The 144,179-nt window shown below is 41.5% G+C and overlaps 2 protein-coding genes across 11 annotated transcripts; one reads left to right on the forward strand and one right to left on the reverse strand.

Moving 5' to 3' along the window:
- The first annotated feature begins 7,148 nt into the window (after positions 1-7,148).
- MAP7D3 (MAP7 domain containing 3) lies at positions 7,149-45,525 on the forward strand. The gene is given in 20 exon segments (XM_070463272.1): positions 7,149-7,370; positions 12,801-12,899; positions 12,992-13,075; positions 14,451-14,474; positions 14,477-14,610; positions 17,525-17,636; positions 18,178-18,276; positions 21,796-21,891; positions 30,650-31,797; positions 31,799-31,888; positions 32,432-32,562; positions 32,827-33,035; positions 34,985-35,114; positions 36,731-36,866; positions 37,778-37,882; positions 38,892-38,945; positions 40,448-40,550; positions 41,581-41,773; positions 42,904-43,175; positions 43,905-45,525. Coding segments are annotated over 20 exon segments (3,282 nt in total). The 5' UTR covers positions 7,149-7,315; the 3' UTR covers positions 43,913-45,525.
- A 3,724-nt stretch (positions 45,526-49,249) lies between these two features.
- Positions 49,250-105,841, reverse strand: FHL1 (four and a half LIM domains 1). 10 transcript variants are annotated; one of them, XM_070463277.1, is made up of 8 exons: positions 105,683-105,841; positions 83,916-83,986; positions 53,626-53,807; positions 53,297-53,471; positions 52,520-52,689; positions 51,905-52,091; positions 51,132-51,331; positions 49,250-50,776 (listed from the first exon to the last, which is right to left on the reverse strand). In XM_070463277.1, the coding sequence occupies exons 3-8, from the start codon at positions 53,779-53,781 to the stop codon at positions 50,693-50,695; spliced, it is 972 nt and encodes a 323-aa protein (XP_070319378.1). In that variant the 5' UTR covers positions 53,782-53,807; positions 83,916-83,986; positions 105,683-105,841; the 3' UTR covers positions 49,250-50,692. The 10 variants fall into 10 exon arrangements, with proteins under 10 accessions (XP_070319378.1, XP_070319381.1, XP_070319379.1 ...); XM_070463280.1 differs by having other exon boundaries at positions 105,660-105,841; XM_070463278.1 differs by lacking the exon at positions 105,683-105,841 and adding an exon at positions 105,468-105,634.
- Between the last annotated feature and the right edge of the window lie 38,338 nt (positions 105,842-144,179).

Raw genomic sequence — 144,179 nt, forward strand, 5'->3', positions numbered from 1 at the left:
TGAAAACTCTGTGCGGAGGAGGATGGGGAGGTGTGAGGGCAGATGAGGAAGAAAAAGCAGGATTAGAAAGTGTGGGATTATCCCGATCTGAGCTGTATTGTATATCGTCATGATTAATAGTATCAGGCATTTTAGGGGATAATTCTTCTGACCTCATAGAATTATTGTCAAAATAAGTGGGACAACGCGGGGAAAAAGTGCAAAACTCGAAGCCTGGCACATAATGCATGCCTCGGAAATATTAGCTATTGTTATTACTATTATAGCTATTGTTATTATTACTAATATTAGCTATTATTATTACTAACTACTTTATATCTAGCTCATACTGTATACTGAGCATCTGATGCTTTTTACATAAGTGATTTCAAGATTCATAAAACAGTTTTAAGCTATTGTTATCATCCTCATTTTACAGATGAGGAAACCTAAGCACAGGGTCAAAGAGTCTTTACGTGGCAGGACTGGGAAGCAAGCCCAGATATTTTGAGCTCCAAAGCCCATGCTCTTTTCACCACACGTGCATGCGTGTTAAGTTGCTTCAGTCGTGTCCAACTGTTTGCAACCCCATGGACTGTAGCCCTCCAGTCTCCTCTGTCCATGGGATTCTCCAGGCAAGAATACTGGAGTGGGTTGCTGTGCCCTTTTCAGGGGATCTTCCCAACCAGGGATCGAACTTGCATCTCTCTGGGAATCCTGTATTGTAGGCAGATTCTCTACTGATGAACGACCAGGTGATAGTGGGCAAAAGGCAAGTTTGGGGACTTCACAAGGTAGCCAGCCAGTCAGTCACTAAATTTCAAATGTTTATATATAATGGCAGCATTTCTCCCTGAACGAATTTGCTTCAAATATCATTCCCCCTTCTTTAAACAGAGCAAACCCATCCCTGACTCACATGTGAACAAAGTCCTTTCACATTTAGAATTTTCTTTCCCCTGCAGGCAGCCCTATGGTGATTCCACAGGCCTGGGGCCAGATTCCAACTCAGAGTGGAGGATGTGTGAATACCATACATAGGCTAAGAAAATCGCATGAGACCAACTGACAGGTCCCCAAAGTGCCATCTTACCCAGTTCTTTCCCAGCAGGCTGAGGATTAAGATATAAATGAAACATATGGAGATGGGAAAAAGCATATGTCAGGCCTGCTGTGGCCCATGTTCCTGTTAAGTGCACACCCGGGGTCATTTTTAATCATGAAAACACCATCAAGCAGGCTGCCTAAATATTTCTACAGAACTGAAATTGAAATCAGTGCTTTATTTCTCACACTTTCTTTCTGAAGTCAGCCTCTTCAAATTGAAATCAGTGCTTTATTTCTCACACTTTCTTTCTGAAGTCAGCCTCTTCAACAGTTTCCCAGGGTAGGCACATCCAGAAGGAACCAGAATTTGGCATCCAGGCTCCTCCTCCCAAAAGACTGAATAATTCCTCCTGGGTATGTTTCAGTTGAATTAATTATCTCCAGGCATAATAGTATTGACAACAACAAAAACATATTGAACACAAACCCTCCACAGAGTACTGCTCAGGGTTCTGAGGGTAACACATATATGAATTTACTATCCAATAAATAGCCACCATTTATAAAGCCTGGTTTTAAAAGCCACTTCTTCCATGAAGCCTCTCTGGCTTGGCTGGTACTTGATCATCTCCTCCATCCTCACCTTCAGATTCAAGTAACAGCTGGATATGGCCACTCTTTTGGTATTCCCAGGTGGCTCAGTGGTAAAGAACTGCCAATGCAGGAGGCATAAGAGACATGGATTCAATCCCTGGGTCAGGAAGATCCCCTGGAGAAGGGAATGGCAACCCACTCCAGTATTCTTGCCTGGAGAATCCCATGGACAGAGGAGCCTGGTGGGCTACTGTCCATGGGGTTGCAAAGAGTCAGACACAAGTGAAGCAACTTAGCATGCAGGCTTGGCCACTCTTTAAGCCCCAGCATAGACCACGAGGCACTGTTTTGGGTGGCTCTCTCCTGTTCTGGCTCCTAATACCTCTGGAAAACGCGAGAGAACTCTAGAATCAGATTATCCTGAATTCGAATCATGTTTCTGTGAGGCCGGGTGAGGGTGGGGGAAAGAGTAGAGATCAAGAGATCGGCTTGAGCCCAAATGTTTGCCTGGTTTTGCTGTTGCAGAATAGGGTTCCTGTGAGGATGTAGTGAGAATTATGTGGAGCAGCAGGTAGGAGCCAACTCACTGGTTCCTTCATAAAAATAACCGTTGTTTAACATCCTTTAAGTGTGTCTTTCATAACTTAGCGGGATCGCCATCTGTTTCCCTCCCATGTCCGTTTCAGTTTCATTGGGAGGATATAGGTCAAATTCCAGCTGGATTACATAGTGGTTCCCAGCACTGGGACTGCAATTCTCAGTTTTTTTTTTCTTCTTCTTCTAAAAGATTGTGTGGACAGCCTTTCACGAGTGTGCAGAGGAAAGTTCATTAGATAGGGTGCTGGGAGACCTGGGTTCCATCAGCTGTGGGAACTTGCATCAACAAGCCTCTCTGAGCCTCAGGGGAGAATAAGAGGACTCAGTGTAGTGGCCTTGATGTTCCTTCCCAGCTTTCACATTCCATGATCTGTCCTCAACACTAATATCTAAAGAAAAGCAATGTCAAGGGAATGTGTCTTTCCCTGAGAGCAGGGAAAGATGTTCTATTTACTTGGCCTCAGAGATAATCTGCTCTTTTCCTCTCCTCCCCCCCTCATCTACCCCAACACTTTAAAAATTCTGGAGGATTTTCTTTTCCAGGGCTTGGATGTCCGGCTGACCCTTAAGTTTTGTTCTATGTTACTGAATCTTTCAGTGCAGCTGCGTAGAGAGATGACAACCCATTGGAAGCCTGCTTCGGCTCTTGGCTGCCCACGTGTGCATCCCCACAGACCCACGTGCCTCAAAGCATGTGCACAGAAGTTCCCCTTTGCCCTCTCGGGCCCTTTTGTCTCTAAGAGTACACATTTTCTAAAGAGATCTGTGAGCTGGCCATGAAAAAACAATGAGGCTTACAGTGCAAGCTTTTGACTCTGCAAGGGTATCAGCCCAGTGACAAACGCTTGAGTTTTGCAAAGGGATTCTCAAGAAGAGCCAGAGTTAGGGATAGAATTGTTTAGTCCATTTTCTGACCCTGAGAAACTTTTCCTTCTTGGGTGGCAAGGAGAGGAGATTCTTGTGCATTTCACTTCCTGTGTGTGATCTGGATGTCTTTACCTTCCCCATACCTGTGTTAGCTCCTTTTCAAATGTAGATATGAATGTGTGATATGGGTGAACTATCCTATGGGGGTGAGGGTGGGGAAGAGAAGGAAAACTGTCTATTCAATGTGTTGTACCACCACACTACGTCTCAGGAAATTGTGGTACAAAATGCTCTCAGGCTTCCTTGCCTGGCAGCTCAGGGTCTGTGACGTTCCTCCCTCCATTGTAATGTTCACCCCAAGGCCTTGGCCAGACCTTGGCTTTCAGTGAACCCTAGAGCAAAGCATTTGCCTGCCCTTAGTGAACAAATGTCAAGTATCAGGATGTACATGACACTAGATCTGTATTCGAATTTTTAATATTTGTCATCATCAAAGTGTAATGATGATGCTAGATCTGGATTAGAATTTTAAAATATTGATCATCATCAAAGTGTAATGATATTAACCACTCAGGCTGTACTTGACATCACACTAGACATTCGGTACATTTCCTTAGTGGTATATGTTATACAATTAATCATACTTACAGAATCAGAAACTCTGGGAATGGGGCCCAGCAATCTGTGTTTTAATAAACCACCTCAACTCCTCTTTTCCTCTCCTTCTCTCCCATCTGGATTTTACCAAGTTTTAGCTCTTTTAGAAATTCCAAAATGTCTTTAAAGGGCATTCCTTGATATTTTATGCTTTTGGGCATCCCCTGAAGCTCCCTTTATACTACAGGCCCTCTATTTAGAATGAGAAGACACAGCCCATGTTTGCTCTACTTTATTTGAAGTCAAGCAAAAAAATAGGGACATTTTCTTGACCTTTAATAATTTTCAGTCTAGACCTTTTCAACACCCCAGTGGCCATTGAAAATATTTTCGTTTCTTCCTCCTTCAGTACTGTGGAGGCTTTCGGTACTCTTTCATTCATTCAAAAAATATTCATTGCAGGATAAACAGTGAAATAGATGTGGCACATTTTCCTTTACACATACATTTTGAAGTTGGCCCTGAGTACCTGGCATTTACAGTCTCAGCTGAGCCTTTCTAAAGGCTGCTTAAGAGAAGTCATATTTATCTCTATTGCCAGATATATATTAAACATCAATTTTCAATGGTTTCTTATTGAATAGTTTGTGTCCATCTTATTAAAGACTTAAGAGACTGTCATAGTGGTACTTGAGTTAAAAGATTTAGTTTTAGGAAGACCTCACCAGTGATAAAAAAAAAAAAAAGCCCATGTCTAGGGACTTCTCTGGTAGTCCAGGGGTTAAGACTCTCCGAGCTTCCAATGCAGGGGGGCTCAGGTTTCCATCCCTGGTCCTGATGGGGAAACTAAGATCTCATGTGCCACAAGGCTGAGCCAGAAAAAATAATAGGCTGAGTGTAGGGACTGCATCAATGGAGAAGTGAAGACATGGGCTAGGAATTAAAAGTAGACTAGGGCTCGTCATCTGGTAAATTAGAAGACACAGTGGAAGAAGTACTAGATATACATGGCCTTGAACCCTGGCTCTGTCACTTGCTAACTGAGCTAACCCCGGGGAGGTTAACTCTTTCCTTATCTGTAAAATGAGGATATAACAGAAGCTACATCTTGAAGTGGTGTAAGAATTAGATGAAATAATCCATGTAGAACCTTAAGCACTGTGCCTGTCAATGTATAAGTATTGGACAAATGACATGTTACTATTTACCTGTAAGTATCTAAGACTCTAAGATGCAGCTACTGCTCCTAGCAGATTGCACCACTACCAAGATGCCCTTCCCATCTGAGGTTTGTCTGATCCAACTGACAGTGCTGGCCTCTTCTTCCTCTCCTCAGAAGCTCATGCCCCCCACCCTGGTGATCTCAGGACATGAGAATCAGTCCTCCACCACATCCCAGGAAATAGCAAGGTCACCCTGGTCCTCAGTGCAAAGGGAAGGGGAAGGGGGGAGTGGGAAAAGGGGACTGAAGGATCATTGGCAGGAGGGGGGCGGGGGCGGGGTCAGGGCAATGTGCTGCAGTAGGAATTTCGGAGCTGGGAAAGCTGCCATCAACCAAGCAAGAAACGACCAGAGCCTGAGGTGAGCCTGTAACTTAGAGAGAAAAAAAGTGCAGATTTGGGAAAAGGGAGGAAAATGTGTGAGTAGAATTGGAAGAGATGAGTCCAGAATGAAGCGTCACTCTTCCCCCTGTATCACAGCCAAGCGGCAATAGATGTGAGACAAGAGTCAGAAATGAGAGAACGAAAAACCAGAGCCCCGACTCTGCTGTGTATGTGACAGATGAATCTGACAGGCAGTCTAGGATGCAGAGGGACAGTTGTCTCAGGGCTGTGAGGCTTAGCACTCTTCCCACAGGGCTGTGATGGTAGCAGCTTCAATGCAAATTTGTTAGACTTGATAAGTGCACTCAGTGTTAATTACATGTGAATTCAATGTATTAGTAGAAAAAAGTGACAATTCCTAGAACTAGTATGAGTGTGGTTTCTGAATATTTTTCCTGCTGGTGTCAGGTTTAAGGGAAAAAATAGCCAAGTAGGAAAGAAATAGCAGGAATTCAGGGTTTTTTTGCTCACGGGGGAACACAGGCTTTCCAAACAGGGGCGGAGAGAAGTTAAGTGGCCTGGGTTGTTTCCCAGCTCTGAGTGAGTTGGCTCCAGAACACACTCAATGTCCCCAAGATGGCAGTCTTCAGTTCCAAAATTTTTCTGAGAAATGTACAGTCCTGCGGGGGCTCCTTAGGGAGCTGCTGTAGCCCCAAAGACACATCTAAGGGGATCTTCCCTGTATCTTTCTAGCCAACCAGTCAGGCGCAGAGTAGGTGGTCATAAAAGCTTTTGTTGAATGACTCACCTACTGAATGTTTCACAGTGATCTGTCAAAGAAGTTGGAGAAAAAGAAGGGTTTATCTATAGATGAAAAGACACCTATTTGTGAAGTTCCAGATAAATTCATCAAAGCTGAATTTCTGTGTAGGTATATGTGCCTTGCTTGTGTCCTAATCATGTGTGTCGTTTTTTTTTTCATGTGTGTCTTAATAAGCATGGCTACCATTATGTATATCATGCAGAACACTGGTGTCTCTATACAAGTAGGAGCAGGGCTTCAGGTACTATAATGCCAAAGGTTCCCTGCCTCCCCCCAAAAAAACACACACACTAGCATTTTTTCAAATTGAAGTCTAGTTGATTTACAGTATTATTTTTCTCCACCAATATTAAACTACATCTTCACCAACACTTATTTTCCGCTCTTAAATTTTTGCCAAATCTGTAGGTGTAACATGGTATCTTGTGGTTTTCATTTGTGTCCTCTTGCGTGCTTAAGAGTTTGAGAATCTTTTTTTTATGCTTATTGCCCATTTGTGTTTTCTCTCCTGTGAAAGGCTTGCTTATGCCTTCTGCTCACTTTGGGGGGAATTGCCTTTTTCTTAAATATTTTTTAGATCTTTATGCATTCTGGATAGGAATCGTTAATGAATATTATATATGTAATATATAATTATGTATCTGGAGTGATTAACATCTGTAAGTCCTCTCCTTCACTTTAAAGACCTAAAGACACTCTAAAGGTAATTCACACAACTTTGAGACCTAACAGTGTCACGAATTAGTCTACACAGTTTTAAGAAAATCTTTCCTTGTGATCAAGCCCCCTAGAGCCTCACAGGAACCTCTCTCTTCCCCCAACCTGGGCCTTCGCGTCGTGTTTCAAAGACTAGCAAACTCAGGATGCAAGCGCACCAAGAGGCACTCAAGAAGAGCTCCATAAGTGAACAAACGAATGAAGGAAAGAATGGTACTGCGTTGTTAGGTAAAGTGAGGAAAAAAGGAATGTTGGATGGCCATGCCGGCTGATGATCGGCCGGCCTCCAGGACGCACGGTGCGGGGAGAGCAGGGGAAGTAAAAAAAGTCTTTACTTACACCTGGTCGTCGCCGCCTAGCGGCTCACAACTTGATGAGCAGAAGGCAGCGCAGAGCGGTCGCGGGTCCGAGGTGGGCGCGGCGGCCCTTTGGGCCCCGCCCCTTCCCGCCCCCCGACGACGCCACGGCCCCGGCTTCGCAGCGGCCGCGCGAGAGCCTGCGCACTGGGGCCCCAGCGCCTGTAGCGGCTCCCGGCTCGGCTGCTCCGAAGATGGCGGAGCGCGCCGGTGGTGGCACATCCTTGAGGGGACTGCGCGAACGGATGGGTGAGCTGGTCGGCGGCTCCCGAGGGTGCTCGGGCCCGTGCGGGACGCGGGCTTCCCGCGGCTTCGGGGACCGTCGGAGCGGCGCGACTCGCGCCGGAGAACTTGACTCCGGAGTCGCCTCGCGCGCCGTCGGGTCCTCCCCCTCACCCGCATCTGAGCGCCCTGGGACGCGACGGCTCGCCGAGAGGGGACGCGGGCGGGAGGGGAGACCAGCCCAAGTCCTTCAGCCCGCGCGGTCCAACTGCCACTGCCGACGGCCGCACCCCCTCTGGCGGGCGGGGCGCGAGAGAACTAACGGGCGCTGCTGGCGCGGGAGGGCGGGCGCCTAGCACCCCGGAGCCCGAGGACAACCCCGAGCCCCGCCTGCCTTCGGGGGGCGGCGGGCGCCGGGACGGCCCTCTCGGCTCCGGGCAGCCCTGGAGATTTCCCTCAGCCCTCGACGCTCGCCCTTTCTTCGTCTTCCACAGTCGGAACCCCGGGCTCTCCAGAGGCTTGACCTCCCGCACCCTCCTGGTTAGGATCAGGTTAAGGTCCTGTGAGGAGGGTCCGTGAGGGTCTTGATTTGCAATTTGGGATGAGACTTGCCCCATCCCCCGCTCCTCCTGGCTTGTCTCCTGTAGCACGTGATCGCCAGGATGTCACCTTCCGTGGGACGTCTTGCAGACCTTAGGTTGAACTGAACGAAACTCGGCGCTTTTGGGTGCTTTATTCTAAACTGGTCCCATCACCAAAGAAATTTGTCTCCTAAATCGCTTATTTTATAAAATTTGGCCGCGCATGGCTTAGCCCAGGAGACTGCTCCAGTGCATGAGCTAGTACATGTTGCTTGTGGGAGGTTGCTTTTGGTTCGCGAGCTAATTTCTTCCTATATGAGCTTGAGTAAAACAGTCTTATTGATTTTATTGGAGTCCTTCGGGAATTTTCCAATTGCAGTTAAGAAATTTATTTAGACTGGCTGCAATTGGAAGGGTTTGTGTTACTTTAGAACGCTTTGAATTAACTCCCCAGAGACTATGTCAGCGGCAAATACACTTTCATTATTGCACAAGGAGAAAAACTCTTCTGTCTCTAGCTTATTATGGTTCACCTACGGGGAGAGTTTGCAATAAATTCAGATTGTTTTATTGTTTATTGGCACCTAAGGTTCTCTGACATTGACTTACTTCACTGATTTAAACTAACCAGCATTCTGGATAACCCCCCCCCCCAACGTATTTTTATATTAAACATTGCAAAGTATTTTTAAAATTTTACATGGGACAGTTGCTTGAATTCACAGTATTTCAAACCAAAAACTTGAAAGCGAAATAAAAAAGGCTTAACTCAGAACCCTAGTTGACATCTTTGCTGCCCGTTTCATATTAGGAATGAAAGCATCACATATTAAAGTTTTCAGAGGATCACCTTGATTAGAAAGAACTTACTTCATGGTCACAGCATTTTCCTGAGGGGACAAAGGGTTAATGAAATGTGCTGCCACTTTGTGGCAATTGCTTCTTTTCTCTTATACAAATAACAGGGAATAAACTTTGTTGCTGTTTTAGGCAAAATTCCCTGAATCCCCCTTATTTTTGTTGTTTCCTGATTGCAAATTTCTTCGGTTTCTTTTTTTTTTTTTAATATTTTCTCACCCTCTCCCTGGCTTAATGACATGCAAACTTTAAGTAATAAGGTCATGAACAGAGAGCCTTGGTGTGGGTGGGACGGATCTGCAGGGGACCATACCACTCCAAACTACTCTGCTTTGAAGGATGGATTCCAGGACTGGGCCAGCAACTGTGTGGGAAGGCTCAGGGACTGGGTTGCTGAAAGACTGTCTGCTGCTAGATACCACTGGCAGCCTACGCTTTGAAGGCTGCATCCAGCAGGAGCTCAAGACTTGTAGTAATTTACCTCTTTTTATTCTGTTACCCAAACAACAGTGAATAGCACTGTATTCATTCATCTGTAGCAACTTGGTTTTATGGTATGTGTGTTTCTTGCCACAACCATAGCCCTTCTTAAAATAATTTTTAAAAAACCTTTCAATCATTTTTTTTTTTTTGCAATCTATGCCCTTTGCTAAGTAATAAATATATTTCACTAGTTTATGTGATTTAATGTTTCCAGTTAGTACCGAAGAAAGGTCATGGAGAGGTGGGGCTATAGATTTTATGTGGAACTTTGTGATGTCAAGAGTAACAACTGTGGCAGATAGTGTAGAATTGCTAATAAGTATTGGGATGAATATTTCGCATTGATATCTCACCCATTTTGGGGTGATCGTGCTTGGGTGCAGATTTAGGAAGATTATTACCATTCTTGAAATAACTGTCTTAGAAAAATGTTCTTCCTTTCTTGCATTTTGCTTGCCCTAATAGAGCAGAGCCCTTATGACACAGATTTTGTGTGTGTTGAGGAAGGAGGTTTAGGAGAGAAGCAGAAATTTTCTATGTTGAAGTCAGTAGTGACCTAAAATGCCTTATGTCCAGAAGGGGCCTCAAAATTTCAATGATATCTTTAAAAAAATCTATCAAGTGTAAAACATTCTTTACCTTTGGCATTCTAGTGGCACCTATTTTTGGTTCATTTTATTCTGAGGCTTTATTGGGTTAGATAGCTGGAATGATTTTTATTTTCTCCTCATAGAAGGAGAATGGCAGAGTTCCCTGGTGGTCCAGGGGTTAGGACTCTGCTCTCACTGCTGAGGGAGGGTTCAATCCCTGGTTGGGGAACTAAATTGCCACAAGCCTTGAGGTGCCACCAAAAAAAAAAGAGAGAATCATTTTCTTTTTGTATTGTCTTTTACACATTTTCTTAAAACTTAGGCTTTTCTTATCCACAGCATAATAGTGATTTCTTAAAAAAAAAAAAAGTAAATGCTTTATTTTAAAATAATTTCCATTGCTGTATTTCCAAAGTATGTTTTATACCAAAACCCATATATTTCATTTACTTATTGTTGAATAAGTTGTATACTTTTAGATCTTAATTCCTTCATTGTGGTATTTTAAAAAGAAGTAACCTTAAAAGTAGCTGAAGTAGTAGTATTAAACTAAGTCATATAAAAGTTGATAAGGGTTTTGTACAGTCTGGTCCTTCATAGTTATGTAGTATTTCAAAGTAAATTTACAATTGAAGTGAATTCTGGCTTTACCAGTTCCTATCTGTGTGATCTGGGAAATTTATATTTAGCTTCAGTTTGCTCATCTGTAAAGAAAATAATGAAGAAAATAATATCCACTTTATAGGATTATGAGAATTAAATGAGGTAATCAATGAAAACAACTTCATAAATGGTGAGGTGATATACATTACTCATTATGGCAATTTTTTGGAAATACAGATTAAGATTCATAATTCAGTTTTAGTAATAATATCTACATGTTTTCTTATTAAATCTCCAGGCAGAAAGTAACTTTTAACTTTAATTTGGAGTTTAGAGTTAGTATATGAACTATAGAAATACTCTATTGCACCTATTACTTTAAAGTGAATTAGATTCCTCATTGAATAGAGTTGAATAAAATGTTCATTTTGTTAACTTCAGACGTGGAGGCTTTCCTCTAGTGTCTGGACATTTTTAGAGCCTGTCCTTTTGGTGAATGTATTTCTGTCAGTAGGAATTTGGAAGTAAAAATCAGATTTGAGGGACGTTCCCTGACTGTCTAATGGTTAGGACTTGGCACTTTCACTGCCATGGCCTGGGTTCAATCCCTGCTCAGAGAACTGAGATCCTGCAAACCAACCTGTGCAGCCAAAATTTAAAAAAAAATCAGATTTGATATTATAATCTGTATATGATGTGGTCCATTATTGCCACAACAACTACTTTTAAGTTTACTTGTGATTAATAACATCTTTAAATCTGGTAAAATTGGACATTTTGAGGGAAGTTGTCCTGATGGCCAACTAAATTGTGCCAAAATATGGACTTTCCTTAGGACTTTTAAGCAGGAAAACTGAATATGCAAAAGCAACAGTGGTTTTCTCTATGCTCACATAGAAATGTGAGTGGAAGGGGGGTGTGTTGGATGGTTTATTTAACTTATAGACTATATAAGAGTTTTCTTAGTATACCAGGACTGAAATTGAGAGAATAATTGTGGTCCACAAAATTGATGAATTACTGAAGAAGTTTATAACTGAAGAAGTTTAGAGAGTCTAATCTTCAATTCAAATTTAGCTAGATCGTGAGCTGTTTGGTCTCTGGGATTAAAAAAAAATCATTTCCCCTTTTGAAATGGTGGTCTCTATGGCAGCAATTGTGTCACTTTCAGGGTTACTCTGTAAAATGGCTCCCAGATATCTTTCATCCGTGGCAAGTAACATCTCAAAGTCCATTCATTCTGAGTACAACCACAGACCCTCTAGTCTCTTATTTTAACTGCCCATCTTCAACTGTTCTACGTTTTTCTTGATATGTAGAGAACAGAATTGTATGCAGTATCACAGGGGCATGTTTCCTGTGCTTTTTTACTAGGGTAGAAGAGAGTTTTCAGTGTTATTCTCCAGCTCCTTCCTGAAGATGCCTGCTACTGTGAGGCATTTTAGATAGAGTCATATATGGAAAGAGTTCAGGGAATTCCCCAATAACTTGTCTTGGTATCATCTGCAATTTCAGTTTTTCTTACTTTCTCTCAAATTGTGCTCCCACACTCCTATACTCTTATACTTCACCCTTATTGAAGTTTATTTACCATTTTCTACCTGTTTACACAAGATGTGTTAATATTTATTAACTTGACATTTTCCTACCTCGAAAAGTACCATCCCATTGGAACTTCTTTGAGTGTTTCTCCAACTTCACTGTGCATCAGAATAGAACTTTTAGCAACTGCAAAGGCCTGGGCCCCATTCTCAGAGAGTGGAAGTGGGGAGGGGAAAGCATTGCTAATTTTTTTTTTTAAACAATATGGGTGACTCTACTGGGAAGCCAGGGTAGACAGCCCCTGATCAAGGTAATTTATAAATGTTCTCCTTAATATTGGGCCCAATCTCTGAGGCTCTCACTGTTGACACTTTTGCTTCCAAATTCAAATCCATAAACTCCAGATCTTTTTTAAATTACCCCAGTTTATGGCAAAACATTTTTTCCGAATCCTTGCCAGCTCAGTTTTTCTAGTACTTGGTGTAATGTCTTGTCTGAGGCATTTTTGAAATCTGTTACTCATTAGCTCTTATTCATCCACCAGCTCATGTTGCTGCTTCCAGTGACAACTGTGTGTGCACAAATAGGCTGGTGTGTCTACAGTAAACAGTGTTAATTCTTTGTTGAATTATTGTTGAAAATCATAGGTACTCAGTATGTCTTTGCTGACCCAGAGTCATCTGTCATGCCTTCTCGAAGAGATGCTATCCTTTATCCTCGAAGATAGAATTTGCCACCCTTGGATTAGCTGTTTGTCTTCTTAATATTTAATCCCTTTCCTTTATCTCCCTGTATTTTAGTTGCTGCTGCTAATGCCATTGCTGAAGAAAGACGAAGTCAAGGTAGCTTTAGTTCTGTGCCTTCACAGCTTTCAAATATAAAATCACCATTTAAGCCAGGTATAATTTCTAGAGTACTTTGATAGATGTCAAAGTGTTATATCCTCTAAGTTTGATATCCTACTGACAGCTAATTATATTCTTTTTTTTAGTAATAGATGGCTCTGTGCTTAAAAATGACATAAAACAAAGATTAGCAAAGGAGCGGAGAGAAGAGAAAAAAAGACAAGATGATGGTACTTTTTAAATTAATTTTTATTGGAATATAGTTACTTTATAATGTTGCATCAGTTTATACTGTACAGCAAAATGAATCAAGATGATGGTATATTTTAGGCTTTTTAAAAAATAAAAATGAATAAATTTTACATTAAGTTTACATATTTTCAAAGTGGCTTTACTTTTTAATCTTTTTTTAATAGTATATCTTATGCAGTATGTGTTACTGTCTTTTTATTTTATGTGTTATATTGGATTAAAAACATATACTGAATGAGATAAAGGAGATTCGTGAAAAATATTTGGCCAAATTTTTTATTTTTGAAATAGTAGTTTCTGTTAGCTTTAATTTTCTGAAAACTAAAGTATGAAAATTTCTTCAGCATTTGTAGAAACAAGCAAAATGGGATTTCAGTAAAAATGACTCTGAAAACAAAAATGAAGGAATTCCCTGGAGGTCCAGTAGTTAGGACCCTGTGCTTTCACTGCCAGAGGCCTGGAGTTCAATGCCTGGTCGGGGAACCAAGATCCCACAAGCCATGGCATGGCCAAAAACATAGATGAATTTGCTAATAATCTTACTATAGATTTGGTGTCTTTCACTGATTGCTGTGCTTTCTCAAGTGTGACTTTGTATCAATTAAGATCTAAAAGAATCTAATATCCTTTTCTAAAAGAACCATAATCTTGAGAGAATGCTTTTTCAGCTATGTATTTTCCTCATCTGGCCCTGTAAATCCACTGCAAAACTAGTGCTCACCTTCATTCAAATGGAATAGCAGTTGCCTCTGTTGTGGTGAGGAGCCGTTTCTTCCTGTAGCTCTTTAGAAGAGTATTTTTGCAACTGCATGGGTGCTCTCCAGGCTTTAGTGAGAGGAAATTTGAATGTAGGAAAACATCATGCTGGTCAGTAATGTGGTATGTGCCTAAGCCCATGAAGGTCAAATTGGCATGCTTAATATGGTCTGTTTAGATGAGGCCTTTAAAAAGAAGTTTCATATTAGAAGAAAAAGCCATATATTCTGGCCGTGTGTTTTTTAATTCTTATTTTAATGTACAGCATATTAATCTGATGGGGTTTGACTTCTCAGCTCAAGTCAGCAGAAACATCACATGAAAGAAAATATTTCTTTTGAATTTGGAATTTTAGTTCAGACAGGAGGAGAGTCATTTAAGCCAATTCAGTTCTCAGGAGTTAAATGAATACCCAGTGGAAATGATTCTTTCATGGCCATCTCTGGTCATTTATATAATAAATCTTTAATTATTAGCACAGGTTATGTTATTTTTAAGAAAGAGAATAAAATACATTAACTTTCCTTCTCTCTCTGTAATGTGGAAAACTTAAACAGTTTTTTTCTTGGCTCTTACCTTGCATTTGGAATATTTCAGCTAATAGAGAGACACAACGACTTGAAAAAGAAAGTCTAAGATCGTATATGAAAAACAGATGGAAGAGAAACAGCGAAAGCTGAGGGAACAGAAAGAAAAAGATGAACAACGGAGAATATCTGCAGAAAAAAAGAGAAGCGAAATGCTAGAGGAAGAAAGGGTACGTGTTTTTCTTCTCTGTTAATCAGATGATACACTGTGTTGCCTGGTTCTGCAGTACTTTTTTCTTAGCCCTTCTCTGCTTTTACTGGAACCGATCCCGATTCTTCTGGAACTAATACCAGTTCTTCTTTGATCTTTCCTTAAACATTAGCAGCTCTTGCCCCATCCTGATCTGAGGCCTGAGTTTAGGCTTAGTAACTGAGGTGAAGAGGAGCCTTGCACATCCAGGGAGAGAGCCCTGTGCGCCTGCAGGATGCCTGCAGCTTGGGCTTTGTTCTGAGGTGCTTTCTCTCCTACCAAAGGTGTTGTCCCATTTCCTAGTATTCACCCACCCACTATCAGGCCCTGTCTGATAGGGCCCCCTCTGACCCTGATGTCCGCTTCTCACCACTCCCCTCCTCACCACTCCCCTCACTGTGTGAGTGGCAGAGCCTTCCACTCTCCCATGGTTCCCTGGCTCCCTTTTCTTTGCTGTCTCCCCCTCTCCCCTTGTTGTTCCTTTCTCTCTCTGTGTTGTGGCCTTGCTCTCTTCCTATCTGGACTCTGGGTGTCTCTGGCACTCTGTTGATACAATTCACTATCTTTGTCCTGCCCTCTCTTCCTCTGTCTGTCCCTCTTCAGTCAGTTTGCCTTTGGCTGTTTCTCTGTGAGCATCTGGTTACCTGTCTCAATTTGTAGGATTCTCTCTGACACCAAGTTTTTCTCCTGTAGGTTGTTCCACATCTTTACTATGAGTGTCCTTTGCTCCTTCGGAATTGGCATGTTCCATCCTTTTCTTCACTGTCATTCTCTCTTTCTCTTTGTTCCAGTGCCCCTCAAGTGTCCCTGAGTGAGCCTTGGCCTGTCTCTGGCTCTTTGTCTGACTCTGGCCCTTTTCCAATAGCACCCCCTTTTTCTTTTTACTTTCTTTGTCTTAGCTTCTCCCTCCTTTTTGCTCCCCATCTTTGGAGTTTCTGCCATTGTTCTCTCAGTGTATGGGGTTTTATCCTCTGTCTTTTTTTTCTGTTGCTCTAATTTTAAAATATTTTTTCTTTCCTTTTCTCTTTGTTTCCATTTCTCTCCCAAGAGTCCTCTTCTCTGTGTCTTTCTCTGTGGTGCTCACTTTTCTTCCTAACTTTTGCACACAGTTGGCTCTTGAGAATGCCTCACACCCGCCCCTCCCAACTCCTTATCCCCATCAGTGAATCTTCTTTATTTTAGGACTACTCCTGTGGTGTTTCTTCCCTATCCATGGTTCACCAGCACCTTCTCTTTTTCCCCACATTCTAGTATTTAATGAATTCTCATTCAGAACTTGTATCACTCTATCTTCCTCTGTGAACTGTTTCCTTAAAGTTACTTCTCTGTGGTAAAGAAGAGTGAAGGCCAGAGAAACTGAACTTGATAAAGACAGAACCAAAGAGAGTAAAATAGGAAACTGTGCTGGGTCAGGAAAGGTCCCTGGAGGACAGAGGGAGAGTCCCAAGGACTATGAGTAGAAAAGACCATCTTAAGAAAAGAGGAACCTGAGAGAGAACACAGGGAAGGAAGAAGCAACAAAACGGCACTGTAGACAGAGTGGGAGCCAGAGAGAGAGAGAGCAAGCCAGACAAGAGGCCAGAAGACAAGGAGAAAGGTCAAAAGAGAACCGGCCCCAGAGAGCTAGCGTGGGAGAGGCCTAGACAAAGCAGGGACCGAACATCACTGAGGAGGCTGCACATAGAAAAAGGGAATGATTCAGTAGAGCAGGAAAAAACCCCAAACTCAGTGGTGGTGAGGAGGGGCGAGTATGGACGGGGGCATATGGGAAAGAGGACAGGAGCTTGCACCTGAGCCACAGATGCCAGAAGGAACCTGAAAGAGCATGGAGGGTCAGCACATCTGGAAACAGCAAATAGAGTGCTTAGGAGAGAGGTTTTAATAATACAAGAATATGCTGTTTTTAATCTTTATTGTACTTCTGGGGTGTCTAAGTAATTTACAACAACTTCCTTTCTGTTAGAAAATATAATTTAAAATATTGTCATTAGGTAAGTTTCATTTTAAAATTGCAGTTGCTTTTCTCCTCAGAGGATATGGATGACTCCATTTTCCTAATATGTTCACCCTCTAAACTGTGGGAACATTGTAAGGATGATGTTGCTATGAAACAGTTGTTGTCAGGGAAGAATAGAAAACTTTCTGGCCCTGAGGTTGATTTGCTTACGTGAGTGTAATCCATGGTATGTTACAGCACAGAGATGAGGAATAGAAAACTGCATCTCATTTCTGACAGTGGCGCTGTTTTGCCACTGTGTAGCATTTGCATTCGTAGACCTGTTATCTTGCACAGTTTAGACTAAAGCTGAGGTCAAGACAAACACAGCTCTTTTTAAACACTTGATTAGTTAACACCAGAATTTAAGAAGTTAGAAATATGGGTATAATAGATGATCTGGCATAGTTTCACTTGTGTGTATTGGCTGATTTTTTTATACTGCCTCATTCTACAAAGAATTTAAGGTATATTTTAAAAACTATATACCACAACCAGATGAAAAAATAAATGTTTGAGGGAATCAAGCGGAGGGGGGAATTAAAGTAAGAAAATAATAAAACATAAGATACGATTAGCATACATCAAAGCGTACTACTCAGTCCTTGTATAGTTGCTGGAATAGGCTACACTTTTATTTCTAAATTTCCTAATGATATAAGCAAAGAGGGAAGCATGGTCAGTTTCTCGATTTATATCCATAAGATTAAAACCTACTTAGTTGGGAAAGTACGGATTCATACCTGAGATGTTTCCAATTTTAACTTTTCTCTTTTATAAAAAAAATTTTGCCTGATTAAAAAATTTGGTGGTGGGGGTATTTTATAACTGATAGATCAGAATTACACTAGTGAATATAATACATCCGTAAATGTTTATTGGCTTTTATTTTAAATAGGAGAAAGTCAAAGCCGTCCTTCATCGTACACTGGAGAGGAGCAGCCACATTAGCCGCTCAAAAAGATGGTCATGGGAGGGTTGTACAACAATCAATTCCCAAAATAAGACTGGTAATTAATACAACTGCTAAACTTTTAAGTTCATTCATTTTCACATGTAAATATTGGCTATTAGTATAAGGTTGCATTTACAACGGATTCTCAGCTTTGTATCCTAAGTGAAAACACTGCCATGTACTCTTTGGCATGCATTTAAATTTGTGTCATGTGAGATTGCCAAAGAAACAGGTGAAATTTTATAATAACTTTATTTTACACAGTATATCCAAAATCTTACCATTTAAACTTGTAATCTCTGTAAAAATAAATGATAATTGATAAGCTTTACACAGCTTTAGCCAGTGCATATTTTAAAAATGAATTGCCCTGTTTACTAATGATGTACTATAATTTTTCCTATGTGTGGATGTAATTCTAAGCAATTGCATAAAATGTAAGTTAAGTTTTCATAATTTATAAGGAATGATTGACAGCATTGTGTACCTAATTAATACATGTTTGTGCTCTGTATAAGTGCATCATGAGCTCATCTTGTTTCAGCTAATGATGCTTTTTTAAATATGAGTACAGTAAATCTTGCATCTTTTCTCAGTCAATAAACATTCTACATCTACTGAAAAGCTTGAGCAGGGGACTTGTGGATTACACAAACAAATGTCATCTACTGGTCTTCAAAATTCTGTTGCCAAGAGTAAGTATTTATTTCATGTATTTTACTTAGTTTCAAACCAGTGAAATCAAGTCTTTATATGTATTTCTACAGTACCACTTACTCTTTAGATCGTAGGACATTTAGATTTATTTTAGAAAAGCACCACGTTGTTTCACAGTAAAGACGGTCATTACTTTTTTGTATTTTCATCAGTATAAATCCCTGTTTCTTTTTAAAAATAATTTTTAAAAAATTTTTGGCTATGCTGGGTCTTTGTTGCTTCTTGGGCTTTTCTCTAGTTTCAGTGAGCAGGGGCTACACTATAGTTGCAGTGCATAGGCCCCTCATTGTGGTGGCTTCCCTTGTTGTAGAGCATGAGCCCTAGGGTGCACGGGCTTCAGTAGTTGTGGCACACGGGCTTAGTTGCCCAAAGCATGTGGGATCTTCCCAGACCAGGGATCCAACCCATGTCCCCTGCATTGGCAGGCAGACTCTCCACCACTGGGCCACCAGAGAAGCCCCTTGTTTCTTGGTTTGTGTACTAATCGTATCAGATGGGTTTGTTGGGCTCAGGTAGCCCAACAGCTATGAAATATATTTTGACCCAAAGACATTGCCATTAAGTGGCACAATAATTTATTTTAAAATTAATCCATATTCTGTCTAACCTAAAACTGAAATCCGTTTTTCCAGAAACTGGAGTACTCCATTCAATTTCCGTTAAGTTTCATGAATGTTACCTAATTTAAGAAAAATAATAGCATATATATAGCAGTGGACAGGTTGATCTGCTTCATATATATGTAAAGTTGACAAGCAAGTTACCTTCCTATTTTATAATGAAGACCCCATGAAATTCAGTGATTTCCATTCCACCCTGCTCTTCTGTGGTTTATATTTTGGTCATCTGATCATAATTTTTTTGTCATTTGATCATGGTTTTAAACTGTACATTCCACTAACAAGTCTGTGTGTTTCCCCAAAGCAAATAAAGTGGTTTTTTAACAGTGTTAATGAAAGAGTATTTCTAAGCTCTACTTTACACAACTCTTTGTAGAGGTAATATAGTGCTCTTTAAAATAAAATAAAACTTATCTACTGCAGATACTTCAAATACATTTTGCTCCTGGTATTTGCCCTTTTAATTAGCACTCCTTAGTTTCTTGGCCAGGAATTGAACATGCACCCTTGGCAGTGAAAGTGTGAGTTCTAATGACTGGACCACCAGGGAATTCCCTAGCGTTCCTTATTTTTTTTTAAAAATCTTTACCTGAGTGTGTCGGTGACCATATCTGGCTTCTACTACATGGTGCTTCTCACTGATAGTTGAATTGGATTAGATAACCATACCCAACAAAAAAAAAATCCTTTTTCTTTCCAGAGAAAAAAACAGACATGATCTTTGCAGGAGAGACATGGCAAACATATTCCACTTCATTCCCTCAAACTTGGCTGTAGAAAAGATATACCATTTTTGTACCTTGTGAATTGAAACAAAGGCATAATTATAGTTTGAATTAAAAATGTTTCTTCTGTGTTATTAGGTGTCTGAGCATTTTTTGAGCATGCTGATTGCTCTAAAATTCCAGTGTGGAGAAAGATTCTGGATATCATTTAAAGCATATAATTAGTTAATTGTAGCAGTGGTTAACTTAGTGGGAACGATTTCCATTTTTGTCTAAATATATGTTGAAAAAGGATTTTTTGTTTTGTTTATACTTAAATTACATCATTTGTACTTTTAGAACTCTTAAAATTTTCAACAATGAATTTGAGAGATCTTTCGTTATTTGTCAGTTTTGATGCATCTCATTTTCTCTTGTAATAAATAGTCCAACAGAAGTTGATCCACTTTCCATCATTAACCTTAGTATGCTTTTCCAGAGCACTTTTACGTATAGCCCAGGTTCATTCATAGATTAATATGGGAAGATTTTCTTTAGCATCTTGCTTGTCATATAATAAAATGAATTTATTATTCACAAGCTCAATCCTTTAGAAAAATTAGATAACATTCATTGCAACATCATATGTGTATACTTTCATTTTATTTTAATTGTTTCACAAGCGTTGACCCTGTTTTACTATCTAATTGATTGGAGGAATTAGCAAAGATTTCTCCACAGACATTTTTAATATTTTTAATATAGTGAGCAAACACTCGGGTGTTTTCGTTAATATGTGTACCTGCTGTATTAGTGAAGCATGTAAAGAAAAGGGACAGGTGATGACTTCCAAGTTAGTAATGAGTTAAATTACACTGAAGGAACAATTCCAAGTAATTTTTTAAATGATATCTTTACTTGTTTGTAATCCGAGAAGGTATGTGTGGAAGATACTTTATGAAATAACTTGCTTAAAGGTATAGTATATTACACACTCTGAAATGATGAATGCTGTAATTATTCCACAGAAAATGAAAATCAATATTTTCACTGGCTTACCTTTGTAAAATCCCTTCAAACTGAAATAAAACCTGTTCAATCCAGAGAGATGAACATTTCAAACTCAAATGAAGTTCATAATCTAACCTGTGATGTTTTAAATAGCTTGCTTTATATTTTAATTTTTTTAAAAATATGTTTGGCTGTGCTGTGTGTGTAGCATGCAGGATCTTAGCTCCCTGAATGTGGATCAAACCCACGCCCTCTGCAGTGAAAATACAGCCTTAATCACTGGACCACTAGGGAAGTTCCTAAATAGCCTTTCTTTAAATCTTGACTGATTCAAATAATCTGTTTTTCTTCTACTCAGTGCTGACTTACCATAACTTTACACTATTTTGTCATTTCTTGCAATGTGATAGTAAGGTATAGGTGATCTCATCATATGATTGAATTAATTACATTTCTGTGGGTCGTTGGAGAAGGCAGTGGCACCCCACTCCAGTACTCTTGCCTAGAAAATCCCATGGATAGAGGAGCCTGGTAGGCTGCAATCCATGGAGTCGCTAGGAGTCGGACACGACTGAACGACTTCACTTTCAGTTTTCACTTTCATGCATTGGAGAAGGAAATGGACAACCCACTCCAGTGTTCTTGTCTGGAGAATCCCAGGGATGGGGGAGCCTGCTGGGCTGCCGTCTGTGGGGTCCCACAGAGTCGGACACGACTGAAGCAACTTAGCAGCAGCAGCAGCTGTAGATTGTGCTGTGCAATTACATTTATCAGTAGAATTTTCAAATGATGCTGTATTAGCAACATTTAATCACTTAAATGTTAACTTACTTAAAGAGTAACCTGGTTTTAACTCTGGGCATGTAGAATCTCTTCATAGTACTTGAAATTTAAAAAAATTCTTACAATGAAGAGAAGATTAAAAAAAAAAGTTTGGAAAAAAGGAGTGGCTCACTCCTGAAGGAATCTGTTTAAATGGCTTATAAATAGTAATGTTCCTGGACTTCTCTTGCGGTCCACTGGTTAAGACTCCATGCTCCTAATGCAGGGGTGTGGGTTCGATCTCTGGTTGGGGAACTAAGATCCCACATACTATGTGGCATGGCCAAAAATTTTTCTTAATTTTCTTAAAAAGTATTATTTCTTTGCCTTTGATCTCCAGAAACACAAGAAAAAAGGCGAAGTTCATCTTTGAATAGAAGATGTAGCAGACTGCCTTCATCTACAGAAACAGAACAAGAGGAAGAAAAACGACCTGGTTAGTTATTTCTAAGTGCCAATCTTAACTGGTGGTTTAAATGTATTATGTTTATGTCAACATTCAGCTGCCTGAGAAGTCATTCCAAAACATTGGAAGCCAAAATATCCCTTCTTTAATTAAAAAATATACTTTGGTGACATGCTTATTTGACTGAAGCCAGAAGAATCTCTTTATTATTTTTTTTCTTTTTCCCAAAATTGAATTTTATTGGAAGGTCTGGTTCTCATTTAAGTGTCATACAACAATAAAATATATAATTCTGCCATGAAGCAGAGAACTAGACCATAGAATGTTGGTACGGATAGATTTGTCCTGAAGCACTTCATTCCTTCGAACATTTCATTAGTTCATATATAGAAGTTCTAAATTACTGGCCACATTTTAAACTTCAAAGCTTTGCTGCTTCACAGCATAATCCACATCTATTCTTTGGGTGTATTTTCACTGCTGATCATTACACACAAGATTTCAAAATTATTACTGAAGTACATGTTTATTTAAAGTTGTTTTTGACACCTTTCCCTTAAGCTTTCCCTATTAAACATGATTGTTCCTTTTTGTGTCATAACAAACTGTTCACTTATAGAGGATTCAGGTCACATCCTGTTAAAACAAATGTCATTGTGGCAGGGATCTTTATAAACTTAAAAATTTATTGGAGCAAGCTATTTACAGCATGATTTACTTAATTCACTTAGTCCTTGGGTGCTAGTGGCAATGAACTTGACACATGTGACTGTCAGTGACATATATCTGGAGGAATCCATGTTGAAGTGCTTTTGTCATGTACAACTTTTTTCTCCACATGTGAGTTTCTCCATAGAGACTCCTTACATTGGGTACGGTTCTGTTAGATACATTACCTGGATCCCCGCATTGGGATTACTGTGGGATGCCGGGGTCTTTGCCTGTCTATTCAGGTCTTATCTTCCCTAACAGTGCAGTCCCGTCAGGTGGCAGTGTTTGGTCCCGTGATGTATGTGTGGTTCTCAATTGCCTGTGCTTTTAGGCTGGGATACTTATCGCTTAGAGCAGTTCACATTGCTCTTTCTTGCTTTCTTCATTTATTTGTGAGACCTGAAACTGAGTCCTTTCGTTTGTTCTCATCATTTAGTTTGTTAGCTATATACCTCTCTTTGGGAGAATACTTTAATCGGTTGCATGCTCATCCCAACAGAAGTGTCAGTAGCCAGGAACAAAAGGACTGTTTCATTAGTAGTTTAATAGCAATAATCTAGGTAAGCATAGGGTAGAGTGCCTGAAAATGTTAGCATTTGAGCTGAAAAAGTAGGTTGGATCACTTAATTTTTTACAGAAAAGCATAAAAATAATTTGAATCAATACTCTGCAAATGAGTGAGTCTGTACAACATTTTATGTTGCATATTTATTTTATGATGGCAAGCATACTGGAATAGTTATCAGGGTAATTTATAGGATGAGATAAGAAGTTTTGATGGTTGTTAAATTTTAAAACCATGGGTTTTTTGACCTGTGCTTAAATATATAAGTATTACATAAGTAATACATAAGTATTATAACAGTATTATAAAAAGGGCTGGATTTTAGGTATATAGAAAAGCCTAAATAAAATCAAGAGAGAAAGCCGACCTTCTTTTTTTCTTAAAATGTGGAAGAATAACATTGAGTGGCTCTTTAGCTTTTAATTAAAAACATAAAGATTGTTAGTAAAATAGGGACTTCCCTGGCAGTCCAGTGTTTAAGACTTTGCCTTCCAATGCAAGGGGCCGGGTTTGATCCCTGTTGGGGAGCTAAGATCCCACATGCCTTGTGGCTAAAAAACTGAAACATAAAACAGAAGCAGTATTGTAACAAATTCAATAAAGACTTTAAACATGGTCCACATTAAAAAAAAATCTTTAAAAGAATATTATTGGTAAAAACGGATTTTCAGGGTTATGGGTCACATATCATGTTAAATATGCTTCTGGGCAGTAAGTCGTCAGTCATAGAGAGCTCTAATGCATTGTTCCCATCCTTTTTCTCTTTTTTCCCTCCACTTTTTCCTTTCCAGAATATATCCCTAGCCCCCTTTGCTTGTTTTTCAGTCAATATCCATATGATTAGTGAACCAAAGTGCTATCATAGACTTTGTTGTAGTGCAGCTTTATTTCTCTTGATTTTAATTCCTGACTTTGTTTCTGACTAGTTGTATGTGTCACATTATTTTCTGCCCATCTCTCCCCAGTGTATTGTGAGGTATTCTAATTCTCAGTTCAGTTGCTTAGTCATGTCTGACTCTTTGCAACCCCATGGACTGCAGCACACCAGGCTTCCCTGTCCATCACCAACTCCCAGAGCTTGCTCAAACTCATGTCCATCGAGTCAGTGATGCCATCCAACTATCTCATCCTCTGTCATCCCCTTCTCCTGCCTTCAGTCTTCCCCAGCATCAGGGTCTTTTCTGATGAGTCAGTTCTTCACATCAGGTGGCCAAAGTATTGGAGCTTCAGTTTCAGCATCAGTCCTTCCAATGAATATTCAGGATTGATTTCCTTTAGGATTGACTGATTTGATCTCCTTGCAGTCCAAGGGACTCTCAAGAGTCTTCTCCAACACCACAGTTCAAAAGCATCAGTTTTATTTATTTAATCGGTTGTGTGCTCATGCCAACAAAAGTATCCTTTTTGGACATCAGTCAGACTGATGCTTTCTTTATTGTCCAGCTCTCACATCCATACATGACTACTAGAAAAACTGTAACTTTGACTATATGGACCTTTGTTGGCAAAGTAATGTCTCTGCTTTTTAATATGCTGTCTAGGTTTGTCATAGCTTTTCTTCCAAAGAGCAAGTGTCTTTTAATTTTGTGGCTGCAGTCACCATCTGCAGTGATTTTGGAGCCCAAGAAAATAAAGTCTGTCACCATTTCCATTGTTTCCCCCATCTATTTGCCATGAAGTGATGGGGCCAGATGCCATGATCTTTGTTTTTTGAATGTTGAGTTTTAAGCCAGCTTTTTCACTCTCCTCTTTCACTTTCATCAAGAAACTCTTTAGTTCCTCTTCACTTTCTGCCGTAAGGGTGGTATCATCTGCATATCTGAGATTATTGATATTTCTCCCAACAGTCTTGATTCCAGCTTGTGCTTCATCAGCCTGGCATTTTGCATGATATACTCTGCATAGAAGTTAAATAAGCAGGATGACAATATACAGCCTTGACGTACTCCTTTCCCAATTTTGAACCAGTCCATTGTTCCATGTCTGGTTCTAACTGTTGCTTCTTGACCTGCATACAGGTTTCTCAGGAGACAGGTAAGGTAGTCTGGTATTCCCATCTCTTTAAGAATTTTCCATAGTTTGTTGTGATCCACACAATCAAAGGCTTTAGTGTAGTCTTTTTTATTTATTTATTTATTTTTCCCAATTATTTTTATTAGTTGGAGGCTAATTACTTTACAATATTGTAGTGGTTTTTGCCATACATTGACATGAATCAGCCATGGATTTACATGTGTTCCCCATCCTGAACCCCCTCCCCACCTCCCTCCCCATCCCATCCCTCTGGGTCATCCCAGTGCACCAGCCCCAAGCACTTGTCTCATGCATCCAACCTGGACTGGTGATCTGTTTCACACTTGATAATATACATGTTTTGATGCTGTTCTCTCAGATCATCCCACCCTCACCTTCTCCCATAGAGTCCAAAAGTCTGTTCTATACATCTGTGTCTCTTTTTCTGTCTTGCATATAGGGTTATCATTACCATCTTTCTAAATTCCATATATATGCGTTAGTATACTGTATTGGTGTTTATCTTTCTGGCTTACTTCACTCTGTATAATGGGCTCCAGTTTCATCCATCTCATTAGAACTGATTCAAATGAATTCTTTTTAATGGCTGAGTAATATTCCATGGTGTATATGTACCACAGCTTTCTTATCCATTCGTCTGCTGATGGGCATCTAGGTTGCTTCCATGTCCTGGCTATTATAAACAGTGCTACAATGAGCATTGGGATACACGTGTCTCTTTCAGATCTGGTTTCCTCGGTGTGTATGCCCAGGAGTGGGATTGCTGGGTCATATGGCAGTTTTATTTCCAGTTTTTTAAGGAATCTCCCTACTGTTCTCCATAGTGGCTGTACTAGTTTGCATTCCCACCAGCAGTGTAAGAGGGTTCCTTTTTCTCCGCACCCTCTCCAGCATTTATTGCTTGTAGACTTTTGGATAGCAGCCATCCTGACTGGAGTGTAATGGTACCTCATTGTGGTTTTGATTTGCACTTCTCTGATAATGAGTGATGTTGAGCATCTTTTCATGTGTTTGTTAGCCATCTGTATGTCTTCTTTGGAGAAATGTCTGTTTAGATCTTTGGCCCATTTTTTGATTGGGTCATTTATTTTTCTGGAGTTGAGCTGGAGGAGTTGCTTGTATATTTTTGAGATTAATCCTTTGTCTGTTTCTTCGTTTGCTATCATTTTTTTTTTCGTTTGCTATTATTTTCTCCCATTCTGAAGGCTGTCTTTTCACCTTGCTTATAGTTTCCTTTGTTGTGCAAAAGCTTTTAAGTTTAATTAGGTCCCATTTTGTTTATTTTTGCTTTTATTTCCAATATTCTGGGAGGTGGGTCATAGAGGATCTTGCTGTGATTTATGTCGGAGAGTGTTTTGCCTATGTTCTCCTCTAGGAGTTTTATAGTTTCTGGTGTTACATTTAGATCATTAATCCATTTTGAGTTTATTTTTGTGTATGGTGTTAGAAAGTGTTCTAGTTTCATTCTTTTACAAGTGGTTGACCAGTTTTCCCACCACCACTTGTTTAAAGAGGTTGTCTTTTTTCCATTGTATATTCTTGCCTCCTTTGTCGAAGATAAGGTGTCCATAGGTACGTGGATTTAACTCTGGGCTTTCAATTCTGTTCTATTGATCTGTATTTCTATCTTTGTGCCATTACCATACTGTCTTGATGATTGTGGCTTTGTAGTAGAGCCTGAAGTCAGGCAGGTTGATTCCTCCAGTTCTATGCTTCTTTCTCAAGATTACTTTGGCTATTTGAGGTTTTTTATATTTCCATACAAATTGTGAAATTATTTGTTCTAGTTCTGTGAAGAATACCATTGGTAGCTTGATAGGGATTGCATTGAATCTATAGATTGCTTTGGGTAGTATACTCATTTTCACAATATTGAGTGGTCCAATCCATGAACACGGTATATTTCTCCATCTATTTGTGTCCTCTTTGATTTCTTTCATCAGTGTTTTATAGTTTTCTACATATAGGTCTTTTGTTTCTTTAGGTAGATATACTCCTAAGTATTTTATTCTTTTTGTTGCAGTGGTGAATGGTATTGTTTCCTTAATTTCTCTTTCTGTTTTCTCATTGTTAGTGTATAGGAATGCAAGGGATTTCTGTGTTAATTTTATATCCTGCAACTTTACTATATTCATTGATTAGCTCTAGTAATTTTCTGGTAGAGTCTTTAGGGTTTTCTATATAGAGGATCATGTCATCTGCAAACAGAGTTTCACTTCTTCTTTTCCTATCTGGATTCCTTTTATTTCTTTTTCTGCTCTGATTGCTGTGGCCAAAGCTTCCAAAACTATGTTGAATAGTAGTGGTGAGAGTGGGCACCCTTGTTTTGTTCCTGATTTCAGGGGAAATGCTTTCAATTTTTCACCATTGAGGGTGATGCTTGCTGTGGGTTTGTCATATATAGCTTTTATTATGTTGAGGTATGTTCCTTCTATTCCTGCTTTCTGGAGAGTTTTTATCATAAATGGATGTTGAATTTTGTCAAAGGCTTTTTCTGCATCTATTGAGATAATCATATGATTTTTATCTTTCAATTTGTTAATGTGGTGTATTACATTGATTGGTTTGTGGATATTAAAGAATCCTTGCATTCATGGGATAAAGCCCACTTGGTCATGATGTATGATCTTTTTACACTTGATCTTAGCCAAAAGGCCGAGAAGCGATGTATGATCTTTTTAATATGTTGTTGGATTCTGTTTGCTTGAATTTTGTTAAGGATTTTTGCAACTATGTGCGTCAGTGATATTGGCCTGTAGTTTTCTTTTTTTGTGGCATCTTTGTCTGGCTTTGGAATTTGGGTGATGGTGGCCTCATAGAATGAGTTTGGAAGTTTACCTTCTGCAGTTTTCTGGAAGAGTTTGAGTAAGATAGATGTTAGCTCTTCTCTAAATTTTTGGTAGAATTCAGCTGTGAAGCCATCTGGTCCTGGGCTTTTGTTTACTGGAAGATTTCTGATTACAGTTTTGATTTCTGTGCTTGTGATGGGTCTGTTAAGATTTTCTATTTCTTCCTGGTTCAGTTTTGGAAAGTTATACTTTTCTAAGAATTTGTCCATTTCTTCCAAGTTGTCCATTTTATTGGCATAGAGATGCTGGTAGTAGTCTCTTATGATCCTTTGTATTTCAGTGTTGTCTGTTGTGATCTCTCCATTTTCATTTCTAATTTTGTTGATTTGGTTCTTCTCCCTTTGTTTCTTAATGAGTCTTGCTAATGGTTTGTCAATTTTGTTTATCCTTTTCAAAAAACCAGCTTTTAGCTTTGTTGATTTTTGCTATGGTCTCTTTTGTTTCTTTTGCATTTATTTCTGCCCTAATTTTTAAGATTTCTTTCCTTCTACTAACCCTGGGGTTCTTCATTTCTTCCTTCTCTAATTGCTTTAGGTGTAGAGTAAGGTTATTTATTTGACTTTTTTCTTGTTTCTTGAGGTAAGACTGTAATGCTATGAACCTTCCCCTTAGCGCTGCTTTTACAGTGTACCATAGGTTTTGGGTTGTTGTGTTTTCATTTTCATTCATTTCTATGCATATTTTGATTTCTTTTTAAAAATTTCTTCTATGATTTATTGGTTATTCAGAAGCGTGTTATTTGGCCTCCATATGTTTGAATTTTTAATAGTTTTTTCCCTCTAATTGAGATCTAATCTTACTGCGTTGTGATCAGAAAAGATGACTGGAATGATTTCAGTTTTTTTGAATTTACCAAGGCTAGATTTATGGCCCAGGATGTGATCTATCTCTGGAGAAGGTTCCGTGTGCACTTGAGAAAAAGGTGAAATTGTTTTGGGGTGAAATGTCCTATAGATATCAATTAGGTCTAGCTGGTCCATTGTGTCATTTAAAGTTTGTTTCCTTGTTAATTTTCTGTTTAGTTGATCTATCCATAGATATGAGTGGGGTATTAAAGTCTCCCACTATTATATCAAATACCTTTTTAAAAGTGTTTAGGGACTTCCCTGGCGGTCCAGTGGTTAGGATACTGCACTCTCACTGCCCAGGCTCTGTGTTCAATCCATGGTCAGGGAACCAAGATCCCACAAGATGCATGGTGAGGCCCACAAAAAGAAAGTTTATTTTATTTTATTTTATTTTTAGTTCTACCACTTTATTGCTACCAACCCATCTCCCTCCACCCTCATGCACACATGCTCAGTCATGTAACCCCATGGACTGCAGCCCGCCAGCTCCTCTGTCCATGGACTTTTCCAGGCAAGAATACTGGAGTGGGTTGCCATTTCCTTCTCCAAGAAAGTTTATTTTCAAGTAATAAATATTTAAACTGATAAATATTTAGTGTAAAAAAATTTAATGTAATTTCCTATTATCCCAATACTAACTGATAACTGAATATTTGCATTTACATATTTTTAATAAATTGCAATCATAACCTGCTTTTGTTTAGACTCAAAATATACCATTTTCTTTGTCCAAAAATTGCATATTATTACTCTTAATGACTGCCTTAGTATAGTCCAAATTTTGTGTTGACTATTTAGATTATATTTTCAGTTGTTTCAGTATTATAAACAGTGCTTTATCAAGTAACCACATACATACTCATTTTTTAATTTAATTTTCTTTTAAGGATAACCTAAAAGTGAAATTGCTAGAACAAAAAGTATGTACTTTTCAGAGTGGCTTTTGATACACTGTTGTCAAAATGGTTCCCATGGAGCATGTGCCAGTCCATACTTCCACCAGCCTAGTTCCCAACATTGGTATTATTGCTTTCCTCCATCTAACTAGTACCAGATATTATAATTTTTTCCATTTCTTAGGCTAAAAATATTTAGATTGTTAAAACTGGAAGAGACCTTGCAGATCCAGCCCATTCTGATTACTGTGTGTTAGTTGCTCAGTCGTGTCTGACCCTTTGCGACCCATAGACTGTAGCCCACGGGGCTCCTCTGTCCATGGAATTTTCCAGGCAAGAATACTGGAGTGGGTTGCTATTTCCTCCTCCAATTCTGATTACTGTCTTACTACAGTTTTTAGTATGGGTGAGAAAATTCTCTTGTTTATACTCTATTTTAAAACAATCATATATAGAGTGTCTTATGTAATCACTTGTAATGGCAAAATCCCTGACCCTGGTAACTTTGTTTAGATTACTTTTTATAAGTGTCCAAGGTTTTGTAATTGTCTGTGAAAATCATTCTGATCTATAGTGTGATTAAAATAGAAATGCTTATTGCAGACATCAGCTTGGAGAAGTATCTTATTTTCATCTAGAGAGCTCTGTTGCTTTCACAATGCCTCTCTCTTAGTGGTGGTGCCTCTGAAGTACCAGCTTTGAGATGTTTCTGTTTCTGTCTTGTATCTATGATCCATTTCACTAAACATTTTTGTATGGTGTGTCATCCCTGTGATTTCCTAATAAATGACTCTGTTTTTGTTTTTATACTGCTAATGGTACATTTTCATCTTGTCAAATTTCTACCTGTGTGGAATTTCACTCTCTGTTCTCATTTATCCACAGGCATCCACAATATAATCCAATATGTAAACATGCCCCTGCTTAGGCTTAGTGGTGATGAATTGAAGAGTCCCATAGTGCTTCGCAAGTCAACGGCGATGATGCCTTTCCAGGAGAAAGTAGAAATACCTTCCAAGACTAGTGTGGGAGTGGCCCACAAGGCGAGTGTGGAAGTGCTCCCTGAAGTGAGCGTTGAAGCACTCACCAAGGCAAGCTTGGATGAATCCCCCCAGGTGAACATGGAAGCACCCCCTGTAGAGAGCGTGGAAGCATTCCCAGAGGAGAGCATGAAAGAACACCCCAAGGTGAGTGTGGAAACACTCCTGGAGGTGAGCATGAAAGAACACTCTGAGGTGAACGTGGAAGCACTCGTGGAGGAGAGCATGAAAGAACACCCTGAGGTGAGTGTGGAAACACTCCTGGAGGAGAGCATGAAAGAACACCCTGAGGTGAGTGTGGAAACACTCCTGGAGGCGAGCATGAAAGAACACTCTGAGGTGAACGTGGAAGCACTCCCGGAGGAGAGCATGAAAGAACACCCTGCGGTGAATGTGGAAGCACTCGCGGAGGAGAGCATGAAAGAACACCCCGAGGTGAGTGTGGAAACACTCCTGGAGGTGAGCATGAAAGAACACTCTGAGATGAATGTGGAAGCACTCCCGGAGGAGAGCATGAAAGAACACCCTGCAGTGAATGTGGAAGCACTCATAGAGGAGAGCATGAAAGAACACCCCGAGGTGAGTGTGGAAACACTCCTGGAGGCGAGCATGAAAGAACACTCTGAGCTTAACGTGGAAGCACTCCCGGAGGAGAGCATGAAAGAACACCCTGAGGTGAATGTGGAAGCACTCGCGGAGGAGAGCATGAAAGAACACCCCGAGGTGAGTGTGGAAACACTCCTGGAGGTGAGCATGAAAGAACACTCTGAGGTGAACGTGGAAGCACTCGTGGACTCATCCCCAGATGTGAGTGTGAACCCATCTCCGGAGGTGAGTATAGACTCATCCCAGGAGATGAGCACGGAAGCATCATCTGAGGCTAGTGTGGACATATCTCCCGAGGCGAGCATGGAAACACTCCCCCGAGGAGAGTGTAGAAGCATTCTCAGAGATAAGCATGGCTGCACTCCCAGAGGAGAGTGTGGAGGTGCTCCCCAAGGAAAGCACGAAAGGGCCTTCTGAGGCAAGTGTAGAGGCGCCCCTGGAGACCTCCCCTGAGGTGACCGTGGAAATATCTTCCAAGGTAAAGTGAAAGATTCTCCATAGGTTTGACAAGTGCCTTTCATTGACAGATTTTCTATTAAAATCTGTATTTTTTGTTGTATAGATGATGATGGGTCAGATTTCACAACATATAGCATTCTATGATAAAATATATTCACTTTAATGATTTAGAATTATCTGCTGCTCATTGTCCCAGAGTTTCTCCCCAAAGCTGGAATAATAGATAGTTTTTAATAGAAGGGACAAAATATAGCGGTTTTTATGAATTATGTTTCTAAACTCTGAAGGAATGTTTTTGAGAACTATCGCAGAGCTCAATTAGGATTTAAAAATAAAATTAAGTTTTGAAGTAAAAGAATTCTTTTAAATTATTTCTATGACCTGTTTGAATTGTATAATATAAAATGTTAGTCTGGAAGAATGAATGTCTGTACCTAAGCCTCATGCATGAAAAGAAAATTGGGATTTTAGGAGCATTTTGTTCAGAATTTTTTCTTTTGAAAAGGCAGCCACAAAAGGTAATACTAGAAATTTTTTTGTATGATTGTATTGATTTGTTCAGAAATCAGAAATGGATGAACAGCCCTCAAATCCTATTACCAAGAAGCGCATACCACCATCGCAGATCCCGTGTTATAGATGGTCGTCATCTCCTACAAGAAGGTGGCGTCCACCATCTCCCATCAGTACTAGGTAAGTAGCTTATTTGCAGCTGTTCCTGATACATGTTTTACCAGGGTAAACCTCGCATCAGTGTTTCATAAATAATGTAGTATGCATGGTAATGAAAATATAAAGGGAAAAGCCTTTAAAAATGGATTTACCTTTCTCTATTATAAAATATCATATCATATAATGTCAAGACATTATAGTGTGTGAAATGGTACAGTAAAAATCAGCACATATATATTATAAAATCATACCACACTTCTTCCATTAACTGTTACTTTTTCCCAGCAGGCAAATTCAAAAGAATTGCCCCCTATCACCTTCACCTGGCATGTCAAAACAATCGACACAGTTTTGTTTTTCCTATAAAGTAACTCCTATGCAGCGTACTGTACTTGCACAAAATGCATTAGGTACTATGGGAATGAAAAGCAAAGCCGGTTCTAACACCATTAACAACTCTGAGACTGCAAGCCAAAAGGATATGATCTGTGAAGGTGAGTTCCTTCACTGACAAGTTCATTTCAGCAACCAGAAAATCTCAAGGTAGTTTGGGCACTGTCATTGTCATTTTATTCCCCAGTTCAGAGAACTATAGGAAGCAAATTTTCTTTAAAATAAAGAGCATTGCACCAGTCACACTGGCACAATGCTTGTTTTTTCTTGCCGCAACTTCTTACTTAGCCCTATTTTTGGAACTGATGTTTAGTGTGTACAGATGAGTTGGATGAATGCCATGGTGTAGATGGTCCCTGCAGTTCCTTCCAGCTCTGATAGTGGATGGCCCTTTAATATTTTCCATCCTTGGAAGAGAGCACATGCAGTCATTTGTGGCTGAGCAGGTTTCCATCAGGAGCTGGAGGGTAGTTTCCATACATAGGATGTAACATGTGTCAGGTCAGTGCGTGGGTTCCAAAAAACATCATACTGGTTTTTTGACTATGACATGCATTCTTTTTTTGAAGTATAGTTGATTTAAAATTTTGTGTTACTTTATGGTGAACAGCAAAGTGATTCAGATACACACATATATTCTTTTTCATGTTCTTTTCCATTATAGGTTATCATAAGAAACTAAATATAATTCCCTGTGCTTATGCTCAATCCAAATGAGGTATAAATCTTTTATTTTTCTTTTTTGGCCATGCTGCACAGCTTGGGGGATCTTAGTTCCCCAACCAGGGAGTGAACCCAGCAGTGAAAGCAAACAGTGAAGTAGGACCTTACTGTTTATTTTGTATATAGTAATATTTTGTATATAGTATATAGTATAAATTAATTTGGGATTAATGCTAATCCCAAACTCCTAATTTATCCCTTCCCCCCTGCCTTTCCCTTTTGGTAACCATAAGTTTATTTTCTGTGTCTGAGAGTCTGTTTCTGGGTTTTTAAAAATTGAAATATAATTGATTTACAAGAATTTTCCACAGTTTGTTGTGATCCAGACAGTCAAAGGCTTTAGCATAGTCAATGAAGCAGAAGTAGGTGTTTTTCTGGAATTCCCTTGCTTTTTCTATGATCCACCTGCATTATTTAATTTTAAATACACTCATGAATTTTGCTTTTTGAAGGAATTCCACAGTGAATTCTTTGTAACAGAAACAGTCTTTTTATTATGAATTATATATTCCTGATTTCTTAAAATCCTCATTTTCATATGTAGTTTATTTAAAACAAATTTGCAAAAAAAAAAAAAAAAACAAATTTGCCACATGAACTAAAATACTATGCCTCCATGTGGTCACCTTATTTTACTGATAGTCTTGGTTTCTTTGGTTATCCACAGTTAGCCACTTTATAATCAACAAAATATATTAACATACTGTTATCAACACTCAGTGAAATAATATTTATTTAATAAAAATGATGCAGAATTTTCAGAATGTATGCTGTATATATTTTTGTTTAATTGACTTGAGATTTGTACACTTCAGGGAATTCCCTGGCAGTCCAGTGGTTAAAGACTCGGCGCTTTCACTGCTGGGTTCATTCCCTGGTTGGGGAACTAAGATCCCCCAAGCTGTGCACCATGGCCAAAAAAGAAGAGAAAAGATTTATACCTCATTTGGACTGAGTATAAGCTTATCTTCCTCCATATTCAGTATATCTTAATCTTTTTTTCGATAGAGGCAATTTATTCAGGTATCTCAAAACAGCTAAACCAAAGCAAGAACACATTATTTCTTTTGGGGACAAGTAGTTGTTCAAAAGTTAACAAAATGGTGCTTCTGTTGTTGGTGGCTTGGGGTGGCCATGAGGGCATAGGAATTGGGCTTTTGAACAAAAGCTGTTACTTATATTACTTATAGTTTATTTATATGTTTTCTATCATGGACATAATGTTGTTTTTTATTTTTTACATTGCACATTGTCTTGCACCTCTTTGTTGGACATAGAGGCAGTAAGTTCCCTAAACTTAACTGTTTTGCATGTTAATTTAAACTAGAATCTGGTAATAAAGGCACACCAGGACCTAAGAATGCTGAGGAGGCAACAAAGATTTTGGCAGAAAAACGACGCCTTGCTCGTGAGCAAAAAGAAAAAGAAGAAAGACTACAAAAAGAGATGGAACAAAGGTTGGCACAGAATCATCCTCTCTATACAGTAAATCTTGGTTGGGACCCAGATTCTGAAAGTCATACTTTAAGTTAGATGTATATAAATTCTCAAAGAATAACCGACTCTTTCTTCAGTATGAATCAGAAATGACTCGTTGTCTTCTAAACAAACGTGGTGAACATTTCAAGCAGACAGGACGCTAGTGTAGATGAGTGTATGTTCCTCTTTAGTCTCCATGTGTCATGTGCTCTTGAGGTGCGCTGTGAAGATGCATAAAGAGATCTGTACTCACGTCAAGGGCCTAGTACTCAGCAGTAGCACCTGAGTAATCACACAAGACTGTTTCTGTTGGCATTCACTGGTGTCAGTCCCTTTCTTTATTTCAAAAGCCCTTTATAACTTTAAAATTTGTAAACCTGTTTATGAATAAGTTGCATACATCATGACCCTTTCCTCCTAAATACTTCCCTGTATACTTCCTAAGAAGAAAAGCATTCTCTGATGTAACCAGGGTATTCATAACTAAAATCAGGAAATTTATTATTTTATTTTCTAATCCAGGGTCAACATACAATTCAATTTGCCATTTGTCCCAGTGACAGTCTTCTTTTTAAAGGTTTTTAAAATGACAGTTCTTTCTTAAGTTAACATGTATGTGTAATAGGAAACTAAAAAACACAATAAGTGATAAACAAAGTCATCCATAATCACAAGCAGTTTACCTTTTGATGTGTCCTTCTACCAGTGACATTCATTGTATAATTTTTTTCAGTTCAGAATTCAGTCCTTAAACAGTTCATAAAAATAATATACACACACACATAGAGATAGTAACTGGTAAAGCAACTTTGCTTGAAACTTTTTTGTAAGTTTGAAATGAAAAGTTACCCCCCAAAATTTGTAAACCTGAAAAGGATACTTCCTTATGTTTTACTGGGTTTCCAGTGACCTGTGGGCTGCAAATGTTATATACAGTTGTGGGCTACTTCAGTTGAAAGGTTTCTTGGTCTTTGATCTGGAGGCCCATTTGATTTGGGACCCTGTAATGTAAACCTCTGTCCACGACCTGTAAAGAATAATAACTGATGTTGTTTTTAACTATTATTTTTGGATCACTTTCATATCCTTTCCATGTATCTTATATGGGTTTGGGGGGAGAGGAAGACATTTTGAATAGCAAAAAACCCTATAACTTGAAGAATATTATTTATTAGTTCTTGTAAACAGAGCTAGTTTCACATTTTTAAAGCCCTGAATACCAGTCATTTTGATTGGACTTTCCTCCTCTGAGCACCACCAGACCCTCCTGTACATTCCTTCTGTCACACCCCCATGTAAGATCAGGTGTGAGCATACATCTAGCACAGTTAAGAAGGAGTGATTATATGTGTGTGTGTATGTGCGCGTTTGTGTTTTAAGATGCAAAGTAGCCCACTACTTGATAAAAATCTTTTTCTTCTCCCAAGGGCTGGTTCCCTCTATTTAAATAGATGAAATTATGCACATCCTGTGGAATAACAACACAGAAAATGTAGGGAATCTGGTGTAAATATAAATTGTATTACTATATACAAGCAGCTTCACTATAAAACTGCACATAAAAAGAATTATTATTTAATTTCATTTTCATCAGGAAAATGAAAGATGTAGCAAAGAAAGTGGAGGAAGGTCAAGAAGACAAATTTTCAAAATTTGGAGATGGGCAACAACCAAAGGAGATGAAGAAGAGAGAAAGTCAGGAAGAAGAAGACCAAAAAGTAGAACTCCAGGTTTGCTGGCTCTCCTTGAGAACCAGATTGTAAAATTCAGTCGAAACCCAAAGCAAAAGTCTGTTTATCCAAGAAAGAAAATGACCAGATGCTGCATGCTCTGGTTGCATTTTTACATTACAGTCTAGCTTTTACCCAGTGTTGCTATCAGTCCTCCTAGAATCCTAGAATGTTTTCCAAGTGAAACAAAAGCAGAAAGCAGCAAATTACAGATTAGCATTCCTCTAGTTTATCTACATAAATATTACAGGTTGGCTTCAAGAAATCCAAATTGCTCACAAAGATTAAATATCCTGTGTGAATTTTCCCAATCATGCATTCTGTGGTGACAGCTGCGCCACCCCCCTCACAGATCAGTTGAAAATTATGAATGCCTTAGCAAATTCATCAATTAGAATGTCTCACTAGTGTAAGTTTAAATCACCTAGTAAATAAATCCCAAAACTGAGCTAAGACAATATTCAGTTTAAATTATTATTATAGCCTGATTTATATAAAAGTTTTGGTGTATCATTTATCAAAATCAGTTATGTGTTTCATAAATGACTATCCATTTGCATTCCTTGAGAAAGTATCTTTGAGAATCCTCTTGGTGCTTTTGAAGTGTAAGACTTGGCTCCTGGTATCTGTGTCAGTGGAAGACTACACTATCACATATTTCAAAATGATAGTGGTCTGACAACCTTGAGGTCCTGAAGGGGATTAACGTGCCTTCTAAATCCCTAGCCATAATAGTTATCCTAGTTCTGTACATTTTTGCTAACACTTTGAAAACTGATGATCCATGAATGTTGTATATATGAGTACTCTCAATCCAAAGGTTACATTTTATTTTGGATAACGTCTTACTGTTGCACTGTTGTCATTCAGATATATTGAGAGTCAGTGATATTTTTATACAAATTTCCTAGAAAAGTGACGCCAAAATAAAAGCTCAGGAGGAGGCTGACAAACGCAAGAAGGAGCATGAGAGGATTATGTTACAGAATCTGCAAGAGAGATTAGAAAGAAAAAAGGTATGCCTCCTCTCTGTTGGGGGGATTTGATTCCTTGTTCAAAACAATGTTGGGTACATGATTCCAAACTATGTTTTTAAAAATGACAAGTGATATGCTAGCTGGGGTTGTTTTTCCTCTGTACTCTCTCATCTTAGGATCTGACCCCTTCTCCCTAGAATGGGCTCCTCTTAATAACCTTAGCTCGTCCTTGTGGACCACTGATGACTATCACAGGGATGTCTCTCTATAGCAAACCACTGGGAACAAAGCTCCTTTGAACCGAATCCCTTGTGTCATGGTAGGGGTTGGTAGAAGTTTGAGTTTTTTCTAAACTGGGCTGGAAATTGCAGCAACTGAACTTGAAGAAGCAGAAGGTGGAGGCTTATCAGAGAGGCCAAGGTGCAGGCTCTTTGTAAGGTTGGACTGCAATTTGTGCAACCCACATGTCTCATCTGGGAGCAAGGAAGACCCCAGACCAGGCTGAGGGACTTCCCGGTCTTTCTGTCAGGAGATCAGTCACCTTGAGGAGGCCAGAGAGCTACAGCTCTCCTTACCTTCAGGGAAGAAGGGAACTCTTAGCCTTCCTGTGTGTGCTCCTTCTAGTAACAAAACCTGTGACAGCATTGCATTGTTGAGATGCATTCTTTTCATTAACATTAGCTTCACTCATGGTCTGTTTAGACAAAAATCATGTTTATAAGTTCTGATTGGTTTGCAATAATACGTGCTTAGTCTAGTAATAAATTTCCACGTTGGCAAAATCAGGAGTGAGAAGTTATTTGGATTTCTGCGTTAGGGTAACAAGTACACCTTGTCACCATTCAGAGTATTTTCTAGATGACCGACCATGAAACTGGGCTTGGAGGAAAGTGCCCACCCAGCTGCTGGCCCAGCATCTTGCATTGACTTTGGCACAGACAGTAGTATTGTCTGCTTCTGGAACACAGAAATAATCAACTTCTTCAGGACCAGTGTTTTGTTTTTAATCTGTTTTCATGTTTGAATTTTATTTTTTTTCAAAAAATAGAGAATTGAGGAAATTATGAAGCGGACAAGAAAGCCAGATTCAAATGCCTCAAAGGTAGTCTGTGTGCTCCTACCAGCAGTGTATAAGAATTCCTGTTTTTTTACATTCTTGCCAACTTTTTAATTTTTGTCAGTCTCTGGTGCTAATGAAATAACATTTCACATTTCCCTGACTATTAAAAAGGTTGAGCTTATTTTCTCATCTTTAGTTAGCTTTCATGTTTTTTCTTCTGTGGAATGCTTGTTTAGTCTTTTGCCCAAAACTTTCTGGCTGACTTATCTTTTGCTTACTCATTGGTAGTTCTTTAAATGTTCTAGATACTTCTCCTTTCTTGCTTGTATGTATTGCAGATCCCTTCTCTCAGTTTGTGGCTTATCTTTTCTTACTGCTGTTTGCTGCTACATAGATGTTCTAGATTTTTCACATCATGGAATTTATCAGTATTTTTGGATGACTAATGGAGTTGAGTCCCTTATTGGCCATTTGGAGATTCACTTTGGTGAAGTGTCTTTTCAAGTCCTTTGCCCCTGTTTCTATTCAGTCACCTGCATTTTTCCTACTGATCTGTGGGAGAGTTTACAAGTTCTGCTTCTGAGCCCCTTGGATATCTGTATTGCAGGTATCAGCCCCCAGGCTGTAGTTTGCCTCACACTCTCATAATGTCCTTTGATGAACGGAAGCTTATTTTAATGAACTGAAATTTAGCATTGTTTTTTCTTTTATGGTTAGTGCTTTCAGGGTCTCTCATAAGTATTTGTTTATCCCTCCCCAAAACGTCTTGTCTTTTGATGGTTTGCATGCTTCTCAGATCTTTAGCGGGGCTTCCCTGGTGGCTCACTGGTAAAGAATCTGCCTACCATTGCAGGACATGGGTTCAACCCCTGGGTGAGGAAGATCTCCCGGAGGAAATGGCAGCCCACTCCAGTATTCTTACCTGGAGAATCCCAAGGCCAGAAGAGCCTGCCAGGCTACAGTCCATGGGGTTGTGAAAGAGTCAGACACAACTTAGCAACTAAACAACAGGTCTTTTTATCCCCAGATTCTGTGTTCTTCACCATCTGAGCTACAAAACTGACATTTTGCCTATTTAAAATTGCCTAGTTGTGGTCATTCACATCATTATGAAAATTTAGAGTAGAAATGTCATTTCTGAAAAGTGACGGCAGTCACCCTCTCAGAGAGCAGGTAGTAAGCACATTGACTTGAGAAGTCCTGCCTCAAGCAGCAGCCAAGAACATTTTAGCCATGGCACCACCTGGGCTTAGGGCTCCAAGGAGGCAGAGCCTTTACACCATCCCAGAGCTGTTGTCCCTTGGCTCCCATTCAGGGAAGTCTTTCATTTTTGGCTGTCTTTCCGTATCTGAAAGACACAACTTGGGTCACCTGTCCTGTCCTCTGTAGATTATTGGGGCTAAAGAGGTTAGATTTCTTTTTTACCTTTTAATTGAAATGACAAAAGTTAGCAATCAATCCAGGCATGAAATATGTCTTCTCTGAAATAACTGTCAGGATGACTGAATGTTAGATGCAATCATGACTTTCTTCTCTCATTGTAGGCTGCAGAAACATTGAGTGGTGATGCATATGAGGAGGATGAGGCAGATGATGAGGACGAATCAGAAAGTGACAATGATTCCTTTGATGACATGCATCCATCAGGTTTGCTTGCCTTTTGAATTCTGTTCATCAGGAACTAGACTGTCTAGGTTCATCCATAATTACTCTACTTGTGAGCTGTTTGAGCAAGTTACTTAACCTCTCTCTGTTCAGTTTTCCTGTCTGAAAAAGGGGAAGTAATATTGTTCTCCTGGGGTGGGCATGAGATTGCAGTGAGGTCCCGTAGTACTAAGAATGGTGCTTGACACATAGTAAACTCTCAATAAATAATAGCTGCTGCGACACCTGTTCTTTTGTTTTGTGCTGAGAGACTGTAGATGGCAGCTCTTTCTCAGCTCAGTGTGAGGCTTACTAGCATCTCAGAGTTTAGGACCCCATGTGGCATTCATGACTGACCACAGGTAGAAGGCCACTCCCTGGCCTACAGAGAGAAAATGCAGATCCTGTTGCTCTATGAGTGCCCCTAAGGTACATTGTTGAGTCTCATTGCCTGGTGAGTATGAACCACAGTAATGGCATTTGAGAAAACACAATTTGTCCACCCTTTATGCCTTAGCAGGTATCAGGCACATGAATTGGGAACCCTGCTAGCTACTGGGGCCTCGAGGAACCTCAGCCAATGGGGAGCCAGACATGAGCAGATGGTGGTGCTGCCATATGCTGGCTGCACTAAAAGAAGTTAGGCCAGAATGTCACTAGAACAGAGCAGCAGGAGCAGCAGAGGGGTAGGCTGGGCCTTAGGTCATTGAGAAAGGCTAAGGTCAGAGGTGAGACTAAAATGAGAGGATCATCAGAAAGAGGGACAAGAAGCACGGAGCTGTCCTGCCCTCTAGCCATCATTACTTGCTGGCAGAGGAGAGGGCACGTTCCTTAAAGGTAGCCACACCTTTGTGCTTTCAGGGCACAGTGGGCTTTTGCCCTGACCCTGCCTCCCCAGAGTCCTGCCTCCAGACAACTCCTGTCTTCAGGTAGATGTCCCTTGCCCAGACTGACAGGCTCACAGCCTCCACTTTGCTTGTCTTTATTGTTGAAACTCCAATTTTAATCTTGCTGCTGTTTTTTTTCCCTCTAGCTACTATAAATGGCATGGATTCATCCCCAAAACCAAAAACACATGTTAAAAATGTGAGGAACACTAACAAGTTTTTAGATGTGACTTCTAGCCAAATCCATAAAGAAGAGACAAAAGCATTTTTAAATACTGACATGAAAACCTTCAGACAAAAAACAGTGAAAGACCCTTTGAATCAGACAAAGAGTACCAGGTGAGTCACTCAGTGAGTTCATCAGAGTACACCTGGAAGGGGTTAGGATGGGCATCCTTAGAATGATGCACAGGATTACTGACTGAACTCTTAGTTTGCCCCAAACAATATGTCACGCGCTCTATTGTAGGAACAAACTCAGGAAGGATGGGCACCCCTATCCTTACAGACTCAAAGACCGAGGCCTGGGCTTCCCTGGTGGCTCAGTGGTGAAGAGTCCACCTGCCAATGCAGGAGACATGGGTTTGGTCCTGATCTGGGAAGATCCCACATGCCATGGAGCAACTAAGCCCATGCACCACAACTATTGAGCCTGTGCTCTAGAGCCTGGAAGCCACAACTAATGAGCCCCACTTGCCACAACTACTAGGGCGTGGCCCTTGCTCACCACAACTAGAAAGCCTGTGTAGCAACAGAGATCCAGCACATCTAAAAAATAAATAAAATAATTTTTTAGTGAAAGAAAACTGAGAAATGGAGAGATTATGAGCCTTATTCAACCCAGCATCTCACAGTTCAAGGGCAGAACGTAAATTCAACCCAGATATACCTGATTCCATTCTGAGTTTTTATTCACACTGGTTAGTGTTGTCTCATACAGTCAGGGAAGGGGACGTTGAGTGACTGCAGTGTAACAAACATTTTACCTATCTAAATTCCCATTGCAACTCTGGGTATGATATTAAAATCCTCATTGTACATTTGGGAAAGTGAGGGTCAGAGGTAAGGTCAGAAGAACAGGACCAAATTCTTAGAAAGGAAGGCTCATTGGGTGATTGCCTGAAAGAGTGTTACTTGCCACTGAGGAAAGACATCTGGGAGCCATTTTATAGCATAACCTTGAAAGTGACATCACAATTTCTGTCATAAATACCACCATTTCTGAAGGGGAAACTGATTTTTTAAAAAAATCCTAGAGACCAAACAGCTCAGATAATTCATGATCTAACTAAATTTGACTTGAAGGTTAAACACTTCTAAACTTCTTCAGTTATTTCTATCATCAATTTAGTGGACCACAATTATCCTCTGAATTTGAGTTTTAGTGTATTAAGAAAATAATAAAGCTTCTGTCAGGCAAAGCCTTGGTTTGGCGATAATCAGGATTGTAACCAAATATCTCTTTCCAGATCCTCCACCAAAAGACCAACCAACCGAGCAGCAAAAACTGGAAAGGCGGAAACCAGCAGCACCATGGGACCTTTCAAGAGTTCACATTCAGAGGTACAGAAGTGGATGTGTGACCAAATTATCGACTTCTCAAGAGAGACAGAACCACCTGTGTCCAGTTTCCCTCCTGAGAGCCCAGAACACCAGCCGAGAGGCTCTGTGACATCCTGCTCGAGTCACCAGCCACCTATAGACAACAAAAACGGAAGCAAATCTGTGCCTGCTCCATCAGGTAACGCCATCTCCCATTTCCACTTCGTTTGAAAGTTAGTTGACCTTCAACCCTCCTCTGTTTCCAGCTGTGCCAGGGCTTGGCACCATGTAACCTTGGAGGTAAGGGAGAAGACAGTGGTGGGTCTAAAACTAGGTTGAAGAGCCCCCCTTTAAGTTAGTTTTGAGAACATTCATGACATGACCAATTGTTAAGTCCTGCATTTCATGCCAGATATACAGAGTAGGTTCATTTCAAACAGTGGACTCCTCTGCACTCCTGATCTACTGGCTGCTCTGCAGCACACAGATTATTTAGGGCAGTGGTGGGGGTGGGGGTGTGGTCGCTAAGTCATGTTCAACTCTTGCAACCCCATGGACTGTAACCCGCCAGGCTCCTCTGTCCATGGAATTCTCCAGGCAAGGATACTGGAGTGTGTTGCCATTGCCTTCTCCAATTTAGGACAGAGGGTTGGCGAATTTTTTGGAATTAGTCCCTCAACTTGTGTTTCCAAAACCAAAAGGCCTTGGTTTTTCTTTCCTTGAGAAGCTCTGTTTGAAATTGAGAGGCAGCTTCAACCCATTTAAAGGTTGGGGAGCATTTATAAGAGCACCAGTATGGCAGCAACTTGGGGTGGGAGGGGTTGCTACTGAGGGTCCCAGGCCGGCCTCAGTGTGGGGCGAGGATCCACTTGGTGTGGAACCAGCATCTTCACTAACAAACCTTTCTTTTCTTTTTCCCTCTGGTCAGATATGTAAACCTCATCCAGCCTAGAGGAGAATCCATTCTCCACTCTGGATTTTGACCTCCAGGCCCACCTTTCAAAATTTCTCTGCTTCCTACATGAACCCGGCAAAGAAAATGACTCTCAAAAAAAAATCATCTTAATGTATCTCAGAAGATGCTCATATCATCTTGGGTCTTGCCCATAAGCAAGGGTTCTGAGTAAAGAGTCATTTTTTTGCTGTAAAAATCTCCATTGTCTGTCATTCTTGTATTTTCCTGCCAACACATTTGTGTATCAAGTGTGTCTTTATAAAATGTTTACTCTTAAGCATATATAAAATGCTAAGAGAATCTTACACCAAAAGAAGTTTTTATATCAGTACCTATTTGAAATCTTGAGATCATATTTACTGCATTTAACAATTACATTTGTTTCTGTTGTTTAGTCACTAAGTTGTATCTGACTCTTTGCAACCCTATGAACTGTAGCCCACCAGGCTCCTCTGTCCATGGGATTTCCCAGGCAAGAATACTGGAGTGGGTTACCATTTCCTTCTCCAGGGGATCTTCCCAACCCATGTCTCCTGCATTGGCAGGCAGATTCTTTACCGCTGAGCCACCAGGGAAGCCCCAACAATTGCTTTAATTTAGCAATAAAAACTTACATTCAGTCTGGTAGAGAATGTAATAATGGGTCTTAAGGGTCTCAAGATTCCTCACACAAGTTTTGTTGGATTGTTCTTAATATACAAAAATACAGAAAGTTGCAAGATACATTTGTCATTAATGTATGCTTGTTTCTAACTCTGACATAGTCTGCCAGTCCTAGGCACAGACACTGGTACCTTCAAATGCTGGCGGTCCTAGAAGGTGTAGTTTTGGTTTTTTTTTTTTTCCATCTTTCCTGCTTTTGTCAGCATTCATTTTGGAAGTACATATTGAGGTTTATAAAAACATGTTATTTTTATTGTGTACATAAGGCAGTATTTGGCTGTTGTCCGATGGGGTATGTTCAATTCCTCTACATGTTTACTGTGTATAATCCTTTTCTGCTTATGTTCTCTAGGCCTGCCATTCAGTGTACACTTAGGCTTGAGATGTGGAACCAAAATTTGTTTGCCTTTCTCTAGCCACTGGCTGCAAGTGAGTAAAGGGACAGTGTTTTTCTTCGGTCCCCGCTGTAGATAGGCACAGCACATACACAGTGGACATGCACACATGTATATACACACGTGTACACAGGATATATGTTTCCTGAAATCCACTGAATCATGCTTAAATGATTGACTAAAACTTGAATTCAGATTAGTTGTCCTAATGCTAATGAGTTTTCTGGTGGATCACAAATAGCTTGAAGCAGGCCCATCTTCCTTTGTAGCTAGCAGTCTTGAATTAGTAAAAGGAAGTAGTTATTCTTTCTGATTCCCTAGTTCTTTGCTATTCAGAGTACTGTATCTTTGTTATAGATCAGAGCTTGGTGCCTTAGATTTTAAAACCTTATATACACAATCTCTTATATAAAAGGCAGAGACAATCATTGTAACAAAATGTGCTTCTGATATTTTTCTGCACAAATTTTACACATTGAAACACTGTTAAACCTTCATTTGTGTGCTCTATGCAATAAACTTTGCAGGTAAAGCAAGTTTTCTTCATATTTTAATAGCAAAAAATGTACTGAAGGTGGTATAAAGGTGACACCAACTTGCAGCCAAGCTATGAACACAGGCAGGCAGTATGTTTGATGAATAGGAATCACCAGCCCCTCTGCAGCCACGTGGTGGTTTGGCAGTATGCCACTGCATGCAACATTAAGATGTGAATTTTGAACTCTGGTTTTCTCCCTGCACCTGTTTCAGTGCTTGTTACTCCTGCCTGTGATGGCTCTGACTTATATTTGAGGCCAGTAATTAAAGTATCTTTCTTTTTACTGTGGTAAAATTTACATAAGTGGCATTTAGTACATTTAAAATGTGCAACTGTCACTGCTATCTAGTTCCAGAATGTTTTCATTACCCTAAAAAGAAACCCAGGACCCTTAAGCAGTCACTCCCCATTCCCCCCTGTGCATCCCTTTTAAAGCTCACATCTGGTGCTGGCCACACACGAGGAAAACACAGTTGCTTTTGACAGTCTGCGTGTGTGCTCTGGCAGTCATTGTGCTCTGTTACACGTACATGACATCACTTCAGGACATCACTGTTACTGTGTGTGGCCAAACCACTGTTTGGATCTGCCCGTAAATGTTTTAGCTTCTACTCTGGAAACAGGTTCCACTCCACTGGGTTTTGTGTTGGATAAAGGTGCGGTCCTTGTTTATCCCTGATCTGTGGCATCTGGTGCTTTGAGAACAGGGGCAGCCGTTCCCCACTTGGCATTCCGTGCCGGGCCATGCACTAGGGTTGTTGAACCAGGGCATTCCTTGGTATGCACACAACCTAAAACACCAGTAAAGCACCCTCCTGACAGCTCTGAGGTGTTGGATACTGACCCGGCCTCCACGCTTACCATAGGCTGGTGTCCTCTGGGAACACACCGGTCACCTCACGTTTCCCTTGCTCTCTGGAGAACCTCTTGGTGCCCACTCCCCTGAGGAATAGGCCCCTGGCCTCTCCCAGTGTCACCCCTCTCGCCTCCCTAGTGTACAGTGAAGCCTTTCAACAGTTTCAACCCCCAACAACCACAGAAATGCAATAAAAACACTGGAAAGGATGCTGGACGAGTCTGAAGACCTGAATCCCAGCTGAGGTGGCCACAAGCCCACCAGGTGACTTGGCGCACATCATGGACCTCTCTGAGCCCTCTGGTGTGGCGAGTTGGAGGCTGGGTTCCAATCACTGAGGGCCTTCAGTTCTCAGGAGTCACCGACTCACTGTGACAGGAGCTAGGTTGAAAAGTGGGCATAGAACTGTAGCAGCAGCTGGTGCCAGGAAGCACAAGCCTGAAGGCAGACTGTCCAGCATGTCTTATCCAGGATCATCCAATAGTCCCCCCTCTGCCCCCACTGTCCCACAGGCCTGATTGGTTGCAGTCCCCTTGACCTCGGTCTCCCTCCCCACCAGCCTACTTCTGAGTGTTCCTGGATAGGCTTGTCTCATAATTTCTCAGACTGTTGTAATAACCGTAGTTACATGTTCTATATGCCAGGTACTCTAGAGGCATCATTTTAAACCCTCACAACAACCCTGTGAAGTGTGGGTATTCATTTTTACCTAGGACACAGATTTGTGGAGGTGGGTATTTGTTCAAGGTTATACAACTAGAAAGATGTGGTGCTCAAATTCAAGTCTGATTCTAAAGTCTTTTGGTTTTTGTGGTGGGTAATATACTATCTTTGGTGCTAGAGATAAAAATAATTGCTCATGTTTGTTGAATGGTATTCTTGGATGTTGCTTTTCTTGAATGCCAGTCGGTTGCCATGCTTAATAAATAAGCATTTGTATAATCATGTAATGTGCATGTGATTCTGCAAGGTAGGAATTCTGTCTTGTTTTACAGGCAAGGAAGCCAGCTCAGAGAGGTTAGGTGACCTGCCCAAGGTCTCATACTTAGGAAGTGGCAATGCAGCCAGGATTGGAATCCAGGCAGTATGGCTGCAGAATTTACCTTGTTACCGAAAAGTAGATTACGTTCTTGATACTCTGATCCTCTTCATTGTGAGGGAGAAAAGGGTTCTCTGCTGAGAATTCTGTAGCTAGAATTTCCCCTCCTTCCTCCTGAGTCTTCGGTTGTCATTGTTAAAACTGACTACTGAGCACTGAGCATGATGCTTCCCTCATTGTGATGTAGTGGACAGACAGGGTTCTCCCCCTATGACAAGGCAGTGTCATAAGCCTTAAAGCCTGGACTAGAGGTGTGCCCAGAGTGTGTGTGACCTTCAGTCTTCTCATTTGGGAAATTGGGGCACTAGTGCCAGTGTTGGCTGTGAAGAGTTGGTATAATTGTATAAGGTGCTTTTAAAGTGTTAAGCAATATCTAGGGGCCCAATGCTGGCAGGCCTGTTGCTGGGGGACACAGGTGGAGCCTGGGAATGGCGGGAAGTGTGGAGGGGGCTATAGGTGATCTCAGGCAGGGTTGTGCAGTCTAGTCATACAGCTTTTTCTCTGTAGAGCTCTTTAGCCCTGGCATAGGCTGGGGTTTTGCATGCCGAGTGGGATGGGAAGCAAAGGGTGACGGGATTGAGGATGGCAAGGTGGGGTCTGTGATAGGGCGTAGCATCTTGGGGAGGTGAAGATGGAGAAGGGCTGAGAGAGGTAATTTAGCCATCAGTAGACTGGAGGGCTAAGAACTAGTTCACCGAGATAAAGAGAACAGGAATGGAGGGAATGCCATCAAAGAGATGCAGGTCCAAGTGCTGCAAAGGCCTAGGATTTCCCTGTGCCAAAGCAGCAGGGGTGGGGCACTCGTGTCAGGGTCTCCCCCTGGGGCCCCCTTGGGCTCCAGCCCTTGCCACTGCCCATCACCCAGCTCCTTTGGGAAGCAGAGCACCATCTCAACTCCCCACCTCACCCCTACTTCTTGGGGCCCCAGGAGATGACCTGATAGACTCATAAACAGAGTTTTAATGATTTTAACTGCTAATTTCTCTAGGGAAACACACAAGAGGCTGTTCTCCATTCACAGAAATAACTTGCTACAAACAGGTCTTGATTCATAACGTGGCAAATGCTAGCTTCAAACACGTTCTGTCCTTTCATTACCCCGGGTGTGAGAGTTCCTGAAAGACCTCTGCTCCTGACTCTGCCTTTAGCTGAAATGTCCTTCCATCTGAGGAGCCTGCAGCAGACACCTGTGGCACTGGGCCTCCAGCACCATCCTGAAACGACTACGTGGTGTGGGCAGGTTGGGTACCCCGAGAACCTGAGCCTCAGGGGTGTGGCTGTGAGCCATAATCTAGAAGCTACCTCCACCTCTGTCCACACCATCTCCATATCCCCCACCCCTGAGATGGAGGGGCCCCAATGGGCAGCCTCCCAAATGACTGGTGTCCTTGAGCAGGATCACCTTCTTCTGAAGGCCTGGCAGTGGAGAAGTGGCCGCTGAGGCACAGCAGGGCTCCACATGGCATAGGGAAGGGCAGTCAGAACATAGACAGGATGACTTCTCAACACACTTCAGCTGCAGTTCCCTTCTTGGCCGACCCCCTGGCCAATGGAAAGCAATGTGCTCTTTTAAGGGTGATCAACATCTGGGAAACGTTATTTTGGGTCAGAGTGGGGTTTTTCGTTGTTATTGTTCTTAACTGGATCCAAGTGCTGTTATGGGTTTCTTTTATCTTGTTTATAATTCGTGTAGTCATTCAGGTTTCTGGATCTGTGGTATCACCTTAGAACAATTCCACCAGGCAGAATAAGAAGTCAGGAGGCAAGTTATTTATATGCTGCTTTATTTCTGTAAGGATACACGGAACTGTTAGATGATCATTGCTAATGACAAAATGTAGAAATGAGGCATCGGCTTCTCTAACCACTCCTATGAGAATGTTAATATGCATTGTCATTACATGTGTACTCTTGATATTCTCATTATACTATGTAATATAACAATGTAACTAGAATACAGTAAATAGGGGATCCTGCGACTCAGGTAAGCACTACGTGGAACTCTGGTTCTGCCTATGGGCACAATGTCCTCCATGCTCCCCCGGAGCCAGCTAAGCTCTGGAGGAACAGTCCTCAGAATCACAAGAGAAGGGAATTGGCGGGCCTGTTTAACACACGGACACACAGCAGACAAGTACTATGTTACAAGGGATTCCACTTGTCACTGCTGGGAAATGTCATATCCGTGTCAATGATAGTTCTGGCGCCTGCTCACCTACCCCTCTTGAGTTTTATGATTACTTCTGTAGGATGAATTCAAAACTGTAGGAACATATAAGGGGGCTAAAATATTCTCATGCAAGTCTCCAAACCCATAAACTATGTTGCTATTAATTAAAACAAAGGAATTATTAATTAAAAAACAATAAAAGGACAGCTGGGTTAGTTTTGTTAAGCTTCCAAAAGTATTTGCTGTGATGACGTTCTTCTGAAACAGGCTCGTTTTCTCAGATCTGCCTACACTTTCCAAATCACCTGTACATTCCATGCTTGAAAGTAGGAACGCTCAGAAAACACGCCACATGGGGAAATCAAACATTAGTACAGGGGAAAAGGTCAGTTGAGAATTACAGCTAAATTCAAATGTTAATTTTTTGGAAATTCGGATTAGTTATTTGAAAGCACAAAAAACAGAAGGAAGGTTCTGATGAGGAAGCTATTTAAACCATGCATTTCAGTAAGTTCTTTCTGCTCACAGAACAGGGTGAGCAGCTGAGTTGGAGCAGCCGCTGCAACTCTTGTGTCGTGTGATGATAATGTGGGTCCCAGCTGAGCCACGAGGTATCTCAGTGGGGTTTTAACTCTTAGGCTTCTTGCTTATATCACTAAGCAGCTACATGGTCAGCGCTTTTCTGCTCTATGATAAACATGCAGAAGAATCAATCTACCTAAGTATTTGTTTCCTAATTGCAGCTTTGGAGAAATAAACTTTGCTGCAGACTTGCTTTTTGCTAAATCGTAATATGATCACTGTGTGCCCTTAACTCAAGTAATAACTGTAAAATGGGAGAAAAGACAGAAGGAGCAACTCTGAAGAGGTGAAAGGCCGCTCTTGCCCTATGGGTGGTGTCGGGCAGAGGGCAAGGACACAAGGAACAAGACTCAAATTCCATTTTACAGGACAGGAGCCCCTGTCACTTTACAGCTTTTTGGCACAGTCGGGGCAATACACTTGCTCCTGGTGGAAAACAAAGCGCTTGTTGGCCAGATTCACGGAGCATTTTTTGCAGTGGAAGCAGTAGTCGTGCCAGGATTGTCCTTCATAGGCCACCACACTGGAGCCTTTACCAAACCCTGTGGAGGAAACAAAAGCGAACAAGAACGACAGCTGAGTGGACACAGGTGGCAGCCAGGCCACCGCCTTTGCCCATTCATGGAGCCGACAAGCACGCAGGCTGCGTCTGCCCGGTGCCTGGCCCCCCGCTCCACCACGCACTGTCCCCCACGCTGCCGGGACCTGAGAAAATGCCAGAGCTCCGCCGAGGCACCCCTGCTCTCCAGAACCCACATCCCCAGCCACCTCCATCGCCCTGTGACTGACGCGCACCGACCTCCCAGCACAACCAGTTTCTTTGATTTAGGTCAGGGCCATGGCATCAAAGTGGCCACCAGGAGGCAAACTTGGGCTGTTTGTGGGGTGTGCACTTACCGGGCCTCGAGGAGCTGCTAAGCTTCGATTTTTTCTATAAAGAACCACCACCCACGAGGGACAAGTCCTCTCTCCACCCGGATGCCTGCCCCGGAGGTTGGCGCTGGGAAACAGGGTGAGAGGCAAGCGTTTCCCGTGGCACACTGGGGGCTTCCTAGCTTTAGAGACTGGGTGGCTCACTCTTGACACAGTCCTTTTCCCTGAGGATGGCAAAAGTCTTCTCAAATGTACATTTCAAGGCTCCCCGGGAGACGGGAAAATTGGAGGCGGGGGGAGAGGGCCCAGGGCACGTGGACCGCGGCCGCGAGATGAGGAATGAAGTGATTAGCTCGGCTCCTGATCGCAAAAGAACTGCCCACCAGCACCTCTGAGCTAGCCTTCCGCTACGGGGGGTGGTCTCATCCCAGCTTCTCGCTGTCCGGCCTCCCCCCTACCCCCCTCCCCCACCCAAGCCCACCGTGCTCCTCTCCCCCACCCCTCCCCCCAGTATCCCCCCCTGTGCAGTGCCTGCCCGTGGCCGTGGGTCTCAGGCTCGTGATCTCCAGCAGCGGCGTAAGTTAGTCGGCAGTAGTCAGAAGTGTTCTGTGTTGCAAAGGCTAACCTGGCCTGGGGGAGAATCCAAACTACTTGGGGGCCTTCGGGACCACAATGGCAGGGGGAGAAGGGCATTCTTTGGGGCCTTTGTGGATGAAACCGACGACGTAGGAAAATGAGAGATGGTTACCATGCGCAAAACCTAGCCTGGCAGACTTAGCAAGGACTCTTTAGCCTACCAGTGATTGGGTTCTTGCATCCAGCACACTTCTTGGCCACAAAGTTCTTGTAGCAATCCACGCAGTAATACTGGTCCTCCACAGCGGTGAAACGCTGCCCAGCCAGCTTCTTAGAGCAGGTAACACACACAAAGCACTCGGCATGCCAGGGCTGATCCTGGTAAGTGATTCCTCCAGATGTGATGGCCTAGACCAGGGAGTGTAGCACCGGATTCAGATTCAACAACCATTAGGTTGAATGCCTACTACGTGCCAGGCACTGTGCTGGGCGCTCTGGTCTACAGTATCTCATTAAATCACCACAACGGCCATGGGAGGCAGGTGCTATTATTATCCCCCAGTTACAGATGAAGACACTGAGGCTCAGAGAAGATGAGTCCCTGTGCAAGGTTACTACATAGCAACTGGGTGCAGGAGGCCGGCCTCCAGAGCCAGTGTGCCCTTGAACAGCCTGCCTTGGCCTGGGCGCTGCTTTCTACTACCACAGTCTCCTCATCTGTAAAACGAGAATGATAATTCCTACGTCACAGGGCTGTCGTGAGGATGGAATGGGATAGTGTGTGTGCAAGTGCTCTGCAAACTGTCAAACACTGCTAGAACTCCCTTGACACGTACCTTGTTGCACTTCACGCAGTGCTTGGCAAACTTGGTCTCGTGGCAAGTCACGCAGTAGAAGTCCTCCCCTTTAGGGAAGAAGCTTCCTGTCCCGATGACTTGCTTGCAGTTGCTGCAGGTGAAGCAGTCTTTGTGCCAGACAGTGCCCTTGTACTCCACGTTCTGATCTCCTGTGGGGTGGGGGGAAGCAAAGGGGTAGCCACTGGCAGTGCCCTGCAGGGGGCTGCATCCGCTCAGGGTGCCACCTGGGCCCTCCAGAGTGGATGGGATGCAGGCCCTGCAGTGCTTGGGCCCCATGCTTCCATTCACCTACCCACGGGAGTTCTCCACCACGTCCTCCATGTAGTCATGCCCACCCAGACTCTGTCAGGAAGGGAACCCCGGCCGCGGTGATTTAGGGTCAGATGCCTGAATCCCCACTCCCCCACCCCCATGGCTTTTGTGGATGCAGAGATGCAATGTGACCCAGAAGTACACCCTAAGGAAGAAGCATGCTTCGATCACTTACTATCCCAAATGAGAAAGCGCTACATACTTTTCACTTCCTTCTCTTGCCACAGACAGTTCTCTCCAGTGTTCTTTTAGCTGCCAGGTGTGTGCGTGTGTGCAAGCATATATGTGTACACATATATTCAGGTATATATATGCGTGCATATATACGCTGAACTCCAGCGGCGGCTCCCCGCGGCTCCAGCCCCATCCCCGCAAGCAACCCCTCGCCACGTCTGCCCTCAGGGCCTCCTCCCTGGCTGCCCCGGGGCTGAGTGTGGCTGGTACCTGCTACGATGGGCTTGAAGCAGCCCTTGCACTTGGGGTTGTCCTCCCGAGTGGTGCACTTGTTGCACAGGATCTTGTTGTCCTTGGCCACGAAGGTCTCACTGGCCAAGGGCTGGAGGCACTTGGAGCAGCGGAAGCAGGTGTCGTGCCAGTAGCGGTTCTTGTAGTGCACCTCCTGGGAACCGAGCGGTGGCCGGGCACGGTGAGCAAGACCTCCCCACAACGACCACACAGTCCCCCCGCCTCCCTGCCCAGAGCCCAAGTACAAGGGCCAGGGCCCCATCCACATCCCCCGGCCCCTCCCGCCCGCCCCCCACAGCCGCCACTACCTTGGAGTCGGCGCCGATGGGCTTGCGGCACTCCACACACGTGTTGGCGCAGAACTTGTCGAAGCACTTGAGGCAGCAGTGGTGGCCGTCCTTCTGCACGTACTTCTTCCCCTGCAGGTTGTCCCTGCAGTAGTGGCAGTCGAACTTCTCAGCCATGGTGCCTACTTTATAGCTGGAAGGACCTGTGAGGGGCGAACAGGAGGGACAAAGAGCCAAGGGTTAGGCTGGAGTGTGCCTGAGGGGCTCCAGGGAGGCCGCCCTGGGACCCAGGCAACAGGCACCTCACCAAGACACCCGAGACAAAAGCATCCTGCTATGAGTCCCTGGCACCCTGAAGCGGTGGGGTGCGGGGGGCGGTTGGTAAGCGAGGGCAGGGCTGGGATGGGGCAGACTGGAGAGGGGAGGCTGGTCTACACCAAAGGACATGCTGCTCTGGGTCGAGTCAGCAGGTGGCAGCTCGTGCGCTCCCCCTTCACAGGAAGGAGGTGCCCAGACCCTCACTAGAGACCCAACCAGGAACCCCGCTACCCTCCCCGACTTTCTCAGGACCGAGAGTATCGTCTGGAGGCCCCGCTCTCCTCCTAGCTGCAAAGTTCAGTTCATCTGAACAAAAACTTACTGCTGACTCTGGACCATTGCTAGGCATGGAAGCAATACTTAGTCATTTATTTTAAATGTCTGCATTTATTTTAAACCTGCCAGAGCACTTTTTAATCCCTACAAAGATCCTAAAGAATTATTACAAGATACTTTACTAGCTTTCGAAGCCCAAGCATTCAGGCAAAAGAGAACTTATTAAAATGGCACTCTCCATAGGTACCAGCCAGTTTGGCAATTGAAAACTATTTGTCACAGTGACGTTTGGTTTTGAGATGAGCCAAAATCAAATTCCCCTTTGTTAGAGCATCTGAAGATCAATATGGTTAATAACCTATATGATTTAGAACATTTGCTTTTTTTAAAAAAATTGCAACTGTAAAGTATAATATGGGCAAAAAATGACTTTTAAAAGGTTATAAGTTGATTATTCCAAGAACCCCTTCCACTTTGTTCCTATGAACAACTCCCCTTGCCCCCTCCCCACCCCAAAGTCACAGCCCATAAAAATCACTGAATCCTGCTACTTAAAAGGTAACAAATGTGAGTTTCTATTAGCTCCCAACTTTTGAAAGCATATGCTAATTTCTTCCTCTCTCCCTGAAAAAGAAATTTACACTGCTAAATAGACAATGATTATTTAATTTGCCCAGGAAACACAAAAACAGACACTATTTTCTCCAGCTACCCACAAACATGGTTATTATGTGAGCAAACATCCCAGGAGTAATTTAGAGAGAAAGGAGGGAAGAGGAACGAGCACTTGCCTGGTACTCACCGTAGCTCTTCCGCTAACTGAACAGCCCCGGACTCCAACTCTGGGTCCCATTCCCAGTTTCTTTTTTTTTTTTTTTAATACAAACACATGTCCACGTTGTTTGGATCCTGTTGCCGCAGGCAACCAAACAGCAGAGTGAGCTAAGGAAACCACACCCTGTGTCTGAGCAGCGCCAGGGAAGGCGGTGAACTCTCACTCAGAACCAGCAGCCTCCAGACAAGGGCGGGTGCTCGCCTCCCCCACCCCCCACCGACCCCATCAAGTTTCAGCTCCCACAGACAGACCCTCCTCTCCAGACACCGACAACTGAAGACAAGGAATGACATTCTTCTGTGAAGACAGGGGCTTGGGACAGTTGTGTCACAGTTCAGAGATTTGAGACCCGAGAAAAGTTCTTACTGGTACTTTGCCCCCAAAAGAAAACTGGGGTGCCCCCGCCATAAGTGGGTTAGAAAAGAAAAGCAGAGCTGCGATGAAGCCAGGTCTATCTCCTTGAACTACAGACTGCGTACTTAAGGGAGCTTTTAAACTGTCTTCAGCCCCTGTGTACATGGGCCAGAGTGCCTGTCACAGGGATAGAATGTTGACAATCACTCTCCTTAATTCATTCTTGTTGGCCTTTCACATGCCACATAAAATCTTTGTCTTATTAGCGTTTCCATATTGAAATTGTACACTCAACAAAGATTTACTTTCTTGTTAAGAGCTTCATAGAGAAACCAAATAAATCTCCAGTAACAGTAAGTGCCAGGAAATTAAATTATCAAGTGGCTCCTAAATGCCATTTGGCAGGAAATCAGAATTTGTAAGATTAGACAGCGCTGGCTTCCTGTGTGGCTAGTAACCATGGCGGATTTAGTCCTTCACAGACTATCTTCTTGGACCATATTTGAAGATCCCTCCTTCTCTCTTACCAAAGTCTACAGAAGTCTGAACCCAACTCATTTTAATATATATCATTCTCTTTTGATATTGTCCAAAATAGAAATGGATTCTAATATTTCTATCCCAGAGTACCATACATAGACCCAGTATTTCTGAGTCCTAGCTTTATGGTAAAAATACAGATATTCATGTCATACCAAAAAAGACTACCAGAAAACACAGTGAATTCTATGTAGAGGTTTTTGAGAGAAGGAAAACCACTGTGGTCCACAGTACCATAAGATCTTACCTGCCAAACCCTTCCCAGCTTAAAACTACATACTTTCAAATAACTATTTTACCAATGCCAAGTTCTTCACTGGTTAATTTTCATAGTTCTGGAACATGACTTGCTCAGAGTTTCTAGGCACCCAATGAACTAACTAATTCATAATCCATGACTCAGCAATGAACACAGCAGAAGAAGGGTATGTTGAAAACAGACTCTGCCAACGAAACTGTTCACACCTACAGTACACGGTTGTAAACCAAGCAGAAGGAAAATCCAGTGGATCAACCCCTGGTTAATGGTACCACTAAGGAAAGTCTGACCACTTGGTGTTTTTGAATCCCTGCTATAGGCATTACTTTTTCTTTCTGTAGGATGAAAAGTCCAGGGTTATTTCCTATGTTCCACCACAGTATACATAAACCCAGAGAGTGTATCCAGATGGAGTGACAGATTTCAAAGGGCATACCCTTTTAGAACAATTTCCACAGCTGACTTGAGCCCTTTTCATGTGTGTGGAAACACTTATTTGTTAAGATAAAATAGGCACTTCTAGGAATGCGGGCTTTATTGCCTAATACATAAATAGGCTGGAAATACTTGAAGCATGTTAACAATGTCGATGTCAAATTCATGAACTTTAGTACTTTTCTGCAATAAATCCAAATAAGTTGAAGTTGGGCAACCTGAATGAGCTTACCTCGTGTTATTCTAACTTTATGATTATTTGGTCAAAAACTATTTCAAACCTTTATGCAGAATACTTAGGTAGAAGTTGGGGTAATACATTCCTGCTGCAGAAATAGTTGCCAAAACAGAACTCTGAAAAAAATATGGATAATGTGCACAAGAGCAAAATATTGTTACTACTTGTCATCAAATAGATTAACAACTCTAAGAAAATGGCTTATAAATGACAATGCTGAGACAGACAGAAGTTCCTAAAAGACAGCAAACACTCTGATCTGTGGGCTCCACCAAAATGACCCACCGTGAAGATCTGACTTCAATGAGAGAAAATCTCTACACTTTCCTTTTTTCCCCTTTGCTAGAAATAAGAGAATAGAGGGAAAAAATGGTGAAGATGGCATTTTAATCTCTGCTTTAATCTTAGTGAATGACATCCACTTAGGCGTTTAGCTCTTAGGGAACAATTTTCTACCTCCTTAGCAATTTCTAAGTACGTGAAACACAAAACCTTTTAACCTTCCAAAATTTCCAGATCTCTCTGCCTTGGCCTATTGCTGTTATCAGGAAAGGGCAGGTCATCAATCAAAAGATGAAACACTGGATACATAACATTAGAACGATCCTTCCCTTCAAGGTTGCCAGTCCCTGTCCAGAACATGTGTGCCCCGGGGGAGATCTCTGACTAATCTCACTCCACAGTGCGGCCCTCACTCCTGTGTCCTAGTGAGGTTCCTCCATCACACGAAAGTTTGCAAGTACACTAGCAGCCCTGGGCGACGTGGGTCCCACAGTTCGTGCCTAGGGATTGACAGGTGGAGGTGGGTTATCACTGTTCGCTTTTAAAACCTCTTTTATTAAAAACATTTAATAACAACTATTTCTGTTTTAGAACATCAGGGGACTGCTCATGGGACTCTAAGGTGCTGATGTCTAGGTGACAGTCCTTTATAGACTTAGCCACTTGGAATGCAGCTGGAAATGTGACTAGGTGATTAAATTTTAGTATTTATTCCAAGATGGTAGCCTGACTTTCTCACTATGCCTGCTTCAAAAGACACATCATTTTTCACTTAATAAACAAGCTTCCTCTTTCAGAAAATTCCTGAACTATATCCAACAGGCTAAGAGGGCCCTATATAAACCTCAGTATCTCAATAAAAAGTTTTGGCTTTCAATTTAATCATGTACACATACAAGAAAGACAACATTACACAACATTTGTTTACTATAAACCTCTCATTAGAGAAGATACAATTTGTATTTAATAATCTTGTTTCTGTTTTATACATATTCTCTCAGGGACTTCTTGCTAATCTTCATTTTCCTCCTCCTGCCCAAGTTGCTCACAATAAGAATATCTAAGGAAAAAGTGAATATTATGACTAGGTAGCATTTTTCTAACTATGTGCTTTCCATGAGTGGCATAATGTACAGTATAAACAATGAACAGCAACTCAAATGGGAAAAAAATGTAGGTTATTTCTGGTCTGTTAATTGCTAAGTCCAACATACCAGGACATTAGTCACTCCATGTATAAATGCTGGGTTCTAAAGAAAGTGTAGACTGCTTTCCTGAGAACATTCAGCAGAGCAAAGCCTCAGCTGATGAAAGGGAGGCTTATGCAGCAGCCACACCCGCACACCTGGAGATGCCACCCCACATGGGGGGCTCATGAGTCACCACTGAAAAGCGGGCTTTCAGAGAATTTCACAGAAAATTAGAAAGTCATTTTTGCCCTACAAACAGACCTTGTTCAGGAGGCTTCCAAAATGCCTGCAATTTCTCTTTCGGCTCATTGGTCACAGGTAACCCAGTTTAGATGACACCTGGGATCAGGAGGGGGCTATGTAGAGATGACCCAATGAAACATTCCGTGCCCCTGAACTTCCCCTGGGCAGATCCTCTCCCAGAACTGCTCTGTTCTGACAGAGAGCTTTTCTGAACGTTGCACACAATATGTGCAGCACGTTCTGCCTTTCACACCAGAGAGAAAGGCCCGCTGACCTGGCAGCCAACAGAACGTGTGTTTTCCGTTTCTCTAGTTGTGGCAAAGTAGCAAGTGGTCATTTGGTAGTCATTGAAAGTACAAAACATTCAGTTTTACCCTTGAACAAGGTTTCTGCTGCTGCTGCTAAGTCACTTCAGTCATGTCCGACTCTGTGCAACCCCACAGACGGCAGCCCACCAGGCTCCCCCATCCCTGGGATTCTCCAGGCAAGAACACTGGAGTGGGTTGCCATTTCCTTCTCCAGTGCATGAAAGTGAAAAGTGAAAGTGAAGTCGCTCAGTCGTGTCTGACTCCTAGCGACCCCACGGACTGCAGCCTACCAGGCTCCTCCATCCATGGGATTTTCCAGGCCAGAGTACTGGAGTGGGGTGCCATTGCCTTCTCCAGGTTTCTGACTACCACTTTTCTGTGATTTCCGGAAGCCAGTCCACTGGGTCTTCTCCCCTTGCCCACTGTCCCCTTTACATTCTGGCCTGGAGAGAGAGCTACATGATTTTACTGCCCTCCCATCTGCCCCATCCTCAACTTTAAAAGCCGGGGTGGGGCGGGGGGAAGGAATGAAATCGGCAGAACTTTGCAAACGGTAAGTATTCAATACAAAAGCATCAGTTCTTGTCCTTGAAAGGTCCCCTCAGTATGTGGATGGTCCCTAAAAATGGATTATGACCCATCCAGTCAGCAGAGCCTCTACTCCGTCCCCACAGAGTCCTTCACAGGGCACTAGGGGGCTTCTTTCTGTGAGCACTTCTTTCTCAACTGCTTTCATGGACCTATGAACCTAATGCAACAGAAGATGAGTTCTGATTAACATCAACTATTAAAATAGTTCCTGATTTCAAAAATCATCTAGACGGTGTCAGTAGTTTGTCTAGTCAGTCAGAGCCTTCAGATTTACATAAAAGTAATGTCAGGATTTGGTGCCATTTAAAAACTCAAGGTTAGGTGTGTTATAAACGTGTCACCTTTGAAATATATTTCCCTATTCTGTCATTTAATTGGTAAGTAAAACAGGGAGTTACTCTACCAGTTAACACACGTTCAAGGTCCATTGGAACAACTGCTACAACTGGCTAGTTTGTCTACACGCAAAGAAAGTGTATGCTGGCGGATTACCACAATCTCAGGCGTGTGGTGCCATGTTTGCAAAGTGGCTCCTGAGGGTGGGGGGAAAAACAGACTGCTCTTGAACACTTGGGAACAAGGAAGACATTGCATACTGATTCACTAAAGCAGTGCATTCCATTATAGTGTATTTGTTTTAAAATACCAGAAGTTTAAAAGTTTTTCCATTGTTTAAATATTGACAGTCAATTACAAGTTTTCAAAAACATTTTTTTCCAAAAGACTGCCACTGATAATTACTTTGGCTCTTAATCTGAAAGCTGGGAGATGGCACGAAGTGTCTGGTTGCTAAGAAAGGGAACTGTTACTTAGGCAGAAGGCAACAGAAACACAGCGACATTTCTGGCTTTGTAGGAGAGAGGCAGCAGGCTAACTCCAGAAAACTGGGCTTTCTGGGGGAAACTGGCCATCCTTCAGGCCTTTGGCCCTATCTTGGGAGTCTTGTCCATGGCCAAAGGGCTTTCTCAATGTCAGGAAAAATCTCATGGTAATGATAATGATGCTCCAGAGGTTCGGAAGTTTTGACCCCTTTTCTGATGAGAACAATTAATAATCTATGTGTCATATCAAAAGTATCATAGCTGTTTTTTCAGGAAAACTCAAAACACAGCTCAGAAAAGGAGAAGGTATGGTTAAGTCAGTATAGACTTTCTTAGTTATAAATCTTCCTCCTTCCAGCTCCGTATTTGATTGACCTTTTCCAAATACTTTAAATTCGATTTATAGCACTGTCAAGATGAAGATTTGTATATTATAAATAACAATAAAAAAATCCTAATAACAAAGAAAATCTCTTCCCTTACACAGTCTCCTCCAGCTTCATAAGATGTCCTGGAAACTGTACGATATAGTAGTATATTTATATATTAAAAAATAAACAACTCAAACTGATGATTTCACTTGAGTAAGAATAATCTTTTGTTGTGGAAACAGCAGTTGAAGAAGGCACGGACAGAACAGAGATGAGTTAGACTTATTTACTATTTAGACAAGACTAAAATAATTTCATCGAAAGTATCTTTCAGACCAATGATGGATTCAGTGCCTTAATAAAACTGTGCTTGCTAGAAAATAAAGAATATGAAGCTTTTACCTGAGTGTCTATGGGAAGCCATGGCTCAGAGACCAAGTTCAGGCTGGAGCAGCACCTACGCCAGTCTTCCCTCGAGCCCAGCTGATAAGGCTGCGGCTCAGTTGTGAACATACATTTAAGGGGAAGTGGCTAACACAAAAATAACCAAGAGCAGATGGCCCACCCCTCCCCAGAGATCACAACCTTAATCCCACTAGAAAATTCTTAACCATTTTAGGTGATCCAAGGGAGAAGAATAGGACCCAGTAAAAATACCAAACACTACATATAAATACCTGTGGGGCTACTCAGCATCCAAATTAGCTCCAGAGCCAGAAAGGCCACATAGAAAGTGATCCCTGTACCGGAATAAAATTTGGACTCAGCCCTGGCATACCTTAACGCTGAGCCACCCTCATTAATCCACTTTATATGCCTAAAGAGCTTGCATTTGGTCTTCTGGAGAGGTTTTGTGCTGTTAATGATAAAAGTAACTATAAGAGATAAACTTAGGCTACCAGTGTAATTAAAAGGGATTAGACATGAAGAATATACAGATAAAGGGCATTATCTCTGTCCTCCTTGGTCTGCACCAGAGATCAGCAGGATACTGAAGAGGGCAATTCTAGCCACGTATCTCCTTAGTGTCAGCGTGGGGCAGGAGGGAGCGGCATACACGCATATATACCTACTATGGACACCAAGGAAAAGACACTGTCCCATAAACAAAATCTCTTGCTTTTCACTGTCAGGGACAGTAAAAGTAGAAATAGGGACAAAGACATGGCATCCTAACATGCTCTAATGGCTTCAAAGGCTATCCGCTGGCTGGAGGCTGGTCATTGGGATGGAGCTCCAGGAGGAGCCGAGGTCCTAAGGACGGTCTGTGAGTCCGTCCCCCACCTCTGTCCTGACCCTTCTCTGGCCTCATCCCTGCCCCCCTCAGCCTCACGCCCTCCAGACACACCTCACCTCAGGTCCCCCCAGCCATTCCCTCAGCACAGAGCCTCTCATGGCTGCTCCTCGCTTCCTTTAAGGCTTTGCTCCAAGGCACTTTTGCAGTGCCATCTTCTTTGGCCACCCTGTTTAAAACAGCAACCATGCTCCCCACCCCACTCTCCATACTCTCTTCCCCAATTTGCTCCGCATGAAAGATGTGTGTTGAAAAAGTGAATTTAAAGACATGAGAAGCATTAATCAAGACACATATGAAACGGAGATGTAGTCCCACCTGGATTCCTAAAAAGTGGCCTTGGCCACTGAAGTTTAAGAAAAGGAGACAACCTTCACTCTGGGTCATGCCATGTCTCATCTAGTGCTTGTCACTGGTTTCACTCTATTCATGCATCCCCCCTTCCGCCCCACAGGCCAAAGGGCCAGGGTCATGCTTTACTTGGCTTCCTATTCCCCGATCCCACAGGTAAGCAATACATGCTTCATGACGAATAAACCAATGGGTTTTGTGGTTCTTATGGGAAGATCCCCTGGAGAAGGAAATGGCAACCCACTCCAGTACTCTTGCCTGGAAAATTCCATGGACTGAGAAGCCTGGTGGGCTACAGTCCATGGGGTTGCAAAGAGTCAGACACGATTGAGCGACTTCACTTCACTATGCTCTTCAAATATTTAAAGAGAAGTTTTTCTAAAAGTTAACAAAAACTACCAATAATTCCTAGTTGGCTGTCGAATGACATAACAATAAAGTCCCAGATGGTACAGGCAGATGTATTACACATTAGTGTAAAAAAAAAAAAAAAAAAAAAAGCCTGGGGAAAGAGGGGAAGTGACATTGCCCTCCCGCCATGCCTCCACAGCCTCCTTCTTATCTCAGCTGATTGCATTCTGGCAGGGAGACTGGGCAGGCTGAACTATGCCGCACCCGTAATACAAACTCAAACTTTTCACTCAGAGGAAATGTTCTTATTTTATCAGATGATTAACCTTTACTAACCCTAAATTTTCAATTTTAGTGAGGTGTATTTTTAGGTAAAGCTAAGGTATTTTTAAATGTCTGTCTGGCTTGCTCTGAACAATAAGCTCAGTGACCCAGACACTGGGCCCCCAGGACCTTGAGCAAGAAGAGTAATTCCTTTATCCACCTGGTCCTCATCAAAGGTGGCAACACAATACAGACAGACCAAGAGCCATATAAAATAAGCAAATACACCTAAATCTCTTTTGCCTGAAACACAAGAGAAAACACAGAAGCAAGAGAACTGCTTTCTGAACATTCATTAATTAGTCAACTCAACAAGCCAGAGTGAGCTGGGAACTGGGGCAATGACAACAGCATTATGTCACAGTTTACACCAAGAAGGTGAACTCTGCCTTAAAAAATTCATGAGGTATGACCACCATCTGCTTTGACATCTGTCCCCACTTCCCATGTCCTCAAGTCACAAAGCTACAACTTTCACAAAACCAAAACATAGAAGGCCTTTTGCTGAGTGAAAATCAATTTCTCAGTAAGAAGAACAGGTGGTTCAGTGGTTCAGAAACCTTGACAGTTACTCAGCGTCTGAGCCACCTTTGTTACATATTAACAGCATGATGTGTGCCAACATCCTTAACAATCACTGCAGTGTTTACAAAGCACCTTCATGAACTGTTGGTGGAGCTGGTTGGTGTTTGATGAACAAATCTCTTTAGCATCTGAAGGCCATGTTTCAGGCCTTTCAGCCTCTCCTGCTCCAGCAAACATCAGGATGATTTTTTGGTGAGTGTTGGGCATCACAATGTCTAAGTCTCCTCTCACAGGAGAACCCAAGAACCATTTCAGGTTAGCTACACACTCCTGTCATCCAACCACTCTTCATTTACATTTAAACTACTTTTGGCTCCAGCTGTAGATAACACCACCCCATCCATTCGTTGATTTTATAACACTTCCTGAACACATGTCTCACTGTGCAGTGCAAGATATTTTGCTGGTCACAAAGAATGAGGGACAGCCCTTCCTTTGCAGTGTACCAAGATCAACATACAGATGACTAGCAGGCAAGGCATGGCGCGCTGAGTACAAGACAGATGGAAAAGTGGTATCAAGATTTATCACAGTCAGAGATCACATCGGGTTCAGGGGACTGGACAAGGCTAGATGGCTGTGATGATATGTGCCCTGGTCCCTGAAGAATGGGGGAGACTGCAGCGCTCAGAGCAGGGGAGGGGGCATTCCAAGAAAGGGGACAGTGTGAGCAAAGGTATGAGAAGAGTGAGGCCAGCTCCAGAGGCAGGATGCAGTCCAGAGTGGGCGGGAGCGTATAGACAAGGCAGCCATAGTACACACCGCCTCACTTCCTCACTCACTCACTCCAGAAGCAGGGAGGGGCTCTGACAGGGAACGGTGGTTCCCCCCTGAGATGTCAGGAGGATGACCTTCATGAAGGCACCCTGGGCAGTGGGCGTGGAGAGGAGAGCTGAAAGGGACACTGGCACAGGACTGAAAGGACAGCTTAGGTGCATTGGATGGGGAGAGGCCACCGCCCTGCTGAGGTCATTCATGATTCTGGGTGATCAGGGAATCAATGGGGCGCTTGGGAGGCAGAGGCAGTGTGGGGAAGAGTGGAGCTTTATAACAAGGTTCTTCTGAGATGTCAACAACTGAGCCCCTTTAATGGGATCCCACATGTCAAGCTGAGAGAGAAATAGGGATGAGGGTAAGGTCAGGTGGAATCACGTTCATGAGGATTCTCACCCTGCAATCAAACCTCAGAATCTCTACCTCACAAACAACTCTGGGAGGATCAAACTTCCAAAGTTCAAAGGGGTGCAACCTAAGAGTCAAACATGGCGAATTCAGTGACCCAGTTGGCCCACACCTTGGGAGTTCGTCACTCATGGCTTGGCTTGTGATGATCCTTCTCCCTTTACCATAGTTTTTTTTTTCATTTATTTTTATTAGTTGGAGGCTAATTACTTTACAATATTGTAGTGGTTTTTGTCATACATTGACATGAATCAGCCATGGATTTACATGTATTCCCCATCCATCGGAAAACTTACTCCGGTTTAGTTACTTGGCCGTGAGTCCAGCCAGAGACAACAGGCTAATAACAGCCTGAAATGGAGTATTTGTGAACCTATCGCTATTTTCACCTTAATTTTTCTCTTCCATTCTTCTTCTCCCCATGCCTGCTACTAACACATTAATACACTGCAAGTTTTAACTTTGTCAGGCTCCCCAGTCCCTCCGCCAACAATTTTCCCGAGCGACTCCAACCGCGAGATTAAGGCACCCAGTCATGCACTGAGACGTGGTGTGATTCAATGTTGCGCTCTCCAGAGTATTTCTTGTCCTATGTGCTCTTGCCAGAAAAAGGCCAGGACAACTTCTGCCATCTCATGTTCCTGTCAATCTTTAGGGTGAGAAGAGTACTTTTTCTTACTGACAAGCCAAATTTTGCAAAGTCACTGCTTAAGTGTCACAACCGGTCAAAGAATAAAACAAGGGGACCCCAGAACCATACAAGGGGCAATTATATCAGGTAAGATCCAAATGAAAGCAAACCTGGAATTTTTCCTCCCCAAAGGGGAAGCTTTCGCTCAAGAAAGGGTGGCTGTCAAAGGGGAAGATCTGTTATAAGTGAGATAAAATACATGGAACAGAAGACCCTGGCACTAGCAGAGTACGTTGAAAATGTTCATTCACTCCCGTGAAGGCCTGTTCATTTCACAATTCACCAGGGCTCAGAAAATTTCCATGAAAGACTCACAGATCAAGCATTTCAACACGTGCCATGGCCTCTGCCATTTGATTTTTTAAAATGTCACTCCATGATTAGTAACAGTTTTAAATGTTTCCTGTCCCCAAAGTCTGCCCCTTCCCATACTGCTCCTACACTCTCACCAAGATGTAGGAACTATCCTAACCACATCCCAGAGATGTTTCTGTGGCCTTCTAACCAGAAAACATCATCAGGACAACAGTGAAGAAATTACTTTCAAAGTGAGCCACTATGATGATCTCAGATTTAAATATATATATTTGAAGTGTCATTTAAAAGAGGAAATAAAGAGGAAGTGAGAAAAATCAGAAAGAGTTTTAGAAGGAAATCTAGAATACAAACACAGCATTTTGATCAGAGGAAAATGAACACTTCATGAAACTGAGAAGCTCGTAAGGACAAATCTTTGTCATATTTTAGGTGTTAAAATTCTCTTCCAGTCTATTTCTACCAGCCACTTGTGATATATCTGTTTTAGTTCCATGTTGCCATGTGCCATGACTCAAAACACCCTTTCAATCATGCTAAGTCCTGGCATTTACCAAGCCCCCACCTGTTATGGACATTTCAAGCCTCTGATAGATGCTTGAGAGCTAAACATTCCATGAACCTGGCCTATAATTTAGCCAGCTGATTAATATATATAACAGGAAAGAACAGCAAATCAAATAAGCTTCCAACTTCTTACTCTTACCTCTGCTACCTGGGACCAGAGGTATGATCACACCTGCTTCAGGGTGTGATATCTTCACTAGTAACATACAACCTGTCTTCAGGCATCAAAGGACTGGAATAACTGCATCCCTTCATTATGCATCGGTGCTTTCAACTCTCAAACGGGGAAGCCCCACAATTCAGGGTCAAAGTTGCAAACACGAGTGATTCTCTGGAGTTGGTCATGGTGCCCAGAAGTGAGTGTGAGAGCACAGGGGCAGGACAGGCTTCCAGCCATGATCTGAGCATCACTCAGGAAGTTTAGAGTGTGTCAGGCAGTAGGGCCAAATGGGGTTCTAGAAGACTGAAAGCCTCACTTGGCGGCCAGCACACAAAGAGAATGATGGTGACACGAGGTCCAGCCAACACAGCCTGAGAAGGAGTCCACAGCTAGAGTGGCAGAAGCCACCACAGGTCACACACTCGGGAAGCCTCCATCGCGTTTACCTCAAACCCCAAACCTCATTAGTTTTCCAGTGGTATGTTAATCAAAGAGAACAAGCATATGAATACAGACTGAATGTAAACAAGACCAGGCTGTCAGAGGCAGGAAAACCCAAACGAATGGTGATGGCGATCACTGAACTCAATGGGACTCGGATGAAATGGTTCAGACCACACCATAACTATTTTGGAAGGTTTCCACAAAAGAAAATCAAGTCTTAATTTTATATGAGATTGTTTGAGCAAATAACATTGTTCTAAGACAGACAACATAGAATTTGCCCTGAGTTTAATATGGGGTTATGTTTTTTAAAGTTTCAAAGGAATACAGCATAGTAGCTAAGAGCATGGGCTGTGGAGCCAGAATGTCTACAATTGACTCTTGCCTCCTCCACTTAGTGGTTGTGTGCGAGCACGTATTAGCTAACTTCTCTGTGAGTCTGCTCATCTTTAAAATGGGGATAACAAGAGTACCTAACCTTAACAGGGCTGTCATGCAAAATGAAACAGTAAATACTGGCAACATTTAGAACAGTGGTTAGGACACAGCAAGTACAACCTATTTTTATTTATTCAATTTCACTCTAAAAATACGGATGTTCCAAGAAGCAGATTCCTGCAAAAGAGGAATGTATCTTCAATTCACAGGGGATATGTGGAAAAAAAGATAAGAGCTCAGGATCTTGGCCAAGAGCCCAGCTGCAAGGATTCTGGACCCGAGAATGACTGAGGCCACCAAGAGCAATTCTGAAAGTCTTAGGAATTCAGAGGAATCAGTCTCTGGCAGCAGGACCGTCCAGGGGGAGAACTGTCCCTCCCATGTTTTCAAGGAGGTTTACAGATGACAGAGCCCTATGGAGATTGAAACTCTGCTCTTTCGATCCTCTAGTGAAAAGACACGACCCGCTAGATCTAGGTCCCCTGCTCAGTCTCGGGCTGGGGAAGGATCTTCCCCATGTCCCACCTACATGTAAGGGCCTAGTGAGCCCAGTGGATGATCAGACCTTCCTACATGATCAAAAAGTCCTTGCTTTGATGAGGCGAATTAATGAGATATGCCCCCTGTGGCTCACATCTCTGATCTTCAGTTTGCTTATGAAGATGAACAAGAGGAGGCTGCCTGTACTCCAAGAACCACAGCTTAGTTTTGGATCATGTGAGTTCATTCAGAATGAATGCCAAAGACACGCATCTGAAGACATGGTCTTCTTAAGCCACTTACAAGACGAGGTAAGGCTGCTTGTGGGGAGACTTCGCTTGAGTGAGTACACTCAGGCCGAAGGTCTCAGAAGTGGCAGAGCTGAGACTGCACTGTCTTAACCCATCCCTGAGCCAGGATAGACTGTGGTCACCCTGCTGTGCCCAACCCAAGATGAGCTCAAGTGTAAGCACCTGGAGTGGGGAAGACTGACAGGAGACTTCTCTGACCAACCCATGGAGAGGCTGATGCTGCGATGGCGATGGCCCAGCACCTATGAACACTTGGTGACTAGGGGAAGAGAGGTCACACTGTCAGGTCCACCAATCTCACCCCAGAGCCCCAAAGCTAAGCCCCTCCTATTAGAAAGGGCTCCTCAAACCCTGTGGCTCAACATGGCCCAGAGAACCCAAGAAGTGGTGGCTCAGTGGCTCACTGGGGAGGCAGGCTAGGGGCAGGGGTTGCTCTGAGGCCAGCTGTGAGGAGAGGAAGGGCAGACTTCTCCAAAGATTCTGAGGCTTCTTTGAAACCTCCCATCCCTTTCTTAGCGGCAGGGAGTGGGGAATGCCTGCAGCCACCATTTCTCAATCCCATATAACTGAAAATCCTTTAGTAATTTTGCTTAAAATTCTATCAACCAGGACTTCATCGGGGTTAACAATGCTCCACTAGAAAACAGAAAGATCACTGGTGGGTATTAGTGAAAGTAGCTAAGGATATGAAGTTTTTCAGTGTTATCAGCAATGCTACATAAAATATTTTACAACAGAAAGATTTCTTTGGTGGAAACTTCAAAGTTTCTTGCTTTATATGTTCACAGTGACTCAAAGTTTCCACGTTTATGACTTCACCAAGTTGTTTTTTATTTTATTTACTGAGATACTATTTATGCAGCATAAAATTAATCATTTTAAAAGTGTACACTTCAGTGGGTTTTAGTATGTTCATAAAGTGGTGCAACCATTACCCTTATCTAATTCCAGAACATTTTTATCACCCCCTATTCCCTCTCTTCCCAGCCCCTGGCAACCACTAATCTACTTTCTGTTTCTGGGAATTTGGCTATTTGGATATTTTCATATAAATGGAGTCATACGATGTATGACCAAAAATTTTGTGGCTGCCTTCTTTCACTTAGCATGTTTTCAAGGTTCATCCATGTTGTAGCATGTATCAGTACTTCATTCCTTTTTATGCTGAATAATACCCCATTGTCTGGATATCCTACAGCCTGTTTATTCATTCTTTCACCAGTTGATGGACATGAACTGCTTCTACTTTGTAGCTATTATGAATAATACTGCTGTGAACATTGTTTTTGCATGTGGATTTATTTTCCTTTTTAATACATATTGAGACAAAAAGGTAGAAGAGAGGATATAGTGAAAATTTTTTTCCCTGCCTGTTCAAGACACCTATTCCCCTTTCTCCATCAGGAACCAATGAACGATACTGGTGTATTATGTTTCCTGAGATACTGGGCATATGAAACATAGACAGCCATGCACATTTTTTCTTTTTAAAAAACATAACAATGATACAGTACACATACTCTTCTACACCTTACCTTTCCTCTTCAATATATTATTCAATATATATAATATATTATTATATTTTCATATTATTAAAGAGCCTCGACTTTTGTAACATGTATATGGTATTCAACTGTGAAGATGGACCACAATTATAGTTCATTACAGATAGATATATGTTATTTCAAGTCTATTATTACAAACACTGATGTAAGAGATATGCAAAGTTTAAAATGATGGGATGAATCAACTAAAGAAATTGGTGAGTTTGATCAAACTGCCTTTCTCTAATACCAAGGGTCAACTTGCATTAAAAGAAGCAGCGTTGTGATTTATTTACAAGGAAAGAGACAGGAAGGAAAAGGCTGAAGAGATCTCAAGTGGATCAGGCAGCACCCACCAAAGCTTACTGAAAAGGCAGATTATTTTTGTTCAGGCAAAGAAGATGCCACTTGGAAATCCCATGCCAACTACGTTAAGGTTACCCTCAGCTAATAAAGCCACCCAGACAGGAAGTGGCTTTTGATTCCAAGTTGAGTGCTCTTTGCACCAAACCACGATGCTTGGCCAATGAGTTACAAGACAATAAACTGAGTCAAACACTTATCCTGACAACATACACATGTGCTCATTGCGGTGCAGTGCCGCACTGTGAGACACCGGTGACAACCAAGATGTGATCCTTCAAGATTGAGGAGGCACTTTAGTGTTCATCAACTCTTCAGGCAGAAAAGGTATAAAGTATACATGGTATTTGCCTTTCACAGGTTCACGTTCTCTTCTTTATCTACTGGACAAAACAAAAGGTGGCTTCTCAGCTGGGGAGAAGCTGGACTGGAGCCAGCTGAGCTGGGCACAGGAGCCCATGCTCAGCACTGAGCCAGAGCCGGTGCGGCTGAGTCATGGCTGACCTTCACCTTGCCCGCCCAGAAAGCAACACCACACACCTTCCTTATGGAAACCTGTCAGGGATTTTCCAGTTCTGCATCAGAGCTTTAAATGGACCCTGTGAGTGTCCCTTCTGTAAAGCAGAAGAGCGACTTGATGCCTATCATCTCAAAAGTTAGTCTTTTCTGAAATGGGCACTTGCTTTTTTAAGTTCACATAACTAACAGAAGGCAGGTGACTCGTGCTCTGTCACTGACTTACCAACTTAGATTGTTCCTGTTTCTTCGACAAACAAGAAAAAGAAATATCACTCCCACTCCCACTCCAATCTCATAGTGAACATTTACAAAATTAACTCTTTGGGTTTCAGGAAAAGGGGGTTAATGCTTATAAATTAGCATAATATATGCAACTAGTTAAAACGTACATCTACCAGTGATTTTTGTTACATGTTAAAACAGGGATCCTCAGTCTCGGTGTTGTGGCAGGTCAGTGTGGAGGGCCAGGAGTATACTAAAAATCACAAAAACAAACTAATTTAATTCTCTTCAAGCTGTCTACTTATTTAAGATCATAAATAAATGCTAAAATATGCTATATAAATGACTACATTGGACAAGGGAGTATACAGAGAAAAGATGAATTCAGGAACTGTGAAAAAGGACGTTTAATTTTGAAAGTTTTTAGCAGGTGCAAAATCAATTACAAGTTATGTTTGTCAAAATAAATGAAGACAACATTATAAAAATTAAATTCATTTTAAGCTTGCATTTAATGCACAGAACAGTGACTATTTGGTTGGCTTCATTGCTTTGTAACTCAATGAATGGGCAATAGACACGGAATCAAAAACCCCCTGTTTATCTGATCACAAGCCAATTTAGTTTTTCTTCCTCATCAATAAAATGGGGACATGAACCTTCCCTGCCTTCCCTACAGGACTGTTTTAGGAACCAAATTAAATCCTGTGTGTTCAAGTACTATATGAACTGAAAAGTAGTATAAAAAAATCTGTAAAAGAAAAATATATATAAAAATCAGGCTTTGGACCTAAGTAGATAGTGTCTTTTAATTTTTCAAGTGGATTTCATTTTTCACATGACTTATAAAAATTTCATAGTAAACACACATTTATACACCACTAAAATCTAGTAGCAGAACACTGCAAAAGGACTGGTAAGGATTCATTCTCCTTCTCTCATGTTAGCCCAAAGCTTCCAAGGATACAGAATTTAGAAAACAAGCATACGGGTATTCTAGTTTTCCTTAGGGTCTAATTATTTAATCCTCTTGCTATATAGTTAATATTTGATTCTTTGTAAAGGCACAAGTATCAGGAAACAAATATATAATAAGCAAGTTCCACATAATCTTGGTTCTTTGCTTTGATCTAAAAATCAAAAGCATACTCCTCTGCCTATTTGTAGAGGGTAATTTTAAGTTGCTTTAAGTAACTGACATGGTTTATCCTTCATTCTTTACAAACAGAACAACATGGAAAGCTCTCCACTTTTTCTCCAATTTTTTCTCCAGAAAAAATTAAGCCAAGGTTGGTCAGAAGACTTTTTTTCCCAGAAAAATTAAATAAAACAAGGAGCACTTTTTATTTGTTGTCAGAGGGCTGGAGATTTAGTAACCACTTGAAGAAGTGAGTTAATCCCTTTGTAACACAGCCAAAACAGGGTTTATTTTCCTACTGTTATGATGGTAACTTAGAACACACAGGACAACAATATCAAATATCAATTCCCTCCAGGGTTGTAACTTTCTAAATGTAGTAATTAGTTATTTGTCAAGATTATCATTCAACATATGAATAATTTCTACAGAGTAATTGTGCCTTGATGCCACTTTCTATATCAAGTCCTCAAATGCTATCAAATATAAACCAGGTACTGTTTTCATGAAAGAAGAGTACAGGTGTTACAGATGGATAAACTGAGATGTTAAAAAGATTAACTGTCTTGCCTTAAGAGAGGGGAGCAAGGGCAAACTAAGAATAGAAGCTCATACTGTCACCTGTCCCCATAAATCTAGAAGCTTTCCACCTTCCTGCTAGGTACAGAGTCTAATCAATTTCTATGTGGTTTGAACATCTGTTTTGCAGTCAGGAAATGAAGTTTCTAAATTGTTTTGTGGACATGTCATTTACTCCAGAGTGGCTCTGTACATATGACAGAATATAAAGTATTCATATACAAAACAACAGTTTTCAAACAAAATTAAATCAGATTAATAGTAATCATTCAAAAACTTGAATTATAACAGAAACTAGATACAGTTTTAAACCTCTCTACTACACCATATACAGTAAATCCGTTTTATTATCAGAGCTTATGAAAGTCTTAGATCAAAGAGCAAGTAAGTAGTAGAGGAATCAAAACTTTGCAACCTAATAAGTCTCTTCCAAGACCAAAGGGCATTATCCTTTCACGGTGCTAAGGACTTCTAATAGGTTTTCAAGAAGTCGTGTGTCTGTCTCAGGGCATTGCTTAAATTTTCACAACTCCCTATAGGTAATTTTTAAAATCCATGTTCTGACACATTTAAGATATATCTAACCAGCCAGTTCTTCACCCACATCCCCAATCCTAACTTTTTATTCTTAAACATTAAATTTTTCTTGGAAGTTTCACAGCTTGGAAGCATCGAAGAGATCTGCTTCTACCCAGGCAACAGCAGCTGGAACTGAAGTGGAAACTGCGGGATTAGACCCTATAGGGAGGGGGCCCAACTCCTTGGAAATACTTTTAAGGGCTCTTCAGCCAGCTAACTCAGGACTGCAAGGGAAGGCTTCCAGAAGGAAATATACCCAGCCAACCCTGGGGTCAAGGGAGAGTGTTTGGATGGGATTCTGGGGATTGAGAATAAAAAGAACAACAATGCAGCTTTGCAAGGACAGAGGGCGTGCTTTCCACATCAAGGGGGCAAAAGCCACACTGAAAACCTCTCATTTCCATCCCAGTCTCAGTGTTCCCAATTGTAACAGGAGTATTTTTTAATAATTTGCACTTAACACCTTGACACCAGGGTTTGGGACAGGATCTAGCAGAGAGCAAATTTAGTCCTTAGTTAATTGTTTCCCTGTTTTCCAAATGCAACAGATTTTGTTGGATTGATCAACACTGATGTATTTTTTAAAACATTTTTAAAGATGATATCCTGCCTCTCTGTAAGAACTGGAAGTTATTTGGCTCTTGTCTCAACGATGAAAACAAAATTTACAAGCATACACCCCCCCCTTCTCTATCAGGGGTCAGCAATGTCTGAGTCACAAAAAAGTCCAGATTTAAAAATAAACCAGTATTCTTTTCCAACTCCATGCCGGAATTTCAGAAAATGTGCGACTTTTAAAACAAGGCTCCTAATTTTTTTGCCCAGTAAAAGTGGGGCATCTATTCGACATCTTCTTTCACGGGACTCTATGCCACTTTAGGCATATTTGTATATTGTTCGAAAAGCCAGACTCAAAGTATGTAAAATACATGAACTTACTTGACTGGTGAAATCTACCACATATTCTTGGAAATGCATCCCGAAGTCATTTGGACTGGTAGATACAGACAGAGGGATGACTAGATATGTCATCAGACAAGCAGAGTAAAATGCTAACGGCACACTCCAGAGGCTGGGGATACAGGTGTTCTTCACAGCATCATTGCAACTTAGAAATCTTCATAATAAAATGTTAGCAGAACATAAAAATAGATAAGCAAACACTTAAAAAAAAACTCAACTTCAGTGATAAACAAGGCAGGTACTGGCTTAGACTACAGGCAGAGAATGTGGTCCAACCCAGAACGAAAGGACCAAAGTGAGTAAGGCATCCTCCAAGCAAAAGAAAGTCAGAGCCATTGTAAGGCTTTCTGAGCATCATCAAAGAAGCTCTGAAAATCTCCTAACGAACTGTACTTTGCACCCACACATTTTCAAACTTGTGTTGAGCACTTTGAGCTATGGGCCAAGAGAGAGACCTTTCGAAAGGTTCCCTAATCCATTCACACGGCCCCATCTGAGGGATGACACTGGAACCCGCCTCCAGCCTCTTGACTACCTCTCCCCTTTTATGGTGGTTTCAAGTTGAAAGCAGTACTCATCTGTTTCCAGATTCCTAAAGGTACTAGAAAAAAAAATCTAAATATAACAGATGGATAAGTGCTCACAGTAACTGGAAACCAAAATGTAACTTCAGCTTTTGCAGGCCGATACCCTAACACATGGCTTTAGTGTAATGGTCTCACTGAAGACCTTTTGTCTTTATTCCCACAACAGAAATATTATCCTGACTTTGATGGATGACAGATAAGTGTTATTCAAAATTTTATTTTAAGCTGACATTAATAACCTTTACTTATTTTAAAGTCATTCAGTAAGTATTCTCGTGTATGTCAAAATTTACTATGAAACATAGTTGAGGGTGTCTGTTGCTTTTTTACTGTCTTTAAAATAGTTCGATGCACTTTAAAAAATCTAATTCAAATGTTGGTGAAACCTCTGAAACATCTCTATGAGTTATAGGGTTCCATGGAATATATGTGAAAACCAATAGGTTAGAAGGACCTTCTATTTGTAGTTAGTGTTTATAAAATCTACCATCCTTAGGTAATATAAACAGCCACGGAACCCTCTCAAGATTTTATAAAATGCTATCATGCTGGTAACTTCCTGTTTCAGAATCCCTTTCCTCATCACTTACAGTATTTAACTCAAACCTCCTGCCCCACTATCCTCAACACCAATTCTCCAGTTTTACACTTATAAACAAGACCCTCAATTCTTATTTCCTACACGGGCCTTACAAATTTCAACACTACAAATAATGTGACCGTGTAATGTGGGAGATAAAGGGCAGCGATATGAAGTGCTTTTCACTTGCTGGTAGTTAAAAATAAACAAAAAGTCCCCTGAGTCTGAAAATGGAGCTTATTTCACATTCAACTTACATCTTTTCCTAGCCACCACCAAAGTGTCAGAATCTTAGCAAATCCCATAGCAGGTCTAAGAATTTCAAAATTGCAACCACATAATGATATGCATGCTGCAGCATTCCAGAGTGAAGTATATTATATGGACACCTGCAGGTTGCTCTGAGTGAGCATCTGAACCTACTTTAGTGAATAAACACACTTATGGATTATGAATCCCCTAGCCACGTACACTGCTACTATGTACACAAACTCCTCACCAGAATCCACAGAAAAACTCCACTGGTTCTGGGAAAGAAACACTTGGAATATCTTAGGGAAATTATTAATTCATACCCCTGAATCAGGTATGGGCTTCCCAGGTGGTGCTAGTGGTAAAGAATCCGCCTGCCAGTGCAGGAGACATAAGAGACGCAGGTTCGATCCCTGGGTTGCGGAAGATCCCCTAGAGGAGGAAATGGCAACCCACTCCAGTATTCCTGCCTGGAGAATCCCATGGACAGAGGAAGCCTGGCAGGCTACAGTCCACAGGGTCACAAAGAGTCGGACACGACTGAAGCGACTTAGCAGGCATGCACAAGGCAGCTATAAAAATGGTCATAACACATACATATCACATGGCTTTAGAGGTTTCCATAGTCTTGGAAAGACCACAAATTCTCACCAAACTACCTAAGGACCACTGCTTTCCTACTTAGGTGAAGAACTGGTACAGAAACTAAATGTTCACCCATCAGATGGAGATCCTTCAGTGAGACATGCTATACAAAGAAGGAATTATCTGGCCGATAGGACAGCAGAATGAGGCTACCATTCCAAACACATTTTAATATATTTCATCCTTTTTAAATTTAAATTGATTTCATCTTTAGACCCATTAAAACAAAAGTAAAACATTAAGAACTAAAGACACGAGGAAATAAGCACAGTTCTCCATAGTAGGCTTTCAACACACAAGGATGATATGATGATCATGATGTTGATGTGGACAGTGATGAGGATAAAAGTGCTTGCTCTTCTTCCGCAAGCACTGTTAACAGCTTTGGGCCTCAACATTTTAACTTCTGTAAAAGCTTTGACCTCAGCTATGCTAATTGTACTGACCATAATAAAATGTATATGACTATGACCTTAATGTCATAAATTTTCTAAGTTCACGGTTGTAAGACACTTGAGCAAGGTTTCAACCCCAGAACTTAAATGAGTATCCAACATTCGTCTCACAAGTATGGATTTCTTTCACCAGTTAGCATCTGTTGTTGGCTTCTCAAGTCTCCGTACTATTAATAGAAGAGTTGATGATGGAGAAAACCTTAAAACAACATCCATATCCACTGAGTTTTATGATGTTAAAAAACTGTAATAAAAACATTAAGTATTCACAAGTTCCTATCAGACTTGAACTAAACTTGATGACAGATTTTAACACTAATATTTTATTGAGGAATAAGGATGTAAGGGCACTTAAGTCGCTTCTCTTGTCCATCTTTGTACAGTCCTCATGAATCATTTACTAATTCCTTTGCTTGGTTTTAAAGAAAATTACCATGTGTGAGTTTGTTCCTAGAGAAGATGAAAGGACTTGCAAATAGATAAATTATCCATGAGTAAACTAACACACTATACACCAGCATTAAATATGTCACTGACTCGATTTGTGATGTATTATTAAATTTCCTAAAACTCAAGTATCTTGTAAGTCTCAAAGTATCATACGGAAGAGGATAAAATGTTTTACAAAATGATTTGAACTAACTTCAAGATGGTTTGACTCTACCTACCTTAACTGCTCAGAGATCCATGCATTTACATCATTTGGGTATGGACAGAGCACTAGATTTGAATTCCAATGTCCAAACCTGACTTCTTCTGTGGGAATCCTAGTCAAACCTAACCTTTATAGTTTAGTACATTTGAACTTTGAAATATGGTTTCAGCATTTCTATGCATTGAGACTTAGAATGATGTAATAGATAAAGGAGATACTTTTTAAAAAATTTGTAATACCCAATCAATGTCCCAATTGATTTAATATTCTTAGAAAAGAGTCACTTTTAAAAAGTTCTCACTGAAAGTTAATTCACATTAACAATACTTTATTTTAATTGAAAAAAAGTATTTTCTGGGGCCAATGGTAATGTTGCACATGTTTATGTATGTATGTGTACGTGCATGTTTATCTAAAAGACTTCACTTTCTCTACAAGTGCCCCATGAACTCTGAACGAAGACAGCAGAAGAATCGAAGACTCTGGAGATACCACTTTTCCAGAGTCCAATTCAGACACTTTTCTCTAAAAGTGAGGCAGTTTCTCTCTTATGGTAAAAATGAATTCTCTCTATATCAGAGGCTGGGAAAGTCAAGAGATGTACAAGAGGTCAAAATTAAGTCCATTAAATCCCAGCCCTGGATTTAGTCACCATGGAGACAGGGGAGATAAATAAACCAGCAACCTTAACAAATGTGCTGCACCTTTGCCAGACATCTCTCTGACTTTACCGTTATTTTTACTTAAGTATCTTTCAGTCCAAACATAACTGACGATGAAGACTACGAAACCAAACAGAACGAGGCCCAAAAGAAATAGGAATGCTCATGCCGGCAAAGGGCAGGCAAAGAGTCAAGAGCAGCCCCCCTCAGCAGTGTGCTCTCTGTTCCCCTTGAAAAAACGATTGCAACACGAAGCTCCAGAGGCAATGACATATGGGGAAAATATGTGGCCCTACAGCCAGAGGAAACCATGTCAAAAAAAGAAAAACAGACATGAAGTAACTGACCTAATTAAAGGAGAAAAGTATACTGAGCAGGGAGACGGGAACACAGCTGGAGGGGAGGGGGCGCTGTGAGAAGCTCAGGACACTGAGGTGGGGTTTTGCTGCTTCTTTGATGGAAACCAGGAGCTGAAACGGGTGCTGCCCTTCATCAAGGCTCCACTGCAATGAACACAGAATCCGGACACGTGAAGGTCCACCCCCAGCCCTGCTGCACTCCAATGAGAAGCTCTGAGACAGACAGCTACACCTTGTCACATGGGACACCAAGATGCCTTGCCACAGACCACAGGAAGAAAAGGGGGAGGCTGGGGATGGTGGAATGAAGCAAGCAAGAAGGAACTAGACTATCAGAGCTTGGCATTCAGGCCCTGGGCAGGAGTCTTCACTGTGTTTCACAATTATGTACTAAACACCTACTGTGTGATCAATGGAAACATCACTGCTTGTGATGTGGCGTTGACTTAAAAGGTAAAAGCTGAAGACTCTCAATGTCTAACGTGTACAAACAGGATAACAACACAAATAAAACCTCAAACAGAGTGCTACTTACCTTTGTCCAAGTGCCTTCTAGTTCTTCTCCGTATGTACATGTCACTTGACAAGGTTATAACCACAGCACATATACCATTTTGCATCCTACTTTTAAAAATCAGGTTGTATTATACAAATTCTTTCATACTGCTTCACAAGTGTCTAAATTTTAATTTTGAACAGATACATGGAATTCCACTACAGAGAAGTATCATAATTATTTATCTAAAACTATTTGTTGACTAAATGAACCATTTCTCTAATGTTGGATGTTTAAATTCTAATTTTTGTCCTTATAAACAACACTGTGATGAATATCCATAACATACAGCTTTTTTCTTTTCTTAGAACAGCTTGTTTCTTAGGACACATTTCCCCCAGATAGGATTACTGGATCAAGGGGTACCAATCTTTGTGACTTTTGCCATATATTGCCAAATAATGTTCCAAAAAAGCTTTTTACCAACTTACAATGTTACCAGCAATGAGTAAGTGTTTACTGCTTCCAAGGTAACTGTATTAGCATCAGGTTTCCTTTTTGTTTTTGTTGACTTAACAGATGAGAAATGTACCTCATTGCTATCTGAATATGCTCATCTTTGCACACCCGTGATGCTAAACATTTTTCCATGTGTTCATTTACTTTGCGATAGAACGTGAATATCTTTTACCCATCTCCCTACTGGAGAATTCATTTAGCCAACAGAGATGGAGCCTCTCCGATATGCCAGGCCTTACAATCTATATGAACTCTGTGCACAATACGGAAACCAATTATCCTGTCATATTCACTACAAACTTTTCCTGGCCTGTTTTCCTTTTCAATATTTTGCCCCAGCTCTACTGAAGCATAATTACAAAAACTGTACATATTTAAGGTATATAACACAATGTGATGGTTTGACATGAATACCCTGTGAAAAGACTATTGTTATCAAGTTAATATAGCCACCACATCACAGTTACCACTCTGTCTCTGTGTGGTGAGAATACTTAAGATCTATCCTGTCAGTACATTTTTATATATTTGATTCCATTTATCTCTTCCTTTCTGAGATCCTTCAAATTTTTTTGTGTGGCCATGTGGCACAGTTTACAGGATCTTAATTCCCCAACCAGGGATTGAACCTGGGGCCACAGCAGTGTAAGCATGGAGTCCCAACCACTGGACCACCTGGGCAGTCCCCAGAGTTTGATCATTGTATAGTTTACAAGGTTATCATATTCCCAGGGATTTGATAATTACACTATTTTCTGTGGTCTTGTTTATAAGTTTCTATAAGAGTCTCATAAATATATCCTTCTGTAATTATAAAATTCAAAGCTTCAATTCCTACTTCATGATTTGTGACCTTTAACATAACTCGCTCTTTCAACAGAAGCACTTAATTAAAAAAAACAAGATATAAAATAAAAGCCGGGGCTTCCTGTGGTCCAGTGGCTAGGACTTCACCTGCCCAGTGCAGGGGGCCTGGGTTCGATCCCCAGTCACAGAGAGAGATCCGCAACTAAAAGTTTACATGCTGAAACAAAGGCATGGTACTGATGCTCCTGCTCTGAATCAGGTCCCATCAGAAGTTATCCCTCCTATCAGATGTTTACCCTCAACCCTTTCAAGGTATTCCCTTCAAATGAGCATCACGTAGTATGCACTTGAAAATTCACACACTGCTATTTTGAGAGGAAGGATGGCTCTAACTTTGTAGTCGCAATAGCGCAATAGACCTGGGGTTGAAGAGTCACATGTGTGTAAAAGCCAAGCAGGCCTTACAAAAGAGTAAGACATTCAGATAACGGCACCCGACCCTTGTCTTTAGTGTCAAGGAGATAACAGAGTGGTGGACACTGTGGCAAGTTTCAGAGCTCATGTTCTATCTAAAGATACAGCAGCTATTTGGCTCCAGCCTAGCATTGCTCAACAGGAATGCAGGCTCGATGCTGCCAGATCTTCTGATATTTCAAGAGAAGATGAAAATCTGGATTTTTTTTTTTTTAAAAATGTGAAATCTCTCAATTTCTAAATGATTGGCAATTCACTGAAAATTTTAAAAAACACCTCTGTGTGCCAGATCCAGCCCACCAGCTTGAGACCTTGGCTCTAGACAGAAGATTTCCAAAGTCTTTAAGCCTGTGTGACCCATCTGGGCTGCTTTTCCTGCTTACTACTAGTGCACCAAGAAGAGCGGTCACATGAATATACATGGTACGAATCAAATCACCATGACTGCTAAACTTTGTTTTGTGAATATTAAAAACTGCCAAATCGATAATGAAAGTGACCATATGTCAATGATACAAATATTTCCTAGAAGTGAAGTTAATGTTTCCTTAATTGACAATATTATCTCTGCTACAAAAACTAATACATAGAATACCCAGCTCAAGTAAGTATGCACGAAGAATTATGTTGTATTCAAGTTTGTGTTCCACATAATTCCATACCTATTGGACAGCCAAAGGGAACAATTTCAAGTTCTTGAATTATAAAGCTAACCTGTGAAAAACGCTGTGCTAAACATAAAACAGGATACATTATCATTAAAGAAACCCAAAATATATCCTCATGTGGAAACTGCAAGGTCCATTTTCCTTAACTGTCCAATTTTTCCAAATAAACTTTTAAAAACAAGAGTGTGAAATACACAGTTACATTTGTTTTCATTTTGGGGGCATTTGGGTCCCAGACACAGCTGCACATGCTCATATGGAGGTGGCATAATTCACAGGCTCAAGGAGCAAACTGGAGATAGGGACTTTGGTTTGCAACCCTGAACCCATACTGTTCTACTCAATACTGGGCAATTTATTTTAAAAAGGAAAATCAAGCTTCCGCTTCCTCATCTGCAGAAGTGAAAATAATCTAGGGATGTCCTACCTCTGAAGACTATTAAACCAAAATGTACCATTCTTTTTGTTTTGCTCACTCTTATATTCCTGACCTAGTCCATAGAAAGGCTGAATGAATGAATAAAAGAAAGGAAAACAGATCACAAGACACCATGGCATCATGACTGTTGAGCTATTACTTTAAAATCAATGCCATAGATTTCTGTCACAGTGAAGCAAACTTAATGGATTCTATTTCATTAACTCATTGAGAAGCTCACTGCTCTCAAAGAAAACCCAAAGATGTTAAGTTTTAGTCAAAGATGTCATTGGGGGAATTGTTAATATCAGAAAACCATTTCAAATATGCCTTCAAAGGACTTCAACTAAAACGTTCCATTTTAAGAAAACGGTCTTGTACACTTAGTTTCTACTGACGTTTTCTTACTGACAAAGTTTGTCAAGACTGCAAACTACAGTGGAATTAGTAAGGACAAACAATGCATGTGACTGCCCAAGTTTCACCCGGCCAGCATTTCCAACTCAGTTGATGGAGGATGTTTTTAGCTTTTCTGTGTATGTCCTTAAACAATCTAGTGTTTGTTTCTGTGGAAAGGGCACAGAGCAAAAACCTCGGCTCCTTAAACAGAGATTTTCAACTGCCCTAGGGCTCCTTGGAGAAGAGTTGCAGCCTCCTACTTGAGCTAAGGCAGTTCTGGTTTGGTGTTCTCTACTGTGGTTAGACCTAAAGCTTTATTTGAGGACAGGCTTTTATCATTTAAAAAAAAAAGTTTGAAAACAACCCTTTTGGATAAAGGCTGGGGCTGATAGTAATGCCAGGACTTAAACCTGAAGATGGAAGAGTTGATCATGGCTGGCAGCTGAGAGAAACAGGGAAGGATCTCTGACTACCACTGTAACTGATGAAATTGATCACATTCAGATTAAACATTTCTAAAAAGCTGTCCTACTTGTTCACTCTCTAGGGTTTAATATCTTTAGGGTTTATATTTTCTATCTAGGGTTTAATATATTTGAATATATATATATATATATATATTTAAAAATCTCTGAAAAATTCTGTATCAAGTAGATGTAACAAAGGCTACTATTGTTGCTAAGTCACTTCAGTCGTGTCCGACTCTGTGCAACCCCACAGACGGCAGCCCATCAGGCTCCCCCGTCCCTGGGATTCTCCAGGCAAGAACACTGGAGTGGGCTGCCATTTCCTTCTCCAATGCATGAAAGTGAAAAGTGAAAGTGAAGTCACTCAGTCGTGTCCGACTCTTAGCGACCCCATGGACTGCAGCCCACCAGGCTCCTCCGTCCATGGGATTTTCCAGGCAAGAGCACTGGAGTGGGGTGCCATCACCTTCTCCAAACAAAGGCTACTACCCTAACTGAAATGACAGGCCCTACACTGCATGTGGGACAGAGCATGGAATGGGGTGGGGTCGATGGGAAGGCAGAAATGCAGCAACCTTTTTGATGGATGAAACTAGAAATCCTGAGTGGTCTGGTGCCAACAAATGTTACTACCGCTCTTTTAAACATAAGGAGACTGGGGCCCAGAGAGCAGCAAGACTGCGGCTCCTCACACTGTGCCTAGAGGAACCGTCTTGCAAAGTCCCTTCTTCCAGTTTTTGCAAAGGTGAACATCCCTGATCTCTCAAAAAAGAAAAGAGTAACCTGGCATCACCACAGAGTCTCCAGAAGCTGCCGAAGCTACTGGGACTAGGAGGATGCAGGATGCCTCTCCAGGGTATGTGAAATGGAAGGACTGGCCTTGCCCGGCTGCTCACACCCACACGGCTGCACTCAGAACTTTAGTCCTAATCAGAAGATGATCTGCCAACCCACATTAAGGTGACCCCACGGAAATGCTCCAAATTGGCAGACTGCGAGCAGCTGCCCTACCTACACCTTGGCTCGGCTCACCCCAGGCCTGAAGAGTCCTGACAGCTGACTGGGCGGCCCAGGAGCTGCTCCACACAGCTTTCCTGTTCCCTACTGTTAACAGGGTGCCAGAGGCAGATCTGTAGCCTCGGGCCGACCTTCTAGCCACTCTGCTGTGCTTGGCACATTCACTTCTCATGCCCCCAAATTAAAAGCAAATGAGATGTTTTCACCCTTGAAAAGGGAATCCCCAGAGACCTCGTATCTAGGGTAAGCAGTGACATTGGTCAGCTCAACTAAAACAAACACACTTAAAATCTACCACACAGATAAGATCTCTGGACAGTGTTGACCCGAACACCACACACTAGAAGGTGGAGACTGGTGTAATAATGTGTGGCAGTTGGGAAAACTTACCTCACAGTGGATGTGTGCAGAACAGGGTGTATTCAGTGAAGGCGGGACACCGATAACCACCTCTGATGTGCCTAAGTTAGGAAAAAATGAGAAGCAAGAGGTCAAGTTACCTTTTCAGGAGAAAAGCTAGAAGTTTCTTAAAAAAAAAAAAAAAAAAAAAAACCCTCACGATCCAAAAGTCAACTTCCTTTGAAATGGCTCACGGTAACACCTTCTTCTCTGTATTTACAACTCTTAAAGTTAAGAAACCTGCCAAGATGTTCTGCATATTTCCCCAAATGTCTGTTTATCATATAACATTCGCACCCGCAATGGATCTGGCCCCCTCATTATCAAGCTGTATTAGCTCAAACACTCAGCATTGTTAGCAGAGTGAGCTCATGGCCTATTTCAGTTTTAAATTAACATTTGGCAATCACCCGGGTAATCAAAACAAATGACTCAGTCATTTAGAATAGATATATTAGTTGAGTTTCTCCCCCCCCCCCACCTTTAACATCTCTAGCATATTTTGCCACAGGAGAGCTCAGATCCAGACAGAATGTAGAGCACAAGTCACCACAGGAATATTTAGAGGTGTTGCCATGGAGATGAGGTGCTTTGTGACCGCTGAAGTTATCTCCAATCAACAACAGGATTAGGCAGCAGGCTGGTGGGCAGGCTCATCCCCGCATGGATGGTTCTGCCTGACTAGGAAACAGGTGTGCCCCGTGCTTTCCCCATTGACACAAAGATGGTACACTCTGACACGCTGCCCTCTCCACACCCTCCAGGCCTCCCCACAGGCAGCGCTGACATCACCACCTTACCCGCCCCCCGTTATTCAGAAAGGCCTGGCTGAGGCAAAGGAGAAAGGAAGTGTGATCACTGTATCTTCCCCAACATGTGAAATCCTGAAACTCACACCAAAGGCTCTTTTGTATCAACTGCGAAATGTACATGAGTGAAAGAACTTGAAGGAAAAGAGAGCTCCCTGAGAGAAGGCCTTTCCCCCCCGCCCCGCTGAGAGAAGGCCTTCCCCCCCCCCCCCCCCCGCCCCGCCCCGCTCAACCCAGGCCCACCTGTTCTGTTCACTCCTCCATTCCCACACCTAGAACAGTACCTGGCACACAGGAGGCACTCACGAATCATCCATTGAATGAAATAAGGCAAACAAAAACCAAGGATTATAACCAGGCTCATAACTCCCCCCACACACATACAACCAACCTGTTGCAAGCCGATCATCAAACAAGCAGTGGTTAGAGATTTTCTTTTCAATGTTAATGAATGGGAAAATAAATCCAGTTAGTTCAATAGGCTAAGGGGTTCACCTATTTAGAGACCTTAATGACAACTGTTGAAGACAACTCTTTCAAATTCAGTATGGACAAGTCTGCTGATGATAGGGACAGGGGTCTTGTCTGCCAGATTTAAAGCCCCAGATCTAAAGGCAAATTTGTTAACTTTCAAAAGTGAATGCTTAAACTGACTGACTCCAAAGAAATGCCTTCTAGTCCCCTTCCCACTCATACTTAAGGAGAGACAATATTTTCTTGTTCTATCATATGAACAAAGTCTCATTGGTTCCATGTTCTACCTCATTTGTCTTACAGGACTTTAAGTTTCTTGGTGACAGGGACAGGAATCCCTGATTTCTTTTCTACCTCCCAGGACTTAGCATGGTATGTATATACAAAAGGCGTGGCTCAGCCTCATCTCCCACCACCCGCACCCCAATCATACGGAACTCACTGTTTCTAAAAGGTGCCACGCCCTTTTATGCAGCTGCGGGAAGAATGCAGCATGGCACAGCTGTTCACAGCAAGGGAGCCAGAGTCAGACTGCCTGGGTTCATGTGCTGGCCCCGCCTCATTATCAGCTGTGCAACCTCTGGGAACCTCATAATGGTAAGTGACCTCACAGAGAGACTGGACGCTGGCAAGATGGCAGGGCATGTAAAGCACTTAACCAGGGCCTCACTCATACAAGGTAACTCAGTGAACATCAGATATATCATTATCATGATGATTACAGCAGGCAGAGAGTGAAATGTTATCAAACTCAGATAATAAATTCATATGCTGACACAGACAGTTGGCCCCAAGTATACCCCTACTTAGATCCAATCCAACCTAAACTTTGAATCTGAATCCATCACAGTCTAGCCTTATGATACTAGTCCATTTTACTCACCTTGTTGGAACCAATTTTTCCTAGAGATAGATTCGATATGTAGTGGGCTCTATTTGAAGGAATCCCATTCTCTAAACAACAATAGCTTCCTCCCTAAGATCCCAACACTGCCGGTACCTTCCCTGCATTCTCTCTGTCTGCTCCCTACCTCTACAAGCTCAGGCTCTGAGGAGCCTGATGGGGCCAGGGGAGGCCAGAGACCTTGTTTTCTAGTAACCACACCAAGTCACCAGCTCTCCTTGATTCCTTGAGTGTTAATGTTCCCTGACACCCTCCAGAGGGCAGTAGAGAGAAAGGCCCAAAGGCTGAGCAGACAGAACTCTCTGCACCTGGGTCCAACTAGGTCCCCTGCCAGAGGAGTCTTGGGTTGCAGAGTTCATGTTTTCACCATCAAGAACTACCCCACAAAGAAAGATAAAAACATATAGCAAGATTTTAACAGCATCTGTATCTCCATTTCACTTTATTGTCAGGGCTAGTGCGTCCCACTGAACATTTAGTTGGGGTTGGGGGGAAAAAGGCACTCATGGTGATAGTGTTGTGTATACTTTTCAATCTGCAGTTGCAACTGTGGCTCTGACCAGACATAACATAAATTGTGTTGATGATATTGCACAAGTCAAAGAGTAAAAACAGGACAGCAGCCAAACATACTGGGTAAAATGTGATGACAGCAAAGTAATCCAAAATAAAACCCAAACACTTTAGGGTCAGTCATGCTTTCAAATAAATCACGTTAATCTTATCCCACCCTGACAGAATTAATAAGTGAAGTTAGACAAACTATTTATGTTATTCCAGAAGCCAGAAGCTACATTCTAGTGACATTCAACATACACAATCATTCTCCTTCAGGTTTAACAAGGGTATTTTGGTCACAGACACTGACGATCCTATCACTATGGACAGCCAAGCCTAAATGATCCCCAAATCACCAATCACCTGAGTGAATTATATGGAAACATAAGATCCAGAAACAGCAGCTGTCTGAATGAACCTAAAGATCAGTTGAATCAGTCAAAATGGATGAGCTCCACACAATCATTGTCTCCTCTAAATTCTCTGAATGCAATTGTCATGGTAACCATTCCTTAATCATATCCTTCCAAATATTCTCTACCTTAGATACCAAAGAGCAGTGAACCCCAAATACCTTCTTAATTAGGTATCAGGCAGCAGCTTAGGCTTCTTTATCCTGCTTTGATTCAAATGCTTACACTGCTATGGTTGTCAAGACATCAGCATATGCACATCTAAAACACATTTGAAATGTTACCATTATATGCAATAAGAAATACAAATGAGATGGCCACTGGCTTCTTTCCTTTAGCAGAAGAACTGATAAAGCAGCTCTTACCCAGTAACATTATTTATTGGTATAAATAAACAGGATAAAAGATGCCTCATTTTAATAATTTCAACATAATCAAGATCTACAACATCATAATCAAATCTTTACCAACACATTAACTTAATACATAAACAAAAACCAAAAGAATATTACGTTATAGAAATAAAATAAAATCCAATTTTGTGTCCTTAGATTGAGTATAATATACTCTATGTCTGGAAGATTATCTATTCCACACAAGTTTCTACATTTACTTTATATGAGATAATATTCTTCAGAAATTGGAAAGAGAAAGGCTTTATCTTTATTCAACCTGGCAAAAGAGATTATATTTTTAAATGATATCTATTAGATGTACTACACATTTTAAGTTGTGATCCTTCTAGATTCATCCTTATACTTTTATGCACAACTTTTCCAAAGTTAGAGTAGTAAGCCATTTAAAAATATTGCATTGGAATATATGGAGCCTTTTTAAATATCGAATTTGCTTGTACTGGTTTCCAACTAGTAATAAGAGGTCTTTCCTTCCAGACATGGCACAACCTGTATACTAATAAAAGGAGGAAAGGTAAGTAGTGTGTCCACCAGGCCCCAAATAAGCACTAAGGAGCTCTTTCGACAGACCATTTCTGGATGCAAATTTACATAATTTTTGGTCACATAGGGTGGATAAGAAATAAAAATATATTCATTCCTTTTTAATTGGCATACTAAAATTTGCAACAAAAGCAAACATAATCAAGTGGGACTACATAAAATAAAAAATCGTCTGTGCAGCAAAAAAAATGATCAACAAAGTGAAAAAACAACCTATAGAATGGGAGAAAAATATTTGCAAATCATATATCTGATAAGGAACTAGTATCCAAAACATACAAAGAACTCATACAACTCAATAGCAAGATAAATAATCCAATTAACAAATGGGCAGTGGAAGTGAATAGACATTTTCCCAAAGAACACAAACACATGGCCAACAGGTACATGAAACGATGCTTCAACATCACTAATTTCCCTGGTTCAACATCAGGGAAATGTGAACCAAAACCACAAAATCACCTCACACCCACAGAATGGCTATTATCTACACTACACTACAAATAACAAGTGTTGGCAAGGATGTAGAAAAAAAGGAACATGCTTACACTGTTGGCAGGCATGTAAATTGGTGCAGCCACTACAGAAAACAGTATGGAGGTTCCTCAAAAAATTAAAAATAGAACTACCATATAATCTAGCAATTCTATTTCTTGGTATTTATCCAAAAAAAAGCCCCAAAAGATCATCTGCACCCCCATTCATTGCAGCATTACTTACAATAGCCAAGATATGGAAACAACCCTCTTGTCCATCACAGATGAATGGATAAAGAAGATGTAGTACATATATACAATGGAATATTACTTAGCCATAAAAAGAAGGAAATAATGCCACTTGCAGCAACATGGATGGACCTCTGGGGCATTATGTAAGTGAAGTTAGACAGAAAAAGACAAATACTGTATGATTTCTCATATATACAACCTAAAAAAATTTTTTTAAAGCTCATATATACAAAGAACAGATTAGTGGCTGCCAGAGGCAGGGGTTGGGGAAATGGGTGAAGGGGGGTGTCAAAGGTTAAAAAAACACTATAGGTATTTTCCTCATATGCTTTTACATAACTGCTGGCTAATGAGCTTTATAAGACTAAAGAAAAGTAGAAAAACAAATAAAACATTAAGAATACTTAGGAATACAAAAGTCATCGATAACAGAATAAACTAAAATTATGAGGCATGAGGAACAATGCAAAAAAACCCATCACCACCAGCGCCACCAAAAAAGAACAACAAATGGCAAAATCCAGCAAGAAAAATGGAGCACCAAATATTTGCTAAAGTTAAAAGGTAAAACCTTAAGATCCTGTCCTTTGCCCTAATGTTAAATGGTATTTTTGTTTTTAAAATATGAAGATTGATGTCCTTTCAATGACTATTACAACAGTTCCCAAATAAAACAAACGATAGAATAAAAATTCACTTAATTGACTGATAGGCTTGAATTAGTCATTGCCAAGTTTTCGACGTTCCCACAACTCCAAGCATTCTTTTGTCAAGAGAAACAGGATTCCCCCCTCCCGCCTCGCCATGATGACCATGGGTAGCTTTCTGGGTGACGATAATTTGTGTTTTTCTATAACTCACTGGGGAATACCTACCCAATTAGAACTCCAAAATCAAAGCAATGAGGGACAAAGGATGAGTACAGATGCATAAAACGTGACACTTCTGATAGCTGCCTCTGCAGGGCCCGGGTTATCCCAGGACGAGAGAGAAATTCCTGAGCCAAAGGCTTAATTCTAACCCTGCCTTCTCCCCACAGAGCCATCACTGAATCCTAGCCATTTGTCCTACAAAGAGCTCTCACAACCTTTTCTTCCTTATAATTATGTTTCTACAATGCTAATTTGGTTCATGATTACTTTAGACCTAGACTACTTACTTCACCAGGCTTCCTAATATGGATGCACTCCTGTCTTCATAGAGCTGCTAGAATAACCGTTCAAATGTACCACCTTGAACGGATCACTCCTGTTCCTCCAAACTTTCCTCTCCTTCAATCTAAACGCCAAATTTCTAGCATGAAACTCAAGGCCTCCCAGTCATATTCAAACCTACTTTTCCCCATCCTCCCACACTCAACTTCAGCTTTGGCTGACTCCATGCCTCTGAACTCTGTCACCACTGCAGAGTTTAAGGGGTGCTTTGATGCATGTCACCTTCCCTAAATCAGTGAGATTCTCAAATTGGGGGCACCTGGGAAGCCAAAGCAACTAGTAACGTCTGAGTGGCCCCCATGGTCCCCCAGATGAATCTATGTGCAGCCAAGTTTGAGAACAACCGTCCCAGTCTCCTGGGGGAGGGGGTTACTGAAACACAAAGTGTTGAGTTGCATCCCCAGTGCTTCTGATTCAGTGGGTCTGAAATGGGGCCCATGAATCTGCATTTTCAACAAGCTCCCAGGTAATGCTGCTGCTGCTGGTCCAAGGACACCACTTTGATAAATACTAGTCTATAGTTGTGTGAAAGTGAAGTCGCTTAGTCATGTCCGACTCTTTGCAACCCCATGGACTGTAGCCTACCAGATTCCTCCATCCATGGGATTCTCCAGGTAAGAGTACTGGAGTGGGTTGCCATTTCCTTCTCCAGGAGATCTTCCCACCTCAGGGATTGAACCTGGGTCTCCTGCATTGCAGGCAGATGCTTTACCATCTGAGCCACCAGGGAAGATAGTTGTGTAATTAGTACAATTATATAGTATAAATATATATACCATATACACATAATAGTAACTATCATATGCATATTTCATTTGGCAAAAGAAAAGGTACCATCTCCTGGAATCCTTCTATTACCACCCTGTACTGTTGTTTAACTTTTTAACCCATTTGCTTTTGAACCAATCTATATAGAAAGTCTTAGAGATTATCCAGTCCAATTCCTTTTCTAAACTGAGACCCCGAGAGGGGAAGCACTTTGCCCAAGGGATCAGATGGTTATGGTAGAACTTGGGCTAGCACTCAACACTCCCGACTCCTTCCTCTTCCCCCTCAGTTCAGTGGTCTTTCCACCACATCCTTAATGTGTCTCTAACAGCTTCTCCAATTAGGATGGATATTCCTTGCTTGAAGAGATCCCTTTTGTTTTTAATATTCTCCACTGCATCTAGCAAAGTGCCTTGCACACAGAATAAACAGTCAATAAACATCTGATGATTTCATTTGAGGAAGTGTTCAGACTCTTACTCTAGAAGCTGGCTTTTGTACCCTATGAACTGTTTCCTGAAGCGCTGACAACTGGGCAGCCCTGCTCCAATAAACTGGCTGCAGCGGAAACCCTTCACATTGGCATGCACACAGCCAGGGTGTGCTACAGGGACAATAACACACACAGAAAGGAAAATTTCGGCTTCCCAGGTGGTTCAGCAGTAAAGAATCTGCCTGCCAATGCAGGAGACACAGGAGATGCAGGTTTGATCCCTGGTCGGGAAGATCCCCTGGAAAAGGAAATGGCAACCCACTCCAGTATTCTTGCCTGGAAAACCCTAGGAATAGAGGAGCCTTGCAGGCTACAGTCCATGGGATAGTAAAGAGTCAGACATGAGTAAACAACAACAGCAACAAAAGGAAAATTGTAGGGGTTTTAAAAGAGGAAGGAACAATAAGCTTATGAGGTGACACAAATCAACTTTCAAGTTGTACGTCAGAAACTTTCACAAGTACCCCAAGTTCCATCTGATACATACCAGGCCCGTGCAGCCCTAACAGCCTGGCAGTGGGGGAAGTCTAAAGTACACTGCTCTGGGGGCTTGACAGCCTCTGCCAAGAGGCCCCAACTTTTTTTGAACTTTCCCTGCACCTTAACAGAAAAATCCAGGGTAAGCAGGGCAGACCCTGTCACATACCCGCCCTGCCAGCCATCATCACAGCATCTCCACAGGCCTTCCAGCTATTTCCAGCAGCCTGGCTGGGAGGAGCAAGACTGTGCCAGACCTCTCGACTGACCAAGCCTGTGTACACCTGTGGGATGAACACAGGATGCATTGGTCAGACCATTACTTTTGCTGCCTCTACAATGGACAGGAACTGCGCACACAATCCATGCAGCTTGCAGAACTTGGTGTCAATCATGAAGGTGACCACAAGGAATGCAGTGCTTATGCCACCATTCGGGTCACCACTGGCCCACAGTAACCCGTGACCTTGGCAGCCAAACTGGAATCCCCAGCCTCCATCTAGGCTTGTGACTCAATGGAGAGATTCTCCCTGTCCCTTCTTTCCCCTTCTCATTAAAATCTGCTGCTCCCAATAGAGGTAGGACCACACGTACAGTCAACCAGTCAAGCACTGAAATCTAGAAAAAAATATGTGAAAGCTTTCCTAATAACAGGCATAATAATAAGTATATATAACAGATCCATACATTAAAAATTCTTCCAATATACAATGAATTTAATACATTAAACAGGTGAACTTGATAACCAACTCCCCCTTCATGAGTAATTTTGCAGCTAACCGTATGAAGATTTTGACCCTGGGTCTCATCACAGAGCTGATGGACACATTCCATGAACAATCACATCCCCAAGATATCCATTCCTTGATTCCTTGAGTGACTGCCCTCATTTGTGTTCTAATTCCTAATTCTTTGTCATTTTTTCTCTTCCAATGACTTTAACACCATCCCAATGTCCGCTTACCTCCCTCAGCCTCAGTGTCCCTCTCAGGCCTGATCCCCACCCACCCACGCCTACATAGAAGGGTCTGTATACACAGCCAACACAAGAAAGCAACACATACTTGAAGATGCTCATAATATTCACTCAGTTCCAGTAATACAGAAATCATTTACAATAAGACCTTAAAAGACCTCATCTTTTCACATAGGTTTACTGTCGCGTTGGCCAAGCCTGAAGGTTTTGGTGTCAGATTTATGCTACTACAAGCCAAGCAATAACCTTTGGTCCAAAGCAATCAAACTCTGCCCTGGATATTGGCTCCAAGAGTTGGCACGAGCTCACGGACTGTCACTGTCGCTGGTGACACCACAAATGCAAGGGTCAAAAAGGGGCTCTTGGAGTTGTGGGGCAGACAATTTGTCAAGCCTGGGGATCCACTCCACCACAAAGATGGCACGATGCCTCAGTGGCCACAGACAAAGTTCCAACCCCGTGTTCACACTGACCTGCCCAGTAACTCTTGTACAACCTGACAGAGGTGGGCAACACTGGGCAGCTCTCCCAGGAGCTCACACTCTCACTACTCAGGGAGCCCGTGCGGTAAGTTAAGGGCTTTCCACATGGCTCTGTGGTCAAGAATCCACCTGCAGGAGGCCTGGGTTCAATCCCTGGGTCAGGAAAATCCCCTGGAGTAGGAAATGGCAACCCACTCCAGTGTTCTTGCCTGGGAAATCCATGGACAGAGGAGCCTGCTGGGGGTCATAAAGACTTGGACATGACTGAGTGACTGAGCCCAACACAGACAGCATAACTCAACTTACAGCTCTCATGAGAAGCACGTCTCTTATGTTACGCTATGCTATGCTCAGACTCAGTCATGTCCAACTTTTACGTTACCATACTTAAAAACAAACACTGTGCTTTTATCTACAAGTTAATAATAAAAAGTGCCTGATATATTCATTATATTTCTGACTCTCAAGTGAAAATAATAGATTTATTAAAGCAACTTTATTTTTTGGCAATAATTTTTTAAGTTGATTTACAATGTTGTGCCAACCTCTGCTATACAGCTTAAGTGACAGTGTTATACACATATATACATTTTAAAAGCGGTTTTAGGGTTACAGAATTGAACAGAAAGTGGTTCCCACATACCTTCATAAGACCCCTTCCCACTTTCCTCTATTTTTGATACCCTGCATGACTGTAATATATTAGTTGTTGAACCATCATTCATAACTATTAACTAACCTTAATAGTTCATTAGGGTTCACTCTGTGTGTGTTGTGCATTCTATAGATTTTGACTAATGTTGAAGGATTTAAAAAAAAAAAAAAAAAACCCTTTCCAGGAATGCCCTGGCAGTCCCGTGGTTTAAACTCCCACACTTTAACTGCCGAGGGCCCAGGTTTGGTCCCGGGACAGGGAACTAAGATCCAGCAAGCTGCAAGTCATGCCCAACAAAAACAAAACAAAATCTTTCCAGTACCTTTTGAGGAACAATAAATTTCCTTACCGCAAGAGCATTTTAATTGCTTTAGCTTTGTAAAAGTAAGTTTTGTAAGAACATTGTAATGTACATCATTCATTCCTTTTCAGTGAATCATGGTTTCAACAACTGTCTGCAACAGACCGACATATTCAACTTTATCTGAAAACCAATCCTTCACAACTCTCAAACCACCAGCATGGCCCCAAACTTAAAAGGAGTTTGAATTATTGGACCACGAAACAAAAAGAAAAATAATCTCCAAGATGACATCTGACATGTTGGAATTAGTCTGCTGCTGCTTGGTCTTGAGATATTTATAATAACAGCTTTGTCACGAGAAAGCGGAGCAGCGTAAGAGAAGTAGTATCAGGAGACAGACAAGAGGAGGAAGAAGAAAACTGGGAAAGAAAAGCAAAGAAGGGCAGAAACAGTCGAAATCAAGAGTGTCAGATGGAGACTAGATGCAGGACAGAGCAACAGCAATGGAAAGGAAAGTTTGTTAGACACAAATTATGGTGACATGGATTATTTTGAGGGAGTGAGGAAGGGAGAAACTGCATCTCAATACTGTATGTGCTCAGTTGTCCGACTCTTTGCGACCCCATGGACTGTAGCCCACCAAGTTCCTCTGTCCATGGGGATTCTCCAGGCAAGAATACTGGAATGGGTTGCCATTTTCTCCTCCAGGGATCTTCCCAACCCAGGGATCGAACCAGTGTCTCTTATGTCTCCCACACTGGCAGGCAGTTTCTTTACCACTAGCGCCACCTGGGAAGCCCCTATCTGTACTATAGCCCCTCGACTGTCTAATCATTCGTTCAACTGAATAGATCAATGGGAAAGCAACAGTCAGCATGTGAAAAGCTGGCTTTGCACTAGTGTGTAAAGACAGTATATCTTCCATCCACTTTAAATTCCCCCTGAAACCATTTCAAATCCTTCAGAAGGCTCAGGGGATAGGGTTATTCCTGAATAATGATTGTATATTGAAACACACACTAGCTGGATGTATAGATCTACAGATGTAAAACATTTGTTCTCATTGCTTTCAGTCTTAATCTATTAAAAAGTATGAAGCAAGATTCAAATCACATTATGTGTCCTATCCTTGAGGGATTTGACATGTCACTACCTATTTCAGAAGAACACATACCACTTTTCCATTTTATTAGAATTGTTTCTCTCTTGGTTTCAATCTCCCTTCAATCCAAGTATGTAGTGAGACTATTTAATAAGGAGGCTGTAGTTTACTCACAGACAAAATTCTTAAGTACACATCTTTAAGCAATCAGGAAAAGATTCTAGAAAGTCAAACCTGGAATCTCCCTGTAATATTATTTTATCTCAAATACAGAGAAGAAAACAGCATTTTAGATTTATATCTGGTCTTTGGATCAAGAAAGATCCACAAACTTTTCACATCTAAGTTTAGAAAGCAGCTTTTACACAAAAGCAGATCAGCAGTGGCCTGGGGACTGGGGCAAGGGAAGAATGTGCTGCAAAAAAAGAAGCGAAAGGAAGCATGAAGGGGGAGTGAGTGCCCCAAATATTCCACATCCCCAGAGTGGCGGTGGCCTCATGGGTGTATACCTCTGCGGCAACCCATATGCCTTAACTGGATGTAGTTGACTGTACATAAATTATACTCGATAGAGTGGATATCAGATTTTCTTGATAATCATTCCACAATGCATATGTATATCAAACCATCACATTGTACACTTCCTTTTTTCGTATTATTTTTAATCATTTTTAAATTGAAGTGTAGTTAATTTACAATGTTTTAAAATTTACAATGCTTTCAGGTGTACAGAAAAGTGATTCAGTTATATACATATATATATTCTTTTTCAGATTCTTTTCCATTAGAGGTTATTACAAGATATGGAATATAGTTCCCTGTTATACAGTAGGTCCTTGTTGTCTACTTTGTATATATAGTAGTGTGTGCATGTTTATCCTAAACTCCTAATTTATCTATTATAATTTATTTATGGCAGATTTACTGTACTTTATTATACCACACTACACCTGTAAATATATACAATTATGTATGTTATTCTTTAATAAATTGGGGGAAGTTGATATTTAAAAAGTGGCTCCAACAAAGGCCAACTGTTTTATCTATAGATATAAGTATAAACTTTTACCTCCGATTAGCTTGGCTGCTTCATTTCTTTTCCTTAGTGTGGTTACATGTGCTTACTACACTGGAAATTTCTGCATCTTGTGGCTCAGAAGGGAAGGGTCCAGAATTTGAAAATCTGAACTGACCCTGGTATTTGGAGATGTAGAATCTTTGACAAGGAACTCAAAGTGTCTCCTCAGCATCTAGAAACCATCTGACTGACAATATTTTTTAAAAACATTGTAAGTATTTGAAGCTATCATTATTTACAGGGTGCTTCTTATAAACTGTTGAAAAACAAAATTTTGTTAATTCAAATGTCTAAATTCACCACTATGGTTTAGTGATATAAAAATTTTTGGAATTTATGTGTCTGTGTGCCTATATGTACTTTTTGGTCTCGGCAACCTGGGGGGACACCTGTTACTTCAGTTCACCTGGTCACACAGAAGTGCAAATGATTAATTATGTCTATACACAGATGCTGGCAATCAGCCTCCCAAACAAGAATAAAGTCTAATAGTAGACCTGACAGAGATCCACTGAAAAACCAATCCTTAATGTCTGCTTAATAAATCACACATTTTTAATCTGACAGATGCCAAGCAGCCTTATCTGCACTCTAAAACTGAAAGTGAATAACAAAACTTGTTGAGTACAGAAATTAACTTTTGTATCATCCTTATCAATACAACCTTGACAATAAAATCTCTTCATTGCCAGCTATCATGTCTTTAGTACTGAAAAGCATGTTTAGAATTTTGTGGATTTTGCAAATTCTTGTGATTAGAACGTCTACTGTGGACTATGTCCTGAGCATTTGTAAGAGCCAGAGTTTTCAGGTGGGTAAATAAAACCTACAGAAAGTAGAATGCTGGCAACCATGACTTATTTTGATAGCTCTTTTCTTTTTCTACGTTTCATTGCACTTACAAAGCCAGTACACATGTATCTTTTATCTGTGCATTTTACACCTAGAGTACTCCCAAAATAAAATGCAAGCAAATCTCCTTGATTTAAATACAGAGGAAAACCCATTTTCAGAAGAGAACTACAGCATACTGCAGGAAGCTGGGAAGAGCTGGCAGCTCACTAACAATATACATACTCATTAGCAGACAATAATGAGGAACAGGAGCAAAAACTACTTCAGAACACACCCCTAGGCAAGGGTACAATTTTCTCATTTGTTCACATAGTAAGCCCTTGGCAGGGAGTATCCGTAATCATTATTCCACGTAGCTTTAGCATTGGCTGGGCCCCTGGCCACAGAGAAGGGATGATTTTGTGTTCAAGGTTTACATGTGTACGCAGCCTATGTAATCACCGGATGTACTTTGTTGAATTCTCTTCTAGCAGTGACATTTCTGTATCAAGCGACACCAGATCTCACCACACACCTGCTCTGGAGAGCAGCTTCCCTGCCTATCCTAGGCTGAAAAACAGACCTGGTCCAGGGTGGGCTAACTGTAATACTGGCAAACGAGGGAAGAGGAAGACACAGCGGCAGAAGAACTTGATGAGGACTCCAGAAGCCTGGAAAAAAGGCAAGTGGGCAGAGTCCATTGGACCCCTCCCCCGCCAAAAAGAAAAAGAAAAGTCACCCTGAGAGTAAAATAGACATTCAGGCAAAGGAGATATGAAGAGAGTGACCCACACAGCTACAGAAAGAACAAAGACGGCCAAGAAAGAAAGTGAGGAAAGTTGAAGAATTTATTTTTTTAACGGTGCTAGATTTAAAACAACGTTTGCACATGTGGGCGCATGTGCATTTGCTGCAACTGAACTTCCTAAGTTTGGAAGCAAATACATTTTTTTTTTTTTTTGCAAATATATCTTGAAAATTTTTTTTCCACAGTTTAAAGACATCTCATTTTATAAAGGCAAAGGAAACTCATGCAGCAATGGCTCCAATTGGGGCCTTCCAGGCTAGTATGTGTAAAGACTCATAAAGTTGTTGCTGCATTTCTGTGATTCCAGGCATATTCCATAGGCTGTGGTACTTGTCCTTACCTCCCAGGCCAAAAGAAATTAAAGGCTAGCTGCTCAAAAGAGGATTCCCACCACTAATGTTCAATTTCAATAAAGCAAATAACATGATAAACTCCTGCAAACAACTGTTATGATAATTTTCTGAAATTAGGAAAACCATGGCCTTTTTGGTATCCTTTACTATATAGTTAACATACTTTCACCATAATAACGTATTCTTTTGAGAGACAGGCCAACAGAAAGTTCTGGTTTTGAAGTGTTATTAATTAGGAAATTCAAACTTACCTACATATGGAGGACCTAAAACTTCAAATTGGAACTCTGACATTAACATATCATACAACCTTGGATCATGCGCTTGGCCTCTTTGAGCCTCAGTTTTCTCATCTGTAAAACAAAGGGAGGTGGATCCTGACAGCCCCCTAGCTGAAATTCTACTCAAGTTGGAGGAGGAGGTATTTTAAGGAGCTTACAGAAGGAGGCCACATGATCCTTCTCTAACTCTTGGATGGCATTCCCATTTCACTCTTCATGACCACGGCTTCTATCCAGAGATGCAACAGTAATTCAGATTTTTTTGGTAAAATTTTTAAAAAACCTAAGACTACACTTATAAACTGGAGATTCTGCAATGGACTTGGGTCCACCATTAAAAAAAAAATCACTGCATCTGGTGCACTGGGGAGACCCAGAGGAATCGGGTGGAGGGAGGTGGGAGGGAGGATCGGGATGGGGAATACATGTAAATCCATGGCTGATTCATGTCAATGTATGACAAAAACCACTACAATATTGTAAAGTAATTAGCCTCCAACTAATAAAAATAAATGAAAAAAATAAATAAAAAAATAAAAAAAATCACTGCATTTAAAAAAGATATTCAAAACACTATCACTAATTTTGGGGTGCTGGATTATAACCGATTTTTATTTTCTTTAGGCTTGTCTGTATTTTCTGAATGTCCTCACAATGAAAAAGTGCTGTTCTTATTTTAAAAATAGATTTTCAAAATGATTAATGTATTCTTGCAAGTTTTACCCGATTTCTCAAGTCCACTCTAAAATCCTGGGGGAGGGAACTTCCTTGGTGGTTCAGTGGTTAAGAATCCACCTTCCAATGCAGGGGTCATGGGTTCAATCCCTTGTTGGGGAACTAAGATCCCACACACTATGAGGCAACTAAGCCCATGTGCCACAAACTGCAGAGCCCTCTATGGAGACTGTGTGCTGCAATTAGAAAGAAACCTGTGTTCTGCAACGAAGATCTCACATGTTGCAACTAAGACCCAATGCAGCCAAAAGTAAATGAGTAAATAAATAAATATTTAAAAAATAAAAAAATAAAATAAAATAAAATCCTGGGGGAAGGGGTAACAAAATCAGGCAGCATCACAAAACATGTCCACATACAGTGGCTGATTACTCAAGTGGCTGATTGCTATAGTCAGAATCAGGACATTATTACTATAATCAGAATCTATGCCTCACAGTTTTATGTGGAAATCAAAACGTACATTTTATCTAGATAATCTTTCTTTTTTTTCCTCCAGCATCCTGGCCTTTGAGAATCATGGTTAAAGTTCCTTTAAAGTAAACGAAATGAAACATGAGGTACTTCTTCTACACGCCCCCCCCACACACACAAAGCTTGCTGGACAAAATATGATTGCTATCGGGCTGGTTTTTATTTTTCCTCTTTTTATGCTCTAAAACACAACACATCTAAAGTTAAAATAAATATTTAGCTGTCAAAACAAAACACACACCCCCATATGGAAAACACAAGTATGAATTTGATGACGCTTATTGTAAAAACAATGTCCACAGCAAAAACAAATGTTTAAATTGGTACAAAGACTACAAAACTAAATGCTGTCATTGTTAAGTTCTATACAACAGTTCAAAAAAGGCAGAAGGTAAGCCATGGAAAGGATATACATGCAATTAGGTAACTTCTAGTTTCACCATTATAAAAACAGTGTTTAAAAATTTCACGGTAGACAGACTACAAAGTCCTCCAAAATGACAACTGCAGTTTCAGTTTGGGTAGAACTCTAGAACAAACCTCCTATTGAACTGCATTCTCCTCGGCTGAGGAAGCTATAGTAGTTCACCTCTCCACTCTCTGCCTGGATGTAATCCATCTCTACAACACATTAACCCTGAAAGGACTTATTACCTAGGACTACTCACTCACCTCTCTGCAGCAGGCTCCTTGCCTCACCCCTTTCAGCAACCCAAGCTTCAGAGAATGCAGCAAGGGACAATGGCTTAGTTACAGGACTGAAGTTCAAATCCCAACTCTGCTGCTTATTAGTTGTGTACTTAACCAACTTCATCCGATAACCACTTTGCACAGTTGCTGTCAGGATCAAATTACATAATGGGTATAAATTCAATTCACATTTTCTTTTTTTAAAAATTAAATTATTTGGCTACCCCAGGACTTAGTTGCATCATGCAGGATATTCACTGTGGCATGAGGATTTAGTTGCCTCGCGACATGTGGGATCTTAGTTCCCCAACCAGGGATTGAACCTGCATCCCTTGCACTACACAAGGCAGATTCTCAACCGCTGGACTGCCAAGGAAGCCCCTCACATATTTTCTAGAGGTATAGTAGGCCTTCAAGTAATGTCAGTTCTCTTTCTCCCCCTACTTCTATATGATCAAATTTAACATTCATAGTTTTAATTACTCTTCAGCAAACTCAATGGTATATAGGACATATTGTAATTTTGATTTTAAGTAAGACTTTGAATGGAGCACACCACAAGGGAGACAGTATGATGTTGTGCTCAAAACCATGAACTTCTGAGGAGTAGTAAGACAATCTTAATTTTGGTGTCTCTGTCTAACGGTGACCAGCTGTGAGACCGAAGGCAAATAACCTCCCTGAGCCTGGTTCTTCATTTAAAAACTGAAGTGACTATACAATGTATACAGGGGCCTGGTACAGGGTTAAGTACCATAAATGATAGCTTTTATCAGTCTTAATTATTTGGATTGATGTTCAGGAACTAGTCACTCTTAAGACTAGTAAAGTCAGCTCAGCCAACTCCTTATTCACATCAAGACACTTGTTAGTGTTTTCTCCTAAAATTACGTTTTACTGCGTTTCATACAGGAAATTACATCAACTTCAGCATTATTCACAATCGGGGTCAGGTGATTCTCTGTTGTGGGGGGCTGCCCCATGCATCATAGAATGTTTAAGCCTCTTGCCTGATCTCTACCCACTAGACATACCCAAAGCTGTGACCACCGAAACTCTTTCCAGACACTGTTCAATGTCCCCTAGGGGGCAAAAGTGCCCCAGTTCAAAATCACTGGTCTAGAACTACCCACAGATGGGAACTCTCAAAAACTCGGGAGGCAGCCCCGCAGGAGGACAAAGTTTTACTCACACACTTATTTAGTTTTATCTACTCCTCCATGCTCCATCATTCATTGGTATCCATAATTCAAAGTTGACCATAGAAAAATAAATTTTTTGGCCCAACTTGCTGTCAGAAGCTGCTTTAAGTCACAGGAAAGAATGCTGGCCTGTTTGTGTTTTCACTACTCTGTACGTGCATGCCAAGTCACTTTTGTCATGTCCGACTCTTTGCGACCCTATGGACCGTAGACCCACCAGGCTCCTCTGTCCATGGGATTCTCCAGGCAAGAATACTGGAGTTGATTGCCATGCCCTCCTCCAGGAGATCTTCCCAATCCAGGGATCAAACCCGTGTCTCTTATGTCTCCTGCTGGCAGGCGGGTTCTTTACCACTAGCACCTCCTGGGAAGCCCCACTACTCTATACAGTCATACAAAATGTTGAACTTTAAAAATCAAGACATCTGCTATGTCCTAATTACATAAAAAATTTCAAAAGCCATTGACCTTAAGATGACTTGTAAATCATATTACCCAAACTGACAGACTATGTCTTCGTTGGGAAGGTGAGATGGAATTTATGCAGTGACTAAATACCCCAGAAAAAATGGCTCCCCTGTTTGCAGGGCTGTAGCATGTTTACTGTCCAGTCCAAAAGACTCTGGACAACTCTCGATTATTCACAATGACTTCACTGTCTATTTTTCATTTTAATAACTGCACCGGAAAGCAGGAGCCATTTCTTATCCGCTGTGCATCTAGCAGAGTACCTAGCACAGAGCCTCCAAAAGAGGCAGTAACTCAGCAAATGTTGGTAGAATAAATAAATGGCCATATAGTCTGCTTAATTAAGTACTCTGTTGACAAAAAAAAAAAGAACCTTCCTTTGCTCTTGTCCAACAGGAGCTGAAAGAAAAGATCTTTTAAGAGAAAATAATTATAGTCTACTCCCTTTTACTCCAAACCCAAACAACTGGAAAGTTCAATTAAGCAAAAAAAATTTTGTAGGTAAAAGTTGGGGATAGCAGCCAAATAGATAAGGACTAGAGTTCAAGCAAGCATGAACATTTGTTCAACTCCCAAAAGGTCATAAAAGTTGGCACAAGACGGAAAGAAGAGAACCCGGAGGTGGGAAGCAGGAAAACAGGGCTGGGTCAGCCTCAGGAGGTTAACGGCCATCCTTCAGTGAACAGCTCTTTTTTTCTTTAAGGTCAAAACTTTATAGAGGTGAGAGTCAAGGTCTTAAATTAATTTGGAGGCTTGATTTACAAATGGATATAAGCAAAAATTTTAAGAATATTTAGAGAAACTTCCCTGGTTGTCCAGTAGTTAGGAATCCGCCTTGCAATGCAGGGGCCATGGTTAGATCCTTAGTCAGGAACTAAGATCCCACATGCCACAGAAGAACTAAGCCTTAGAGCAGCAACGAAAGATCCTGCATATCACAACTAAGCCAAATAAATGTAAAAAAAATATTTAGAAAGATATCTGACCATATTTTTGTTAATTTTTGAAGTTTACTTTTTTTCTCTTCCTTCTCCAGTCCTGCAGGGCAAAAAACACATTCTCAAAAAGCTGGATAAAAGACACTTCATTTACTCATTTTGTCTAGAGAAATTCTAGGGCCCACCACCATCACATGCTTCTCTCTGTAAAAAATTTCACCACTCCCAGCATTTTATTTGCATGAGAAAATACCAGATTTAAACTGCACTTTTAATGTATTAGTTTTAGATCATTGACCAGTGTATAGAATTGGATATCACATTAACATTAGAAATGGTGCAAATAATAGTATTCATTTAAATGTACTCCCGTCCATCTTTGAGACCAAAACCTCTATTTCCACTTAAAACATTTCCAGTTTATCAATTCCAGTACACAAATAAGTTATCTTGTTTAAGTGGTCCATTAGTTGGACACATTAAGTTAGCTTCAATTTCCTGGTATCATATAAGGGGAATTTTACCAGTTTAAATCGTATACCAGTTTTTTAAACTTTCACTCAAAAATTTAGACTTGGTTGAAAAAAAAATGTTTTCTTTCTCCAAAAATTCAATATGGGAATGGTAGCTCAGAATTTCAAAAACCAGATATAGTTACAGAATCTGTATGGTACTCTTAAGACTATATACTTATTGGTAGGTGGCTTGCACAAATCATGGTATATCTGACCAGCTTCCTGTTGCATAAAGATTATATTTGCTCTTAAAAATGTTAAATAAGCATTTTTAAAGACTAAAGGTAAAGACTAGATTGGAACCTTATGTAACCAGAATGGGAAAGCACATATAGCCTCACCACATTAAAGGCCTGAGCCTTTTCAATGCGTATTCTTCCTAAACAAATATGAGCATGAGTTTCCAAAAGCAAAGCAACCATCCCAGAAGCCCTTGCTTCCTCAGTGTAAAGAATGGGGAGGATTCTGTTGTGTTTCTGGAGATGAGCTGGGGAGGAAAAGGCTTCGCAAAATTCCAAGGGGCTCATAATTTAAATGTATGCTATCCTGCAAATGTTCACATTTCCAAGGAACAACATAAAATTTACATTAAAACTGTCTTAATCAAGATAACGAAAAAAAAATTATTCCTGCTGCTCTATAAGCTTGCCATAGATTTGATAACCCAGGGAAGAATTACAGGCAATTACAAAATGATGGCTCCAATTAGGAAAACTGGCTCCACTCCAAATTCAAATCAAAGGGGGCTCAGACAATCCCGATGGAATAATTTAAATGAATATAGGGGACTTCCAGCAAAGACGTACGTTTAATTCTATTTCTACGTCTTCTGAAAGCCAAGGAAAATACTACAACGACGTATCTCTCGCACTTCAGGAAATTCAAAAACCAAACCTGGAATCCCCTTAATAAACCTTGTTCTTTTCTTTCCCCAAGGGGTCTCGCTGGTACAGGGTTTGCATTGTAAAGGGCAATAAAAACAAACCTGAGAAACATGTACAGTCTCAAACGCAGAAAATCATATAGCGCCGAACACAAACCACAAGTCTTCCCTTGCCGATTTCCAAATCTCTACCTAGTCCTGGATGCCTGCGAAGAGGCCACAAGGAATGGAAGAGAAAAGAGAAACTTCGAAAGCAGCAACCTCTCTCCCAGCGCCTAGAACAGACGGCACCTCGTAGGGATTTCACGCTTTTTGAGACGGAAAGGTCACACCCAGCAGTTTTGAAAATCCACCTCCTAAGACTCAACCCGTGTTACAGAACCTTCCTCCAGCTTCTCTAGGTTTCGCACCGGAGCTGAAATCCCCCTCTCCCCACCCCCATTCGCCCACCTCCCGCCACCCCCTAAGAGAAGAACCAGAGCGGGCCCTCCGCGTCCTCCTCTTTCCCTCTGCACTCCTCGAACCATCCCCCAGCATCTTCGACGAGAAAACGCTGGGAGCCCCTCACCTCTACTCCTTCCCTTGCCCACTCCCGCCCGCCCTCCTCGTAGTGCGGACCGAGGCAGGTTCCCCCTCCCTCCCGTCCTCCCCATCCTCGCCACCCTCAAGAAAACCGAGGGGACCCCCGCACTTCATCTTTACCCCTCTCCGTAACCCCAGCTAGCTATCCTCGTTGAGGGAATCGAGAGGTGCCCCCTACCTCACCCCACCCCCACTGCCCTCCATCCCCGGGCAGAAAGCCCAGGGCCCCCGTACCCTCGGTCCCCACGCCCCACCATTCCGCAGAAGAAAATGGGGAGAACCCCCTCCTCCCTCGCGCTCCCTCCACCTCCAAGCGCTCCCGGTCCCCTCCACCCGCCACCCCGGCGACGAGAGCCCGAAAACCGAGGGGAGGCTGAGGCACGCACCGGCGGGAGGGCAGGGGAGGGGACCCCGCGGCCGGCTGGCCCGCAGTCCCCACCCAGGGCCGGGCGGTCGAGGCCCGAGGCCCCAGCTACCCGCCCCGGGGGGCAGCCCGCGGGCAGCGGCTGGGTAGGAGGGCAGCCGCTCCCCCGGGACGCGGGCCCACGGGGGCGGGAGGCACACACGCATGCACTCACACGCGGAGAGAAAGCGGGCTTACTGCCTGGGGATGCTCGCCCGCGCGGCTGTCTCGGCGGGGGCCGCTGCCAGCACCCAAACGGAGGCGCGGCGGCGGCGGCTGCGGACTGAGCCCCCTCGGCCGGGCGGTGGATGTAGGGCGCGGGAGGGGCGCGAGAGGAGGGGCACGCGGGGGAGGCGGGGAGGGAGGGCGCGCGCGCGCGGGGGCGGGGGCGAGCGCGGCTGGCCGGGGGCGGGGCGGGGCGCGCGCCAGCCGGGGCCCGGCCCGCGGGGCTGCGGTGCGCGGCGCGCGCGCCGGAGCCGGCCCGGCCGGGGGCGGGGCGGGGCGGGGGCGCCACGCACCACGCGCGGCCACGTGCCCCCGCCTCGGGAGCGGCCGCCGACTGCAAGGCGCGGGCGCGCGGGGAAGGTGGCTACGAGGAGGCGGGGGCGAGCGCTTCCCCGGCGGGCCGGCTCCGGCGCGGGAGACCGAGGGGAAGGCGGGCTGGGGGCGCTCGAGCCCTCCGCCCCCCTCCCTCGCGCCACAGCCCTCGAGGCCGGCGGGGAGTCACGAGTCACTGCAGGCAGCCGCGGCCGGCGCCTGGGAGGTGGGAGCAACAAAGGGAGTCGAGCGAAGGTGGCGTCACCCGGGGCCCCAGCTAACCTGTTCACCCCCTGCAAAGCGGCCGGGGTCCGGGGCGCACCGTGATTTGGCCCCAGACTGCAGGAGCCCCGTGGTTCTGAGGGACGCCAGAGGACCCACCGGCGACCCTTCCCCTTAGTAATCGGCCGGAGGGAGCGGAAGGGATCCCCAACCATGAGCCCAAAGCCACCATACAGAGGGCTTTACATCATTTGGAAAAGCACCGATGGCAGAGCGGCACGTGGCTACTCATTCATTCACTCAACATTCGGTTTACTGAGCCCTCACCGTGTGCCAAGCACTCTGCCAGGCGCTCAGGGTACGGGGCAAAGTCAAGCAGAACACCCTCCACTTGCCCTGGGAGCTTGCAATCTAGTGGGGAAGGCAGACGATCGAGAAGTGAGAAAATAATCAAATTTGGCATTAGGCCTGTGCAGGGAAAAAAGAGGGTGCAAACTGTGTGGTTAGGAAAGTAGGAGGTGGCATTTAGCCGAGCCCTGAAACTTATAAAATGGCAACTATTGGAAGAGCCAGGAGAAAGCCTTGCAGAAAGAGGAAGCCCAGGAGGGGCAAATCTTACCTCCTTAAGACTAAGAGGTGGTGGTTGTGATCAGCACCAGAAGAGCTGGGGAGAGCAGCATAAGACTGGATAGATTGGCAGGGACCAGATCCTGGACTGCATTCTAGTCAACGGACAGGCCGTTTTATTCCAAAATCAATGGAAGGCCAGTGAATGAATGGCTTTACCCCTGGAGCATGACATGACCTGATTTATATTTCTTTTCTGTTCCTTTTTTCTTTGGGAGTAATTGTAGATTCACATGTTTGTAAGAAATAATACAGAGAAATCCCATGTATTTTTTACTGGGTACTTACCCAGTTTCTCCTTGTATGATGCAAAATCATAAGTACAAAATCATAAAAACAGAATATTGACATTAGTCTAATCTACCAATCTTATTATTTCCCTGGTTTTGTTTGTACTTTGCCATTGTTTAGTCACTAAGTCGTGTCCAACTCTTTTGCAACCCCATGGACTGCAGCCCACCAGGCTCCTCTGTCCATGGGACTTTTTCCAGGCAAGAATACTGGAGTGGGTTGCCATTTCCTTCTCAGGGGATCTTCCTCGGACCCAGGGATCGAACCCACATCTCCTGCATTGGCAGGCAGATTCTTTACCACTGAGCCACCAGGGAAACCTTATTTGTACTTAATTCTATCCAATTTTATGATGATTTTATCACTTGTAGACTCACGTATCCACCACTACAGTTGGCATACAAAATACTTCCATCATTGCAAGAATCTAACCTGTTGCTCCTGTAGCCTCAGCCACCTCCCCAGTACCACCATCCCCCCCCCCCCATGCAGTTCCTTGCCGTTGGCAACCATTCATCTGTACTCCATTTCTATAATTCGGTTATGTTAAGAATGTTATGTAAATGAGTCATACAATGGGGATTGGTTTTTTCACTCAGCTTAATTCCCTTACGAGTCATCCAAGTTGTGCGTGTCTGAAGTTTGCTTTCTTTTACTGTTGAGTGGTGTTCCAGGTCCAATTTGTATTTTTAAAAGATCACCTTGACTACCATGTGGAGAAAGATTCAGAGGAGACTGAGGCTCAAAACAGGAAAACTAGTTAGGATGCTTCCTAATAATCCCTATCAAAGTGGATGGTGGTTTCTATTAGGCTGGTGCTTGTAGAGGGAAGTGGAAGGATTTGATGAAACAGGTTAGGCGAGGAAAATGGAGTTAAAGTAGAGACAGCATAGTAGAGGCAGTTGTTTTGAGATGTTTCACTGTAAAGGGGAACAGAAGTGGAGTGAAATGGGAGGGATGAGTAGGGACAATAGAAGATTCCTTTCTCTCTTTTTCATTTGAGAGATGAGAGCATGTGAAGGGATAATCAGTAGGGAAGAATTGCTGATGGCTTACTAGTGGAGTCAGTCCCTGCTTAGCCCAGAGGAAGAGAGAGCTGGGGCCCTCTATCTGCTGAAAGAAGTTCTCCACTGGAAAGACAGCAGACGTATATGCTGATCAGCGGCCCGGGGGATGGGCCCCCCCCCCCCCCCGGGAAGGGTGGTTATAACTCCTATTTCCCCCCTAATGCACAAACTGGGCACTGGCCTCCCATAGGGGGGAGCATACATCCTTGCAAGATCCCCTTTTCTCCCTCTGGTGCATAGCTCTTCCCCTTTCCCATTCCAAGCCCTAAACTTTGCTCTTTCTGGATGGTTGGAGAGGCTGTGGCTTCACACTTAATAGAAAAAGAAGTCAATCTGTCCCACCCTGATCCCAAGAAACTTACGAACAATGAACTCTGTTGCAGGTAACTCTGGGAATAGAGTACTAGCTCCCAGCTTTATTTTGGGGGCTCCAAAATCACTGCAGATGGTGACTGCAGCCATGAAATTAAAAGACGCTTGCTCCTTGGAAGAAAAGCTATGACAAACCTAGACAGCATATTAAAAAGCAGAGACATTACTTTGCCAACAAAAGTCCATCTAGTCAAAGCTATGGTTTTTCCAGTAGTCATATATGGATGTGAGAGTTGGACTATAAAGAAAGCTGAGCACCAAAGAACTGATGCTTTTGAACAGGGGTGATAGAGAAGACTCCTGAGAGTCCCTTGGACTGTAAGGAGATCCAACCAGTCCATCCTAAAGGAAATCAGTCCTGAATATTCATTGCAAGGACTGATAGCTTCAATACTTGGGACACCAGATACGAAGAACTGACTCATTGGAAAAGACCCTGATGCTGGGAAAGATTGAAGGCAGGAGGAGAAGGGGGTGACAGAGGATGAGATGGTTGGATGGCATCACCAACTCAATGGACATGAATTTGAGCAAGCTCCGGGAGTTGGTGATGGACAGGGAAGCCTGGCATGCTGCAGTCCATGGGATCACAAAGAGTTGGACAGGACTGAGCGACTGAACTGAACTGAGCCCAGCTCCTAAACAGCCCAGAGGCATCCAAGAGGGAGGGTTCTAGGAAGGGCCCTCTCCCAGAGAACCTTCCAGCTGTCTAGCCATTTGGCATTCAATAAGCGTTACTTGTGGTTCATTCCTCACAAGATCCTTTTTTTCTTCCCCACTTTCTTTCTCCATCTTTCCTTCCCCCCTTCCTTCTGCTCCCCACACTCTTTCCTCCCTTCCTCCCTTCTGCAGATATTTGTATCCTGCTTCTACTAGGTGCAAGGTCCAGATCTCCCACATTGCCCATGCTGGTCTACACCCTAGACCAGTCCTATCTGCCTTCATCTCCTTGGATTTGAACTCAACTTTTGTGGGTCATGGAAACACATTGTTCCACTTAAAATATGTGGGAGACCGTGTTGCAGAATAAGCAAAACAGATAAAAGGAAAGAGGCTGCCTAAATTGTGAACTTGTGTGCTACATTCTGGTACTGTTTTCAGCATCAAGAAGCAAAAAAGAAATTAAACAGACTAAAATCAGATGGTATGATCTCAGATCTGATCTTTTTCATTTCTGTTTGAGTAATGAAATAGGCCCAAGGACAATGGTCTTAGGTTTCGACAGAATTTTTGTTGTTGTTGTTGTTTTTTTCCATTTATTTTTTTTAGTTGGAGGCTAATTACTTTACAATATTGTAGTGGTTTTTGCCATACGCTGACATGAATCAGCCATGGATTTACATGTGTTCCCCCTCCCGATCCCCCCTCCCGCCTCCCTCCCCATCCCATCCCTCTGGGTCATCCCAGTGCACCAGTCCTGAGCACTTGTCTCATGCATCCAACCTGGGCTGGTGATCTGTTTCACCCTTGATAGTATACTTGTTTCAATGCTATTCTCTCAGATCATCCCACCCTCGCCTTCTCCCACAGAGTCTAAAAGTCTGTTCTGTACATCTGTGTCTCTTTTTCTGTTTTGCATATAGGGTTATCGTTACCATCTTTTAAAATTCCATATATATGCGTTAGTATACTGTATTGGTGTTTATCTTTCTGGCTTACTTCACTCTGTATAATGGGCTCCAGTTTCATCCATCTCATTAGAACTGATTCAAATGAATTATTTTTAATGGCTGAGTAATATTCCATAGTGTATATGTACCACAGCTTCCTTATCCATTTGTCTGCTGATGGGCATCTAGGTTGCTTCCATGTCCTGGCTATTATAAACAGTGCTGTGATGAACATTGGGGTACACGTGTCTCTTTCAGATCTGGTTTCCTCGGTGTGTATGCCCAGGAGTGGGATTGCTGGGTCATATGACAGTTCTATTTCCAGTTTTTTAAGGAATCTCCACACTGTTCTCCATAGTGGCTGTACTAGTTTGCAGATTTCAACAGAATTTAAAGCACGCTGGGAAGGAAATATGAAGCATGTATTAGCATATGAAGTTATCACCTCCTTTGCCTTGTCTTCAAAAACTAAGATCTGACAAATGATTCTGTTATTGAAAGTGTATTACCTACCAGTTTATATGCATTATTTTATTTATTCCTCATTTTATTTACTCTTCAGTTCAGTTGCTCAGTCATGTCTGACTCTTTGCGACCCTGTGGACTGCAGCACGCCAGGCTTCCCTGTCCATCACCAACTCCCAAGAGCCTTCTCAGGTCCATTGAATCAGTGATGCCATCCAACCATCTCATCCTCTGTCATGTCCTTCTCCTTCTGCCTTCAATCTTACCCAGCATCAGGGTCTTTTCAAATAAGTCAGTTCTTCACATCAAGTATTGGAGCTTCACCTTCAACATCAGTCCTGCCAATGAACATTCAGGACTGATTTCATTTAGGATTGACTGGTTTGATCTCCTTGCAGTCCAAGGGATTCTCAAGAGTCTTCTCCAACATCACAGTTCAAAAGCATCAATTCTTTGGCGCTCAGCTTTCTTTATGGTCCAACTCTCACATCCATACATGACTACTGGAAAAACCATAGCTTTGACTAGATGGACCTTTGTTGGCAAAATAATGTCTCTGCTTTTTAATATGCTGTCTAGGTTTGTCATAGCTTTTCTTCCAAGGAGCAAGTGTCTTTTAATTTCATGGCTGCAGTCACCATCTGCAGTGATTTTGGAGCCCAAGAAAATAAAGTCTGTCACTGTTTCCATTGTTTTCCCATCTATTTGCCATGAAGTGATGGAACTGGATGCCATGATCTTAGTTTTCTGAATGTTGAGTTTTAAGCCAACTTTTTCACTCTTTTTTCACTTTCATCAAGAGGTTCTTTAGTTCCTCTTCACTTTCTACCATAAGGGTGGTATCATCTGCATATCTGAGGTTATTAGTATTTCTCCCGGCAATCTTGATTCCAGCTTGTGCTTCATCCAGCCCAGTAATTTTGCCTGATGTACTCTGCATATAAGTTAAATAAGCAGGGTGACAATATACAGCTTTGACGTATTCCTTTCCCAATTTGGAACCAGTCTGTTGTTCCATGTCCAGTTTTAACTGTTGCTTCTTGACCTGCATACAGATTTCTCAGGAGGCAGGTAAGGTGGTCTGGTATTCCCATCTCTTGAAGAATTTTCCACAGTTTGTTGTGATCCACATAAAGGTTTTGGCATGGTCAATAAAGCAGAAGTAGATGTTTTTGTGGAATTCTCTTGCTTTGATCCAATGGATCAAAAACAACACCCGCTTTTCATACTGTTCATGGGGTTCTCAAGGCAAGAATACTGAAGTGGCTTGCCATCCCCTTCACCAGCAGACCATATTTTGTCAGAACTCTCTACCATGACCCGTCCATCTTGGGTGGCCCTACATGGCATGGCTCATAGTTTCATTGAGTTAGACAAGGCTGTGGTCCATGTGATCAGTTTGATTAGTTTTCTGTGATTGTGGTTTTCATTCTGTCTGCCCTCTGATGGAGAAGGATAAGAGGCTTATGGAAGCTTCCTGATGGGAGAGACTGACTGAGGGGGAAACTGGATCTTGTTCTGATGGGTGGGGCCATGCTCAGTAAATCTTTAATCCAGTTTTCTGTTGAAGGGCAAGGCTGTGTTCCCTTGCTGTTGTTTGAAAAAAGTGAAAGTGAAGTTGCTCAGTTGTGTCAGACTCTTTGCAACCCCATGGACTGTAGCCCACCAGGCTCCTCCATCCATGGGATTTCCCAGGCAAGAATACTGGAGTGGGTTGCCATTTCCTTCTCCAGGGGAAATCTTCCTGACCCAGGGATCGAACCTGGGTCTCCCACATTGCAGGCAGACACTTTAACCTCTGAGCCACCAGGGAAGCCCTGAGACCAAACTATGGAGGTAATGAAGATAATGGCGACCTCCTTCAAAAGGTCCCATGCACACACTGCCACACTCAGTGCCCCCAACCCTGCAGCAGGCCACCACTGACCCACACCTCCACTGGAGACTCCTGGACACTCACAGGCAAGACTGAGCCAGACCTGTGTTTGAGTCTCCTGTGGAGGTATGGGTCAGCAGTGGCCTGCTGCAGGGGCAGGGGCTCTGGGTGCAGCTACCTGGGTCACACAGCCTGTGGCATAAGCCCTCTTGGAGGAGGTTGCCATTAACCCCACCATAGAGCCACCAAGCAGATGACCCACAAACTGCAGAACAATTATACCAAAGAAATTCTTGCACTGTTAAGAAAGTTCTAGGACCCACAACAGGTTATAGCAAAGGGACTGAGAACCCCCAGGGAATTTGACTTTGGAGGCCAGTGGGATTTGATTACAGAACTTCCACAGGACTGGGGAAACAGACTCTTGGAGGGCACAAACAAAACCTTGTGTGCACCAGGACCCAGGAGAAAGGAGCAGTGACCCCGCTCTTCATGTTAAATAATATTATCTCCACTGTACAGGTGAGACAATGGAGGCTCACAGAGGTCAAGCAACTTTGTAGCCAGGATTTAATACCAAGTAGCATGGCTCCAGCAGAGAAGACAATGGCAACCCACTCCAGTACTCTTGCCTGGGAAATCCCATGGACAGAGGAGTCTGGTAGGCTACAGTCCACGGGGTCACAAAGAGTCGGACACAGCTGAGCAACTTCACTTTCACTTTTCACTTGCATGCACTGGAGAAGGAAATGGCAACCCACTCCAGTATTCTTGCCTGGAGAATCCCAGGGATGGGAGCCTGGTGGGCTGCTGTCTATGGGGTCGCACAGAGTCAGACACGACTGACGTGACTTAGCAGCAGCAGCATGGCTCCAGAGCCCACAGTCCAAGCCAGTATACTATACTTCCAAAACGATGAAAGAAGAGAGTTAATCACTTTTTACTATGGTCATCGGAAGTGGCTGCTTCTTTCTGGTAAATGATTCTTTTTACAAAGTGATGCTGAGTCCTTCATCTTCATGACTTCTCTTGGCAATGGAACCCACATAGTTCAAGTGTCACCTTCCACAAGGGGCCTCAAACCTACTGACCATTGCTCATCATGTATAGTGGCAATGATGGAACCCAGCCTAACTCCCACTGAGCACAGCTACCTCTCCAGCCAGCCTCACCTCCCGTTTCTCCCCCCTCAGACCCTAGGAGCCATCAGCCTGGGGCCTAGGAGGTTTTGAAACATACCTTGTTCATCCCTTTTGGAAACCTTTGTCATTTCTGCCTAGAACACAGTTTTTGTGACTTCCTGCACATCTCTACATTTCACAGGTATCCTGCTGATGCCTGCCCCCACCCTGACCTATTTTTCTTCCCGTTTCCCTTGTCTTTGTTAATGGACTGCTACCACTGCCCAGGTGCCCAAGGTAAACTTCCATTTCCTTCAACTCCTTCTTTCACATACACTAGGTCATCAAGCCCTGTAAATTCTACTAGTGAAACAGTCAAACCTTACCTCCTCTTGCAATTAAGTCCTGACCAAGTCAGTCAGAATTAGTTTCTCCTATGGCAATTGGTTTATACTGTGAGTACAGCAGGTAATTGTTTACACACCTGCTGATTTCAAGGATCTTCTTCTGCCCCACCAGATCATAGGCTTCTTGAAGGCAGGCAATGTGTCTTTCCTGATTATACCTCTAGTTACTTGGAACATGGTAGGCATTCAATGAACATTTCTTTTAAAATATTTCACTATAAAAATAAACATATACAAAATAGAACACAATTTTATGAAACAGTATAATGAATTTACATGCACCCAACATCCACCTTCATCAATGATCAACACCAATTTTATTTTATTTACATTGCCCTATCCATTTCCTACAACATGTGCACACACACACTGGCCTTTTTTTAAGCAAATGCAACACATCATATCCCACCTAGAAATGTTTCAGTATATATTGTTAAAAGATAAAGATTTTCCTTTTTAAAACATAAATACATGAGGGGAAAAAACATAAATGCAACATCACTGTTACACCTCAAAGCAATTAACTAAAATCCCTTAATATCAACAAGTACCCAGTTGAGATGGCTGGATGGCATCACCGACTCGATGGGCATGAGTTTGAGTAAACTCTGGGAGTTGGTGATAGACAGGGAGGCCTGGCGTGCTGCGATTCATGGGGTCGCAAAGAGTCGGACATGACTGATCGACTGAACTGAACTGAACTGACCCAGTCAGCTTTCAGAATTCCCCCAGATGTTTCCCAAATGTTTTTCACAGTTTATTCCAATCAGAATATTTTCAAGGCTCCTTTATTATATTTGGTTGATATGTTTCTAGTTAATGGTTCTTGGATGAATGGATGGATCCTTCATACCTTCTCTGACCCATGTCTCCCCTAGTCCAGATTGCATCCATTTTACAAAGACTCATCTGTCTGCTGCAAGAATCTGTTCAGGCTCCTCTGAACATCCAGCCCTTCTCTACCGTTCCCTATCCTTCCCTACCTTTCCCTATCCTTCCCAGCCCTTCCCTACTGTTCCCTATCCTTCCCTAGCATTCCCTATCCTTCCCGGCCCTTCCCTACTGTTCCCTATCCTTCCCAGCCCTTCCCTACTGTTCCCTATCCTTCCCTAGCATTCCCTATCCTTCCCGGCCCTTCCCTACTGTTCCCTATCCTTCCCAACCCTTCCCTACTGTTCCCTATCCTTCCCTAGCATTCCCTATCCTTCCCGGCCCTTCCCTATCTTTCCCTATCCTTCCTGACCCTTCCCTACTGTTCCCTATCCTTCCCTAGCATTCCCTATCCTTCCCGGCCCTTCCCTATCTTTCCCTATCCTTCCCATCCCTTTCCTTCTCTTCCCTTTTGAATCTCTGGAAAACCCTCTGTCCTCACCTCTCTTCCCTCTCCTCTCGCTCTCCTCTCTCCTGTCTCCTCTCTCTCTTCCCTTCCCATTTTCAGTGCCCTAACTTGAATCACTGGAGAACTCCTCTCTCCTCCTCCCCCTCTCCCCCTGTCCCTTCTCCCCTCTCTCTCTCTGCTCTCTCCCCTCTTCTCTTACTCTCCCCTCTCTTTCTCCTCTCACCTCTCCCCCCTCTCTCTCCTCTCTCCTCTCCCCTCTCCCCTATCTCTCTCCTCTCTCCTTCTGTCTGCTCTCTCCCCCTCTCTCTCCTCTTGCTCTCCCCTCTCCTCTCTGGCTCTCCTTCCATTCCCATTTTCAACCTCCTAACCCGAATTTCTGGAGAACTCCTCTCTTCTCTCTCCCTTCTCCCCTCTATCCTCTCCCCTCTCTCTCTCCTCTCTCCTCTAGCTCGCCTCTCTCCCCTCCCCTTCCCATTTTCAACCTCCTAAAATTAATCTCTGGAGAACTCTGAATCTCCCACAGGTGGGTTCTCTTCCCTTAGCATGCCCATCCTGACATCTCTGGAATCTCATGACAACTCCTGACATCTCTTCACATATCCGCAATGACATTCATAACCTAATCTCACTTAATTTCCTTCTTCTGGTTTCCACATTTGCAAAATGGGACTGACATTATCTAAAACACAGGCTTATTATGAGGATAAAATTAAATTACATACCACATGTAAAGCAGAGCACACTGTCAGACATACAGGTGGCAAATATTCAGCAAATATTAGATTCCTTCTCCACCTTTCTACCTTGACATGCCCATTTTTACAAGTACAATGGATAAATCTCCCTTTCTTTACAGTTTAAAAATCATGTTAGGAAAAAGTTATAGACTTGCTCAAGGTCACACATGAAATCAATAAAAGTGAGCTGAAAATCTAATTCAGGACATTTCCCTATGTATTTTTTTTAAACTTTCAGACATTTTATATAAGAAAAGTACAAAGGACTAAACAACATTCCCGCCACTCAGAATGAACAGCTGTTAACACTTTGGTTCAGAGGTTAAGGAGTCTGCCTGTAATGCAGGAGACCTGGGTTCGATCCCTGGTTTGGGAAGATCCCCTGGAGAAGGAAATGGCAACCCACTCCAGTATTCTTGCCTGGAGAATCCCATGGATGGAGGAGCCTGGTGGCACTACAGTCCACGGGGTCGCAAAGAGTCGGATACGACTGAGAGACTTCATTCACTCACTTCACTTTTGAACACTTTATATTTACTTTAAGTCTCTCTTTTGGGAAATAGGATAATTAAATGGTGCAGATTAATATTTAATACTAGCCAGTGCCTTCACTTCTATCCTCTTTTCTCTCCCAAGTCAACCACTCTTATGAGTTGGTTTTGTTTTATGATTTTAAGTTTGATGTACAGTACTGGTACCATGAGTATATATCATGTTACTACTTATTTTTGTTTATCTGTTTGACTCAACAGTATATATCATTTTATAACTTATTTTTGTTTATCTGTTTGATTCAACAGCATGACTTTATTCCTCTCCTTCTCTTCCTGCCACCATCATTTTAGAAGTCATATGTTCTATTTAGATGATCTAACCCAATGGAATGAGTGTGCCTATTCTTCTCCCAAACAAGTTCTCCGTCCCCAATTCTTGTGTTTCTGTTGTTTATGATTTTAGTTCCAAGCTTTGTTTTGTATGTTTTTGTAGAACATCTTGACGTCACACATTTATATATTGCAACATGTTACTTTGATACATTTATATAATATGACTGTCGATATAGCCTTAACTAACACCTGTTTGTGTTTTTAACTGTGGTACACCTAACATAAAATTCACCCCTTTAAAGTGCATAATTCATAGGTTTTTGGCACATTCACAGTTGCAACCATCACCACTATCTAATTAATGCCAGCACGTTTTCATGACTCCAAAATAAACTCCATTAGCAGTCACTCCCCTAGTCATTTCCCATCCCCCGTCCCAGCTCCTTGCAACTCCATGCATTTGCCTATTCTGCATGTTGCATTATAGAGGAAATTATACAACATGTGGTCTTTTGTGTCTGGCCTCTTTCACTTAGCACAGTGTTTTCAAGGTTCAGCCTTTATAGGGTTGAATAACAGGCTATTGCATGGGTATTTTGTTTGTCCATTCCATTTTGTTTATCCATTCATCAACTGAAGGACATTTGTGTTGTTTCCACTTTTTAGCTATTATGAATAAAAGTGCTACAAATATTTGTGTACAAGTTTTTGTATGGACATATGTTTTCAGTTCTCTTGTATATAGACCTAGGAGTGGAATTACTGGATCCAGTGGTGACTATATTTAAACTCTTGAGAAACTGCCAAACTGGTTTTCAAAGTGGCTGCACTATTTTACAATTCCACCAGTAATATGTGAAGGTTCCAAGTCTTCCACATTCTCACCAGCACTTGTTTCTTGTCTTTTTGTAGTATAGCCGTGCTGGTGTGTGTGAAGTGGTATCTCATTGTGGTTTTGATTTGCATTTCTCTGATGACTAAGGATGTTTGTCAATTTCTGCAAGAAAAACAGGTGGACTTTTCATAGACATTGTATTGCATTTGTAGATCATTTTGGGAAGTATTGTCACCTTCACAAATTGTCTTCTAATCCATCAACATGGGATGTCTTTCCATTTATTTAGGCCTACGTTAAATAGCATTTTAAAGTTTTCAGAGTACAGATTTTACATACTTTTTCATTAAATTTATCACTATTTATTTTTTTTTCATTTATTTTTATTAGTTGGAGGCAAATTACTTTACAGTATTGTAGTGGGTTTTGTCATACATTGACATGAATCAGCCATGGAGTTACATGTATTCCCCATCTCGATCCCCCCTCCCACCTCCCTCTCCACCCGATTCCTCTGGGTCTTCCCAGTGCACCAGGCCCGAGCACTTGTCTCATGCATCCAACCTGGGCTGGTGATCTGTTTCACTATAGATAATATACCACATACATGTTTTGATGCTGTTCTCTCGAAACATCCCACCCTCACCTTCTCCCACAGAGTCCAAAAGTCTGTTCTGTACATCTGTGTCTCTTTTTCTGTTTTGCATATAGGGTTATCATTACCATCTTTCTAAATTCCATATATATGCATTAGTATACTGTATTGGTGTTTATCTTTCTGGCTTACTTCACTCTGTATAATGGGCTCCAGTTTCATCCATCTCATTAGAACTGATTCAAATGAATTCTTTTTAATGGCTGAGTAATATTCCATGGTGTATATGTACCACAGACAAAGGATTAATCTCAAAAATATACAAGCAACTCCTGCAGCTCAATTCCAGAAAAATAAATGACCCAATCAAAAAATGGGCCAAAGAACTAAACAGACATTTCTCCAAAGAAGACATACAGATGGCTAACAATCACTGAGTATTTAATCCTTTTGATGTTATAAACAGAATTGTTTTCTTAGCTTCACTATTGGACTGTTAAATTGCTACTGTACCAAATTGCAATTGATTTTTATCTATTGATAGACTAACTTGCAACTTTCTTGAACTGGTTTATTAGTTCTAAGAAGTCTGTTTGTGGGCTCTTTAGGCTTGCTCTTTCATATTTTAATATAAGATCATGCTATCTGTGAGTAGTGATAGATTTTTTCTTTCTTTCTAATTTCGATGTCTTTTTATTTTTCTAAGCATGATTACACTGGCTAGAACCTCTGGTACAACATAGAGTAGAATTGATAAGAATGGACATTCTTGGGACTTCCCGGATGATCCTGTGGCTAAGACTCCATGCTCCCAGTGCAGGGATCCTGGGTTCAATCCCTGGTGGGAACTAGATCCCATGTGCCATAGCTAAGAGTTCCCATGGGAACTAGATACCACATGCTGCAACTAAGGCCTGGCACCATCAAATAAATAAATATTTTTAAAAGAAAGAAAAACACTTAAAAAAAAAGATTGGACATTCTTGTCCTGTACATGATCTCAGAGGGAAAGCTTTCAGGTTTTCACCATTAAATATTACATTAGTGGTGGATTTTTTTGTAGAGGAACTTCCTCTGTCTTGCTAGTTTGTTGAGTGTTTTTATCGTGAAGGGATGTTGAATTTTGCCAAGTGCTTTTTCTGAGTGTACTGAGATTATCACATGTCTTTTTGGATTGTCTTTCTGATGTTAAATCAACCTTGCATTCCTAGGATAAATCCCACTTGGTCAGGTGTATAATACATTCATGTGCTTCTGACTTTAGTTTGCTAATATTTTGTTGAGGCTTTTTGCATCTATATTCTTCAGAGATATTGGTGTATAGTTTTCCTTCTCATGTTGTCTTCATTTGGCTTTGGTATCTGGATGATACTCGCCTCATGAAATGAATCAAGGAGGGTTTCCTCTTCTTCTACTTTTTAAAATAGTTTGTGAAGAATTGGTATTAATTCTTCTTTAAATGTTTGGTAAAATTCACCAGTGAAGACATCTGGTCCTGGGCTTTTCTTTGTGTGAAATTTTGAAATTACTAATTCAGTCTCTTTACTCACTAAAGCTCTATTCAGACTTCCAATTTTTTAAGTCGATTTCAGTAGTTTGTGTCTATCTAGGAATTTTTCTTTCATCTAGGTTAATTTATTGGCAAATATTTGTTCATAGTGTTCACTTACAATCCTTTTAATTTCTGTAAGATCAGTAGTAACTTCATTTCTCATTTTCATAATTTGAGTATTTTTTTCCCTTGGACATTCTAGTTAAAGGCTTTCGATTTTTAAAAAAATAGCTTTGAATTTAAAAATTTTATTTATTTTTGGCTGCACTAGGTCTTCATTGCTGTGCATGGGCTTTCTCTAGTTGTGGCAAGCAGGGGCTACTCTTGGTTGCAGTGTGTGGGCCTTTCATGGCATTTCAGTGCTTCTCTTGTTGCTGAGCACAGGCTCTAGGCACCCAGGCTTCAGTAGTTGCAACACGAGGGCTCAGTAGTTGTGGCTTGTGGGCTCTAGAGGGTAGACTCAGTAGTTGTGGCACATGGGCTTAGTTGCCCTGCGGCATGTGGAATCTTCCCAAACCAGGGATCGAACCTGTGTCCCCTGCATTGGCAGGCAGATTCTTATCCACTGTGTTAGCAGGGAAGTCCTAAAGGCTTTCAATTTTGTTGATACTTTAAAAGAAATATCTTTGTTTTGTTCTATTGTTTTTCTATTCTCTATTCAATTGATTTCTTCTTTTTTAATTGACTTATTGCATATTCTGATTTCAAAATCTATTATTATAATTTATATATGCTATTTTCTCTTTTTATCATTGGAGAGTTTGTGGGGTTTTTGTTTGTACTTTTTTTCTCATCTTTTTATTTTAAAATATTTCAAACCTTTAGAAAAGTTGCAAGAAAAGTATGATGAAAATCCATGTATACTTCACCTAGATTCACCAACTGTTAATAATTTTCCGCATTTGCTTTATGTGTGTGTGGACATCTATATCCACCTAGCTATGTGTCTATCTCTGTTTGTATGTGTATAGACAGGTAGATAAGTATTTATCTGTATTATTTGGTAGCTGTGGCTACATGTGACATGACACTTCACTCATAAATACTTCAACATGCATTTTCTAAAAATTAGAGCATATGCCTACATAACCACATGGGCTTCCTACGTGGCTCAGTGTAAAGAATCCACCTACCAGTGGAAGAGATGGAGGAGATGTGGGTTTGATCCCTGGGCCAGGAAGATCCCCTGGAGAAGGAAATGGCAACCCACTCCATTATTCTTGCCTGGGAATCCCATGGACAGAGGAGCCTGATGGGCTACAGTTCATGGAGTCACAAACTGTCAGACATCAATGAGCACACATACATCCTCCTACATAACCACAGTACAATTTTTATACTTGGTTCCAGTGGCTTCTACCAGACTTTCCCATTGTAAGGGTTCCTTTTCCCTCTTCTGTGAAGTGATATTTTGGATGTCCTTTTCCTTCCCTGCTTTGCTTTCTGCCATTAAAGTGGTATCATCTGCATATCTGAGGTTGTTGATATTTCTCCTGGCAATCTTGATTCCAGCTTGTGCTTCATCCAGCCTGGCATTTTGCATGATGTACTCTGCATATAAGTTAAATAAGCAGGGTGACAATATACAGCCTTGACGTACTCCTTTCCCAATTTTGAACCAGTTCATTGATACTGAAAAAAGTTCCAAAAAGGTGGGAGGATAAGGGAAACCGTTTATTTATATGAGAATTCTAACCAATAAATGTAGAAGAAATGACAGAAATTCATTATATAACCACCACACTAACAACTGATTCAGGCACACGTGATTTTTACGTATTGATAGACTAACTTGCAACTTTCTTGAACTCGTTTATTAGTTCTGATAGGTCTGTTTGTGGGCTCTGTAGACTCATTCTCTCATATATCAATATAACATCGTGTTATCTGTGAGTAGTGATGGGCTTTTTTCTTTCTTTCCAATCTGGATGATAATTTTAGCATCCATTGCAAAGAGGAACTAAAGAGCTTCTTGGTGAAGGTGAAAGAGGAGAGTGAAAAAGCTGTCTTAAAATTCAACATTCAAAAAACTAAGATCATGGCATCATGGCATCTGGTCCCATCACTTCATGGCAAATAGATGAGGAAAAAATGGAAACAGTGACAGACTTTATTTTCTTGAACTCCAAAATCACTGTGGACAGTGACTGCAGCCATGAAATTAAAAGACACTTGCTCCTTGGAAGAAAAGCTATGACAAACTTAGACAGCATATTAAAAAGCAGAGATATTACTTTGCTGACAAAGGTCCATATAGTCAAAGCTATGGTTTTTCCAGTAGTCATGTACAGATGTGAGAGTTGGACCATAAAGAAGGCTGAGTGCTGAAGAACTGATGCTTTTGAATTGTGCTGGAGAAGACTCTTGAGAGTCCCTTGGACAGCAAGGAGATTAAACCAGTCAGTCCTAAAGGAAATCAACCTTGATTATTCACTGGAAGGACTGATGCTGAAGCTGAAGTTCCAATACTTTGGCCACCTGATGCGAAGAGCCGACTCTCTGAAAAAGACTGGTTTCAAAAGATTGAAGGCAGGAGAAGAAGGTGGCAACAGAGGATGAGATGGTTGGATGGCATCACCGACTCAATGGACATGAGTTTGAGCAAACTCTGGGAGATAATGAAGGACAGGGAAGCCTGGTGTGCTGCAGTCCATGGGGTCACAGAGAGTTGGACACAACTTAGCGACTCAGCAACCACTGAACAAATGGACTCTTAGGCTCTTATTATTATTCAATGTGTTATAATTCATTCCTGCTTTTATTCATTTTACTGCTCACATTATCACAAATTTGGTTAATGGGAGCCTGTTCTAGCTGGCTCCTGTGTTTTTATTTATTTATTTTTACAAAAGTCTATCAAATTTGGAGCGTTTCCTCAACTTCTCACATAACAAGAAGTTCCAGGTGCACTTTGTTCTTTCCTTGCCCTGGACGTGGAATGAGCCCCTTCTCCAAGGAGATCTAGTTCCTTTCGGTGAGGAACAGCACGGTAGACATGGAGATGTACCATCAAGATCACCCTGTAAGAAAGGATTTAATGCCCTGCTGTGGGGAGTGCTGTCATTGGGCCACTTCCAGCTGTTGGCTCCTTCAGGGTCTGCCTCAGCTTCAAAACCACTTCAGCTATATGCACACGCTTCCTGGGGCAGCCCATATCCCAGGACCTTTTGTGTAGATGGGAGTCTTAGCTTAATGGTAAATTATTTTAAAGAATTTACTTGTGATGAGGAATTCTGGCTTCCAGGCAGACCTCTTACTTTATGCCGCCACTCTCCCAGCATTTCTCCTCTGATAAATGTGTACTTAAGCTGTGCATGACATTTTTCCTGATTACTGTGTTTCACATCTTTTTATCCTCCCCTGGAAATGCTAAAATTAGATGCATTTTCAGTCTCTGGTTCAATGCTGAAACAAAAGGCCTCCTCTGCTCTTTGATATTTAACAGGCTGATGTGCTGACTAATTCTGCAGCAGCTTTCTCTATTAGTTCAGTTGCTAAATATAGCAGTGGACATGGTTGGTATCTGATAGAAGAAGTTAATTAAACATTACTTTTCATCCATTAATTTTTCAGTTGTTCACTGTTTAAGAGCAAATACTATCATTGGGGAAAAAGGAATTCAAAACAAAAGCACATACATATTCAGAATATTTACATGTAATCGTCAACCATTTTTCTGTTACTTGAGAACTGAAAGCTACTGATAACTGTAACACCTTTTTTTTTTCTCCCCAAAATACGGTCACACATAAAAGAGCCTAGCATTCTCTTTTTAGCATTATAAGCTGAGGAAGGCTAGAGAGACCCAGTGAGGAAGAGTCAGCTTAGGCTTGGGAGATTTGTTCTGTTTGGGGTTAAATCATGTCAACATAATTATTTTCTTAGTCCGGATCACCGCATGCAGACTTCTACCATATATGCTTATGGTACGAATACACATTGCTCTCTTAGCCTGGGTTTAAATCGAGCTTAGAGTTGGCTAACTATTAACAGCAGTTGAATTCTGAAGAGCTACATGATTTATGTTGTTTATTGATTAATGGGTTTGGCAAAATTGAGCAAAAATGGAAGCAAGTGAATTCTTGACTTGTTTTCTAGACTGGAATGATTTAGGAGTGAGAGCCACTCTTGGTGGAGTTAGGTCTATATTTGGGAATTTGGTAAGAGGTACTTCTCTACAAAGCTCACAATGAAGTCAGCCATGAAGTAGAAGACGGTGGCTGAAATTACCATCATTTTAAGGAGTCACTTTTTCTTATCTGCTCCATCCCCCAATTTCTTACCTTGGACACCACATTGTTAGTTGCTGCCAATTCAATACAAATGTAAACTCCCTTAGTTCTATGTGATTTTTTTAAAACAAGGCAGGAATAAAGAAAAAAAAGTATTTCATGCTTGTTGACTATTCTGTGCCTGACATTTTAAAAAGAGCTTTACTTGTACAGTCTCACTGGATATTTTTTTTACAAGAGGAGAAAAACAAATTTAATTATTTACATCCAGGAGCCCCATAAAAATATGAGACTCAAAGGCTAGTTGGGCTATTGGGGTTTACAAACCAACCTAGAAACCCTACAAGAGGTACTATATTATCCAATTTAATATATGAGAAACCTACAGCTTCAAAGAGGTTAAGAAACTTACCAAGTGTTGCATAGTCAAGAGGGGTGTCTGGTATTCAACCCCAGGCACTCTGACTCCACTATGCTTGCATATACTGACTTCTTTTCATATATGTGCTCCTCACCATTGCATATAATTTTTAAAAGAGATATTGGATCATGATTTACCATTGACTTAGATAATTGTTTGGGGGGAATTTTTGGTCATGATCAGCAAGATTCCCTTTTTCCTGTCATTTTTAATAAACCAATGAATGCAAGAATTCAGAACTCTGAGACTGCAGCCAGGCTTTCTCAGTGGAACCCTTTCAGTTTTTAACTCAAGATATAGTTTAGTACTCAACAGATAGGACCAGCTCTGGTTCTGCTGATCTCTATTGAGAGTTTTCTGTCATTTTAAAGGAAGTTTGTTTATTTTTGGCTGTGGTGGGTCTTCATTGCTTCATGCAGCTTTCTCTAGTTGTGATGATTGGGGGCTACTCTCCAGTTGTGGTGCATGGGCTTCTCATTACCATGGCTTCTTTTGTTACGGAGCATGAGCTCTAGGTTCATGGGCTTCAGCAGCATGTGGGTTCAGTAGTTGCAGCTCGGGGTCTTAGTTGCCCTGTGGCACGTGGGATCTTCTCAGACCAGGAATCGATTCTGTGTTCCAGGCATTAAAAGGCAGATTCTTAACCACTGGATCACCAGGGAGATCCAGGAATTTTCTGTCTTCATTTCTGAACTATGTCATAGGTCTGAGCAGATTCCAGAAGTCAACCTCCCCCCTACCAATACACACACCAAATGCCACCCACGGTCCCCCGAGGGCCAGACAACAAGAGGCTTGTCCGCAACCAGACACTGCAGCCCTACGTGGTCGCTTCTTCTCCTCTTGGAAGAGGCCTATTTCTATCTTTTATACCCAAGATGATGGACACAGATGACATTCAATTACAACGTCTCCTTCTTCATTTGAGGGGCCAAGTTGCAGGTTTGCTCACTTCTCTATAGAAGTATTACAGAGGTCTCATGACCCATGTGAGATGTAAAGAGTAAAGAACTCCGCATGTTTGCTTTATTCTCCTTGTTTTATCCCAGGAACATTATCTCTTATAAATAGGGTGTTCCTCAGCCCTGCCACAGCAGGCTCTCCCACTGACAGCCTGCTTTCAGATGACTGTGCAAGGTCCATGACTCAACTGGTTGAGTCAAATACTAATGAACTGATTAGTATTTCTTCACATATTACTAAGTGCTTGTGTGAGTGTGCTCAGTTGCTCAGTTGCGACCCCATGGACTGTAGCCCGCCAGGCTCCTCTGTCCATGGAATTTTCCAGGCAAGAATACTGGAGTTGGGTTGCCATTTCCTCCTCCAGGGGATCTTCTCAACCCAGGGATCGAACCTGCATCTCCTGCACTGGCAGGTGGATTTTTTTTTACCACTAGTGACACGTGGGAAGCCTAGCATTGTGCAGTCTGCTGTGGAAGACTCCCAAGAGATATCAGGCATGGCCATCGTGAGGATGAGAAGTGGAATATTTCCTGTCACATTAGTAAACAATGATGTCACAGTCATCAGAGATGGCACCCCTCCAATGTGAGCCTGAGGAAACTCAGGAAGGAAAGAATACCTGCCATCCGGCAGCCATCAGACTGCAGCCACTGCCTATGAGTGAGCCCCAAGGGAGCTCAGGATGTGAAAAACACAGGATACTGGCCCCAGAGAGCTGAGGTGCATATCAAAGGAATGATTTCAGTGAGCCCAGACTCTTGCATCTTCCCATACATAGAAAAGTGCTAAATTCCTTAACTTGGGATATCTGGTTTTCTGTAACAATCATCTTTTGATGTTCAGACTACCTGCCCTTTCTTGCAAAACTTGTATATAATCTGGTTCCCGCCCCCCTCAACCTTGCTTCCTTGGAGCAGTTCTCTCAGGGTTACTTAGAGATGCTGTCTCCCAGGCTTGAAGTCCTAAAAAATTCCCACCAAATAAAACATACCTATCAAGTTTTAAGTTGTGAATACTTTTAAAGTCCACAATAGAAACTCCTCCAATGGCTTCTAATGCAGAAGACTATCTAAACCTCTTGCCATGACCACCTGCAGGGACCCGCATGCCTGGTCCTTGGCTCCTTCCCCCATCTCAGTTCCCTTCACTTTTCCCCTTTTTCTCTGTGCTCCAGTTCCAATGGCCTTTCCCTTCATTGACTGCGCAAAACTTATTTCCACTTCAGGGCCTTTGTACTTGCTTTTCTCTCCACTTAGAACAACCTTCCCCCACCTCTTCACATGGCTGGTTCCTTGTTATCAAGTCTTCTTTAACCACTGTATGTAAATATGTGAATTTAATCACCTCTAAGTCACTGTCCCACTGTAGCCTTGTCACTGTTTTTCTATCCTCACAGTGCTATAACTCTCAGAATTGGTCTTGTTATTTGCTTATTGTCTCTTTCTCCTACTAGAGTGTAAGCTGCACAGGGGACTTTTGCCTCTTTTCCTCTGTTCCATCCTAAGTACCTAGAACAGCCCCTGGCACCTCACAAGTGTTCAAATAAATATTTATTAAATGAAGGAATACTTAAGTACTAAGTTACTCGTTACCCAGGTCTATAAATAAAGCTTAGGGATTCAGAGGAAGAGGGGAGGAAAGAAAGAAAATTGTAAAGAGGAGGTCAGAGTTAAATGGTGAGACAGCTTTAAAAAAATAATGATTCCGAGCATATTTTATTGTTTTTAGATGTGACCAATCTTTGTTTAGCTGTGGCTCCTTTAAGCTCCTTGTCAGTTAATTACATTTCAAAAGCCTAAACACACCAACGGAAATGCCATTCAAGCAAGAAAATCCTTTGAACACTTAGAAGAATGAGCCCTTCCCTAATTTTATCTGTTTATAAATAATACTCTTGGCATTTTGAATCAAAATAAATTGAGGAATTGATAATTAGCTAATGACTAGTTTTGAGCAGTAATGATTTCTCCAAGCCTGTCTCCAAACCTCTGGAGGGGGTTGAATTAGTTCAGGAGTCACAGAGTCAAAGGCCACCTAGGGTCAGACAGGTCAGATAGGGAAGACCTTGACGTCCAGGAGCATGCTTGCCCCCATATGCTGCAGGTGGGCCTGACATGGCCAGCTTTACCCGTTTTTTCAAGAAAAACCAGAAATCCAAATTTTTATGTGAAGCTGTCTAATTTGTCAATGTTGGCAACTAATCTAAATAGTTTTAAAATATTCACGAGGGCCAAGTAAAACATGTCTACAGGCTGAACTTGGCTCACGGACCCCTGCCCTGGCTTTCTAAGTTTCTTTCCAACTTCTCAAATGCCTCCAGTTTATGAAATTTCTTTTTCAAAGTTGACACAAAATCTGGGTAAACATTGAAAATCCCTAATTAGCATAGAGGCCCTTTTTAAGATCAAAAGAAGACATTGTTTCAAGTGAGATACATTAATATTCACTGTTTACTTGAGTTTTGTCCAATATGCTAGATGTTTTAATGAAGTCGTTCACTAATTAAGCATAGAGCAAGGGAAGCCAGCAATCTAAGGAAAGGAGAGCATGCTTAGCTGAGATGTCTTAGGGCCAGGGTGAACAAGAGATGGACAGACTAACCTCTGTGGGTAAGGAGTTGCTGGAAATTTATGTCTAGTGCAAAAAATAAAATTCATCCAGAGCTTTAATAGTAGAGTAGATCTTGGTCTGTGAGAAAAGTTTAATCTCACTGGATCAGATTCTCAGTTCATTAAAGAAAAGAGAAGATTAATATTGGTAGCCAGGAATTTTCCATGTCCTCTAGAAAACAGACTGTATAGACATACCCACTCATCCAAGAAGCATATTAACTACTTTTTTAGCAGACAAGTTTCTAGAAGAACCAAAGCAAGCAGTTTCGTATTAACAATTTTTCAGATAGAATGGGGTTGGCTTGGAATTTTTATGATAATATTAAATCCATTAGTGAAGTCAATTGTTTACACATTACCAAAATATACTAATGAAATGATTTTTAAAAGTTTTATTACTGTGCAAACTATTGTAACATTGGGACCGGTGAAAACAGCAACCTAAAAATATGAACAGCCTTTGATTTTAAACTTAGAGGTTGCTTATGGTGATTTTTTACTTCTTATTCAAAATGTCACAGTAACAATCTGAAAATAAAATTAAGAAAAATTCCATTTACAATTGCCTCAAAACAAATGAAATACTTAGGAATAAATTTTAAAAAGAGATATAAAACTCATACTCTGAAAAGTACGAAATGTTGTACAAAGAAATTAAAGAAGACCTAAATAAATCAGGACATTCTGCATTAATGGGGAAAAAGATTTGATATTGTTAAGATAGCAATACTCCCCAACTGATCCACTAATTCAATGCAATCCCTATCAAAATTCCAACAGCTTTTTTTTTTTTTTTTTGCAAAACTAGCAGTCTATCCTCAGGTTCATATGGAATCACAAGAGATCCCGAATAGCCAAGACAATACTGATAAAGAAGAATAAAATTGGAAGACTCACACTTACCAATATCAAAACTTACTACAAAGCCACAACAATCTAAACAAGGTAGTACTGGCATAAGGACAGATATATAGAACAATGGAATGGAATTGATAGTCAAGAAATTAACCCATTAGCATATATAATAAATTATATTTTCTCAAGGATGCCAAGGCCATTCAGTGAGGAAAGAATAGTTTCTTCAATAAATGTTGCCAGGAAAACTGGATATCTACATGCAAAAGGATGGACTTGGATCCCTATCATAACAAATATAAATATTAACTGTGAATGGATTAAAGACCTTAGTGTAAGAGCTAAACTATAAAACTCTTTGGAAGAAAATATCGGAGTTTATCTTGGTGACTTTGGCTTAGGGAAAACATTCTTAGTTATGACACTAAAGGCACAAGTGACAAAAGAAAAAATAGATAAATTGACCTGCATCAACTGACAAATTTTGTGCCTCAACAGGGCACCATCAATACATATATACAATGGAATGCTACTCAGCCATAAAAAGAATGAAATAATGCCACTTGCAGCAACATGGATGCAACTAGAGATTATCATACTAAGTGAAGTAAGTCAGACAAATACCATATATCACTTACATGTGGAATCTAAAATATGACACAAATGAACTATCTATGAAACAGAAACAGACTCACAGACACAGAGAACAGACTTGTGGTTGCCAAGGGGGATGAGGGGTGGGAGAGGGATGGATTGGGAATTTGGGGTTAGTAGAATCCCAGGGATGGGGGAGCCTGGGGGGCTGCCGTCTTATGGGGTCGCACAGAGTCAGACACGACTGACGCCACTTGGCAGCAGCAGCAGCAGTAGCAGCAGATGCAAACTATTACATTTAGAATGGATAAACAACAAAGTCCTACTGTACACAGGGAACTATATCCAATCTCCTGGGATAAACCATAATGGAAAAGAATATATAAAAAAGAATGTATGTATGTGTGTAACTGAGTCACTTTGTTATACAGCAGAAATTAGCACAACATTGTAAATCAACTATACTTCAGTTTAAAAAAGGCACCATCAAGGAGATGAAAAAACAACACACACATGAGAAAACATTCACAAATCGTATATCTTGGAAGGTGCCTGTATACAGAGTATATAAAAAGTACAACTCCATAATAAAAAGACAATCCAATTTTAAAAATGAAGAAAAGACTTGAACAGACATTTCTCCAAAGAAGACATACAAGTGGCCAATAAGCACATGAAAAGAAGCTAAAAATAACTATTAAGGAATTGCAAGTCAAAACTACAGTGACTGAGTAGATCTTAAAAGTTCTCATCACAGGGTGAGACTGGGGGTGGGGGGTGGGGAGGGGGTCCAAGAGGGAGGGGAAATATGTATACATAGAGCTGATTCACTTTGCCGTCCAGCAGAAATGGACACAACATTGTAAAGCAATTGTACTCCAACTTTAAAAAAATTAAATTCATCAATTCATCACAAGGAAAAAAACTCTAACTATGTGAGTTAATAGATGTCAACTAAACTTATTTTGCTATCATTTTGCAATGTGACATGCCAAATCATTGTCGTTTGTTAATTGGTTATACTTCAATATAAAATTTTAAAAATCAATGATCGGGATGGGGAACACATGTAAATTCATGGCTGATTCATGTCAATGTATGGCAAAAACCACTACAATATTGTAAAGTAATTAACCTCCAACTAATAAAAATAAATGGAAAAAAAAATTAAAGTAATATTCTGTGGGTAAAGAAAAAAAATAAAAAGCACTTTGAAAAAAAATCAGTATGTTGTACACCTAAAACAATATGTCAATTATGTCTCAATAAAACTCGAAAGAAGTTAAAAATTACTTTTTAAAAAGAAAATAAATGTTGGAGAAGAGTGTGGAGGAGTTGGAATTCTGTACATTGTTGGTGGGAATGTAAAATGATGTAGCCACTATAGAAAACAGTATGCTGCTGCTGCTGCTGCTGCTAAGTCGCTTCAGTCATGTCCAACTCTGTGTGACCCCATAGACAGCAGCCCACCAGGCTCCCCCGTCCCTGGGATTCTCCAGGCAAGAACACCGGAGTGGGTTGCCATTTCCTTCTCTAATGCATGAAAGTGAAAAATGAAAGTGAAGTCGCTCAGTTGTGTCCGACTCTTTGCGACCCCATGGACTGTAGCCTACCAGGTTCCTCCATCCATGGGATTTTCCAGGCAAGAGTACTGGAGTGGGGTGCCATTGCCTTCTCCAGAAAACAGTATGGCAGTTTCTCAAAAAATTAAAAATAGAATTACTATATGATCCAGCAATTCCATTTCTGGTGTATATCCAAAAGAACTGAAAGCAGGCTCTTGAAGAGATATTTGTGCACACATGTTCATAGCAGCATTATTCATAACAGCCAAGAGGTGGAAGCACCTGTGTCCATCAGTAGATGAGTAGATAAATAAAATGTAGAATACACACACAATGGAACATTATTCAGTCTAAAAAGGAAGGAATTCTGACACATGCCACATGGATGAACCTTGAGGACATCATGTTAAGTGAAATAAGCCAGTCACAAAAAGACAAACACAGTATGATTCTACTACTTAGGGTAGTCAAATTCATAAAGACAGAAGTAGAAACACAGAAGTGGTTGTCAGCAGCTAAGGGGAGGAGGGAATGGGGAGGAGTTGTTTAACGGGTACAGAGTTTCAGTATTGCAAGATAAAAGAGTTCAGGCGATGGATAGTGTTGATGGTTGCACAGCAATGAGAATGTACTTCCTATCACTGAACTGCATACTTAAAAATAGCAAGGATGGTCAATTTTATGTTATGTGTATTTTACACAATTAGAAATAATTTTTTAATTGGCAAAGAATCTGAATAGATACTTCTCCAAGGAAGTATACAAATGGCCAATAAGTACATGAAAAAACACTCAACTTCAGTAGCCACTAGGGAAATGAAGATCAAAAAGTACAATGAGACACCACTCTCACACCTACTAGGATGGCTATAATTAAAAGACAGTCAATAACTAGTATTCTCCAGGATGTTAAGAAATTGGAACTTTTGTGTATTACTGAAGGAAAAATGGTGCAGCCATTTTAGAAAAGTTTGGCAGTTCCTCAAAAAGCTAAACATGGAGTTAATATATATTCCAGCTATTTTGCCCGGAAGTATATATCCAAAAAAAAGGAAAACATATGTACACACATATATACACATGTATGTTTACGTGTGTGTATACACACATGTTATATATATATATGTATATGTTCATAGTAACACTATTTATAATAGCAAAAAAGTGAAAACAAGCTAAATGTTTTTCAACTGATGAATGGATAAAGTGTGGTAAATTTATATGATGGAATACTATTTGTCAATACAAACGAATGAAGTACTGATACATGCTACAATATGGATGAACCTTGAAAACATGCTAAGCAAAATAAACCAGTCACAAAACCCTACATATTTATGGTTCCAGTCATATGAAATGTCCAGGATTAGAAACAGAAAGTAGGTAAGTGTTTGCCTAGGGTTGGGTTTGGGGGGGGAGGGAGTGTCTGCTGAGGGCTCCAGGGTTTTGTTTTGTAATATTTGTTTGTTTATTTATTTGGCTGTGCCAGATCTCAGATCTCTGTGACATGCGAACTGCCAGCTGCAGCATGTGGGATCGAACGCTGGGCCCCTGCATCAGGAGCATGGACCCCCAGCCATTGGACCACCAGGGATGTCCCCGGGGTTTTGCTTTGAGGTGATGAGAATGTTCTAAAACTGTTTGTGGTGACGGTTGCATAAGTCTATGAATATACTAAAAACCGTAGAACTACGTACATTTTAAATGGATGAATTGTCTGGTATGTGAATTATATCCCCATAAAACTGTTAAAATGTGATGGTATTCTTCCACATTTACAAAATCATAGATTTATTTATCTCACAAACTTTGTTCACTGTAGTATACTATCATCTAGCATGGTGACTGGCACCTGTAGAAATTTGATAAATATTTGTTGAATGAGTGAATGAATAAATCTTGACACATTTTTGCAAAGCCAAATTGCATTCCTTCTGATTCCTAAGGTGATGCTTATTTATAAAACAAATGCTCCCTTAGGTGGCAACAAAACAATAGCGGCACCACTCTTGTCTCTCCTGTCCCAAGAAAAGACAGAATGGAGTGAGACCCACTTAATCTTATGGAAAACAGGGTGACAGCTCTCTACAGGAGCACAGGCAAGCTCTGTAACACTGTGGCCCCAGGTGAATGGTTAGTGGGGATGGTGGGTAGGGCTTGTTCTTACAGGACTTAAGAGCTTTAGGGTTTCCAAGATTCCATTCTCTTTATCTTTAGCAAATAGACCACGATCAAATACAGAGTTGAAAAACCATGATCCAGGTATTCTCCAACAAGGTATTTTAACAGAATTTTGTACAGAATCCCTATAGACTTCGTTGGAATTTGAGAAAACAATAGCTCAAGACACTCAATGCCTGAGAAGTATTATATCAAGCTATACAACAGTCTATAAATAATGACAATGGTATTTTGCATCAATGTATTATTACATAAAATAAGAAAGGCATGTTGGGGTTTTTAGCTGAAAACAACTGAGGGTACATTTAGTCTGCAAGCCTGCTTACTTCCTGAATCTTCTTGGAACTCTGAAGATTTAACTTTAAGGAAAAGTACCAGTGGTAAAGGACGCAAGCAAGCCAAGGTTCTATAGAAAACCCACCATCTCAGCAATTGCTACGCAAGTTATAGTCTAAATCAATCAACCCATATGAAGTGTCTGAAACTACATAGACATGCCTAGAGTCTTATTATTTGAGTATGACATAATTTTGTGTCTGTAAAATAAAAAAAAAGATCTGTTAACCTCATGAAAACTAGTTACCAAGGCAAGAAGTCAGATACAGGGGTGGAAGACAAAAGAATCATGTTAGTGCTGTGAGGGTCAAGGTGGGGAGCTGGGTCCACCCCACCACAACTCTCAGCAGGTGCTCCATCTCAAAAAAGGTCTCCTTCAAAATTTGGGACCCTCCCTATTTGCTGCGAGGGCTTCCCTGGTGGCTCAGAGGTTAAAGCATCTGCCTGCAATGCAGGAGACCCAGGTTTGATCCCTGGGTCGGGAAGATCCCCTGGAGAAGGAAATGGCAACCCACTCCAGTATTCTTGCCTGGAGAATCCCATGGAGGGAGGAGCCTGGTAGGCTACAGTCCACGGGGTCGCAAAGAGTCGGACACGACTGAGCTACTTCACTTCACTTCTATTTGCTGCAACTTACAGCAGTTAACTCCATTAATCTCTGGAATGTCTCAGTTAGTCAATGTAGCTTGTATTATCTGGGTGGTTTCATGGCTACTTCCATAATATGAAAAAGATTTTAAAAATTAAGAGCTGGAAGAACACTCAAAAAACGAAAAATTGTTTGTATTTTTACAGTGAACACAAGACATAAAATATGTTTCTCAACATTACAGCTGCTAAGTAACACAAATAGTTTTCCAGTCTTCTAAACATTTGTTATGCACTTCTGCATTACAATGATAGCACTCAGAAGTCGTGCTTAAGTCTTCCACAATTCAGGTGTACAATAGGCACAGGAAAGATCATTTCTTGTTTGTTCTTATTTCTTTTGCTAGAATGAGTTGTATGCCCCACCCCACTCCCAAATTAATGTGTTGAAATCCTCTTAATGTGAGCTATGGACGGAGGTTCATAACATTGTACAGGAGGCAGTGATCAAAACCATCCCCAAGAAGAAGAAATGCAAAAAGGCAAAATGGTTGTCTGAGGAGGCCTTACAAATAGCTGAGAAAAGAAGAGAAGCAAAAGGCAAAGGAAAAAGGAAAGATACATCCATCTGAATGCAGTTTCAAAGAACAAGCAGAGAGATAAGAAAGACTTTCTAAGAGATCAATGCAAAGAAATAGAGGAAAACAATAGAATGGGAAAGACTAGAGATCTCTTCAAGAAAATTAGAGATACTAAGGGAATATTTCATGCAAAGATGGGCACAATAAAGGACAGAAATGGTATGGACCTAACAGAAGCAGAAGAGATTAAGAAGAGGTGGCAAGAATACACAGAAGAACTATACAAAAAAGATCTTAATGACCCAGATAACCACGATGGTGTGATCACTCACCTAGAGCCAGACATCCTGGAGTGCAAAGTCAAGTGGGCCTTAGGAAGCATCACTGTGAACAAAGCTAGTGGAGGTGATGGAATTTCAGCTGAGCTATTTCAAATCCTAAAAGATGATGCTGTGAAAGTGTTGCACTCAATACACCAGCAAATTTGGAAAACTCAGCAGTGGCCACAGGACTGGAAAAGGTCAGTTTTCACTTCCAGTCCCAAAGAAAGGCAATGCCAAAGAATGTTCAAACTACTGCACAATTGCACTCATCTCACACGCTAGCAAAGTAATGCTCAAAATTCTCCAAGCTAGGCTTCAACAGTACATGAACCAAGAACTTCCAGATGTTCAAACTGGATTTAGAAAAGGCAGAGGAACCAGAGATCAAATTGCCAACATCTGTTGGATCATCGAAAAAGCAAGAGAGTTCCAGAAAAACATCTACTTCTGCTTCATTGACTACACTAAAGCCTTTGACTGTGTGGATCACAACAAACTGTGGAAAATTCTTCAAGAGATGGGAATACCAGACCACCTTACCTGCCTCCTGAGAAATCTGCATGCAGGTCAAGAAGCAACAGTTAGAACTGGACATGGAACAACAGACTGGTTCCAAATTGGGAAAGGAATATGTCAAGGCTGTATATTGTCACCTTGCTTATTTAACTTATATGCAGAGTACATCATGCAAAATGCCGGGCTGGATGAAGCACAAGCTGGAATCAAGATTGCAGGGAGAAATATCAATAACCTCAGATATGCAGATGACACCACCCTTATGGCAGAAAGCGAAGAGGAACTAAAGAGCCTCTTGATGAAAGTGAAAGAGGAGAGTGAAAAAGCTGGCTTAAAACTCAACATTCAAAAACGAAGATCATGGCATCTGGTCCCATCACTTCATGGCAAATAGATGGGAAAACAATGGAAACAGTGACAGACTTTATTTTCTTGGACTCCAAAATCACTGCAGATGGTGACTGCAGCCATGAAATTAAAAGACGCTTGCTCCTTGGAAGAAAAGCTATGACAAACTTAGACAGCATATTAAAAAGCAGAGACATTACTTTGCCAACAAAGGTCCATCTAGTCAAAGCTATGTTTTTCCAGTAGTCATGTATGGATGTGAGAGTTGGACCATAAAGAAAGCTGAGTGCTAAAGAATTGATGCTTTTGAACTGTGGTGTTGGAGAAGACTCTTGAGAGTCCCTTGGACTGCAAGGAAATCAAACCAGTCCATCCTAAAGGAAATCAGTCCTGAATATTCATTGGAAGGACTGATGCTGAAGCTGAAACTCCAATACTTTGGCCACCTGATGTGAAGAACTGACTCATTGGAAAAGACCCTGATGCTGGGAAAGATTGAAGGCAGGAGGAGGAGTTGACAGAGGATGAGATGGTTGGATGGCATCACTGACTGGATGGACATGAGTTTGAGCAAACTCTGGGAGAATCGTTTGTTCCAGGAGTTGGTTATGGACAGGGAAGCCTGTCGTGCGGCAGTCCATGGGGTCACAAAGAGTCGGGCATGAATGAACAAATGAACTGAACTGATTCAGTTCCATTGATCTCTTTGTCCATCTTTATGTACCACACAGTAGGTTTAGAGTTGTTGTTTAGTTGATAAATCATGTACAACTTTTTTATGACCCCATGGACTGTAGCCCACCAGGCTTCTCTGTCCATGGGATTTTCCAGGCAAGAATACTGGAGTGGGTTGCCATTTCCTTCTCCAGGGGATCTTCCCAATCCAGGGACTGAACCCGAGTCTCCTGGGTTGTCACGCGATGCTTTACCTGAGCCACCTGGGAAGCCCAGATTTAGAGTATGTATGTATTAATTCAGATAGTGTGCATCACCCAAAGTTTTTATTTTTCAAGATTGTTTTGGCTAGGACCTTTGCATTATCCTATAAATTTTAGAATCAACTTGCCAATTTCTACAAGATAAATTTCTTGGGCTTATAAATTTGGCTGCATTAAATCCTTATGTCATTCCTGGGAGAACTAACATCCTAACTATATTGATTCTACCAATCCACAAATATGATGTATCTCTCCATTTATTTAGGTCTTCTTTATTTTTATTTAAAAAAAATTTTTTTTATTGAAGGATAATTGCTTTACAAAATTTTGCTGTTTTCTGTCAAACCTCAACATGAATCAGCCATAGGTATACACATATCCCCTCCCTCCCAAGCCTCCCTCCCCTCCCTCCCATCCCACCACTCAAGTTTGACACAGAGCCCCCTTTCGAATTTCCTGAGCCACACAGCAAATTCCCATTGGCTATCTATTTTACACATGGTAATGTAAGTTTCCATGTTACTCTTTCCATACATCTCACCCTCTCCTCCCCTCTCTCCATGTCCATAAGTCTGTTCTCTATGTCTGTTTCTCCACTGCTGCCCTGTAAATAAGTTCTTCACTACCATTTTTCTAGATTTGATATATATGCATTAGAATGAGATATTTATTTTTCTCTTTCTGACTCACTTCACTCTGTATAATAGGTTCTAGGTCTTCTTTAATTTCTTTCAGTAAAGTGTTTCTTTTCCAATCTTGAAAGCTTAAATGTCTTTTATTAGATTTTTTTTCTTGGTGTTTGAAGTTTCTTGATGATATCATAAATAATAATGTTTAAAAATGTTCATTTCCCAATTTTTCATTACTATTATTGATATATAGAAATACAATTAATTTTGTATATCAACCTTGTATCTTGTGACCTTACTTAATTTGCTTATTAGCTCTAGTGACTTTTTTAGATTCCTTACATTTTTATACACAATTATGTTATCTGAATTAAAAAGTTTTACTTCTTTCTAATTTATATGCTTCTTATTTCTTTTTATTGACTTATTGAACTGGCTAGAACCTCCAGTATGCCAGTATGATATTGAATAAAAGTGATAAGGATGGACATACTTGCCTTATTACCAATCTTAGGGGAAAGTACTCAATATTTCACCAGTAAATATGATGATATGTAAGTGTCAAAAAGAATACTCTGCCTACTGTTTGAAAAAATGGCTCAGTGGAAATGAAAGGTTAGAGATAGAAATTTGTGACTTATAATTATGGATGTTATATAAAGCATAAGCCCTGAGGAGTAATGAAATTTAGAGATTGGGTAATAAATTTAAAATAAATCAATAGCAAAATTGGTAAAATGAAAAAGATGCCATCAGAAGACCTGACATAATAATAAACATTATTTATTAAGTGCTTACTATTTATCATAACTATTATAAACACTTTTCATGTGTTCTTATTTACTCTCCGTGCAAACAGAGAGAGAGATCCAGCAAAAGACATTGAAGGAGAAGCTTGAAGAAATTCAAGATGTGGGGTGTCACAGAAACCAAGAAAAGAGATTGTGCTAAGAAACAATGACTGACTTCTGGATACTACTGAGAGGCAAGATAGAAAGACATTCCTTCAATTTGCCAACAAGGCTGATGGCTGCCTCAGCAAGAGTATTTTCAGTAAAGTACAGTCTGGAAGATAGATCAAAGTGGGTTGAGGAGTGCATGGGAGCTGAGGAGGAAGAGGCAGTGTTGAGATGGCTCTTTGGAGAAGTTGGGCTGTAAGAGGGCAGGAAAAAAGAGTATCAGATAGAGAGGGCTTTGGGGTCAACAGAAGAATGTTCATGCTCCAGGGTTCCTACACTGCTATTCTTCTCAGCTTTCTTCCCAAGTTGCCTTTGTCCACACTCTTTCTAAGTGCAAAGTTCTGTCTCCACTCTTCTCCATCTGACAAGCTCTTATCCTTTAATATCCATACCAAATGTCTATCTCCTCTGTGAGGACTTCATTAAATCGTGGTAAAATGAGCCACTTTGTCCACCAAGTCCCTAGGTACCATGGACACAATTCTATTAGACCATTCAGCATGTGGATTATAATGTAATCATTTTGTTTGTCATCTGTCTCCCCTGTTGTCATCTGTCTCACCTCCTCCAGCGCAAAGGGCATGTCTGACTCATTTTTGCTTATTCCTTTGTTAAAAATCCTCCAATGGATGGAATATTACTCAGCCATAAAAAAGAATGAAATAATAACATTTGCAGCAACATAGATGAAGCTAGAGACTATCATACTAAGTGAAGTAAGTCAAAGACAAATATATGATGTCATTTATATGTGGAATCTTTAAAAATGATACAAATGAACCTGTTTACAAAACAGAAACATACAGAACATAGAAAACAAACATGGTTTCCAAAGGGGAATGATGTGGGGAGGGATAAATTAGAAATTTGGGTTTACAGATATCAGTTCAGTTCAGTCACTCAGTCATGTCCAACTCTTTGCGAACCCATGAACTGCAGCACGCCAGGCCTCCCTGTCCATCACCAACCCCTGGAGTTTGCCCAAACTCATATCCATTGAGTCAGTGATGCCATCCAACCATCTCATCCTCTGTCATCCCCTTCTCTCCTCCTGCCCTCAATCTTTCCCAGCATCAGGGTCTTTTCAAATGAGTCAGCTCTTCGCATCAGGTGGCCAAAGTATTGGAGTTTCAGCTTCAACATCAGTCCTTCCAATGAACACCCGGGACTGATCTCCTTTAGGATGGACTGGTTGGATCTCCTTGCAGTCCAAGGGACTCTCAAGAGTCTTCTCCAACACCATAGTTCAAAAGCATCAATTCTTCGGTGCTCAGCTTTCTTTATAGTCCAACTCTCACATCCATACATGACCACTGGAAAAACCATAGCCTTGACTAGACGGACCTTTGTTGGCAAAGTAATATCTCTGCTTTTTAATATGCTGTCTAGGTTGGTCATACTTTCCTTCCAAGGAGTAAGCATCTTTTAATTTCATAGCTGCAGTCACCATCTGCAGTGATTTTGGAGCCTCCCAAAAATAAAGTCAGCCACTGTTTCCACTGTTTCCCCATCTATTTGCCATGAAGTATTGGGACTGGATGCCATGATCCTAGTTTTCTGAATGTTGAGTTTTAAGCCAACTTTTTCACTCTCCTCTTTCACTTTCATCAAGAGGCTCTTTAGTTCCTCTTCACTTTCTGCCATAAGGGTGGTGTCATCTGCATATCTGAGGTTATTGATATTTCTCCCTGCAATCTTGATTCCAGCTTGTGCTTCATCCAGCCCAGCATTTCTCATGATGTACTCTGCATATAAGTTAAATAAACAGGGTGACAATATACAGCCTTGATGTACTCCTTTTCTGATTTGGAACCAGTCTGTTGTTCCATGTCCAGTTCTAACTGTTGCTTCCTGACCTACATACAGATTTCTCAAGAGGCAGGTCAGGTGGTCTGGTATTCCCATCTCTTTCAGAATTTTCCACAGTTTGTTGTGATCCACACAGTCAAAGGCTTTGGCACAGTCAATAAAGCAGAAGTAGATGTTTTTCTGGAACTCTCTTGCTTTTTTGATGATCCAGCAGATGTTGGCAATTTGATCTCTGGTTCCTTTGTCTTTTCTAAAACCAGCTTGAACAGCTTACAAATATACCTGATATATTTACATAAATCAATATATATTTCTATATTAAAATATATCTATATTTTAATATAGGTTAAAATAAAAAACAAGCCACCTACTGCTTAATACAGGGAACTATATTCAATATCTTGTAATAATCTATAATGGAAAAGAATCTGAAAGAATATATATATATATATACAAATATACATATATATATGTGTATATATATATATATATATATATATATATATTGCTGTTGTTTAGTCACTAAATTGTGTCCAACTCTTTTGTGACCCCATGGATTGTAGCCTGCCAGGCTCCTCTGTCCATGGGATTTCCCAGGCAAGAATACTGGAGTGGGTTGCCATTTCCTTCTCCAGGGGATCTTCCTGACCCAGGGATCAAACCACATCTCCTGCATAGGCAGGCAGGTTCTTTACCACTGAGCCACCAGGGAAGCCATACACACACACACACACACACACACACACACACACACACACACACACACTCACATATACATATACATATGTATATACATTTTGCTGTGCACGTGGAACATTATAAATCAACTATACTACAATTTAAAAATTGAAGAATAAAAATTTTAAAATAAAAAAAGATGTGATATTAAAAATATCTGGTTATACTGGTGTGGTTAGCTTGTGAGGATTCACCAACCTCTACACTTACACTTAACTAAAGGGTTTTTTAAAAATGCACAAACAATAAGAAAATAAAATACTGTTTCCCCTCCCCATTGTCTTCAGGTTAAAACCCAATTACTGAGCACCTACTTCATTCCCACCACTGTGCTAGGTTCTCAAGTGATCCCAGCAAACACCTTTTGATCTCCCTGTCCCTCTCCAGCTCTTAGCCAATGCTGACTGGAGTCTAGAGAGATGAAACACGTATCCTGCTCTGGGACTTTGGGTTTCAGAATGGTAAAATCCTTGCTTGGCTCAGTAGGATACTTTATAAGGAGCTCAAAACTGCTGGATAAACAAACAGGATGAATTTACAAATGTTTTGGACTGAATGTTATACTTCTGTTAATATATTCTGGAAAATAATAAGGTCTTTTGCAATAATATCTTCATATTTCACATTCTGCTTATGAGCAATTATCTATACATTCCTGTTGGGCTACATGCCGTTAACCAAAGTTCTGAGAAACTGATTTCGGGACCAGTGTGATGGAATGTTCTACCTACTTTTTAAAGGATCAGCATAAATTTTCATATATTACTCCAATAACAGAGAGGCAAACATCTTATTTCTTCATTTATAGCATTGGAGTGTATTACTCACACTTAATCTGTGTTTAGCAATCTGAAATGGGGCCTTAAGGGTGTTTGAATTCCTGGAGCCCTTTCACATTTCCGGACTTCAATTGAGTGAGATGAACACACAACAAGAGTAGCCATCTGTAAACAGGGAAAACCAACCCATATTAAGCAATTAGAATCAGAATACGGCTTGTGTAACAGTTCAGTTTTGAAGTCTAGCTCTGGCTAAATGTCTGACTTCAGCTAAATTGTTTAATTTCCCTGCTCTTTAGGCTCTCTGTTTTATAAGATGGAACAAATACTGTAATCTTTAAGATGACTAGTTTGAAGGAATATGCTAACAATTATAGAGCTGTTTGCTCAGAGAGTATGATTACCCATATGAATCCCTTTATTTGAAGGAAAGATAAAGGTTCTGTCTGCTTACAAATCTCCTTAGGTGTTCTCATGTAGATGTCTTTAAAACATAGGGACACAGAGAATTGTACACTTAAAATGGGTGAATTTTACAGTATGTAATTGATACCTTGGGCTCCCCTGGTGGCTCAGTGGTAAAGAATCTGCCTGCTAATGCAGGAGACAGGGTTCAATCCCTGAGTTGGGAAGATCCCCTGGAGAAAGAAATGGCAACCCACTCCAGCATTCTTGCCTGGGAAATCTCATGGACAGAGGAGCCTGGCAGGCTACAGTCCATGGGGTTGCAAAGAGTTGGACACAACTGAGTGACTGAACAACAACAAGTTTATTCTGCTTTCAGATGTTTCATATTTCTCAGACAACCTATACCCATCTGTCCAATGAAAGTTTACTGAGAAAGACCAGTCTGGACCAAAAGGCCAAGGAACAGCAGACTGCAAGCAACTGTTTTATTCTCTCTGTGCATTTAGAATAAGAATCCTGCTCCTCACCCTGGGTTGAGCTGGCCCTTGTGGATCTCACCAACCTCATTTCCTTCCAAACTGCCTTTTGCTCACTAGGCCACACTGGCCTCCTTTCTGGAAATGACCAGCTTTTCCCCATCCCAGAGACTAGATTTTCTGTTCCCATTGCTTGGAATGTTTTTTACCCAGCTCTGGGGTTAGCTTGTTCCTTCTCACCCACAGAGTCTCAGCTGAAATAGCACCTCCCGGGAGAGACCTTCTCTGACCATTTTTTGTTTCTTTGCTTGTTTCTTTTATCATAACCCACAATTAGGTTAATTCTTTTGTCTACTTGTTTGTAGTCTGGCTCCCTCATTAGAATGAAAACTTTTCAAAGCAAGCTTGTCTTATTTCTATGAAAAATGCTGACCCTCCATAGTGGTCCCCCTTCCCCCCTTGATTCTCCCCATGCCTCCCTCTCTATTCCCATTATAGCTCTCCTTACAACCTGAAGTGCTCTTTCTTTGCTTTCTTCTTAATGGTCTGGCTTTCTCTACTAGACTATGAGCTCCACGATGGCAGAGAATGGGTCTGTCTTCTTAATTTCCGTATCCCCCGTACCCAGCACAGGCCCTCACACTGGATGAATATCAGAACATTATTGTTTGTGTTTAGGACAAAACACTACGGTCACCTCTTCTTGAGTAAACACTGCTTGCTTTTGGCCTAAAATTGTGGAGGTGTTGCTGTTGAGTCCAAAACCATTTCAGTCTAGGCTGCTGTAACAAAATTACCACAGACTGGGTAGCTTATGAATCACAGAAGTTTATTTCTAACAGTTCAGGGGGCTGAGAGTCTAAGATTAAGATGCTGAGAGATTTGGTATCTGGTAAGAGCACTCTTCCTGGTTCACAGATGGCCATCATCTCTCTGTGTCATCACATGATGGGGAGATAAAGAGAGTTTTCTGGGGTAGGCTTTATAAGGGCACTAACCCACTGATGAGGGCTCCACCGCCATAACCTAGCCACCTCCCAAAGACCCACCTCCTAATATCACATTCACTTCACTTCAGTTCAGTTGCTCAGGCATGTCTGACTCTTTGCGACCCCATTGGACTGCAGCATGCCAGGATTCCCTGTCCTTCACTATCTCCCAGAGTTTGCTCAAACTCATGTTCATTGAGTTGGTGATGCCATCCAACCATCTCATCCTCTGTCACTCCCTTCTCCTCCTGCCTTCAATCTTTCCCAGCATCAGGGTCTTTTCAAATGAGTCAGTTCTTCACATCAGGTGGCCAAAGTATTGGAACTTCAGCTTCAACATCAGTCCTTCCAATGAATATTCAGGACTGATTTCCT

Source organism: Odocoileus virginianus, unplaced genomic scaffold (genome assembly GCF_023699985.2).
Source record: "Odocoileus virginianus isolate 20LAN1187 ecotype Illinois unplaced genomic scaffold, Ovbor_1.2 Unplaced_Contig_1, whole genome shotgun sequence".
NCBI classification, from domain to species: domain Eukaryota; kingdom Metazoa; phylum Chordata; class Mammalia; order Artiodactyla; family Cervidae; genus Odocoileus; species Odocoileus virginianus.

Excerpts from the sequence above, each read along its gene's own strand:
- FHL1 (XM_020897091.2), bottom strand. The coding sequence starts at position 61,089 with ATGGCTTCCCATAGACACTCAG. Across the intron at positions 52,690-53,296 it reads CTTCAAGCCCATCGTAGCAG|GAGATCAGAACGTGGAGTAC; the intron begins GTACCAGCCACA and ends CCCACCCCACAG. Across the intron at positions 51,332-51,904 it reads ATGCAAGAACCCAATCACTG|GGAAAAGGACTGTGTCAAGA; the intron begins GTAGGCTAAAGA and ends TGCCATCCTCAG.